The sequence below is a fragment of the Saimiri boliviensis genome, chromosome 1 (assembly GCF_048565385.1).
Source record: "Saimiri boliviensis isolate mSaiBol1 chromosome 1, mSaiBol1.pri, whole genome shotgun sequence".
Taxonomy (NCBI): Eukaryota; Metazoa; Chordata; class Mammalia; order Primates; family Cebidae; genus Saimiri; species Saimiri boliviensis.
In genome coordinates, this window is record NC_133449.1 from 216,954,196 (window position 1) to 217,098,374 (window position 144,179).

Below are 144,179 nucleotides of genomic sequence, written 5' to 3' on the forward strand. Positions count from 1 at the left end.
ACAGTAGCATGAGAAAGTACTTGGATTACAGGTGTGAATCACAAAAATTTATTGTTGATATATTAATGTTCTAGACTCCACTATCCATTAAATATAATATGGGAAAATGGGTTTAATAAAAATATGATTTTGTAATGGGGAAATTATGACCTTGTCATACTTAATTGAGGTATTTTAAAATTTTAATTATATATGGTTTCACCTCAATGTGAAAATAGATAAACCAGATACCATATTAAGTAATTTGAGCAATTAGTAGAACCTATATTAAGAAGAATAAGCTATAAAGTGAAGCCCACAATGATAATGTGAAAATCCACAAAATAAAAAATAAATAAAATAAAATAAAATAAAATTTTAAATTACAAAAGACAGAAAATTGAAGAATGTGTTATTCCATGAAATTTAGGCCAGAGTTTAAATTTTGTTTGTTGCTATAATCTTACAAATCTGGTGTCCTTAGATGTAACCATAAAGTTAAACTGGAATAGTTTAAAGCATTTTTTTCATTTCATCCCTTTATTAGATTATTATATATTATCCTCTAGGGCTTCTTGCTTTTCCTCAAAAGTGGCCATACATTATTTACCTTCATATCTGCAGTGTTTGGGCCCATATTTTGCCTGGTGAGGTTTTCAACATATATTTGTCAAATTTAATTAATTTAATAACTATGGTAAACTTTTGCAGTTCTAACAATTACAACAAAAACATATTTAACTTTATGACATGCTTGCTTTGTACCAGACACTGGTCTAAGTGCTTATGTGGATTATTTCATTAGCCTTTCAACAACCCAATGACATGGATACTATTATTTTCCCTACTCTATAGATTTGAATACTAAGCTAGGAAGAGTTTAAATAACTTGTCCATTGGTAGACAGGTGAAAAATAGTGAAACTAGGAAATCTAAACCCAGAGCCCGAGTGGTTAATCATTTATGCTATAATTCAAATAATTTTCAGACTAAATCTAATTCATTTAAGCATAACTAACTAACATTTTTTTACACATCAACTTCAACCTTAGAAAATTGTGATTATAAATATATACTAGAGTGCAGTATCTTAGAAAAATGAGGAGATATGTGTTAAAGTAATAGAAATAAGCAGTTGAAATTCCAAAGAGAAGGATGAAATACAAGTGAAGTAAATACCTTTGCAGTTCATAAGAAGAGGAAGGTAGAATATTATATTCAATAGAATTTAGAGGCAATTGTGGGATAAATTACACTGGAGCATTATAAGTGAAGGCAATGCTTTTTTTTTATATCTTATGCTATGACATTTACAGAAAAATAAAAATTTTAGTGGCATACTAGTATTTTTACATAAAATAAATAGAAAAGCCTAGTTAAGACATAAAAATTCCATGTACCACAAGAGATGAGGGAAGCATATTTAATTCATGTACTTTCAAATGTGAGTACCATGGGGACATTTTTATCTGAGAGTATTTTTCTTCCACTATGCATAAGTTTATAGGTACTCTATTGTCAGCCAATTTTTAAATGATCATTCAACCTTAAAGTTTAAACACTTTTATTCACTTAATTATGCCATTAAAATTAAAAGGTTTGTGTAGAATTAAAAAATAATAATAATCTTTTGAAGAGCTTTCACCAAATGTAGGTAGCTTCTACCAGTTCAAACATATTTATCATTAACTATTCTAAAAATTAAAAATGAGACACAATGAAATGCCAGAGAATAATTGAAGTTATATGACGAACTTAAAGTAATATACTATTTAGCTCCATCTACATTGCCAGCACACAGCAAGACTCATTAGAGGGCATTTGTTGGTGACTGTGATGATTGTGATGGTGTTGACTCTTTTCTTCAGTCTTACACAATCTGCTTGTTATGTGAATCATGAAGAAAATATTGCTAATGTAATCTATTTCATTATCTGTATATGCAGGATGAATTAAAATTAATATTCTTCTTTTTTCCTGAAGACATTATTATGTATAGAATGTCTATATTCTTTGTACTGTCAAATATTTTCAGTTAAAAATATATAACAGAGTAGAGACAGCAATGAAAGTAGATTACATAGATACAGAGATACAATATCATGATAGTGACAGAATGCTGATAGTTTTCATGTTACTGTAACCATGGTAGAAGCACAATTAGCAAGCAGGGTTGTCTTTATTATAAAACCAGAAGATTTATTGGTAAAAAATATTTTTAAAAAATTCCTTCTTTGTTTAGTGCAGATAAACATCAACAAATGACTAATTTTAATAAGCAGACTACTGAAAACCAGCTGGAAGGACCCACTTACTGCCCTGCTGAAGCATGTGTTTCTCTGAATTGTGTTTACTTGATGACAGTAGATGTTCACCTGTTAAAAATTTCACTAGGATTCTCTCATTATGACTCATAAGAACCTTGCCTTTGCTAAAACTGGGGGAAGTGACATAGACTGGTTAGGGTGATGGAATGCATGAAATTTTTCTCTGAGGCTTTAGACACATAGGACTAACCAAAGAAAATTGGATTAGTCTAGAAAATCAATTGGGTAATTCAAACTCAATTGCCCTTTTCCTTAACAGAAATAATTTACCTGTGAACTATGTGGTTATGCAACCTTATTTATCTTTACAAAATATTTCTGAAACTGGGGCAGGGCTGCATACTCAGCTCCCTCCCCCTTCTGATCTCGAGGTCTTTGGCCTCTCTTACCCCAAGAATGGGGAAAAGGGACCAGGAGGTGCAGTGAACTTACCATTTGAATAAATATTGTGAACCCAAAGAGTTTAGCAGAGAGTAATTTATTAGGCAGAGAAAGAGAGAGAAAGACAGAGAGAGAGAGAGAGAGAGAGAGAGAGAGAGAGAGAGAGAGAGAGAGCGCTCCCATGCTGCCTTGGGAAGGGATCCAAGGGAGAAATCCTAATAGACAGGGAGCAGCAGGATTTTAGCCCAGGAGTTATTCCTGCCCCATTCATGTTCTCATCCAATGAGAACAGTTCTTTCAAACTTCCACTGGAGTGATTGATCTTTGACTTTGATACCGGATTGACTACTTGGTCCTCAACAGAGCCCCCTCCTCCCAGAGCTTTCAGTGGGCTTTTTGAACAAAGAAACCCACCTGGATTTCTCTACCTAGCCCATGTGTGGGAAAGTCAGACAAAGAACTTTATGTCTGAAACCCCTCTGGTTCCCAGATGGAGGCAAAACCACACCCCTTGCAGACCTGGGAAGAGAAGTTTTTATTCCTAAACATAGTCCCTCAGTCCCCCTGCTGAACAGAAAAGTCTAACTGCTGTTGGGACACAGGCTTCGATTGCTTTTTAACTACTTCCTGCTGAGTTGGGGTGTAGAAGCGGCCCTGCGTTTGAGATTTCCACTACAGGGGAGTCTTCCAGGGGTGAAGGTTGATCCAGAGGTCCACGATAGAACTCATGAGCGAAAGACATCCAGGGTTCCATTTCCAGGACCATTTGTGGCCTTATGGCTTTAATTCTAGAAGAAACAAATTTAACAAGAAGGTTAAAGATGAGAGGCCAAAGGCCATCCATAGTAGAATGGTTATAAACGAGCTTAGAAGAGGATGGTATCAGGACAGCCAGTTGTTAAACAAGCTTCACGATCCTATTCTTTGAAGGTCTTTAGCCCTGTGTTTGATTTGGTTCCTGAGTTTTTTAACTTTGTTTAAGACAATACCTGATTGGTTTATAAAGTAGCAGCATTCCTTTCCTAGAAAGAGAACGGTTCCTTTTCTCTATGCTGTTAGCAGATTCAGGGCCCTTTATTTTGAAGAGCTACAGCAGCTAATTTAAGCTGCTTTGGCAGAGTGAGTTGCCTTTGCAGAGAAAATTAGCAACCTTTTCTATGTTAACATTTAACTCCTGAGATAGCTTATAGTAAAACTGAGTAGAGGCAGTAACTTCTCCAATGCCAGTACCAAGTCCTCCTAATATTTCATCCCCTTCCCATGAAAGGAAGAATTGGGGTTTGAATATGGCATGGCCTTGTCAAGAAGTCTCTGCACATGAGAGTCGGTGTAAATTGTCATGGGGGGGCACTAGGAAGGAGGGGAGGAGAGCTATTAGGCCAATCCATAAGGGCAATTGCATAGAGTACAGTCACAGATGATAAAGTTAAGAGTAATAGTCCTGTTAATGCCAAGATATGAGACTCATGAGTAGTTACTTTCCTGGGGATCTCATCAGAAGAGCAAACGTAGATCCTCTAAAGGCTCACAGGTGTATGAAGGGTTGTCTCCTGGAACTTCAAGCTGTGGCGTGGAGGGCCTATGATTTTCTTTAGGAGGTGTCCAAGGGTTCAGCCATGTGTAATGAATCCACGAGTCTATTCCCATCACCTTAACTGCTGTTGGGGTAGACAGAATAACCAAAAATGGTCCTTCCCAAGGTGGGCCTAGAGAGGGAGAGTCTGAGGAGAGAGACGTAACAAGCACTAAGTCTCCAGGGCAGAACAAATCTTTCCCCTTTTCTCCAGAGTGTCCTTCAGGTAAGATTTTAAGAGCCTATTGGTACTTAGCCAACGAGGTTATATATTTTATTAGATCTGCTGTTTCCTTGTCTAATATAAGATCATTAGTAAGAAAGGGCTGACTATAAAGCATCTCATACCGGCTGAGTCCTATTTTCTGATGAAAGTTTCAAGCACTTATGTGTGCTATTAGTAATAGAGAAGGCCATGGGAGGTGGGTTTCCTGTGCCAGTTTACTTAAATGTTTCTTAAGAATTTCATTCATCTTTTCCACTTTCCCTGAGGACTGAGGCATCCAAGCACAGTGGAGATGATACTGTATTCCTAATGCCTTGGAAATTCCTTGGGCCACTGCAGCTTTGAAGGCAGGGCTGTTATAGCTTTGATGACAATGAGGGAGTCTGAATCAAGGGACTATTTTATTAATCAAGACTTTTTTACCTCTTGGGCTTTTTTCTGTTCTACAGGGGAAAGCTTCAGCCCAGTTTGTGTAGGCATCTGCACATGCTAACAGATACTGATATCCCGAGACTTAGACATATGGGTAAAGTCCATTTGCCAGTCCTCACCTGGGTAATGACTGGTTTTCTTCCCCAGGAGGAGCTTTGTGATGTGACAAAGGATTATTTTCCTGGCCTATTTTACATCCTTTGACTATTTGTTGGACAGCCTTGAAGAGATCTTTTTCTATAAATATATATTTGGCCATTCGATGTACATTCTCTATACCCATATGGAAGGTGTGATGTAGGATGTTAAGTACTTTCCTCTGGCTGGCAGCAGGTAGGAGAACTTTTCCCTCCTCAGTAGCTAGTCTTCCTGAGGGAAGAAGATTATGTTCCTGGGAGATTGCCCACTCTACCTCTTCTGATGAGTATTGAGCTCTAGTTCCTAGGAGAGTGTTTTGATATTAAAGGTCCTTCTATAAATTCTTGTCTAACTGCCCTTTTTGCCTCTAGGTTACCTCCTCAATTGCCCTCTCCTTCTTTCTCATCTCCTTTCTGGTGACCCCCACAGTGTAAGACTGCTACCTCTTTGAGTTCTTGGACAACTTGTAATAAGGCTACAATTTCCTTATGATGTTTAATGGGATTTCCTGTCTTGGTTGGGAACTCTCTTTTCTTCCCTATGGCAGCATGGGCATGCAGAACCAGGTAAGCATGTTTGGAAACTGTGTAAATGTTTATTCTCTTTCCTTTTCTTAATTTGAGAGCTCGAGTGAGGGCTACTAGTTCTGCCAGCTGGGCACTAGTTCCAGGAGGAAGGGAATTACTTTCAAGCACTGTTTGATCACTGACTACTGCATATTCTGCCTTTCAAACTCCATTTTCCATTAGTGAACTTCCTTCAGTGTATAGATTAAGGTCAGGATTGGCTAGAGGAGTTTCTAAGAGAGCCTCTGGATCCGCATAGTTCTGGGCTCTAACCTGCTGACAGTCATGTTCTTTGTCTGGCCCTTCCTCATGAAGAAAAGTAGCTGGATTGAGGGCTGCACATGTGTGCAGCTGAAGTACAGGCCCTTTGAGCCCTGAGGCCTGGTATTTGAGTAAGTAGTTGTTGGACACTCATAAGCCTCCTTTAGAGGCCAGAATTTCAGCTACATCATGTGAAGTCCATACAGTTAGATCTTTCCCTTGCACTATTTTAACAGTTTCTGAGACCAGTATAGCCACTCTGACTATGAACCACCAGCAGTCTGGCCAGCCTTTCGCTACTGCATCAATTTTCTTACTTAGTACGCCACTGGCTGTGGTGTGGTCCCACGAGTCTGAGTAAGAACCACCAATGCCACTCCTGACATTTCTGTAACATATAGGGAGAAGTTGTTCCCTGTAGGAAGGCTGAGAGCTGCAGCCTGCAGTAGTGCCTGCTTCAGGGTCTGAAGGCTGCCTCAGCTATAGGGTCCCATTGCATTAGATGACTGTTAGCCTTTTGGGTTTCCTTAGTCAGAGTTTATAAGGGTTTGGCTATTTCATAATATCTGGGAGTCCGCAATTGGCAGAAACCAGTTATTCATGAAAATCCATGCAACTCTTTTAAGGTCTTTGGACAGGGGAAGACTGGTATGGGTTGGAGACATTCTTCGGCAAGGGCCCAAGTGCTCTTAGACAAGACAAGCCCTAGATATTTTACCTCTTGCTTACATTGGGCTTTTGGTGTGGAAATCTTAAATCCACAGGTGGCTAGAAAATTTAGGAGGTCCTGTTTGGCCTGATCACACTGGGTTTCTGGATTAGTAGTTAAAAGTAAATCATCCATATATTGAAGAACCAGGGTACCTGGATGTGAAAAATGGACTAAGGTCCTGAGCTAGAGCCTGGCCAAATAGGTAGGGGCTATCTTGAAAGCCCTGGGGTAACACTGTTCAGGTTAGCTGAGAATTCTGGACCAATGGGTCTTCAAATGTGAACACAAACTGGGAGTGAGGATGTAATGGAACACAGAAAAACATATCCTTAAGATCTAAGACTGTAAACCATTGAGCCTCTCTTGATCTTTGACACAGCAAGGTTTAAGGTTTGAGTAATGCTGGGTATCAAGGCATCACAACTGCATTAATAAGTCTGAGTTCCTGCACTAGCCTCCATTGTCCTTTACATTTTTGTACTCCTAAAATTGTGGTATTTCAAGGACTGTTACAGGACTTTGCTAGACCCTGAGCTTTTAAGTTTCTTATAATATCCGGTAGCCCCTTTTGGGCTTCCGGTCTTAGGTGATACTGTCTTTGGTAAGGAAAAGGGGTCGATTCTTTAGCCTTATTGAAATTGAGCATGCATTCTTTGCTTGCCCAAATTGTCTCTCCATTGCCCAAACCTCGGGATTAATTTTCTCTTTAAATAATGGGCAGCAGAGAGGGATTTCCTCCCTGATGATGTTCATATAGATAATGGCTCCTGCTCTGGCTAACAGGTCCCACCTAGTAAGGGAGTGGGACTTTCTGGCATGATGAGGAAGGCATGCGAGAAGAGCGTATCTTCCCAGTCACCGCTTAGGGGCTGGGAGAAGTATCAGGAGACTGCTTGTCCTAGGGCTCCTCAGGCAGTTACAGACTTAGAGGATAATTGTCTGGGACAGGAAGGTAAAACTGAGAAGGCCATGCCAGTGTCTTGGAGGAGATCGACCTCCTGGCCTTCTGTGGTTAGCTTTACACGGGGCTCATTGAGGGTGATGGCTTGTGCTGGTGCTTGACCTGGGGCACCCTCCATCCTGCTGTTGAGTAATCTGGTTAGCCACCTAAGGCCATGGGAGCCTTCATCCCCTGGGACACTGTGCCTTCCAGTAGTCCCCATTGTAGAGTGGGCAATAATGAGGAGGTGGTCCATTCCTCTGGGGACAATTTCTCTTAAAGTGTCCTGGTAGGCTGCAGTGGTAGCAAGCTCTGCCAGACTGGAGGCTAACCCAAGCTTTTCCTGCCTGAAGGCCATGACTAGGGCTGTGGCTTGTCTCTGTTCTCTCTTATTCCTTTCAGCCTGTTCCTCCTGATCTCTATTATAGAAAACAATGATTGCTAGTGACTCTAGACTCTGTTCTGGCCCCAGGGCCAGCTTCTGGAGGTTCCTCCTAATGTCTGCTGCTGCTTGCATAATAAATTTGTCTTTCAGTATTAGCTGACCCTCAATGGAGTCTGGTTACAGGGGATTATACTTTCTCAAGGCCTCCCGTAATTGCTCAAGAAAGACTGTTGGATTTTCTTCCATTCCCAGAGTTATGGTGGATAACATTGTATAGTTCATGGGTTTTTTCCTAGTTTGCCTTAATTCCTCAAGTATGCAGGTCAATTGGTGCCTAAGACTCCAGTCCCCTGTTCTGAGTCAGGATCCCAGTGAGGGTCCATGCTAGGGATTTCTTGTCTACCTGCAGGGAATCTATCCTTCTCTGGCACCATTTGGTCGTGTACTTGACTAAGGCACCAGGTGTCCCAAAACTTTTGAGCCACTGCTAGAGCAGTCTCTCTCTCATTGCTGATCAGGGTCTGACTAAGCTATAACATGATATCTTTCCAATCTAATTTGAAGGACTGACCCAGGCCCTACAGAACGTCTATGTACTTGTCATAATCATCTGAAAATTTTCCTAAGTCTGCCTTGATTTCCTTTAAGTCAGAAAGTGTAAAGGGAGTATGCACCTTGGTTGGGCCAAATTCTCTTTCTACTGCCTGTAGGGGGCAGAGTTGGGGCACCCTAGTAGCTTGAAGCGCCTTGGCCTTCCCTAACTCCTTTTGGGTTGTAGGAGCTTTGGAGACCTGGTCAGCATTGGTGGAGGGAGGAGCCACAGGGAGTCCTAAATATGGGGTAGTGCTGAGGAGGGGCCGGTAAGGTATAGGTTACAGGCCTTACATAGCTGAGGATTATCCCTTAGAGAAAAGAAAACTTACACATAGGGGACCTCAGTCATTTACCTTCCCTCTTACAGAACAGGTCTAGTTGTAGAAAGGTCTTATAATTTATACATCCTCTGAGGAGGCCAGGTTTTTCCACTCAGCAGAGGGTACTGTGGCCACACTGTTTGGTAGAGATAAATGAGCCACTTCTTTAAAGATTGTGGGTCACACTGGTTCCAGTTATCCAGGACACACTTTAAGGGGGATTTTTTTGTCTTGGGAAAAGTGGCACCCATCTGAAATTGAACACAGGGTTGCCCACATCCCTAGTTATTCTTTGCAACTGCTAACGCTGGGGTATCCCCCAGTTATAGCAGCTTGTAGTTTCCTTGTGCCTTAGGTGAATGATCATCTTCTAGGCCCTCGATGTGCCACATTTAATCACATTTTCCGGTGTCATGGGCATACTCTCACTGTGTAAATGTCTTTGTGGCCACCTTAAGGACATGGGGACTGCCAGGATTAGTGGCCCTGTACTGGTGTGTCCTTGAAGAACTAGGCCAGTGAGGGTAGGATGATGGGTGCCAATATTCCCCAGCAAGAGTTCAATTAACATAGGCCTGACCATAAAGCTGCCCTAGGAGGATAAGCTCGTAGAGAGGAACTTTTAAGCACAACAATCTTAAATAAGGTAACAGATGGCTGCATCGCTGAAGCTGGAACAATGGTCTGAGGGCCTGGGTCTTCTCCCCCACCCCACCTTCCATCATAGGAATATGCCCTAGGGTTTCGAGGCCTGTAATTAACTATTTGAGCCCTGGACCAGTTCTGACCAAGTCTATGGTATTCTAGATGGAGAGGTTCTGCCAAACAGAGAGCCAATCCTAGGCAAGAAAAATTGTGCTAATGAGTAAAAAGCTGATCCTCTAGGTTGATGATGTCTCATACCAGGGCTCCAGGTAGAGTGGGGTGGAGTTCAGTCCCCAGCCAGCTTCTTAGCAGGGCATTCTAGATGTTTAACCTTTTCTTTTTTTTAATTCTTTCTTTGAGACAGAGTTTCGCTCTTGTTGCCCATGGGCTGGAGTGCAATGGTGCAATCTCTGCCAACGGCAACCTCTGCCTCCCGGGTTCAAGCGATTCTCCTGCCTCAGCCTCGGGAGTAGTGGGATTACAAGCATGTGCCCCCATGCCTCGCTAATTTTGCATTTTTAGTAGAGACAGGGTTTCTCTGTGTTTGTCAGGCTGGTCTTGAACTCCCGAACTCAAGTGATCCGACCGCCTCGGCCTCCCAAAGTGCTGGGATTACTAGCATGAGCCACTGCATCTGACTAGATGTTTAATCTTTTATGTTGACATGTTGATATCACTTCCGGTAGCCATTTGTTTTAACTACTAAATGAATTTACATAATCGAAGGATCTAAAAAGACCAGAAGTTCAATAAGAACCATTTTTCTGTTGTATTTCTGCATTCCTCTGAAAAAAATAATTTGTCCAAAGTTAACAACAACAAGGTGTTAAATTTGGGTAGGTTTTGAAAATACTCAGAATTTTTTTTGTCTCAAGTCCTACATAAAACACATTAAAATCCCTTAATTCTTCCAATCCTAGAGCTGGAAAAGTTGAGCACCCTCACGTTACCCAGAGGCAATTTTGTGCCCCAGGTGACAAAGCTCTCAGATCTACTCATTTGCTAAGGCTCCACCAATACTTCTAGATAAGGCCCTCTTTCACCTGAAGGATTTGCCATACTTCTGGAACCATTTTCCAGGTTCCTTGAAATAAATATCTTCACTTTGCTGGGGACCTTAGTTTCTTGTTAAGTAGTGGATGACCCTTCTTAACCCCCAGCCACAGTCCTATTTCACAGAGGAAAAGAATGACCAGCAAAGATGCCACTCTACTACAGAGAAGTAGCAACTAATAAAAGGCCAAATCTGACAGGGTGTCAACATGAAGCAAAAGGCCCACTATCCTGCAGCCAATTTAGATCAAAAGTTAATCTGTTTAGTCCTCTCTGCCGGGCTAGTCTACAGTTTTTCATTTTGTCTCTTACCACTCCCTGCCTGCCCCATCAACAGGTGGTTGTCTTGTTCTTCCCAGCTAGTTGCCAATAAAGTTGTTACAAAGTGAATAAAAAAAATAGCCTCTCTAAGATTCGGTTTCCTCATCTGAAATTTGGTTACTTATACCTATTTTCACGGTTATTGAGAAGATTAAATGAAGCAATGTAAATTACCATTACGTATTTAATAACCTATAATCGTCACTAAAATATTAATTTATATACAAAATAAGAGTTTTGTCTATGACATCTTTTCTACTAGAATAAAATCTGAAGACACATCCACATTTTATTTTCCTTTGCAGTTCTCACAGCTGCTGGCTCAATGCTGTATACAAAGGTACTAAATAAATGCAAGCTGCATGGGCATATGAATGGATGAATAACACAGTATTGGTGTCATTGTTTTGCCTGAGTTTTCCTTTCAATACTTAGAGATTTTTGCTGCAGGCCTGGGTGTCATCAGGATCGAGAAGGCAGCAACAGGCCTTTTTTTTTTTTGGGTTGTTTAGGATATTCATGTGCCTCACTGCACAGCAGTCCTGTGCAAAAGACATCTGCTTTGAATAATCTCATTGGATTTTTAAAGAAAATCACTAGTATACTGCCAATATAAAACACAAAGTTATATACATAAATTTTTTAACACTGGTTTTAGCAAAAATTTGTTAGAAGAAATAAAGTTTATTTAACTATCTCTTCAAATTCTAGGAAGAATCTTATAGAATATTCATTTGTCTTAAAAATGATCATTGTATTGAATATTTCTTATAATGTTAGTTAAAAATAGTTAAAAGATACGTTATGAATTCAAATAATGTAACATGTGTGCATCTGGGAAAAACCTCAAAGTGAATATTGAAAATGAATAATGAATATGCTAGTAGTGAGACTACAGATATTTTTCATACTCTTGTTAATGAACATTATCAATTATTATAGGAGTCACAGCGGAAGGAGGGAGGAAAGGGCAGAAGAGTTTTCAAGTAGAAGCGCTTGTGACACCCAGAGACTGACCTTCATGCAACTTGATGTTTAAATGAAAGCTTTCAGCTCAACTACATTGCAAAGTGAGACGATAACTCAAAATATAAATAATTTCAACGCAAGAATTCCAGAACTAGTAGAAACCATGTAGATCTCTCACCCACTTCCAGAGTGTAAAAACATTGACAATTGGGGACAGAATATAACAAAGAGTCTTAGGTTCTTTAGAGTTATTCTGAGTCTCAACCTACCATTTGCAGAAACACAGTAGACTGGTTTCTGAATCATGCCAGAAGAATCTAACAGATGAGATGCTGGCTGCCCTGGACTGTGGTAGCTGAGTAAAAAACTGTGTTTTGAGAAATAACTGGATCCTTAGAGCTTCTGGGGGAAAAGGAAGATTGGTGTTTCCTTCTGACAAAAGGGTTATTCTTGAAAGGGAGCTATCTAAGAGCACCACCAAGACGGGTTAGGCACTTCAGGGAAGAAAGCTGGAGGTAGACTTACAGATAGCACAGGGCTTCTGGTGAGGACAGCCAGAGTGCAGTTAGATTTATCTACTTAAGGGAACTTCAGGTGAAGCAATGGTGAAGGAAATCCACAGATGCCCCGTGAAAGAGAGTCAGCTTTAAAATCCTGTCCAGTGCAGAAAGGGCTGAAACTAGGACACTACCAGACTACCCATGGAGTAAGAACTTTCACACTGTCCTTTATTTTTATTTCTTTACTTTTATCATTTTTTGAGAGGGAGTCTCTATCTGTCATCCAGGCTGGAGTGCAGTGGCACCATCTTGGCTCACTGCAACCTCCAACTAACCCAAGCAATTCTCCTGCTTCAGCCTCCCGAGTAGCAGAGATTACAGGTGCATGCCGCCATGCCAAGCTAATTTTTGTATTTTAGTAGAGACGGGCTTCACTGTCTTGGTCAGGTTGGTCTTGAACTCTGATCTCAAATGCTCCTTGGCCTCCCAAAGGGCTGGGATTACAGATGTGAGCCACTGTACCTGGCCTGCCCTTTATTTTCATTTGCTTCCCACCAGTCCTCCAACCTTGAAGGGATTAAATGAATGAGAGAGGAGGGTCAGTCCTTAGGTGAGGAAAGACAGAAACAACTAAACCAGCCATCATTTCCCCTGAGTTTTGCTGGCAGCAGGCCTAAGTTTGGGAATAGGAAAGGAGGAGAAAGCTACAACTGACAGGTAGGTACAGAGGTTTTATTTGTACAACATGCTGGAAATTGTAAATGCTGAACTGCATTTTAGTTTAATTACTAAACTGTGACTATAGAAGCTTAATTACATATGCATGATAAGAAAAGTCATGGAGCCCACCTAGGATTCTATCCAGGCAAGGCAGGAGGAGCAACATTACTGAAAAAATGTAAAAGTATGGTAGAAACAAAATTAATGGACACTTTATGATTACATCCTAGAATCATTCTGTCAGTGTAATGATTGTGCTACTTAATGTACTTGGATTGAAGTACTTATATCATAAATAAGGGTTTTGATCATATACTATTTTTGTTGCATGATCTTTTAAAACTTATTTATTCTTATTTTTATTTTTGAGACGGGATCCTACTTAGCCACACAGATTGGAGTGCAGTGGTGTGATTTCGGCTCATTGCAAACTCTGCCTCCCATGCTCATGCAATCCTCTCACCTCAACCTCCCGAGTAGCTGGTACCACAGGTGCACACCACCATGCCTGGCTAGTTTTAGGTGTTTTTGGTAGCGACAGTGTTTCACCATATTTCTTAGGCTGGTCCCGAACTCCCGAGCTCAGGCAATTCAACTGCTTCTGCCCCAAAATGCTGGTATTACAGGCACGAGCCACTGTTCCCCTGCCTATTAACATTTTATTTATTCTGAATTAGGTTAATAGTAAATACAAAGGTATGCTTGTTTAGTTATACAAATGTGTAACTGAATGGAATGTGATACAAGAGAGAAACTGTGCTATTACTTGAACTCTGTGCCCTAGCAATGGACTGATAAAATGTTCTTGTGGATGATAATATGTAGTTAATGGATACGATGTTATTTTATAGTTTTTTCCTTTTATTTTTAAAATTAAAACATTTTAAATAAAAGCATAATCTACTCAGATTTGACTATCGTTTTGTAGAGGGCAATCTATTTCCCTTTCACATGAGATCATTTTATAACAGCAAAGAGTTATATTTTTGTGGTCTTTCCATCTTATAGTCATTTTATGTTTGCCCCATTATATGAATTCAATGTCTTCACCATTCACTAATTCTTAAACTTGCTGCATTGACATACGATTTATCAACTACTATTGAACAGTAATGCTTGGACTTCAAATGATTGAATTCTGTTTTTGATATACTATAAATTTAATAAATTTCAAGTATATATTCAGTGAAATGATATATTGATGTGTGACACCTCAAGGAATTAAGGAACTCACATTGAAAAATTATATGGCCCTCAATAAATAAATAAATAAATAAATAAATAAATAAATAAATAACATTGGAGGCTTTAGAAGCTATATGTTCAACTAAGAGGGGGCATTTTTAATTTAGCCAGGAAACTGAGAAATCAGGGTGTGTGTAATTGACAGAACTCAGAACAATTGTTTGCATCCTATTTGCAAAGGAGGCTGTACTCTGTAAGCTGGAGAGGCACTTACCTGAGACTAAGTCAGAGCTGAGAAATATGAAGAAACTGTTCTTTTGAGGAGCTGCTTTCATTTTTGGTAGTGTCCACTTTTCAGGGGTGTTAATAGATGCATGATGGAGTTCCCAGGGCAGAAATGGCATGGATGGCAGAGGCTGTTGCAATCATGTAGAGACTGTGACTTTTCGAACTTGGTGTTGAGTGTACCAGCAGTAGCAGCCTTATCATCAGACCAGTACTGCAGAATGATTTTGAGTGTTGTTCCTAGAAGCTCAAATATCTTCTGTTCCTAAAAGTCTCAAATATCTTTCTCAAGTTCCCTGATGATTGTGTGAGCTATTAATTAGATGATCACATAATTAGTAATTTGCCAGAACAACTTTGAGGGTGAAAATAGGATAACATTACAACAACCTTGAAAACAGAAATGACCCTACTGTATAATCACTTTACCTAACTGGTATTTGGTAAATTCAGTTTCTACTTAAATATACCAGAATGTATTCATTTATGTAACAAAGAACCTTGACCAGAACCAGAATGAATTGTGGTATATCCATGGTATAAAATATTATATAGACATTACCTAGAATTAATAAGTCTAAAAAGATTTTCTTTGGAAGCATGGCCATGTTGCTCTATTCAATATAAGTGAGCAAATGTTTCTTTATTATTATTATTATATTTTAACTTCTGGGGAACATGTGGAGATCATGCAGGATTGTTACATAGGTATACACATGCCACGGTGATGTGCTGCATCCATGCCCCCGTCATCACCATTAGGTATTTCTCCTAATGTTATCCCTCCCCATTCCCCCTACACCCTGCTATCCCACCCTTAGCCCCCTAATCCCCTGACAGACCCTGGTTGGTGATGTTCTCTTCCCTGTGTCCATGTGTTCTCATTGTTCAACACTCACTTATGAGTGAGAACATGTGGTGTTTGGTTTTCTGTTCTTGTGTCAGTTTGCAGGGAATGGTGGTTTCCAGCTTCATCCATGGCCCTGCAAAGGACATGAACTCATGCTTTTGTATAACTGACTAGTATTCCGTTGTGCGTATGTGTCACATTTTCTTTAACTAGTCTTTCACTGGTGGACATTTGGGTTGGTTCCAAGTCTTTCCTATTGTAAACAGTGCTGCTCTGAACATATGTGTGCATGTGTCTTTATAATAGAAAAATATATAATCCTTTGGATATATACCCAGTAATGGGATTACTGGGTCAAATGGTATTTCTAATTCCAGATCCTTGAGGAATTGCCACACTGTCTTCCACAGTGGTTGAACTAATTACACTCCCACCAACAGTGTAAAAGTGTTCCTGTTTCTCCACATCCTCTCCAGCATCTGTTGTCTCCAGATTTTTTAATGATCACCATTCTAACTGGCATGAGATGATATCTCAATGTGATTATGATTTTCATTTCTCTAATGACCAGTGATGATGAGCTTTCTTTTATATGTTTGTTGGCTGCATAAACGTCCTCTTTTGAAAAGTGTCTGTTCATATCCTTTGCCCACGTTTTGATGAGCTCATGTAGAATAACACAGTGGCCTTTTAGATTCTATCTAATGTCTCCTAATTTTCTTCTAAATTATTTATAAATAAGGGATATACACACTCAAGACCAGAAAAAGTAGCTCCAGTTGCCAGTCAGCAGTAGAGGGCTTGGGAAATGCATGGGACCCAAGATAGTGGTCCTGAAAAGTCAGTGCTTCCTGGAAAGAAAGATACCTGTGAAGGTGAAAGGGTCCTTAGGGTCCTGAAGGATGAAAGAAAATAAAGGAACAACTGAGGAGGATAATTCTACTGAGACAAGACAAAAAGAAGATTTAAACAAAAGAAGGGGGTTTTTATATTTATAACAAACTAATGTGTGTGTGTGTGTGTGTGTGTTTGTGTGTGCGTGCATGCACACACACACACACTCACACACACAGCTGTCCTTTATGGACATAGTAGAGAAAGGAGCCCTTTAAATCAACCATCAAGAAAACCACATCCTCAGTGGTGCTTCCTCAAAAGTATATGCTGCAAATGCCAATACAGAAAAGTCCACACCAAACGAATATGACAATGAAAAGTAAAAACCATCAAAGCAAAACCCAGACTCCACATAAATATATTCCAAAAACAAAAATAATAAAAGCCTTTTGGCAGGTGAAAGCACATCAGTTAAGCCAGGTCAAGAAGCAGAAGAAACGCATAACACAAAACTCAGGTTGAAATTTTAAAAATTAAGCAAAAAATCACAAATGTGACATAAACATGTGAATCAGAAATTTTAAAAGTAAAAGCAAATGAACAAAATAAAAAGATATGAAATATAACTATTTGATCTAAATGAATAAATATCTCAGAATGTATCTCAGAAATGAAGACAGAATGATTAGTTACCTACAAAAAAAAATCCAAATAAAAATACAGTGAGAAATATGCAGAGAATAAATAAGAAGCCACAAGAAAATAAAATAGTAGCACTAATAATAATAAACAGAATCAGTGAGAACGTAATACATATAGAAGACAGCAAAGAAGATCCATCATAACATTTGTACTATGTGAAGCAGTAAAACAACCAATGGAACCAAGTTAATATTTTAAATCAGAGTTAAAACATGTTTTAAATAAGATAATGCAATATGGAGATTCAAATTTGTCCACTATGTATCTGAGAATATTAAAACAGATATTTTTTTTTCTTTGAGACAGGCTCTACCTTTGCTGCCCAGGCTGAAGTGCAGTGGCAGACTAATGGGGTCAAGGCTACAGTGAGCCATGAACCTGCCACTGCACTCCATCCTGGGTGACACCTCAGCCTCCCAAAGTGCTGGGATTATAAGTGTGAGCCACTGCACTTGGTGACTGAAACAGATTTTTAAGTAAAAACAAAGTTCATCCCTTCCTTCCAGGTAAAGACTAAATCACTTATTTCACATTCCAATGTCTCACTGCTGGTATACAATTTACTTAAGTATATTAATGTTGTATCCTGTGATCTTGCTATTCTTACTTATAAATTACAAGAAGGTTTTTTTTGGTCAATTCTTTGGAATTTTCTACATAGAAATTATGTCATCTATGAATAAAGACTGTTTCTTATTTCTAATCTTTAAAATGTTTATTTTCTTATCTATTCTACTAGCCAAGACTTCCTATACAATATCGCTTTAAGGTGATGAGAGATAACATCCTATATTGCTCCTAGTCCTAGAAGGAAAGTGTCCTGTATGGTAACCAGGAGGCACAGACTGAATAGTTGATATAGGGTTAGTTTAAATTGAGATATACCAAAAGTAGAAAATAGATATTGAATTTCAAAGACTTTATATGAGAAAAATAAAATTAAAAATCTCATAGATAATTTTTTATAATAATTACATGTTGAAATGATATATTATCAACAAAATTTTATTTGTTTGTTTTTAATGTAGGCTAGTTAAAACTTAACATTGTATATGTGTAACATTATATAATGGCCAGGCTCAGCGGCTCATACTTGTAATCCCGGTACTTTGGGAGGCTGAGGTGGGCACATCACTTGACCCCAGGAGTCTGAGACCAGCCTGTGTAACATGGGAAAACCCCATCTCTGCTAAAAATACAAAAATTAGCTGGATGTGGTGGTACATGCCTTTGGGGCCAGCTACTTGGGAGGCTGAGGTGGGAGGATTACCTGAGCCTCGGAGTTCAAGGCTGCAGTGCACTGTGATTACACCACTGCACTCCAGCCTGGGCAAAAGAGCAAGACCCTGTCTCAAATGGAAAAGGAAAGAAAGCAAAAGAAAACAAACAAACAAACAAAACATATAGCTGTGATTCACATTTTATTTTTAATGAGCAGTGCTGCAATCCTCCTTCCTAGAATGTTGATGTGATAGCTCATCTTGGCCTATGAGGACAAAAGTCACATCCTAAATTTGGATAAACAATGAACTGGAAGGACCTTTGTGCTTAATACTTTGAGAAATGGTGCCTTACTGGACTTACCTGAATAAAACTGAAATTCTGTTATATTTGTGTCACATTTATTTTCAATTTTCTGTCACGGAAGTATATCATTTTTATAATTGTGTGTGAATGAATGTAGGCATATATAGGTAGGTAAGCAAATAGAGTCACCAAAATCCCATGTTGGTGTGGTGAGTTTTCCTTTTGAGTATTCATATTAAAAAAAAAATATGAACATCAATTCATTTGTTAAAAATGAAGGTCTGAATAGCAATACAAAATTTTAAAAGTTTTGTAGATAACCTCAAAACAATGGGCTCTCCGATTTATTTAAAACCCGAGAACTGTTTAATTACCCGTGATTTAAATGTCACTCTTGACAAACTGAGAGCAGTGTTGATAGCAGGATGGAATGAAATAACAGAACTGTGAAGGTATTTTTGGTATTTATTACAATTCTGACTCAGTTTTCGTTAAGCAAATTCTTTTCTAAAATATTCTAAATCACCCAGAATCCTATAATGCTATTTTAACACTGTTTTCTTAAAGTTGTCTGATAGACAGGTCACTATCAAAACTCTATACTGAAACTCACATGTTAAAAATAAAGGATCTATTATATGCATATTTTTTCTTAGGGAGGAAAGCCTCTGAAAAGTCACATCGATATTCATAAAATGTGTGGCATTCAAAAGCCATGCTATATTGAACAATTAATGGGTGTTTATAAAATTTCATGTTTGGAGAAAGTTTGCTTTTTCTGCATAGTAAAATTTATGACCAGATATGTTCAGCACTATAATAAACCTGCTTTAAATTCCTGCACAAAATTGACATTCAACCATGTTCTAACAGTTCAGATACTGGCAAGGTCTACAAAGATGCCACTGAAAAATATATATATAGTGCATAATTTTCATTTCTTTGCTGTCAGGGTAACATGTGTGCTTCATATGCTTTAGTGAAGTCTAGCAGTACAAATGTGTCAAAAAATCATAAAAATTTGTCTTCTGTGACTAACATGTAGGATTTAGGACCCTAGTCTTTGGGATATTTATCTCTAAGTAGGAAAAGAAGAATTTATTCTTGGACAAACATATACATTTTGTGTTTAACACATTTTCCCTGTGGGATTTAATGAAACAACTTTAGCAGAAGTCACCACACTTCCTGTAGAGTTTCTTGCCCTACTGCTGTAATAGCCTGAAAATTAGCATAAAGTTTTATGTTCAAGGATTTCAAAAATGATATCCTGCAAAAATTAAAAAAGGTATTAATTAAACTTGTGACCAAGGAAAGGAAATTATCTTCTACTAAATTTGCTTTATAACTCTACTAAGGTGTTTGCCATAGAAGATAAATAAAATGAATTATTGTATTAGTCTAGATTCTTTTATTGCAAGTGACAGAAACCAAGCCCCATTTAGTTGAAGTAAAAATTTAGTAACTGCCATAAATGGGAAGTTGCAGATGGAGGCTGGTATGAGATAGAGCAGATAGGACAAGAGTTCTGTCATGTATTCCTGTGATTGCTCTGCTTATCTTTTCTTGCCTGTGCTGGACTTTATATTGCTGGCTCGTTTTCTCCACATGGTAGAAAGAGTGGACATGGCCATAAAATGCTGTCAGCTTCGGAAGTCCAGCAGAAAGAGTCTATAACTAATAAAAGATACGGCCTCACTTGTTTTCTGAATGGTGAGAGGATCTGCTATCCTGATTTGTGATGATTTAGAGCATAATATTCCTGCAGTTAGGCCTTTGCTCTAAAACTGTGATGGAAGAAACAGTGAAGCTCTGATGCCACTGCTTACAGGACGAAGACTTTCTCAAGAACAATGGGCACTCTGGTTTTCAGTTTTTCCCTCTTGGTGTAATGAGTTTCTGCAGAGGCTCAGACTTCTTACCAAATTTCTCGTATATTTTCTCTGTGTTATTAAATGTATAATTAGCAATAAACCACAATATACAAACATATTTGTAGTTATATATTTCTTCTTTTTGGGAAATACATTTACCTAGGTTAATTTCATACAAAAATATTATGTGGGTTATTAAAGGATCTTTCTCTTTCATTTCTCTTTTATTTTGTTCCTAATTTTTCATAATTTTTGTACTCATTCTTGTCTTTTTGCCATTTTCTTTCTTCTCTTTCAAAATCTATTAAAACTAGTCCAGGTCATTTTTCATTCTTAAAATAGATATTTTCTAGCAAATTCATTGTAAAATAGACTTTCATAAAATCAATATTATTTTATACTCCTGTTTTATTTTTTATGTATTATTTCTATTTTATGATTAAGGATATGTTAATCTGGAGAAAAAACATCACTTGTAGTTAACATTAAATTGCATTTAAGAATGTAACAAATATTTTCATTCACACATTTTTAAAGTAACTGGAAGTCAAATACAGTTTCCAATTCTTTCTGTTTGGATATCTAAAAGTTCATTTTGCAACACTGAATTAGTTCTTACCTTGACCTCAGTGTGGGAATATTTAACAATCTTACGGTATCAGGTTTCTCTATTTTTAAAGCAATACACAATTTAGGTATGGAGGGTAGGGGAAAATTGATATGATAAAAGAAAAGAGTATAGGTAAAATCTTAAGTTTTATTCAACTATTTATTTAGATTAATATTTCCAAAAAACAGATCCCCATGACCCTTTTAGGGGTCTTCAAGGTCAAAACTATTTTCATAGTATTACTAAGATGTTATTTGTCTTTTTCATGCTCATTCTCACAAGACTGTCTGGTGAAGTGTTTCAGAAGCTGATGTATCATAACATCATTGCTCTGATGGCACATAGAATGTGTGCTCATATACTCTTGCATCTTCAAAATTTTTCTAAGGTGGTCAGCTTAAGGTATAATACATATATTTTCAGAGATTTACTTGGTTTGTTCTTGGTACTTATACTTTGATCGAGTTAGCCTTAGTTATACTTTCTGTAATCTCTGTATTCTTATATAGTTCTCTCGAAAATAATACTTTTGAAATCTTGATGTTTTCCTTCTACCTATGTTGAAACACAATGATTAATGATTAATTATATTTTATTATCTTGTTTTACAGTATATTTAAAATTATTCTAAATTTATCTAAACAGTTATTTTAGAACTTTGAAATGTTATTTAAATAAAATATTGCTGTATTTTGAATAATAGATCATTTATTTAACACAAGGGAGATTAGAAGATTCACTTTATCAACACGTAACTGCTCCAGCTACCTCTAAAGATGCTGAAAAAAATTGAAACTTTAACATCAGAAAGATATCAAACTCATAGAAAGGATAAAATAATTCAAAAGAAACTGGTAAAACTATAAATAAGAAATAAAAATATGATGAAAATTTTATTTCATTTGGGATTATAGATACTAATACTTCAGTTTATTGTGTCATATGCAACAGAATATTTTTGAATAGTGTTATAGTGTCACTTATGATGTGATGCAATATTGAAATCAAACATTTATAATTTAAAGAAAAAAATTTAATATTTTAAGCAGACATGATAAGCTCTTGCTACAGCATTTCAAACTAGAGAAGATCAACTAAGGATTCTTAAAGACTAAGTTTTTGTAGTGTGTTGGCTGGAGACCTGTATACAAAAGTTAAAAGACTTAAAAAAAAAAAAAAAAAAAAAGCTTTGTACAGTTGACATTAATGAATGCCTGCTTGATGAAGAGTCAGTAAAAAGAATTGTAAAGTGCAACTTTCCAATGATTCAGTAACTCATTGAATTAAAGATTCATCTATGAACATGAGGACTATCTCACTTGCGGAACTGTAACTACAAATGAATAAATCTCCAAATGTGGCAGGGCTCTATTATCAACACCAACTAATCACTGAATATGATTCTTTATGTAGATGTTTGATAACAAATATAAAAGGAGCAAATAGCCAAAGTGTTAAATAACCTTTTTGACTCTCATGGCTTATCCTGTAGCAACTGTGTTGACATGTGCACTGATAGTACAAATGCAATGGTAGGTGAACTGCAGGGACTTCATTGTAATTCAGGACATTAGCCAAACACTATACTCACTATACTGCTTCCTTTGTCACCATACACATATATTCACAGAAAAATAAGAGCTCATTTCCCCTAAGGATGTTCCTAATGATGCAACTAAATCATAATAATTTTGCTAGATCTTAAACCTTGAGTATAGACTTTTTAATAATCCTGTATGAAAAAATGGAAACATATATAAATCACTTTGCCAAATACCAAAATACAATAGTCATCTCAAACAAAAACTTTTGTTTAATTGAGGTGTGAGCTATAGCAGCAGATGCTTTTTTTGTGAAATACATTTTTATACTTGAAAAAATGGATGACAGAAAACTATGATTATTCAAACTTGAGCATTTTGCAGACATTTCTTCAAAAATGAACTTTTTATTTTATGAAGAGTGTAAAGAGTTCCTCACACCAAAAAGTCTGAGAATATCTACATTACATTTACCAGTGACTTCTCAGAATTTCTTTGCATGGTTCATAAATTTGCCACATACAGATGAAACTTCTAATCTTTCCATATAAGACTCTCTTCATGCACCATTGGTCATCAGACTCACTTCTGCTTACCACACTCACTTATCACTTTCTCAAGTTCACTTTGCTTGCAAACTAAGTAAAAAAGATACACACCATCAATAACTTGATCATTTAACTTTAATGAATACCCAACAACAGAAAAACTACTTTGCTCATGATCATTTATAGAAATGAAATGAGAAAACAGCAGCAGTGCTCCAATTGATAAGCAAGGAAGTGGACCAATATTTGTTTACATATGATCTTACACTTTCTCAAACAACACTCTAGAGCCTAACAACAAAAAGAACGACAATAACGATATGTGGTTGTTAAAGCATTTACTTTAGGAGGAAGGTAAAAACAGGGAAAATAACTTCTGTTAGTCGTGCATTTGTTAGTTCTTCCATATCACTGACTCCCTAAAAAGACCTCAAGTGACACTCATCTAACTGGAATGTGAACAAAGCTCCTTTTACAAATCTCCCTACCGCCCTAGTTGGGCTACAGCAGTCTCAAAACATTTGGAGGTCAGAAAATGATCACTGTGTAAAGTTTTGAGTGGTCTCTGTAGAAAACAATGAATATATTCAATATGGTGCTCAAGATTGAAACATGGCCAAGTTGGCACGAAGTTTATTTAGCTTTTAGTATTGTTTTGATACAGGCTATTATCAAACCCACAAATTAAATTTCAACTAGATTTAGCTATTTTTTTTTTTTTGGTTTTTTTGTTTGTTTGTTTGTTTGTTTGTTTGTTTTTTTCAGGAGAAGAGACTACAATAATCTATGGATACAAATGGTAGAAAGTTCTTTTATAAAAATGATATTCTATAACAATGCTTCATTAAAATCACATCTAAAAATGAATTGTTGCTATTTTAGAAATCTGGAATAGAGTAAAACAGGTTTTTTTTCCAAGGGAGGTTTTAGTTAAAGGACATCAAATCAAGGGACTGAGATAGAGGCATAATATATTATTGCCTTCAGTGGCAATAGTATGCAAGGATTGCATGAAGATTGTTATAACTGTTCACTCAGAATATTCTTATTAACTTGAATAATCCTCTATTGCCTAGAAAACATCATTACTAGCTGTGTAGGCTGGAACCGTAATGAGAAATGTCCTATGAGGTTTCAGAGATAAAATGAAGCTATGTAATTAATTGCATATTAACATAGTCTTATCATTTTGCAGTAAAGCAAAATGATGTTTGTGATTGAGTGGAATGGTAGGATGTAGAGGCCACCATCCAACAATTACGGACATGTACTATGTGTCAGAGACTTTTTATGCATTATCTCATTAAATCTTCACACAATTAAGGCAATTTGGCCATCTGCACCTTTCTTCACTTATCCATGTATTCAAGATGTGGCATTTAACAAATGATTAAACTTCTTTGAACCATAGATTATTTTTTTGAAAATTTGGTAATAATTTAAAACCACCAGGATGATCAATAGTCAACCAGATTACCTAAAAAATAGTATGAGTTGAGAAATCTAAAAATAATTTTAAAAAACAAGTATGGTTAGAATTTTCTAAGAGATAAAGCAGAACTTAGGCCCCATAAATGAGAATAGGATATTAATAGGCAAGATTATTAAAATAAAATTTGAAAATTTTGAGACAAAGTAAACAGGTAACTGGAAATTTCACAAAAGAATTATAAAAATAGGAAGAACTCTAACTTCGTAGAAAAGGCTGTAGAAAACATCAAAAGTATGTTAGGGTATGGAAGACAGATTAAAAGCCCAATTACATCAATAGCCTTTAAAGAAAAGTGAATCATGCAAGATTAGTAAGAATACTGAAAATGATGAAATCTGAAGTGTTTCCAGACCTAAAGAAAATTATGTGACATATTGACAAATGAATAAATGAAACTTTAAAATCTGCATCAAAATAGTTTTTTTAAAGTTAATGAGGATAAGAGTACCAATTGAAAAATTAGCAAAGTACATGAACCAACAGAAGAATAAGTATATACAATTAACCACTGTCAGTCTCACCAGTTTATGATAAAAAGATATTAAAACATTATTGAGATAATTTTAAAACTAATTGATATATTTAAAATATTATTGTATTATCTAATATTTGTGAATGTGTTGGGAAGTTGGTACTCTCATAGACGTTATTTAGGAAGTTATTTGGTTCCATCTAACAAAATCTCTGTATATAATCATATAAGGAAAAAATCTGAAAAGTGTAATATATATATTCATTGTATTTCTGTAATAGGGAATCATTATGAATAATCAAAGTTCAACAACGAAGAAATGAATTAAAGAAATTATGGTATATCTACATAAAGAAAAATAAATTAACATTGAAACAATCCAAAAGAATATCCACTGACATGATAAAATCATCAGAATAACTACTTAAAAGCAGTTTACAATATATAACATATGTATGATACTAATTTGTAGTTTATTTAAAATACATACATGTGTATGTGAATCTGTGTATGTGGTGTGTTCATATGTTTATAGATCTATGTGTGTACATTTAAAAATGGTATCCTGCTTTTCAGGAAAATGTACTGAGATTGGAAGGGTCAAATTGTTCATACCCTCCTGTCTGCTTTTATAAAGGACCAGATTTGAAAAATAACAATTATTTCTTCTAATGCTCTTATAACTGAGATATTAGCAAATGAACAATTCTAATGCGGACAATTAAAAGATGATACTTGAACATATGCTCTTACTCAGCTATTTGGATTCTCTATCAACAAGAAATATATTCTCTGGATTAAAATTATTACAGCAAAATGCTTTTAATAAACTCAGAATGGTCTGTGCTTAATCATTTTGCTCAATCTTCACACATTCAGGATTTATTTCCATTTCCGACGACAAAAAAAGGCACTTCTTTTCCCTGATTAAAGGAATAAGAAAGAAAAAGGGAAAAACAGAGGAGGAGGGGATGAGTGGTGAGTTAAAGGACAGATTGAGTGTATGTATTTTAATCTGGCAGTTGTCTTGTGTAATTTTTTTTGCCAAAAGACTGCTAATTTCATACAAAAATTTAAATATTGTAGCAGTCACCCAACTTAAACATTTGGCAAATAGTTATCCTATTTTAAAAATGGAAAATATTTCTCAAGTGCTTCTGTTTTCAAAATACTGTCTCACGCTATTCTTTATGTTTGTTTAATCATTCTTTTGGAGGAAATTCTTCTCTAAATTTGGGATAAGAGAGAGATATATATAAATGTATATATTTATATATATATATATTTATATATATTCACACATACATACACACGTACATTTTTTCCTATCACATTCCATCAAGACTATCTTAGTTTATTCAATTAGTTAAAGGTGAAAGCGTCATTTTTTCTTCCTTCCTTTCCTTCCTTCCTTCCTTCCTTCCTTCCTTCCTTCCTTCCTTCCATCCATCCTTCCTCTCTTCCTCTCTCCCTCTCTCTCTCTCTCTCTCTCTCTCTCTCTCTCTCTCTCTTTTCCCCTAGATGGATTATACCCATAATCTTTTAAAACACATAGGAGTTATGCAGAAAGTAAAATCATATTCCTGGGGTGTGAAATACATTTCGAACAGGAAAACTTGAGAAAATTTGTGCAAGTTCTTTTATATTTGCCTAAATTTTAAAAACCAAAAAGAAAAAAAAACTGGAACCCACTTATCACAGATATAGATGTGAATCATCCCAAGGGAATATTTGCTAAATTCAGGAACCACATTCTCAATCCCATGGGTGTCTTTTGTTATATCTCTGTCCTCAAGCTGACATTAGAGGGAGTATTTTTTTTTAATGAAAAATGAAGTGAAAGTATTAAAGTTACAAAATCTGCTCTGCTCCATTTGACCACATTATTGTCAAATCTAAAATAGTTTTCAAAACTCCAAAGAAAAAACCTTCTAAAATTCTGACTTTATGTAGTTAATATGGACTGTGGACCTGTTTTGCTATTTTTCATTTAAACAAATGGACATGTTACTTAGTTTAAGAATAATGAAAATATCATGTAAAAGCTTACTAAAACTTGGATTCATTAGAACAACGTGTTAGGGAGAGGAAATGATATGATAGATATTTTAAAAGAAGCAGTTGGATATTTTTTTCTATTCTGAATCTCATGCCCTCAACAAAATATATAATTTTGAGAAACAGCCAAATAATTCCTCCCAGCACTAAAATATACTGTTGTTGACCACGTAGCTCATTTAAAAAGAGCACTAAATTAAGGTAGTATGTCTCAGGCCATGCTAATAATCTCAATTATCTATCACCAATACTAGTCAGAAGAATGATTTAGTTCTCACTTATCCCCACACTAAAATGACAGCTCATCAAAAATATCAACTGACCATAAATCTTGGAAAGAAAAATGATTGCATTCTAGTGTAGTAAGAAGCAAATACTGCTTATTTTAGCTTCAGGGATATTCATTTGCACTGACCATTCCAAGGCTATGGGAAGTAGTATATAATATGGTCCTTTGGTCATGTACTTCTGTAAAATTTGGAAAAGTAGACAGTTAAGCTGCAATCAATTAACACTGCTGCCTCCTTTCACTCTGACCTTCCCTCTGTCATTGTTGACATTAGAATATGGGCATTTAGGGTGTCTTTCGAGGGAAAAGTTGAGTTGGATAGATTCATTTTTTTTTGTTTGCTTAATGGGCATATTTAAGTAGTTTTCAGTAATTTCTGTATATGGTTAAATTATTGCTGGTTGTTCTAATTTCATGACCCAAAGACAGAGACCAGAGCTCCACTATATGATGAATATAAACATGTCCTAGGAACCCAGTACCAAAATTATTGGATAGTAGAAGACAGAAAAAATGTCTTATATGCAAGAAGGGAGGCTCTGCTCTCTAGAAAAATCCTTTAGATTGTATAGAAAAGACTTATATACAAGAGACAGTTGATAAAATTTTTCAGCATTGTGATAGGAATCATAAAAAGTCATATAATATTACCAGTATGGTAAGTTAAATATAATTTTCTATGATATCAATAATAGTAAACAATCTATCAAATGTTCTAGAGAAAGTAACATCTTCCATCTCTCTGTAGTAAATATTATAAAATTGTTTTTATGTGCAAAAGCAAAGAGGTTGCATCTTAACAATTTTTAAAATGCATTACAGAGGTAGATTCAGAAATTAATAAAAATAACTATGTTATTTATCAGAATATTTTGTTGTAGGAATATTTTTCAGCGGTTTGACTTCCGTGATTTTTATTTTAAATTAATGTTTTCTTTTACACCTGATATAGTTTGTCTCTGTGTCCCCACCCAAAGCTCATGTTGAATTGTAATCCCCACATGACAAGGGAGGGACCTGGTAGGAGGTGATTAGATCAAGGGGGTGGTTTTCTCCAACCTGTTCTAATGAAAGTGAGAAAATTCTAGCAATATCTGGTGATTTAAAAGTGGCAGTTTCTCTTGCACACCTTCTCTCTCTCTCCTCTGACACCTGTGAGGAAGGAACTTCATTCTCCTTCACCCTCTGCCGTGATTGTAAGTTTCCTGAAGCCTCCTCAGCCATGCAGAACTGTGAGTCAATTAAACCTATTTTATTTATAAATTACTCAGTCTCAGATAGTAACTTTATAGCAGTGTGAAAGCAAACTAATACAACATCTGATTTTGTAATTATAATTTTGTATTCATTTTCCTAAAAAAAGATTATAAAATGTTATAATCTTTGGATCACACAGAAACTAGATTCTTCTTCAATATTTTAAGGAAGTATTGACTATTAGATTGGAAGATAATTTAATAAACTATAATTTAGTGTTTGCATTTTTGCACAGGTGCCTCAGATGTCACATACAAGGAAGAAACAAATTTAATACAACGCTCTCTTTGTTTACTCTCATTGAATTACAACTCAAGTTTTCTTTTGAAGAAAAGTTTTCATGGCATATATAAAGTATGAAAGTACTTGTTCAACAGTCAGCATATTATCAGAAAAAAATGAAAGTACTTCTATTAGTTTTCAATTTCTGTATAAAAAATTTCCACAAACAGGAACTAAAAACAACACCCACTTGTTATCGCATGGTTTCTGTACGTTATGAGATAGAGTGTGGACTGATGGAAAGACAAATCAAAGTTTAAGTGGCCTAAGCTCTTATCTGAAGGGTTTTGAGGAGAATCTGCTTCCAAGCTCATTACATTTATTGACAAGATTCAGATCCATAAGGATGTAAGACTCAAATTACCATTACCTTGCATGTTGTTGTCTAGATGTTGTTCTCAGTTTTTAGAGGCAGCCCACATTCCTTGACTCCAAACTATATCCTCTGTCTTCAAAACCAGCAATGGTGTCTGTACTGCCCATATTTTAAATCTTTTTAACTTCTTCTTCCAATTCATCTCTCTGCTTTTGTCTTCCATCACAGCTCACTGGCTGACCCTTCTGTCTTATTTTTCTACATTTAAGTGCTCATGCAATTAGACTGGATCCTTCTGAGTGATCCAGAATAAACTCCATATTCTAAGATCAGATGACAATTAACTTTAATTTTATCTGCCGACTCCCTTTGCAGCTATATGTAGATAAGTATTCAATTGAATAAAGAGTTTAAAGTCTTTGGGGAGGAATATTTTTAGAATTCTGTCTACCATAGTAGTGATTTATTCCAAACATCTGGTTTTAAAATTTGGGTAGTTTAGAATAAAGTGGTTTAACCAAGGATTTTAGCCACAGTTTTAACATATTAATAGATAAATGAGACTACATTTCTATTTTTTCTTTTTTTAAAAATGGTATACATGTGCAGATCATTAAGGTTTGTTACATAGGTATATGTGTGCAATGGTGGTTTGCTGCACCTATTGACCTGTCCTCTAGGTTTCCTCCCCTCACCTGACACCTGCCAACAGGCCCTGGTGTGTATTGTTCCCCTCTCTGTGTCCACATATTCTCATTGTTCAACTCCCACTTATGAGTGAGAACATGCAGAGTTTGGTTTTCTGTTTCTGTGTTAGTTTGCTGAGGATGATGGCTTACAGCTTCATCCATGTCCCTGCAAATGACATAATCTCATTCCTTTTTATGGCTGCATAGTATTCCATGGCATATATGTACCATATTTTCTTTATCCAGTCTATCATTGATGAGCATTTCAGTTGGTTCCATGTCTTTGCTATTGTAAATAGTGCTGCAATAAACATATGTGTAGAGATGTCATTACAGTAGAATGATTTATAATCTTTTGGGTATATACCCAGTAATGAGATTGCTCAGTCAAATAGTATTTCTGGTTCTAGATCCTTGAGGAATTGCCACACTATCTTCCACAATGGTTGAACTACATTATATTCTCACCAACAGTGTAAAACCATTCCTACTTCTCCACAGCCTCACTAGCATCTGTTGTTTCCTGACTTTTTAATAATTGCCATTTGGACTGGCATGAGATGGTGTCTCATTGTGGTTTTGATTTGCATTTCTCTGATGATCAGTGATGCTGAGCTCTTTTTTATACGTTTATTGGCTGCATAAATGTCTTCTTTTGAGAAGTGTCTATTCATACCCTTTGCCCATTTTTGATGAGGTTTTTTTTCTTGTAAATTTGTTTAAATTCCATGTAAATTCTAGGTTTTAAGCACTTGTCAGATGAGTAGATTGCAAACATTTTCTCCCCTTCTGTAGGTTGCATGTTCACTCTGATGATAGTTTCTTTTGCTGTGCAGAAACTCTTTAGTTTAACTAGATTTCATTTGGCAATTTTGCCTTTTGTTGCAATTGCTTTTAGTGTTTTAGTCATGAAGTCATGCCCATGTCCTGAATGATATTGCTTAGATTTTCTTCTAGAGCTTTTACGGTTTTAGGTTTAACATTTAAGTCTTCAATTCCTCTTGAGTTAATTTTTGTATAAGGTGTAAGGAAGGGGTCCAGTTTCAGTTTTCTGCATATGGCTGACCAGTTTTCCCAGCACCATTTACTGAATAGGAGATCCTTTCCCCATTGCTTGTTTTTGTCAGGTCTGTTGAAGGTCAGATGGTTATAGATGTGTGTTGATATTTTTGAGGTTTCTGTTCTGCTCTATTAGTCTATATGTCTGTTTTGATACCAGAACCATACTGTTTTGGTTACTGTAGACTTGTAGCATAGTTTGAAGTCAGGTAGCATGATGCCTCCAACTTTGTTCTTTTTGCTTAGGATTGCCTTGCATATATAGGGTCTTCCTTGATTCCACATGAAATTTAAAATAGTTTTTTTTTTCTAATTCTGGGTAGAAGGTCAGTGATAGTTTTATGGGAATAACATTGAATCTATACATTATTTTGGGTAGTATGACCATTTTCACGATATCACTTTTTCCTTTCCATGAGGATGGAATGTCTTTCCATTTGTTTGTATCCCCTCTTATTCCTTGAGCAGTGATTTATAGTTCTTCTTGAAGAGGTTCTTCATAGTCCTTGTTAGCTATATTCCTACATATTTTATTCTTTTTGTAGTGACTGTGAATGGGAATTCATTCATAATTTGACTCTCTGCTTGTCTGTTGCTGTTTTAAAGGAATGCTTGTGATTTCTGCACATGGATTTTGTATCCAGAGACTACTGAAGTTGCTTTTCAGTTTATGGAGTTTGGGGACTGAGATGATGGAGTTTTCTAAATATACCATCATGTCAACTGCAAAAAGAGACAATTTGACTTCCTCTATTTCTATTTTAATACCCTTTATTTTTTTCTGTTGCCTGATGGCCCTGGCCAGAACTTCCAATACCATGTTTAATAGGAGTGGTGAGAGAGGGCATCCTTGTCTTGTGCCGGTTTTCAAAGAGAATGCTTCCAGCTTTTGCCCATTAAATATAATTTTGCCTGTGAGTTTGCCATAAATAGCTCTGTTATTTTGAGAGATATTCTATCAATATCTGGTTTATTGAGAGCTTTTTATTTTTTAACATGAAAGCATATTGAATTTTATCAAAGGCCTTTTCTACATCTATTGAGATAATCATGTTGTTTTTGTGTTTGGGTCTGTTGATGTGATGGATTACATTTATTGATTTGCATATGTCAAATCAGCCTTGCATCCCAGGGATGAAGCTGACTTGATTCTAATGGATAAGGCTTTTGATGTGCTGCTGGATTTGGTTTGCCAGTATTTTCCTGAGGATTGTTGCATCAATGTTCATCAGTGATATTGGCCTGAAATTTTCTTTTTTGTTGTGCCTCTTCCTGTTTTTTTTTTTTTTTTTTTTTTTTTTTTTTTTTTTTTTTTCAATCAGGATGATGCTGGCTTCATAAAATGAGTTAGGGAGGAGTCTCTACTTTTCAATTGTTTAGAATAGTTTCAGAAGGAATGGTACCAGCTCCTCTTTGTATTTCTGGTAGAATTTGTCTGTGAATCTGTCTGATATTGGCCTTTTTTAGTTGATAAGCTATTAATTACTGCCTCAATTTTAGAACTTGTTATTGGTTTATTATGGGGTTCAACTTCCTCCTGGTTTAGTCTTGGGCAGGTGTATGTGTCCAGGAATTTATCCATTTCTTCTAGATTTTCTAGTTTATTTACATAGAGGTACTTATAGTATTCTCTGGTGGTAGTTTGCATTTCTGTGGGGTCAGTTCGACTTGGGTTTTAGGCATTCACAACTGAAGGAATCCTAACACCTCCTCTTAAAGCTACCCCTCATGGCTCCTGCTGCTGATTCAGACCTCCATAGAAGCACTCCTTGCACTGTATTGGAATTATTTATCTGTTTATCCCCCCAGTAGACTGAGGGTTCATTGATAGAAGGTGTATTATCATTCACTCTATCCCTCAAACTTATGTACCCTGGCATACATGTTGATTTTGTATCCTGAGACTTTGCTGAAGTTGCTTAACAGTTTAGAGTTTTGGGGTGGTATCTCCTTTATTGTTTTTTATTGTGTCTATTTGATTTTTCTCTTTTCTTATTTATTAGTCTAGCTAATGTTCTATCTATTCTGTTACTTTTTTCAAAAACCAGCTCCTTGGTTTTTGAAAAAAAAATTCGTTGAAATTTTGAGGGCTTTCTGTGTTTCTATCTCCTTCAATTTTCCTCTCATCTTAGTTATTTATTATCTTCTGCTAGATTTTGATTAGTTTGCTCTTGTCTCTCTAGCTCTTTTAATTGTCATATTAGGGTTTTGATTTGAGATCTTTCTAGCTTTCCAATGTCGGTGTTTAATACTATAAATTTCCCTCTTAACACTGCTTTAGGTGTGTCCCATAGATTCTGGTATATGGTCTCTTTGTTCTCATTGCTTTCAAATAACTTATTGGTTTCTGCCTTAATTTCATTATTTATCCAGATGTTATTCAGGAGCAGGTTGCTTAATTTCCGTGAAATTGTCGTGTTTTGAGTAAGTTTCTTAATACAGAGTTCTAATTTGATGACATTGTGGTCTAAGAGACTTTTTGGTTTAATTTCTGGTCTTTTGCATTTGCTGAGGAGTGTTTTACTTCCAATTATGTGGTTGATTTATTGTAAGTGCCATTTGGCACTGAGAAGAAGGTATATTCTGTTGATTTGGGATAGAGACTTCTATAGATGTCTACTAGGTACACTTGATCCAGAGTGAGTTCAAGTCTTCAATGTTCTAGTAATTTTTTGTCTCATTTATCTATCTAATACTGACAGTGGGGTGTTAAAGTCTCTCACTGTTATTGCGTGGGAATCTAAGCCTCTTTGTAGGTCTCTCAGAACCTGTTTTATGAATTTGAAAGCCGGGCGCGGTGGCTCTGAATTTGAGTGCTCCTTTGTTTGATGCACATATATTTAAATTAGTTAGCTCTTCTTGCTGAATTGTTCCCTTTACCATTATGTAATGCCTTTCTTTGTCTTTTTTTTTTAACCTTTGTTGGTTTAAAGTTAATTTTGTCAGAGCCTAAGATTGCAACTTTTGCTCTTTTTTGTTTTCCATTTGTTTGATAGAGCCCCCCATTCCTTTATTTTCAGCCTATATGTATCTTTGCACATGAGATGGGTCTCCTAAATATAGTACACTGAGGGGTCTTGATTCTTCATCCAATTTGCCAATCTGTGTCTTCTAATTGGAGCATTTAGCCCATTTACGTTTAAGGTTAGTATTGTTATGTGTGAATTTGATCCTGTCATCATGCTGCTATTTGGTTATTTTGCACACTAGTTGATGCAGTTTATTCATATTATTGAGGGAATAAAATATTTTGGTTCAGTGGGGAAGCTTTTGGAAATCCTAGCACGAGAAAAGATCAACATGGGTACTTCAACTACATCAGAAGGCTGTGTTCAAAGTATCAGTTAGCTGTTCAGCCACATTCCAATACGGCTTGCAAGTCCAACAGAAACTAGAAAACAACCACCAGAAGGAAAGATTAGGTGACTAATGGTCAGAAGCCCCCTCCCCACACAGGACTAGGGGACAAATAGCAACTCAGGATTTCTTGGGGATATAAGCTCAGGCAGCCCTGACCAAAAGTGGCCACTCTCTTGGCTTCCCTTCCACCCTTACATGCTGTGGAAGCTTTTACTTTCGCTTGCTCAATAAACTGCATTGCTGCTCACTCTCTCTGTCCACAAACACTTGTTTGGAGCTGGAACACTCACCGTGGGGGCACTCTGTTTGATTCTTTGAGAAAGGGAAACCAAGAACCTGAGCCTGGAGCCCAAGCTGTGGATCCGTTTATAGTATCATTGGTCTTTATATTTTGGTGTGTTTTTGTCGTGTCTATTACTGCCTTTTCCTATCCATTCTTACTGCTTCTTTCAGGAGCTCTCACAGGGGAGGCCCGGTGGTAACAAAATCCCTCAGCATTCGCTTGTATGGAAAGGATTTTATATCTCCGTGACTTATGAAGCTTGGTTTTGCCAGATATGAAATTCTGGTTTGAAAATTCTTTTCTTTAAATATGTTGAACATTAGCCGTCAATCTCTTCTGACTTGTAAAGTTTCTGCTGAGCAGTCTGCTATTAGTCTTATGGACTTACCTTTGTAGGTGACCTGGCCTTGCTTTCTGGCTGCCCTTAACAGTTTTTCCTTCATTTCAGCCTTTGAGAATCTGATGATTATGTGTCTCGGGGTTGGTCTTCTCCTGGAGTATTTTAATGGTGTTCTCTGTATTTCCTGAATTTGCACACAGGCCTGTCTTGTTAGGTTGGGGAAGTTCTCCTGGGTAATGTTTCGAAGTGTGTTTTCCAGCTTGTTTCCATTCTCCTCATCTCTTTCTGGTACTCCAGTCAATTGTAGGTTCCGTCTTTTTATGAAGTCCCATATTTCTTGGAGGCTTTGTTCATTTTTTCATTCTTTTTCTCTCTAGTCTTGTCTGCATGCCTTATTTCAACAAGGTGGTCTTCAAATTCTAATATCCTTTCTTCAGCTTCATTGAGTTGGCTATCAATACTTGTGTATGCTTTACAAAGTTCTCATGCTGTGTTTTTCAGCTCCATTAGGTTGCTTATGTTTCACTCTAAACTGATTATTCTGTTAGCAGTTCCTCTAACCTTTTATCAAGGTTCTTTGCTTCTTTGCATTGGGTTAGAACATGCTCCTTTAGCTCAGCATAGCTTTTATTATTCATCTTCTGAAGTCTACTTCTGTCAATTAATCCATCTGATCCTCTATCCAGTTCTGTACCCTTAATGGAGAGACATCATGATCATTTGGAGGGAAATAAACACTTTGGCCTTTGGAGTATTCAGCAATTTTTTGGTTGATTCTTTCTCATTTCATGAGTTTGTCTAGTTTTTTGGTCTTTGAGGGTGCTGACCGTAGGATGGGATTTTTGTGGGGGCTTTCTGTTGTTGTTGATGCTGTTGTTATTGCTTTCAGCTTTTTTGTTCTCTTTCAATGGTTAGTTTCCTCTTCTGTAGCAATGCTGCAGTTTGTTAGGGGTTCACTTTAGACCCTATTAATTTATTTGTACCTATGCCTGGAGATGTCGCTCAAGGAAGCTGGCAAACAGCAAAGTTGGGTACCTGCTCCTTCTTCTGGGCACCAACCTGATGCCAGTAAAATCACTCCTGGATAGGGTGTCTGACCTTTTGGAGATCCCACCCAGTTGAGTGGCATGAGGAACAGGACTCATTTAATGAAGCACTTTGTTCTTTGGTGAAGGGGGTAAGCTTCACTGGGGTTAAACCCATTTGTCTGGGCTGCCTGGATTCCTTAGAACTACCAGGAGGAAAGGCTACGTCTGCTGGTTTGCAGAGACTGTGGCCACCCCTCCCACGGGGGTTGGGCCCGAGGAGATCCAGATTCTGTCCCTGAGTCTCTGGGCAGAATATTGGCATTCCGGCAGGGAAGACCTGACCAATGAGGAAGAATGCATCAGGGTCAGGACTGAAGAGGCACTCTGGCTACAGAGTGCCACAGCTGGTGTGTTGGGCTATGGAGGACAAGTCTTGGGACCAAGCTGTCTAGCCCCCCTGGCTCCAACAGGGGAAAAGCGCAGCCTAGAGCTGTAGAGATGGATGCTGCCCTTCCCCCACCCAGGTAGTTTAGTGTGTTAGGTAGTTGCCAGCCCCAGTGCTGGCTGTTGCCCCTTCCCCAAGGAGCTTAAACAGCTTAGACAGCAGGGAACTGCATCTGTGGTGCTGTCACCCCTCCCCCTGGGAGTTCAGTGGGCTTAAGCAGATTCCAACTAAGAGGCTGCTGAGAATCTGCTCCTTTGAGGAAGGCTACCTTTTGCTTTGTGTTATGCTTGGCAGCATTTTTAGTCTCTGCTCACTACACTAGTAGCACATTCAACAACTTGTGACAACCAAAAATGTCTCCAGAGATTGTAAAAACTCCTCTGGAAGGTGTGGGCGCTAGTAGAGAACCACTGATTTATACAGAAAAATCCACAAACTGTAAATTAACAGTGTTAATTAATTTTCATAGTGTCAGTGTAGCAGTGTAATAGATACATAGATCAAGAAATAAAACATGTGAGCATCCCACCCAGCCCCTTCTTGCCCTGTTCATCTCACTACCTCTCATAAACACTTTTATGATTTTTAGGACAAGACTATAGATTGGTTTTCTGTTTTTGAACTCGATATATAAATGAAATTACACAAAATGTGCTTGTGTTGTTTTCAATCAACATTATTATTTTGAGATCTATTCATGCTGAGCATAATGATAATTCTTCTATTTTTATTGGCATGTGTCATAATTTATTTATCTATTTTTCTGTTGAGGGACATTTTGTCTTTCTTAGGTCCATCTATAATTGAATTTGATTTCCTCTATTCAAATTTTCCACTTCTTGTGTCACTTTTTTTAGATTGATTTTTGAGAAATATGTATGTTTTATCTAATTTTCCAAGAGTATTGGCAGAACATTTTTCAAAATAATATATTAGTGGCTTTTTAGTTATTGTAGAATCTATAATTATTTTATCCACTTTCGTTTCTGGTATTAGTAAATTGTACTTTTTCATCTCTCTTGAATAATTATGTTATTTTACTACTCTTTTCAAAAAATTACCTTCACGCAATATGTATTTGCTGTCTGTAACTTCATTTTTCTCATATTTTCTTTTCTTAACTTTCTTTTATTTTGCTTTCTTTTCCTAACTTTATGATATTATATAACATATATAAAATCTACATATCACTGACTTTTAGCCTTTTTTAAAAAAATGTTTCTATTATATGCTTTTATTGGTTACAGATTCCTTTGTAAGCCAATCTTTATTTTATCTTACAAATTTGTTATTTTTTATTCATTATAATTAAGCTCAGAGTATTTTAAAATTTCCTCATAATATATTTTCTAACCATAAGACCATTAAGTAAAGTGTATTTCCAAATATTTGGGAATATTCTAATTTTTGCCATTTATAATTAACTTTAATTTTTCTGAAATAAAACAGAATATATCTTACTAAATTTCTTAGAATTTTCATTAGATTTTCTTTATATTCTGGTATACCATGTATTTTGGGAAAATTTTGATGTGCAGTTGTAAAATGTACTTTCTGTTGTTGGTATACCATGTATTTTGGGAAAATTTTGATGTGCAGTTGTAAAATGTACTTTCTGTTGTGGTTGGCTGAATTGTTTTACAAATGTCAGTTACTTAAGATTGGTTAATCCTATTGCTCAGATCTTTTTTCTTATTAACATTTAATGCCAGGTCTTATCAGTATTGAAAGAGGTATGAAAGTATTCCACATAGATTGTGAATTTGTCTACTATTCCTTTTAGTTCTGACATTTTTAGGTTTATATAATTTTTAGCATGTTATTAACTACATATACATTTACAATGTTTACATTTGCTGGGTGAATTGACCTCCTAGTCATTATGAAATTACTATCTTTAAATCTGGCAATGCTTTTAAATCTGTTTTTTTCTGACATTAACACATTAGCAAGAGTTTTATTTTAATTTGTATTTCTTTTCTTCTCTGTACTTTTATTTCAATGCTTCTTTTTTCTTATATTTGTTATAGATGTCTTTGAACAGTGTATAATTAGACTGTCTGTTCTGAGTCTGAAGTTATGGTCTTTTAATTTGAATATTTAACCTATTTACATTTAGTGTCATTACTGGCATATTTGGTTTTATATCTCTAATTCACTATTTATTTTACAGTTATCCATCTATTCATAGTCTCTTTTCTAGTTGTATAATTTTTTTATTATTTTCTTTTCCTTTAGCATATTATTGATAAATTATTTTCACTACAGATTAAAATGCATCAATTATACATTACTGTCTATTGTACATTAGAACTTATACTATGTACCAAAAAATATAACAAAATTAGAATACATTAATTCCACTTATTGCCATTTTAGTGTTTGTGTCCTTGTTATGAATTTTAATTCTTCACATAATTTGAACCAATACAATATTAAAAGTATTATTTTGAATAGTCAATATTCATGCATATTTACCCATTTCTTTACTTTATACATTCTGTTTCATTTTTTTTTCTGTATTTCCATGCTTTTATCCAGCACTATTTCTCCTAGGCTTAGAGATCTTCACTAAGCTTATTTTTGTGTATGTGTGAGGAGGGGTTTCTGGTGACAAATTATCTAAATTTTTGTATGTCTGGCAAAGTATTTACCTTGATTTCATGTTTAAATAACACTTTTACTAGGTATAGAATTGTAGGTTGGTCAGTATTTTCTCTTAATACTTTAAAGATGGCATTCCTTTGTCTTCTAGCCTCCATTGTTTCTTTCAGAATTTAGCTAGTTGTTAGTCTTACTGCTGCTGTTTTAATGATAATATGTCTTTTTCTCTCCAAGATCTTTGGCTCTTCTACTTGCTTATCTCTGCAAATCCTAATTGTCTAAGCAGCTCTGAACTACAATATTGTCTTTCTAGCTTCTTGAGATTTCCAAATATCTACTAGTTTTTCTGTCTTTTAGTTTTAGTCGCCTGAATAGATTATCTGTTTCTTATCCATAGCAAAAATATTAGCAAATGTCCCAGAGGAAAAGATTCTCTTAAAATATCAATTTCTTTACTGTAATTCATTTGTCTTTGAATTAACGGACCCTCAAGTACTGGTTGCCTCTGTAGCTTTCAAGTATCTTTTCACTTATTTTATCTGGACTTTTAGTTGTACTGGTTGGAATGTCTGTTTCTTCTACATTCCTATTACTTAAAATTTTGAATTAAAAAATGTTCTGTAGGTTGAAAAAAAATACTTCTCTTTTTAATTTCCCGATAGTGTTTCCAAATTTGGGAGCTTAAGATGTCAGTGAGAGATAATATAAAGTTAATTGTGAATTAGAACATCTTGTTAGATCAAAACTTTAGGGCCTGTAGTACTCATTTGAGTTCAGGGTTTAGAGTGGTAACAAACGCATAATCAAAAGTCTTAGGACAAAAAAATTACTTAAGACAACAAAGATTTATTTCTCAACATATAAAGTCCATTGTGTATTTGTACACCCTTCAGGCTGTCTCCAAGACGTGACTCTGAAACTAGGGTGCTCCACGCTGTGATAGTATCAAATCTTCATGGATTTTTCCAAGATATTCAAAGCAGGTGGATAAAGGGTGAACCACTCACATTTTCTCTTAACTTCTTCAGCAGTGCCATGTAAAAATTGCACTTTTAGCCCATTAGCAATAACTACACACACAGTGCCAGGCTAACTGCAAGGCAGGTTAGAAATTACAAGGAAGCACATAAAATATTCGGCATTAATATCTGTGCCAAAGTAATCATCTATGATACTTTGACAGTAAAATGCCAGTATAATTCTAATAGGTCAGATAAAACAATAATATATTTGCATGGTCATTTATTCTTAGAGGGTATTCCCTCTAAGAGGGATATTATTCCCTCAAACAAAGGGACCTGAGAAGGCATTTAAATCTTTATTCTCCAAAGCGTTGTTTCTCAGATTGCAGATTAAGCATTTATAATCTGATAGACCCATAGCAATTGGATTTCTATGGCAGTAGCCTATTCTTAGGCAAGTAGTAAATGTAATACCTAGCTCTTCCACTGTCTTAGCCCATTTTTTTTTTTTTTTTTTAATTTTGGAGAGATAAGGTCTTGCTTCATTGACCAGGCTGACCTCAAACTTCTGGCTTCAAGTGATCCTCCGACCTCAGCCTCCCAACATGCTGGTACTGCAGGCATGAGTCACTGTGTCTGGCCCCTTACCCAATTCTTTAATAAGCTAGGGAGACAAACAATTTGGCACTTTTTTATTTTTTTTATTTATTTTATTTTTTTATTGCATTTTAGGTTTTGGGGTACATGTGATGAACATGCAAGATTGTTGCATAGGTACAAAATTTGGCACTTTTGATGTCATTTTTGTATTAAGAAAACTGAAGTTGAATAGAAGTGCAAATTGAGGAAATGGCATATAATTATTTATAGTCTTCTAATTAATTTTGAGAAGAATAATTTGAAAATTATGAGTCTAATGAAATACAAATAAGTATTTGAAAAGGCAGTATAGACGTAAACTCTTTATTCAGTTTTGCATGTCATGAGCTTCAGGAGTTGCTAAGTAGCCAAAAACAGGTCATTTCATAAGTCACCCTCATGTCTGCAAAAAACTAAAGAAATTAGTAAAACAACAACAACAAAACACCGAAAAACACACAATAACATGCCATTAATTGAAACATATTAGTGCTTCAAATAAAAGGAAAATGCGCCGGGCACAGTGGCTCAAGCCTGTAATCCCAGCACTTTGGGAGGCTGAGGCAGGCTGATCACGAGGTCAAGAAATCGAGACCATCCTGGCCAACATGGTGAAAACCCATCGCTATTAAAAATACAAAAATAATTAGCTGGGCATGATGGCATGCATCTGTAGTCCCAGCTACCCGGGAGGCTGAGGCAGGGGAATTGCTTGAACCTGGGAGGCAGAGGTTGCAGTGAGCTGAGATTGTCCCACTGCACTCCAGCCTGGTGCCTGGTGGCAGAGCAAGACTAATATCATACTTTAGCCTAAATTTGTTGGACCCATCCAATGTTTCTATTTACATACTGCAATTAGAAATAGTCTCACCTCTTAGCAAAGGAATGGGGAATATAATATTCTAAAATTTTTCCCGACATCCTTTAATGAGTACATATTTAAGACATACATAGATATTTTATGGGTAACTCAAGTTACAGAGCTCATTTGAATTAACATTTTCAACCACTGCATTTCACTTTCTATTAAGCAGATAAAAACACTAACTGCAATCACATAAATTGGTTAGAAAAATGTTACTTATTAAAATAGACTGTTAAAAATGATGCTCATAGAAAATCTTGGTTAAGACTATACAAATTAAGTATTTACCAAACATATGTATGTATATGTTTGTGAATGTATATGTGTACATTTTCACATAAAACCAAGAGTAAACATACATACATACTTTTAAAATAGAGGTATCAGATATACATCAGTGAGAAATCTAGGAGTTGAAGTTTGCTAACAGAGTTATAGTTGAATAACTATTTGCAAAGTCTGTATTATGCTCCTTCCACATGTGTGTGCATACAAGCATGTGTTTCCAACTCCCAAAACAAATCTACAAATATTAAAGATAAGCCGATATGAAAACCTTTTTATACATTATTTTATAAAAACTGTGAAAATCTTTTTAAGACTCATGAGAATAAATCTCCTATTAAGCATGAGATTGGCACCATAAAATGTAAGGGGATGATCAGGGTCATAATTGAAAAAGTGTAATAAAAGTGACATGTCATTTTTTATGCCATAATATAGGATTCTTATGTACCTCTACTCCCACAAAAACATAAAACTCACTTAGTTCAGAACGTTCTACCATTCCTTAATTGTTACTCTGGTCACATTTCCTGCTCTTAATCCTATTCTTTGAATCTTTAATAAAAAAAAAAAAAAATCTGCTGAACACTAATTATTTAACCTTGCCTCCTACCTACTTTCCTTCTTTATTCTGAGGTTTCTTAAGGGCTATAATGAGCTGTCCCCACACAAACAGGCCAAATTAGTAGATAATTACTGCTGGGCCCGTGAATGTTCTCACTCCTCCTTTCTTACAGTTTCACAACATTACCAGAATGGTCTGTCGCCTCCCTACCAATTAGGAACAATTACTACTTTATAACATTAGTGGTGGCAGGCTTATTATGTTTGAGGATATGTAAAAGTAAGGTAAGGGTAGGAGAGAAATGCAAGGCCAAAAGAGGTTGTGTCACATGAGGTACTTCAAAAGTTTGATAGTTTTAATTTCGTTTTTTTAGGAATATAGCTGCAAAGCTTTATATTAACTCTATTAGATGAAAGTGAACAACATATATATCTGAGGTTGTGTTTTTCTCCTTTTGCTCAGGATATCCCAATTTGATGGCTTGAGTTTTCAAAATTGTGGAAATGGCTCTAGATCCTTTTATGAGAGCAAAAAGGGTTATTCTCTCTCTCTCTCTCTCTCTCTCTCTCTCTCTCTCTCTCTGTGTGTGTGTGTGTGAGTGTGTATATACTAACACACATGTGGAGAGTATAGTCTTGGCATCTGAATTTAGTTTCTTAAGCTACATCAAAAATGCCATTGAAAAGTAAGGTACTATGATCCAGAAGTGTAGGTAACAAACATATTTTTCCATTCTGTATTTAAACAGGAAAGTGTAGGTCAAGATAAATCTGCATCGAATCTTCAGAATTAAGTGTTTTGAGGAATTTTATGACCGTTCAATGGGTACTAAATTACAGTCGGATAGGGAGAATAAGTTCTGCTGTCCTATTGTACAGTAGGGTAACTATGATCAACAATAACATATTGTATGTTTCAAAATAGCTACAAGAGAGGATTTTGAATGTTCTCACTACAAATAAATGATAAATGCATGAGAATATAAATATGTTAAATACCTTGATTTGAATTGCACACAATGTATATATGTATTGAAACATCACACTGTACCCATAAATATGTACAATTATATGTCAATTAAAAACAAAAGTTTAAAAATGTCTATTATATATGCAGTTGACTCTTCTATTTCTGGGGAGACGGAGCATAAAAAACCTGTTAATACATTCTTGCTTTTTTAATGCAATTCTTATTACTTCTGTAAAACAATTTTTGAGGTTGTGAGTGATATTTATTTGGCAGGAAGAGGAATGAAAATGAAGTCAGGGTTCACCCTATCAGCAAAACTAAATAAATAAAATAAAAGGCTCATGTGGTGCTGTGTATGGATGCTTTCTTTCATTCAGGGTATATGCCAGAAATTCACTGAAGTATGATGCGTTTTCATGTATCTGGCCTTACTATCCCCTTTGACACTTGGTTTCTGTTAAGGCCTCCACTACATGGTCAGAGAACACATCTTAAACCCTTCTTTTGATGGCATCTTAATTAGTCTAGCTGATTTATGCTTAAAAGAAAAAAAAAACAGGAACATATAAAACTCAGAAAATGGAGAAGAAATCATCCAACTTGAATATTTATTTCAAGTAAAACAAACAAACAAAAAACTATTCTAGATACCACTGACAGGAGAAAATTTTTAGATGAAATCAGTAACCAACTTTGACAGTAGTGTCAGAAAACATGACAATAGAGAGACTGTTATTATTATTATTATGGAATAAAAAGACTACTGTTGTCAAAGTTGGAATTGTTGTTTTAGGTGAGTGGTAAGAACAGTAAATGTATTTCAGAGAGTTAATAAAGGATTAGATTGAAAGAAAGTAAAACCTGAGGTTATGAACCACATATCTGAAAAGTCTGATAATTAAAAGAAAAAGAAAAACTTTAAGACTACCAAATAAAATAATTTTACAGAATGAGGTTTTTTTGTGTTTGAAGGAGAAAAGAAGAAACTAAATCAAGAAGGAAGGTAAAGAATTATAAAGGTATGGAATTTAAGGTGTGTATTACCTTCCACAATTGGAATGTATTTACATACACACATTCCCTTATACTGGTTAAGGAGTAATAGAAAATGAGAACAATAATAGAAGTATCTTGAGATAAGGGAACATATATTGAGTGGACTCTTTCTTTTCAATGAATTAGAAAGCAAAGATTTGTGTCTCATTTAGAAAATTGAAGCACATTCTGGCAGAAAAAAATGTTGCATAAAGAATGTAACCTTGACTGACAAGCAACTTAAAAAACACCAAGATCAATAGTAACTCTCTGGTTGTTTGGAACTAGTAGACAATTTAGTTGTTCAATAAAAACATCAAACAGTATGTTCTTTGCAATGCATTGCAAATAATTAGTAGATTGACTGCATTTTTTGATTGTGTATGTATGCATCAAATACCTATGATCACAATATTATCTCTCTAGATAGAGCCAAAGTTGGTAGAATCAAATGTTCATTATGTTGTAGTTATCAAAGAAGTTCTATATATTAGCTAACAGTACAATACTTAGCTTTTATGGAAACTCAGTTTCTTAGAGACTACAAGTTTCCATTCCCACCAACATTTAATCTTTTAATAGTTCCTTAATATTAAAATGTTTTATATGGCATTTGCTTCAAGGAAATAAAAACTTATGTTCACACAAAAGCCTGATCATGAATGTTCAGAACAACTTTATTCACAATAGCCTCAAATAGGAAACAACCCAAACATCCTCTCGTGTGAATGAACAGACACATTAATACCATGGAATACTATTGCACAATAAAAAGAAACCACTATTGATACCACCCAATAACTTGGATGGATCTCAAGGGTATTAAATTGAATTAAAAAACTCAATCCCAAATGGTTACCTAGCATGTGATTTTATTTATATTATATTTTTAATGATATAAAATACAGAATAAATTATTGGTTGTTGGGGATTAAGGAGGTAAGGAGAAAAAGACATGGCTATGACAATAAATAGTAGCACAAGGAGTACTTATGATGGAAATTTTCTGTATCTTTATTGTGGTAATAATCATAGAAATCTACAAATATGATAATATTACAAAGAACCAAATGCACACACAAACATAAATGAGTGCAACCAGGCTCAGTGGCACATGCCTGTAATACTAGCAATTTGGAAGGCTGAGGGAAGAGGATCACTTGAACCCGGGAGTTAAAGACCAGCCTGAGCAATGATGAAACCCATCTCTATAAAAAATTGGCTGGGAATGGTGGCCTGTGCCTTTGGTCCCTGCTAGTGGGGAGGCTGAGGTGGGAGAATTGCTTGAGACTAGGAGGTTGACGCTGCAGTGAGCCATGACTGCATCACTGAACTCCAGCCTCGGTGACAGAGTGAGATCCAGTCTCATAAATTAATTAATTAATTAATTAATAAGTGTATGTAAACCTGGTGAGATCTGAATAGGGTTGATGGATTTCATTGATATTAATTTTCAAGGTGTAATAGTGTGTATAGTTACATAAAATATTACCACACAATGATGCATAGACCTTTTGTGTCATATTTATTATAAGTGTATATAAATCTACAATTATATCAAAATTAAAAATATTAAAAATAAATATACTGTTCAAGTTCAAGGAAAAGAGGTCAATTCTAGCTAAGAGACTAAGCCAAGACTAATGGAAAAAGTGTTATTTAAACTAGCATTAGAAGTTGAATATAAACTTTGTAAGTGGGAATTGCAAAGGACAAAATATTTCAGTAATGAGAAGAGAATAGGCCAACGTACTGCATTAGCAATAGTTGTTCATTATTTTAATAAGTATTTATTGAGAATTACCAGATGTCACTTATTTTTTGCAGGATATTGAGAATATAGAGTAAGCAAAACTATATTTCCATTAAAATTGTATATTCCTAAATTTCATTCTGCTAGTTTAATATAATCCAATATCATACAAATGTATGTAAAATTTTCACTCCAAGTATTATGGAGAACAATTTAGAAGAAAACAATTTTCAAAGATGTATAATCATGTAGTAGGAAGAACTAGTAATGAATTTAATTTTGAATAAAAAAATGGTATGTAGAATACAAATACAAGTAAATGTCAGAAGTTTACATTACTGGCACAAGTTGCCCAGTTTGGAGTGGCATGATCTTGACTCACTGCAACTTCAGCCTCCTGGGTTCAGACAATTCTTGTGCCTTAGCCACCTGATTATTTGGGATTACAGGTGTGTGCCACCATGCCTGACTGACTTTTGTATATTTTAATAGAAATAGGGTTTTGCCATGTTGGCCAGGCTGGTCTCAAACTACTGCCATCAAAACTGGTCTCGATCCACCTGCTTCAGCCTCCCAAAGTGTTGGGATTAGAGGTATGAGCCACCACATCTTGCTGAATTCCTGAAACTTTAATGAAAAGATTGACTGATTTGTAAAACTGCTAACCCAAATAGAACAGAAACTAATTAAATACAAGAAGATTATTTGCTAGTTTTCATGCTAAATTAGCCAATATTGAAATTGTTTAGATACCCAATTTGAATGAAGTCCATGATCTAAGTTAAATTTTGTATGATAAGCCATCAGTTATCAGTGCTATGCACCTTAAATGGGGAAACAACTGGTATTCAAAAGGACACAAGCCCAATGTCAAGCATGGAGAACCAAATGGCCGCCTTATCCTTCTTGAGTTCTTAAAGCTTTTGTTATTAAAAGTTCTGCATTCCTTGTAGTAGAATGATTTATAATCCTTTGGATATATACCCAGTAATGGGATTGCTGGGTCAAATGGGATTTCTATTTTTAGGTCCTTGAGGAATCGCCACACTGTCTTCCACAATGGTTGAATTAATTTACATTCCCACCAACAGTGTAAAAGTGTTCCTATTTCTCTACATCCTCTCCAGCATCTGTTGTTTCCCGATTTTTTAATGATCGCCATTCTAACTGGTGTGAGATGGTATCTCAATGTGGTTTTGATTTGCATTTCTCTGATGACCAGTGATGATGAGCATTTTTTCATATGTTTGTTGGCCTCCTGTATGTCTTCTTTTGTAAAGTATCTGTTCATATCCTTCACCCATTTTTGAATGGGCTTGTTTGTTTTTTTCTTGTAGATCTGCTTTAGTTCTTTGTAAATTCTGGATATCAGCCCCTTGTCAGATGGGTAGACTGCAAAAATATTTTCCCATTCTGTTGGTTGCCGATTCACTCTACTGACTGTTTCTTTTGCCGTGCAGAAGCTGTGGAGTTTGATTAGGTCCCATTTGTCTATTTTGGCTTTTGTTGCCATTGCTTTTGGTGTTTTGGTCATGAAGTCCTTGCCTACACCTATGTCCTGAATGGTTTTGCCTAGATTTTCTTCTAAGGTTTTTATGGTATTAGGTCTGATGTTTAAGTCTTTAATCCATCTGGAGTTAATTTTGGTGTAAGGTGTCAGGAAGGGGTCCTGTTTCTGCTTTCTGCACATGGCTAGCCAGTTTTCCCAACACCATTTATTAAACAGGGAGTCCTTTCCCCATTGCTTGTTTTTGTCAGGTTTGTCGAAGATCAGATGGCTGTGGGTATGTTGTATTTCCTGTGAGGCCTCTGTTCTGTTCCATTGGTCTATATCTCTGTTTTGGTACCAGTACCATGCTGTTTTGATTACTGTAGCCTTGTAGTATAGTTTGAAGTCCGGTAGTGTGATGCCTCCCGCTTTGTTCTTTTTGCTTAGAATTGACTTGGCTATGCGGGCTCTCTTTTGGTTCCATATGAAGTTTAAGGTGTTTTTTTCCTGTTCTGTGAAGAAGGTCATTGGTAGCTTGATGGGAATAGCGTTGAATCTGTAAATTACTTTGGGCAGTATGGCCATTTTCACGATGTTGATTCTTCCTAACCATGAACATGGAATGTTTCTCCATCTGTTTGTATCCTCTCTTATTTCGTTGAGCAATGGCTTGTAGTTCTCCTTGAAGAGGTCCTTTACGTTCCTTGTTAGTTGTATTCCTAGGTACTTTATTCTCTTTGTAGCAATTGTGAATGGCAGTTCGTTCTTGATTTGGCTCTCTTGAAGTCTTTTACTGGTGTATAGGAATGCTTGTGATTTTTGCACGTTGATTTTGTGGTAGCTTATCAATTGCTAAAATAGTTTATCACCAATGTTTGGTTTGTCAAACCAATATTCCTGAGAAGACAAAGATTCAAGTACATTCCACAACCTGATAGGCCACTTAAACATTTATAGAGGGTTATCATTCAGTTGTTATTTTCAACATGTTTTCTGGTTCTATAACAGATTTTCCATGCAAGAGAGCTGATTTTATAACAGTAGCTTATTATGCCACTGCGTATTTTCACCAGGTACAGAAAGTTTTCCATGGTTCACTGACTGAGGACGATCAATCCCTTAATGATCCATAACCCAAAGAATGAATTGTCTGAGAACACTGCATTGCAGCAAAACTTCAGGACCTTGAACCTTTGGTTCATAATTTTACAACCCAGAAGCATCTCTCCACACTCTTGAAACTGGATACCCTTTGGAACCCTTAAGGTAAAGCTAACCAGTGAAGTTTTTCTTCCCAGAAGATGGCATCCTTGAAGTGAACAGCTTTATCCCAAGATCACAGATCAAGTCTTCTCTACTACTGTGAGGCTCTTATCTTTGAATTTTTCCCCTTATTTATGCTTCTATAAACAATAAGAGTAAAAATAAGGTCTGTTGTTTGCACTCATGGGGTATATTTTATTTTGTGAAGGGTTTTGTGGCCAGACTTATACACGGATAACAGATGTGGTTTGGGTTGGTGTCCCCACCCAAACTCATGTTGAATTGTAATCCCCAGTGTTGGTGGGGCATGGTGGGAGGTGATTGTATTATAGACCTGGGTTTCTAATGGTTTAACATAATCCCCTTAGTTCTGTCTTGTGATAGTTTCTCATGAGGTCTGGTTGTTTAAAAGTGTGTGGCACTCTCCCATTCATTCTCCCTCCCTGCTCTGCCATGTGAAGATGTGCCCCTTTTTCTTTCAACTTCTGGCATGATTATAAGTTTCCTTAGGTCTCTCTAGCCATTCTTCCCATATAGCCTACAGAACTGTGAGTCAATTAAACCTCTTTTCTTTATAAAGTACTCAGTGTCAGGTACTTCTTTATAGCAATACAAGGACAGACAAATGCAATAAACTTATATGTTACTAGATGGAAGATGGAGGCACAGTGTAGATGAGAAATTTTAATGGTATATACATTGCTCCATAATCAGTCAGAAAGGACACTGAGGCTGGGTGTGGTGGCTCAAGCCTGTAATCCCAGCACTTTGGGAGGCCAAGGCGGGTGGATCATGAGGTCAAGAGATTGAGACCATCCTGGTCAACATGGTGAAACCCCGCCTCTACTAAAAATATAAAAAATTAGCTGGGCATGGTGGCATGTGCCTGTAATCCCAGCTACTCAGGAGGCTGAGGCAGAAGAATTGCCTGAACCCAGGAGATGGAGGTTGCAGTGAGCCAAGATCATGCCCATTGCACTCCAGCCTGGGTAACAAGAGTGAAACTCCATCTCAAAAAAAAAGAGAACATTGATTCATTTCTCTCAACCTACAGTGTGGGTTTAAAAGAACATTGCTAGAAGTTCTTCACTTTTCTAGAAGGGCATCATTTGTTAGGTCCTTTTTTCTATGATTAATGAAGGAGACAATGATTAGAAATTCATTCCTCATCATAGGTTCTATAGTAGATTCTACCGGAAAAGCTATGATTACACAACAGACTTTATATTCTCTTGTGAAAGTGATGCTAAATAATAGAATTCCTCTAGATTACTTCCTGTCTAAACAGAGAAGTAACTGTGGAGCTGCTGGTACTTGTTGCCCATGGTGAAATATATCACACTGGGTATTGCAGAGATTTAATGGTAGCTGATTAACTAAGAGACTGCTTAGTTAAAGCAAGTAGACTTATTATCTAGCTTATTCTTTGAGCTGTTCATTTTAGTTGGTTTGGTTTATGGAGACACTGGGTAAGGAGCATACTCCAAAATTCTGGTATTATCCTTCTGATAGTCATAATAGTAGTCTCCCTGGTGCACTGTAGTCTCCAAAAAGTTTTAAAAGTTTGCATGAAGACATCTCTAGAATATCAAATGGTATCTCTTCAACTGGAATGACAAGAGCTGAAAACAAATGTGTGACCATGAGGGCACTATAAACTATGAATGACATTCTGAGACTGAAAACTGGAAAGAATAGTAACTGAGAGTTGCACTAAGGTCATAACTCTTGGTCACACTCTCAACTAAATGAGAACCTGACTAAAAGGGGGACATTTTTAGAAGAAATTATTGGAGGCCATTGTTTTGGACTGAGTTTATACACTAGGCCCCAACAGACCAGACCAAACCAAAATGGAGTCCCTTATGCTAAGTGTGACACAATCAAATTAAGATTTTAAGAAAATACATAGATTCTAGAAAAGACCAGATTTAGTTTTTTTTGTTTGTTTTCCCTGTAAACAGGATGCTCCAGAATAAGGAGGTGCCCTCTACTGAAACCTGTTTAGCAAAATGATCTGAAGTTCTTGTTCCTATCTGAAAAAACCCATAGTTCTATTTCCCAGTGGGTTTCAAGAGCAAATAAGTACAGTTACAATGATGATAGTACCATCAATGACTAAACTTTTGATCAGTCTCTAAAAATTGAAAGAATGACCAAGAGGAGGGAACTGTTAAATCAAGTTTAGTCTAAAACTTCCTCCTTACATATTTTAAGTTTGGTGTAAAAGTTTCTCTATACATAATGAATCATAGCCTAAATAGAAGTGTAAACAGACTATAATGTACTCTTGTGCCAATCATCAAATTTTGGCCAATCAAATGTGGCCAACTGTTCAAATCATGTTCAAATAAGACAAAAACCGAGCTATAACCAATCTAGCTGTTTCTGTAATTGACTTCTAATTTGCATATATCACTTTCCTTTTTCTGTCCATAAATCCTCTTTTACCACATGGCTGTACCAGAGTCTTTGAGCCTACTCTGGTGATGGGAGTCTGCCTGATTCACAATTTGTTCTTTTCTCAGTTAAACTCTTTTAAATTTAATTAGGCTGAAGTTTTTCTTTTAACATCAGAAAACTTATGGATAATTTAAAAATCTTAAATCTGGATCATTTCCAATTAATAGAGTGTTATGATATGGAAAAAGATGTTTAAAAAATTATGGAATGTTTTCAGCTCTCAAATGCTAACATCTGATAGTTCAGGATTTATTGCTTCCTAGACTTTCACAAAAGTTTAAGGTTATAATTCTGTTTATAAAATGTGCTAAAGAAGATGTGTTTCTATCGAGAAAAAGAATAATTTTGTCTAATTCAGAAGTTATCCATTTATTCAAATTATGAATTATAATAATATTTTTGGTCATAAAACAAAATGACTGGTTATCAAAAAAGAAAATAAAAATAAAATTTGGGATAAAAAAGAAAGTCCAAGCATGTCATAGACGGTCTGTGTAAGTCATATATATATATACATATATATACACATATACATATACACATATATATACGTATATATATATATATATATATACACATATACACATATATATACGTATATATATATATATATATATATACACATATACTTTTATTCCTGTTTCTGTGTTTATCTTCATGTACATTCAGAGAAAATAGGAAGTTGAAAAAGTTTAGGTAATAAAACATTGTTTAAGATGACTTAGAAAACTGGAAAAATTCAACTAATTAACATTGCTCATAATCAATGCTTCTAATCATGATAAAGGTAAAATATGAAATAATGTAAAGAAAAATATTGGTATTTGAAAATTCATTTTTAGTATAGATAAGTACAAAGCCAGATTTAGCATGGAACCAAATTTCACGTAAATACTTTCACTGTTTTATTTCATACTATATTTGCTATTCTGCATAGATAGTACTAGCACTAAAGTGTTTACTGGTCATGTGCTTGAAGTAAACCTCTTAGTTGCACAAAATGCATAGTGGTGTTGATAGACTTAAAGACATTAGTTTATATATCAGGAACAGAATATTCATCTTATTTTGTATATTTTCTTTTTTAGATTCTGGGTAACACCATAGCCTCTAAGGTAAACCGAGTAGGAGAAAAATTCGGTGTTAGTTTTCTGAGTTTTTTGTTCTTGCTTTTAATTTTCATTTATTTACTTTTTCATCTCTTTTGAGTTTTACTTATATATACATACATAAAACCACTTTTTTTTTTTTTAGTTTTTGCTGGAAGGCCTATATGTGGTTCTATGAATTGTCATTTGTTTCCTATACATTTCCAATAATTCATCATTTGCTCTATATATGTAAAATTCAAAGCTACCTTTGTCAACCTTCCAAAAAATGATACAACACACCAGCTATTTAAAATTGGATTGTTTTTGCTTACTGTTGATGATCTAGGGAACTATAAGTGTTTTAAGGTTCCTGGCAAAGAAAATAGGCTTATCTTCATAAGTTCTAAACAGAAATTGTACATATATTTTACAGAACAGAAATAGTACAGATATTTTATTTTTTGGAAAACTATGTGATAATAGAAATGTTTAAATGGTGTTTATTTCCAAAGTAATTCAACTCAATCAGTAATTTGAGTTGGATTCAGATCTTTTCCTTTAGATAATCAGGAAAAACTGTATTATGGGTACAATGTTGTAATATTCAGGAAAAATAGGCTTTGTTCTTAAGAATATATTCTTATATGACTGAAGAGAGATTGTGTTGTGGAAGAAAACTATAGTATTAAAATAACTATTAATTCAAGGGTGGTCAAGTTTGGAGCTGTCCACAACACCTCTCTTTATCATAAAGTAGTCACAGAAATTGCTGAACGCATTCTCTAAAATTGAGGAACTAATAAATAGAAAAGGGGGATTGAAACCAGCCCACTGTCCTATAGAACTGATGGCTACAATTCCTTTTGAATAAACATATAACTGGACCTTCCCGGAATTAAAAATTGAGAAAGTTTCATTTGTCTAATCTGAGTTCATTTCTCAGGAAACCAGCCATCAGGTCTGATATGGTATCAAAGAACTGAAACTTAGCAAATCACTGCATCTAGAAAATGAGTCACCAGACCCCTCACCTGTCATAATTGTTCAATTGATTATCTACTTCTTGTTGACCAACTCATCTTCCTTATCCCTCTCTAACTGCTATTTTCCCACACATAGTTACATTTCTTCCCTGCATTTTTAAACTCCTAATTTCAGTCAGTTGAGGACATAGATTTGAGATTTTCCCCCTCATCTGTGGCACCTGATTAACACCTTCTTCCCAGGCAATACTCATTATCTCAGTGATTGGCTTCCTGTTTGGCAAGCAGCAGGACCTAGAACAAACCCCTGGGGTTTCAGTAACAATGCTACTTCATAGTGTCTTAGAATATAAACACAATCAGAGTATGGGAAAGATGTGATTGGTTGATATTGTGTCTTTGTTGCTTGAAGGAATAACTGGCAATTTGATGTAGATACTGGATTTGATAATTTAAAAAATTTTAAATGTATATATGTATATATTTAAAAATTTTAAATATATATATGTGTATGTGTGTGTGTGTGTGTGTGTGTGTATTTGCACCAGAGTAGTATTAATAGGGTTAACTGTGGTGGTGTCCACTCTCAATTCTCTCTCTTTATATAAATTCAAATTTATAATTTAAAAAATTATTCATACTATTAATGTAATTGAATTATATATCAAATATAATTGGTAATTAAATTAATGATTATATCATGATTATATAATATGCTTTATAGTATTATTTAAATTAATATAATTTTATATTTATATAAATATATTTCTCTTTTATATAAATATAAAATTATATATATACACACACACACACACACACACACATTTTTACACTTGAGTTGAGATTTTGGGATGTTCTTGAAGAACAGGTAATTTTTTAACTAAAATCTACAAGGCATGAGACCAGCTGTACTTCACTGTTGTAAGAACAGAGGGTTAGGTGAAGGCTCTCTCATGACACAAGCTCTAACTGCAGAACTTGGACTCCAGCTCCTGCACAACAGAACAAAGGCCCATGGACCCATTGTCATACAGCATGTAAACAAGTTTCAGGACCAGGGTCTTTCTCCTAGAGTCTAATATTCAGGCCAGCTAGATTTCTGTGTACTATTCAGTATATAATGGGTCTGGTTATACTCTCTCATTTATTTGACAGATTTGTACCTTTTACTTCATTTATTTATGACTGCCTCAAGTATGCCTGGAGTTGATAAATACTTTGGAAATTAAACTTAGAACAGCCCCAGTGTCCTCTTTTATAGTCATTTGTTTCCCCAATATAGGCTACACAGAGTAGTGAGTAGTTGTTGGTTCAACCTCAAAATCCACTGGTTTCCTGCTCTGCTCATATTGATTTGTTTCCAGTTTGTCTCTTTACTGTTGCAAATACAGTCTATATGCAAAATCCTGCACACAAAACTCATGTTTAAGAAAGTGTATTTTTCCTTGAAAAATTTTCACTTGTTCTGGGAGAGGAAATGGGAAAGGACTTGGGACTGAGAGAAAGGCAGAATTTCTTCTGTTCTGGGGGCAGGAAAATATGGAAGAGGATTCTGGAAGCAAATGTGGCTGAGAGTGGACACTACATCAACTCACCCTCCTAATCCTACTCTGGTACCAAAGACCTGCTTTGGGGAAAATAGTTCAGCAGGGCTGACCCTGCTGCCAACATATGAGATCCTGGGATTCCTTGACCACAGGGCACCAGAGGAAAGTGAATGGTTGGGGACTTCATGCACTTTGTCTTGCGACTTTAAGCAGGTAATTGCCGAAAAATTCAAAGCACTAAATGGAGGAGAAAAATGATGGCTACCATAAATTGTATGTTACAGACATCCTCTATCTCATAAGAAATTGGTAAGTTTGTAATTATATTAGGTGATATTATTATTCTAAGTTCACATGGGAAGAAATTGAAATCTAGAGCTATTAAGCTACTTGCCCAAATTTGCACAGTAGATATGGGCGAGGATCAGGGCATGGATTTAGTTTCCCCAATTCCAATCCACATTCTCAGTTCTTGTATTATACTGCCACCTGAGGAAAATGGCAACAGGCCTCAATTTCCACAACTGTCAAAGGGGATGATTTGACTTTAAGTGTTTTAGTGTCTCTAGCACTAATATGCTAGCATTTTTCTGGAGACTTACAGTAACATTATTCCCATGTAAAACACATGCAGAAGCACTGCTTGTGAGCTTGCCGTATGTTTTTGGCAGAAAGCTTACATTTGTTTCTCCATGGGGTAATGTGCTAAGAATTTTTTTGTAGGTTGGTGTTTATGATAAAGTATTTCATATGATTTTATGTTTTTAATATGTCACATTAAATCTTGAGAAAGTAATGGATAAAAAGAGAACAAATATCTTGTAAGGGCACTAAATTGAATTTCCTTCTGTTCTAGTTTATGTACATGACTAAAAAGAAAACTCTGATCATTATTACAAAACACATGAGAGTCCAAGAAGATTTTTGGGCATCTAAATGATGTATGTTAGTGATCACTGTAAGACTTAAAAATGAAATAAAATTTACACAAGTTTGAGAAATAAGTTGATAAATAATTTTCAAATTTTCAATCCCACAAATTTTTCACACTTTTTATAACATTTCAGTGATGTTTTATTTTTACATTCATTTTTCTAAATATAGACCCCCCATTTAGAGTATCACAAGTTTCATCATTTTATTTAGATTAAATGACTTCACTGGATTTTTTATATTCTTCCATCACTCTACCTGAAATTTTCCAAGAAAGAAAATAAAAGCTGAATAAGGAGGCAGATAGATGCCTAGGTACTAAATCTGGCCTGTATTGTTTTCAATAATAATCGATACTTTTAAATTGGGCAGCGAGTTTTACCTGGGTATAAAATCAGAGCACTAAAGAGCTGTGACTCATCAAGTTAAATCAGATCAACCATTCTGTTCTTCTTTGGGCCATTTAATCCTACTTTGTGACATCATGTTATCTGCTCACACTCAGTTAATAACTAAAGTCCTCTGAGAACTTTTAGTAACAAACAACCAGACTCTCAGTTCACTGGTTAATATATGTGGCACCAGTGCTGTCTAATAGAAATTTTTAATATCTGCACTCTCCAATAAAGTAATGCATATAGTTATTGAGTATTTGAAATCTGGCTTGTGTGACTGATAAACTGGATTTTTAACCTTGTTTAATTTTAATTATTTTAAATTGAAATTTAAATGGTTGTATCCCGCTAGTGGCTACTGAACTGGCTAGTTCAGGTTTAGACCAGAGTGATATTTAAAACCTCCAAAATTTAAGGAGTCAAACTCATAGATGCAGACAGTAGAATGGTGGTTGACAGGGGTGGTGGGGAGAACAGACTGGCTGGGGAAATTTGATCAGAGGGTACAAACTTTATTATAAGATGAATAGCTTCCGGGCATCTAATGTATAGAATAGTGACTATAGTTAGTAACACTGTATTGTTTACCTGAACTTTGATAAGATAGCAGAGTATAAGTGTCCTCAACCTTCACACTTGTCCCACACACTACAAGGGTAACTATGGGTAGTAAAGGATATGTTAATTATACTGCGGTAGTCAATATACAATGTACAAGCATATTAAGTCATCATGTGTGCACCTTGATTATATATAATTTTCATTTGTCAATTAAATATTTTTAAATTTAAAAAGAACCTCTCGGCCAGGCTCAGTGGCTAACACCTATAATCCAGCACTTTGAGAGGCTAAGGTGGGCAGATGACCTGAGGTCAGCAGTTCAAAACCAGCCTGGCCAACATGACAAAACCCTGTCTCTACTGACTCTACTAAAAATACAAAACTTAACCGAGCATGGTGACAGGCACTTGTAATCCCATCTACTCAGGGAGGCTAAGGCATGAGAACTGCTTGAACCCGGGACAGAGGTTGCAGTGAGCCGAGATCACATCATCGTACTCCAGCCTGGGTGACAGAGGGAGACTCCAGCTCAAAAAAAAAAAAAAAAAAAAAGAAGAAGCTTCTCGTCTCTCACTCCAGGATCCTTTGAGTTTAGAAGCCTGTGACAAGGATGGAGAACGTGGTCAGATTCCCTTCATCCTGTCACTTGGCTGGATTCCACCTCCTTTGGACATCACCCAAGAGACTCAGCTTCAGTGGTGAGTGGGAATAAAGGCTGGAGTGATGGGGAGACAACTATATGAGCAAGGACAGTCACCAGTAAAGTACTGGTCACCTCCAGCTGTGACCAGTGTTTATGATGGATTCTTCTGGGACTAGTTATGATTCATGTGACCTCCTTTTTTTGGGGAGTGCTACTGGAAACCATCTGCAGTGCTCCTCAAAATATAAACAATATATTTTTCTTCAGCTAGCCACTTGTGTTCCTTCTCTCTCCTTTTGCAACCCTGTAGACTTCCCCTGCCTTTTGTGTGTGTGTGTGTTGGCAAGGTGGGTGGAGGGCTGATATTCACCTTGACTCTCCAGGCAATCTTCGTGTAGAGGATTTGAGTTGGTTCTGAGCCATCGCGCCCAAACTTCACTTTGGTTCAGGAGAAACAGTTATGCACTCTCTTTCTTTTCTCAGGTAAAATACAGATCTCTGTTCCATTTGTTCACTTCTTGTTCAAGAAAAATATTCAGGCATCCTTGTCCTTATCTCAAAGGGAAATGTAGAAAGCTTCTGGAGCTTCCTGATTTTTTCTTTTTCTTTCATCTTCCCACTGGTGAGTTCATGCACTTCTCACATACACAAATTTTAAAGCATGGAGCCAGCCTAAGCTCTGAGTATTACAGATGCCCAGGACCAAGAGTCAAACTCTTCTATTGTGAGAAAGAGGACATCTTACCCCTCCTGGAGGGTAAGGTTGAGATGAAACTAACTGCTGTTTGATGAAACTCTCCCACTGACATCCAACACCTATTATTGGCCCCTCCACTTACCTTAGGTTGGAGGTAAATGGTTAGCTCAGCTAAAGATCTAGGCCACTTTTCTTTGCAAGTCCTACTTAAATGATCCAGACCATCTTTTCAGAATGCTGGAGTAGTTGACACAAAGGCCTCAGCTGAAACAGAAAGAGAAAAAATCCAATGTAAAATTGTGTTACCTATATATGCAGTTACACAATACATTCTTTATCCTAAGAAGTTTATATGTATTATTTCATAGCAATACTATACAGAATATTATTAATATACCCTAATCAGAAATGAGGAATCTACATAAGATAAATGAGGTAACTTGCCAAGGGCATATAGTTTAGAAAGAAGTAGCAGGTCTGGGATTAAAATCTGGAACCCCAATTTTTATTTTCTTTCCCCAAATTCAATCTGTTAAATAATCTTTCCTAGGTTAAGTATTTTAGGCATCAAATTCTAAAACCACAGAGAAGTAAGTTGTGTCTGAAGCTGTTAACACTGTGTATATGTGTGTGCGTGTGTGTGTGTGTATATATGTACACACACATTTACATGCAGATAGAAATATATATCCATATATGTACAAATAAATTTCCATATATATATATATGTATATATATATATATATATACACACACATTTCCGTTTTCTAAGTCACAGTCTTTCCTCCTGTATTTCCACATATTATAAATGTGAGTTCTTTTTAGAATCAATGTACATACTTTCTTAAAAAAAGTACTGCTGCTGTTCTCCAAAGATGTCATAAATAAATTAATGTCATATTTGGTACTTTTTCATCTTAGAATCCAACACGTCAGGATAAATCAATCACTCAATCAGAGACTCCATGAATTGCATAGACCCATTCTTGATGCAGAAAAAATATTAAGGATAAAGAAGAGATAATTAACATTTAAACATATTCTTAGAAGTGTCATTGGCCAGCTGAATGTATTCTTAGGGTTTGATTAATTAACAAAGCAATACAAATTCTTGAAGGTTTCTTTTGAAATATCATATCTTTGAGCATATAGTTTTAGAGAGTTAGAAAGAGAAAAAATGTAAAGCTAGTTTTTGTTAGTATAAAAGTAGTGTATCCTCCTCATTATCCATTGATTAATTCAACAAATACTATAGTTAAAGGTATGGTATCATGCAAGTCAGAACCAATGGTCTTAAAGATTGGGAGAGAAAAGAATAATTGAAGCTTCTCAATAGGCCTGTCAGAAAATTGATATGCTTAACCAGAAAAGAGACATGTGAATAACTTCTTATATTTTTTATATTGATTTACTTTTACCCAAATACAGTTACAAGTTCATTAATTTTATCTTAATTGGCTTTAAGAATATAAGCAATGTAGGACCCCCTTTATTTTAAAGGTGTGAGTACTATCCTACTGCTACAAGCAAAAATAAATCTACATACACACACTTAAAGGTTGATACTATAAACATGTCACGATGTATGAAGCTGATTTCACATCTCTATCATGAGCACATCTTGTTCTATGAGCACAATAAATTTATTAGGTGTGTGCACATAGAACTTTACAAGTGAAATAATGAAGTGCCTCATTTTACATATGAGATCTAAGGAAGTTACATGATTATCCTGAGTGCTAGTGCCAGTTGGTAGCAAAACCAAAACAGATGCATTTAGGATTCTTTTTACGTACACAGAGAGAGCATTTTGAGATACATAGGAAGAGAAATGATTCTTAGTTTCTGGAATATTCTAGATCTATAACCTTATATCACTTATGTTATATTTCCTTTTGGCAGTATATGACTTAAGTACTTAACACAGCCAAATACACACAAATACATTTAGATAATAAACAAAAGTTGTATTCTGGGAGTGAATATGATTGATGGGTATTTGTAAAGAATCATCTACGCATCAGATGCTTTTACATACAAGAGATACATACATACTCATCAGCACAAGACAATAATAACTTGCCTTCTTACATTCTTACTTCCCTCATTCTGGGTCAACTAATACTTATAGTAACATAATTGTTTTTAATCTCCTGATGTAACCAAGCTCCACTTTCATTCAGTGTTCAAACCTCTTAGAACATCCAGTTAAGAGAGCATTGATTTCATTCTCCAAGATGATTTTCTCTGTTTCTCCCAGGCACAAAAGTTACTGTGGATACATGGGATGTAAGCCTTCATTTTCCTGACATATCTATTACCTGAGGTTTGCAGCAGAGAGAGATTTCAGTCTGTCTAGTGAATAATAGTTTGGGATGTAGGGCAATTGGGAGGTAATCACAACTTTTTCCTACCCTTTTTGCTCTGCTGACTAGTCTAACTCTCTTTATAGTCAAAGTCATGGGAAAAATATAGGCTATCCAGCAATACTCAAAAATTGTCTTCTGAGACTTGGAGACTTTATTATGATGAAGGAAATAGGAGGTTTGTGAGAATTGTGCTTGCTGTATATTACATGCTTTCAAAAATCACTGATTCAAAAATTGCTAAAAATATAATATCCTTGAATCTAGTTTATATAATTTAGATGTTTTGTCCCCTCCAATGCTAATGTTGAAAAATGACCTCCAATGTTGGCAGTGGCCCTAGTGGGAGGTGTTTGCATCATGGGAACAGAATTCTCATAAATGGCCTGGTGATATTCTTGCAGTAATGAGTGAGTTCTCACTCTACGTTCATGTGAGATCTGTTTGTTCTAGAGGGTCTGGCACCTGCCCTTTCGCTCCGTCTTGCTCTGTCTCTTGCCATGTGATACACTGTATCCCCCTTGCCTTCTATAGGTATAGAAGAGCCCAGAGGCAAAGAGAACTTGATGGGTTGAAGGAACTGAGAGATGTTCTTTATTGTTAGATAGTAGAGTGGGTGGCCGAGATGAGGTAGAGAAATTAGCAGTGCTCATACTGTTCAGGGCAATGAAGGACTATCAAAGGGCTTTATGCAAGAGATGACATGTTTGTATTTGCCTTTCAAAATATTACTCTATCTTCATAAGTGGATGGAGAAATGATAACATTAAGGGAAGAGAGACCTATTGTAAGTAATTGCAGTCATCCAAGTGAACTATGATGGGGCTGTAAACAAAATTAATGATAGTGAGAATGGGGGCCAACAGAATGGAATTGAAAGATCTTTTAGGGGTGGAATTAGAAGTATTTTGTAGTTGAAGGTAAGTAGTACCTGGGCAAAGGAGCGAAGGATAACCTCAGATGTTTAGCTTGTTCAGGAGTTTAGCAGGGAGAAATGCAGGTTTCAGAAAAATGAGAGTTAGTCAGTTAAATTACAGTATATTAGATGTAATGAAACTATGGCACATCTAAGAAGGGTGGAGGAGACAATTCATTAAATGTCTCTAAACCTTTAGAGAAATATGGCTGACTTTGTCCACAATACCCATCTCAGACCTACTATTTAAAATTCAAATCATATATTATCTCTTTAATGCCTAGGTTAACACCACTTTACGTTTTCCATAGGAGGGTCTTTGTCACAGCTCTTACTATCTTTTGCAATTGTTTATTTTCTCTTACTATAAAGGCAATATCCTCTAGGAAGATAAAAAGATTTGTTTCTCCATTCTGCTCAGTTCCTTGAAGACAGTAACAGTGCCTTCTTTCTTGGGCCATCCTTAATTTTGGGAACAATTCTAGACACATTGTAGGCAACCATAATAAATGTTTATTGGATTGAAACTTTACTGATTAAAGCAAAGATTTGTTTAGTTATATAAGCAACAGAAATTAGGTTAGAGCCAGATTGTTCAGGGTCTCATATGCTAAGTCAAGACTTTGGATTTATGGTTTTCATTTTGACTACCACTCTAATTGTTAATGTGTGAAGGAGTTATTTTATAATGATTTATGTGCAGTTTACTGGACATATATTCCTACAGTCATGAACGTCAGATATGAATTATGTGTAACCTTGGGAGTTACCATGTTCCATATTCAAATGGCTAATGATAAGACAATGCATTGGATTTCTTTTCCTTTTTTCTTTCTTTCTTTCTTTTTTTTTTTTTTTTGCTAAGCTTATGTCACATTTCTCAGCCTCTTTGACAAGGGTACAGAAATTAAAAAAACCTTGCCATTGCCTTGGTACTATGCTTTATTTTGGGTTAGCCAAATAATTTATAGAAACAATTAATTTATAGGAACATATTCTCTCTCTCTCTCTCTCTCTCTCTCTCTCTCTCTCTCTCTTCTCACACACACACACACACACACACACACACACACATCTTAATCACTTTATCTATAAAATCGAATGATTGAATTAGATTATGCCTAAAATGTAATAGGATTAAACTACTGACCGTATCCTTCTGAATCAAATCTTTTGGTCATATATTAGATTCCCTATGTTTAAACTTGCCTAATATGAACATACCTATTCCAGATAGGCTTTTAAATCAGAAACAAACTGAACTCCTCCACTAAAATCTTCAGTAAAAGCACTAATTATAATGATTACTTATCAAACTTATAACAGATGTGTTTTAAATGACCTTCTTTGTACTTTTGTTTTAAAAATTCTTTTAATATTATTCTGAGTAAGACAGGGGTTTATAGTTCTAATTGAGAAATTCACAATGATTATGAGGTAATTTGATAGAATGCCAAATGAATATTAATTTTGATACTTGTGAAATGTATTATTTCCATGTTTAATTGAAAGAATGATAACAGACCATTGTAGCAATCACATTATTTTTAATGGCATGCATTATGAATTAATCAAATAGATGATAATAATTTGTTACTATCTACAGCATTATTCTGGCATGTAAAACTATAAAATGGTTTCATTTCAGCACCTCTACAATAAAAAGAAATTTAGTAGTCTTTTTGAATATCAGAATAGTTATTGTTTATGGAAACCATATACAAAAATAAACACAGACAGTAATATCAAGTATTTTATTATCATATGTTCTCAAATTATTTTCATATTTAGTTTAGAAATGAATGTTACTCTCTACCAATGCTAGAGTATAATAGAGCTGTTTAAACAGTAGCACCTGGCCATATCTGAAATATGGCAAGCATTATTGAAGACTAAGTTTTTAATTTTATTAAATTTGGACTATTTTAACTGATTATCTGGAAATGTAATTAGCTACCTATGGTTGGTGGTTACTGTAGTGACCCACACAGATCTATAGATTTAGAACCATATTTCAAAAATATATGATAGCTATTTTCACAGCATTTGTTTTATATAAAAATTCTAAAATTCTTAATTTTTAAAAGGAAACTTCAAAACATAATTTTTTTCAAGACAATATCATTCTGTTGCCCCGATTATACTGCAGTGGCATGATCATGGCTCAGCGCAGCCTCGACTTCTGGGGCTCAAGCCATTCCCCAACTTCAGCCTCCTCAGTGGCTAGGACCACAGGTGTACACCACCATGCCCAGATAATTTTCTCTTTTTTTGTAGAGACGGGGTCTCCTGTGTTGCTCAGGCTGATCTCAAACCCCTGGACTCAAACAATCTTCCTGCCTTGGCCTCCTAAAGTGCTGGGATTATAGGTGTGAGCCACTATGCCCAGTCTTACATATTTTTTAAGTAATAGAAATGTTTTTAAACCGAAATATATGTTTTTTAGCTTTTAATTCCATTAAAATCCTGTGTCTTAACTGGAGTCAGCCTCTGAAAAGCAAAGGACATCTTTGATTCATGATCTTTGTATTTGTGTTCATCCTCTTTTAGCAACATTACAATGCAAATTTACTATATGTTTAGCACGGTCACTTATTGATATTTAACTGCTTTCTCTAGCTTGCTAATTATTAAGATTGAATACCAGACCCTTCTCATTCTGGCAAAGTAAATTCAATTCACTTAGAAAACACACACACACAATATACACACATACAAACACACACACACAGCCCTTCCTTTTATACTAAAAGTTTACACATCATAGTCAACTGAAGCAGGCTATACTTCCCTCCAAAACAGAAAGCTGAGTAAGTCCCTTCCATGCCATGCCTTTAGTTAGCATTCTCAGAAGCTCAAGAACATTGCCAGCTTCCTCCTCTACCCAGAATAAACCACACAATGTATTTTGGTAGTTTATCCCACAAGCAAATGCCTGATTATTCTTTGCAGTTCTCAGAACCTGAATATCAATGCTGCATAAAGCGTGAAAATGTCTGCTCTTCATATTTTGTTCTTCTAAAATAACATTTCAAATTATTACTCTTTAAAATTTTTCCAAATGAATACTCAGTACAGCCTCTTCGTTTTACACCAATAGAGGGAAGAAAGGTTGTGACAGCCTGGGTGTGATGAAAGAGGATAAGACTTCTAAACACTGAATCATTCTAATTGCCTAAAGTAGTGAAACTGAGACAACTCTACAAACAAAAAATGCTTTGCTCCTGTTACTCCTTTTCTAAATCATTGCTTTGCTCCTGTTATTTCTTTGCTCAAGAAGTTTCCATTGAGCCTACCTCCTTTGCTTAGGACTATGACCTCTCGAATTTTTGATCATGTGATTCCAGTTAGAAAAAAAAAAAAAAAAAAAAAAATATATATATATATATATATATATATATATATATATATCCTATATATCCGGAGGTATAATTATACATGTGTAGCTACTGGGTGTGTATAGTTAATATTGTTTTATTTGTTTATCATATGTATCATATGATTTGATATTTAGGAAAATAAATTTTAACTTTGTTTTTATAATTGCTTCCTCAATGGTTCATCATTTGCAAATAGAACACAACTCATTTTTTGGAGATGACTGACTCAGAGAATAAACTTTAAACCCTGCCTCCTTGCAATCTAGGACCAGAATGAGGGTTCATCTTTTTCTTTCCTAATAATTTTCCATACTACTTCTCTCCATAATCCCTTTGTACCACACTATCTAGTTTCAAATTATTTTAGTTTGAGTTGAATTTCTTTTCTATAGTTTTCTTCAACATTTTAATCATTATCATAGCCTTAAGAAAAAAAGTATATAGAAAAATTATTGAATATCTTTAATGATTTAATTGTGTTGCAAAGATAATTCAGAGCTCTCCATGAAGATTATTTGGCTAATTTTACATATATATTTAATGTTCTTCTAAATATTCTCTCTCTTGAGAGTTTTGCACTTTGACTTTGAAAAAATATTCTTCCTTCTTTAGTAATTCTCTTTCTCTTTCCTCTCTTTTTCTTCCATTCTTTATTCCTTAATTCAAACATGTGCACATCCACTCAGTTAAAATTTAAAGGTAAACATTCTACTAGTACTTACATAAGCCAGGAGCAATTAAATGCCAACTAGATTGGCTTGGCATAGTTTTACATCATAGAATCACAAAAATGTATGCAATAGAAAAAGTAATATGTGGTATTTTGAAAATATTATGCAATAAACACTATGCTGCAAGTTTTTGTTTGTTTATCATGTGATATTTATGTTGAGGAAAAGAAATATGAGCTGTTTTTAGATATTTTCGTGATTTAACTTTGAAACAAAAGATTTCCTACTACTAGAAATAATTTCCATGTTTTTAATCATTTGCTTTCCTTTTTTCAGGGATTACTCCACTCAGCAGTCTGTTGTGCAGAGCCTGAAAACCATTGTTACAGATATTTTGCTCTGATTTCCAGTTATTAAGGTGGGAGAGTAAGTCTCATCCCTATTTTTCAGTCGCGGCTGGTAGCAGAAATCCCTGATTTATTTCTGCATTTGTTTTAGTTTTAAAAAATTGAAGAGAGTAATTCCTGATTCACAAAGAACTGTAGTTACAGAACTATTGTGTCCGTCCATTCGCACATTGCTAGAAACAACTACCTGAAACTGGGTAATTTATAAAGAAAAGAGATTTATGCTGGGCGCGGTGGCTCAAGCCTGTAATCCCAGTACTTTGGGAGGCCGAGACGGGTGGATCACAAGGTCAAGAGATCGAGACCATCCTGGTCAACATGGTGAAACCCTGTCTCTACTAAAACTACAAAAAATTAGCTGGGCATGGTGGGGCCTGCCTGTAATCCCAGCTACTTGGGAGGCCGAGGCAGGAGAATTGCCTGAACCCAGGAGGCAGAGGTTGCGGTGAGCTGAGATCGCGCCATTGCACTCCAGCCTGGGTAACAAGAGGGAAACTCCATCTCAAAAAGAAAAAAAAAAAAAAAAAAAAGCAAGAAGGAAATAAAGAAAAGAGATTTAATTGATGCAAGATTCCACAGGCTGTAAATGAAGCATGGCTGTGGAGGTCTCAGTAAACTTAGAATCATGGCGGAGGGTGAAGGGAAAGCAAGAATGTCCTACATGGCTGGAGTGGGAGGAAGAGAGCAAAGGGGAAGGTACTACATACTTTTAATTGACCATATCTCCTGAAAACTCACTATCACAAGAACAGCAAAAGGGCAATCCATCCCCATGATCCAATCACTTCCTACCAGGCCCCTCCTCCAATACTGGGGATTGACTATAATTCAACATGAGATTTGGGCAGACCCACAAATCCAAACCATACCATTTCACCCCTGACTCCTCCTCCTCTGGAATCTCATGTCCTTCTCATATTGCAAAATACAATCATCCCTTCTCAGCAGTCCCCCAAGTCTTAATTCATTTCAGCATTAATTCAGAAGTCCACAGTCCAAAGTCTCCTGAGACAAGGCAAGTTCCTTTCACCTATGAGAGAACTAGCCTGTCGCTTGAAGCTTTGAGGCCAGGCATTGACCTCTCTTCAGCTGTGAAAGTCCCTGATGGCGTTATCTTCTAATCAAAGGCTGTTTTGTCTACATAGAAAAGCTGTTGTTTAATGTAGCTACAATTTATCAAAGATCTTAGCTGGATCTTCTGGATAGGTTCCCGCGGTTTCTGTATCAGCACTTGCTTCTTCCCTTGCACTTTCATGTTGTGGAGACAGCTTCTTTCTATAAGCCTCATGAACCAACCTCTTCTAGTTTCAATTTTTTCTTCATCAGCTTTCTCATCTCTTTCTTTCAGCCTTCACAGAATTGAAGAGAGTTAGAGTCTTCTTCTGGATTAGGTTTTGGCTTAAGGAAATCTGGCTTATTTGACCTTCTGTCTAGACCATTCTGATTTTCACCACATCAGCAATAGGAGTTTTTCACTTTCTTATCATTTGTATGTTTGCTGGAGGAGCACTTTTAGTTTTCTTCAACAACTTTTTCTTTGCATTCACAAATTGTCTGTTTTTGGCACACAGGACATAGCTTTTGGCTTATCTTGGCTTTTGATATACCCTCCTCACTAAGCTTAATAATTTATAGCTTTTGCTTTAACGTGAGAGATATGAGATTCTTCCTTCCATTGGAATATTTAGAGGTTATCATAGGGTTATTAACTTACCCAATTTCCATAATATTTTTTCCTCAGGTAATAGGGAGGCCTGAGGAGATGGAGAGAGATGGGAATGTCCAGTTGGTAGAGGAGTCGGAATACACAGAACGTTTACTGATTAAGTTAGCCATCTTATATATTGTGGGCACAGTTTGGGTGCCCCAGTACAATTGCAATAATAGCATGAAAGATCACTGATGACAGATCACCATAACAGATAAATTAATAATAAAAAAACAACTTTGAAGTACTGTGGGAATTACCAAAATGTGACACAGAGACACAAAGTGAGGCCATGCTATTAGAAAAAGAACACCTATAGACTTGTGGATGCAGTAGTTCTATAAACCTTCAATTTGTAAAAAAAAAAAAAAAAAAAAAAAAAAAAAAAAAAACCCACAAAACATAATACAAAGTACAACAAAATAAAGTGCAATGAAATGAGGTATGTCTATGTTTTTATATTACCTACTAAGCACTTGGTGGGGTGCATGTCACAAAGGAAATAGTCATAGGTCATTGGGGAATAAATGAACAAAATAATCACATAAAATATACTTATGCTATTTATTATGGTTCATATTGCCTTTACTGTCTCAATATTAGAACTATCACAAACAGAATTTTGGCCATTTTTCTAAATTGAAAGTGCTTGAAGGGGAGGAACATTCCTATTATACCTTTGAATCATTGAATTTCTGTCTTCACCAGTATATAGGAAGTATTTAGATTGGTGCAAAAGTAACTGTGGTTTTTGCCAATGAAAGTAAGGCCAAAAATTGTAACTACTTTTGCACCAACCTAATACATATAAAATGTTAATAGTGTTCAAGCATCTCATTCTGCAGATGAGGTAAGTAGGGCCAGGAAATACAAACTAGTTGTAATAATATTAGGTTGCCTGAGTCCTGTCCTAGCTCCCATTCACTCATTCTGTGAAGAATTATGAATTCCTATTTTCTGTCTACTATTTTCAAAGTTAAAATTATCAATGATTCTGTAATAAGTAATTGCTGGTCATGGTTTGATAGTCTGGATTGACCTTTCAAATTTAAAGATATCACTGTACAGAATTATACTCAGTATCAACTTCAGCATGCTGACTAATTTTGTTGATAAAGTTTAATATTTTAGAATAAAGGGGATTTCTAATGAAGTTTACATTAAGTAAACCCTAGTTAGGTCAAATTTTATTAAGTTTATGTTAATTATGACCTTTATTGGAATACCACCTTATCCTTAAAATAATTATTTTCAAAAGCATGAGAAAACAGGTTCCAGCAACTTTTTAAGAAGAAAATGTCTCCGTTAATCAACTTTATCTCTTTCTAGATCTTTTTGAGAAAATATGTCTCTTAGAACAAAGATGAACTTAAGTAGCGACAATTAATAAACTAGATGTTAAAAAGTGGTGGCAGAGATCTTAGAAATGTAAAGAAAACAGTAGAAAATCTTATATGCCAAGGAAATTAGGAAGCTGCATTGCTGACAGAGGCAACAACTGGATAGGAGTCCAAAGGGAAGGAGGCTTGGTCCTAATATTGGCTACTATTGATCTAATGACTTCATATTGGCTTGGGAATTGATGTTTGTGATTGATCATTGATCTTTCTACTTCACAGTGTATTATTGAGAATAATATATGGTTCTTAATCATCTAAGTATTCATAATATGTGGCTCAGCATTAATAAATAAACAATATAATGAATGAATCAATGAATGGATGGACAATAATATGAAAATGCATAGATTTTTTTTCCTATAGGAGCCATTAAATTTTGAGTCAGCTTCCGTTATGTACATACACAACCTGAAGAGTAGTTTCAGTAACATGTTAAAAGTAAATGTTGGCCAGGCAAGGTGGCTCACACCTGTAATCCCAGTACTTTGGGAGACCAAAGTGATTACTATATCACTGATTTGTGATTATTGTTACAAACATTCAATTATTTGCAATTCAAAATAAGAATCAAAGGGTTAACAGTCTTGTTTGGAACATTTTGGATTCATATTAGAAGGAAATATTACTGTATTCCTTATGTTACTCACATCCATTCAAATGCTTTAAAATGGGAAACATTAGCAGAATGGAAAATCATAACTAACAAATCTTAGATGTACAAGAGGGAGAGATAGGTTTTAGACAAATTTTTTTATTTTTTCCTAAAGGAGAGCAAAAAGAATTGTTTTAACAATGATTAAATCAAGATGTAGATGAATAGCACTATTACTTAGAATTTGGGTGAGCCTAATGATGTCACTCTTGGGAATGGACCTAGAGGTTAGGCCAGAGATTTCACTTTCTGTTACTCTGTTAGTTGTCATTTGAATGCCCTCTCCTTCCCGAACAGGCACATACTTATGCTTTCAATTGTGAAACTATTAATAGTTTTTACATGCCAAAGAGTTTTGAATTGTATGTCTTAACTAATAAACAAAAACATTTTGACGTTTGCAAAATCCTTTAGCAACATGTAAACTCACCCATGTTTGGACAAATCTCAGAAAACTGGCATCCAGCTACTTCCACCTACAAAAAAAAAAAAACAGGATGGAAAAGAAAAAAAAAAAAAAGCTCTGCTGGGCACTGCATTAAATCAACTCATCCTAAAATACGTATTTATTATTGCTGTCCCAAATAATTCCTAAAACTCTAATTCTTAATATAGAACTCTATTAAAAGGCAATCAAAATGAAGTAAAATGATTTAACTCCACCAAAAACGATCCTCTATTTTGTGGTCATTGGTTATTATTCTGGATGTACTGTTTATCCAATAGCAATTTTTAAATTGACTATTATATGCACGGCTTGGGGGTTTGCATGTTTGAGGTTCGAGGGGGTGTGGATACTGGTGTGTGTGTGTGTGTGTGTGTGTGTGTGTGTGCGTAGCATGGAATTCTAAGTATATAGTTCATTAATCTATTTTCTTCAACTTCCTGTTAACAATTCTATCATAATTTAATGAAGATGTAAATAATTCCTTTAAAAAATGAGAATGCTAATTTTGAGCTCATGCAATACCAGGGATTTGGCATCTGAACAGGAGGCTTTCTACTATCAGTGTGTTGCTTTCCTGTAATCACTTTACCTTCATCAGCAAGTGTTTTTAGAGAGTCAGTGACCCATTGATAGGTGCACTCCTGGTGTACGCAGCACTGTTGTTTAACACTGTGAAATTCTGCCTGCCAGACGGTGCCACAGGGAAACAGCATCACTGGCAGGTGGCTGGTTTGCCTTGATGTTTCGATACCTATTTCTAGAGAACATTCTTTCCCCTATTTTTCTGTTTTCTCTCTCTTACAAAAAGCTGCCTTCCCAAGAGCCTTCCACTGATGTCATGAACCAGGGTTCATTTCTGTCAGTTCTCAGGTTGAGACCCCATCACAGAGTAATGTCCAAACATGAGAAATTGTGATAATTAAACTTCTTTTTTTCCTTTGCACAGAATAACTAATTGTAAAAATTGGCAGTCAGCCTGCCATTTGAAAGTGAAGAAAACATCTTGTTTTAACATCTGAGCAGGGATTTTTTTTTTGTAATCTGTAAACAATTGGACCATATGTAGTGTGATGGGAAACATGAAGGCTGTGATAGAACATCATTGAAGGAACCTTGTGTTTAATCACTGTTCTTTGATTCACTGAAATAGAAATTAGCTTTTTAAGTTCTGGGTTTTATCATGAATTTAAAGAGACAGTTTTTCTTAAAATATCAAACTATACTGACAATTTACCAAGTGATGACCAAGAGAAGAAAGGGAATTTCAATTTTTTTAATGTAAATATGTTTTGAAGACACCTAAACAGGTAACAGATGTAGCATGGGCTTTTACAGCCTTTGTTTGGGCCAGCAATTCACTTCAGTAATACAAAGAATCTCCACACAATATGGTTCAACTCTTAGAAGGTGAATTTTTTTCCTAAATAAATTCTAGTGATGAAACTGAAGTCAGGCAAAATTACCACCACTGATTAAGTTAAAACTTAAAAAAAATAAGATATGCCCCTCTCTTAATTTTGCTATATTTTCCAGCTCATTATGTATATAGCATGGACAAATTAACTATGGTGTTAAAAAAGGGTGGCTGCTGAAATTCAGAGTAACTGTTGAAATCCTTGTATCTTATGATACATAATTATATGTATAATTATTTATGAGACAAATGGTATATATGGTATTATAGATACCACGATTACATTTCTTTACATTCAATTGATAATACTAAAGAAAATAATATGACCAAGTGAATTTTGAAATAATCATAAGGGCAACAGTCTGTATCATTGTGTAAAAGAAAAACGTTTGAAGCAGAAACAGCTAGATTCTCTGCCTGACTCACCATTAGCTGGGCTTCAGCTTTGCTATGACTAACTTTATCTTTCTGTGCCTTGGTGTCCTTTTCCCTACAATTAGCCGGTTAGATCAGGTCAGTAATTTTTTAAAAGAAGAGGAATTGAGACCAGTCTGAATCAACTGAGGAACTTTTGCAAAACATTGCTATCGGAGAATGTCTCCTATTACTTCTTTTTCTCCTCATCTCTCCCCAAAGTCACACAGTGTGAGCCACTCTTGCCACTGAGAAGTATGTCATCTCTGAGAACAACTGACCCAGATAATTGTTCAGTAAGAGTATATTTGAGATTATTGAAGACTTAAAAGCATCTCATTATTAAATGTGCGATATCATGTTTTTCACTTTAGGCTCCAACTCTTTTTGACTTGATAAAGTTTTATTGTGTTAATTTTGATCACTTTAATCTTTTATTGGATCGTTTTCTCACATTAAATTTAAATAGGAAGAACATATGTACTGATGTTTTGCCATAAACTCCGTTGTGCCTCAACTGGCTTCCAACTTCAGTCTATTCTGGAAGGCTGTACTTACAGGTCTCAGTCAGCGAACTGAAACTGACAAAGGAGCGATCCACTTCTCAGCTGTAAAGTTGTACTTACCTTGTTTTCATGAAACCAACCTCCGTTTCCAAGGAAACAAGAACAAAAAGGCAGTTGGCAGCTAGTATGTGGGACTTAGAACTCTCGCATGTCAATTTCAACTGCTGGCTGCCGGCTCAAACCTAAAGGTGTGGAGTATTAAAATCACCTTCAGACTTTTAACATACAAACGAATATTAAGGTTTTTCCTTAGTGTTTAAATAATCAAGTTTAATAGCTAACAATTTAAAATATCCTTTGAAATACCATAGCAAATTAAATACATTACAATTGTCAAAATAATCTAATACAAAAACTTAAGTTTTATTTTAAAACAGTAGGCACATATATTGCAGAGAAATTTTCTGTTTTACACCATAAAGTTGTTCCACTTTCTCCTTTTTGCTTAACTGCTTTACTTTCTCCTTTTTCATCGATTCATACATTCCCAACTCCTTACTTCTTTTTCTTTTTTTCTTTGATTCATGCAATATATCCAGATATTGTCTGTTTTATCCATAAAGCTTTGTGGCCATGCTTAGTGTTTTAACAAAGTGTTTTAATGATGAAACATGAAAATGCACATTGCTATTTTTCTCTAAAAATATAATTTCATGATTCTAGGCTTGGATACCCACATTAACACAATCTGTTTCTTCCAAATAGCACTTGTTTTTTTCACATGATTATGCACTTCAGAGTTCACGGCAGTCCTCATCATTCCTTGCAGTCTCTAGGCCTTCTACTTCACAGCTTTTAGATACGTTTTGAGTTTTTAGACTCCTGCTAAAAGACAATTCTGACTGGTATGGAAGATATGTGCAGGAATGGGATAAGATATTTTTTTGCCTGGAAAGCAGAAACTTGTGGAAATTCTTTAGGCATTTAGATATTCCCAGGAAATGACGAATAATTGTTAAGAAAATGGAATTTCAAATTGATAATTATACTCTATCTTTTGTTATATTATTATATATTATCCTACTATTTAATTACCAGCTTTTTATGTTATCCTACTATTTAATTACCAGCTTTTTATGTTATCCTACTATTTAATACCAGCTTTAAGTTAAAAATGTAGGTCTTTTAGAATTTCCCTCTTTTGACTGTTTTGTCACTTTTACAGTATACTAACGTCCTTTGAAATCCAGGATACCTGTGAATAGATACTAGTGGGTGAAATATTACAAAAAATTGTCCAGGATGTAATTTATCAGATTTGTGACGTGGACTTACTTATTACATTTTATTGGTACCCCATTCCATAATGGGTTATAAGAATAAATTTGTATAATTTTGGAAATTGTGTTGTTAGATGTCTGCAAATAAATATGCTTACTTTTCTACAAAATAGAAACATGATAGATAGTGAGAAAATAAACTTAGCAAGGAACATTTTTATTGCAACTTAACCCTAATTTCTGTGTCCCAAAATCTGTCCTTGTAAAAATCTTTTAATGTATTTTTTTGTTGTTGGTATGACATTCCAGTAATTTACACTTTTCAGTTGTAAATTCAGATCATGTTTAATGTTTTAAAATTTTTGGGAGTAGGCATATAAGATGCTCATGATCAACATCTTTTGCTACTGTTAGAAAGTCAACTTAGAGGAAAAATCATGAGCACTTGCTTGAAGGCATAATAAAGACTATTCAAGAAATAGTTGCAAATAATTGAAAATGTTTTAAGTATAAAATTTATCTCCTAAGTTTGAGAAACCTCCAAAATTGAAAAATGTTGCAAACTTTATGTCAAAATACAGTCAAATTAAGAAATAAAACCAAACTCAACATTATTGTTTTTAGATTTTTTAGTTAATATATCATTCATTTATCATAAAATTCACCATTTAAAAATGTACAATTTTATGGTTTCAGTATATTCACAATGCTGTACAACCATCACCACTAGCTGAAGGAATTTCTTTTGTCACTCTGAAAAGAAACCCCTTACTCACTTTCAGCCACTCTCCATTACCTTCCTCCATTCTCTGGCAACAGTTTACTTATTTTCTTTCTCTATGTATTTGCCTATGCTGGATATGTCATGTACAAAAAGAAATCATATAGTATATGACCTTTTATATTTGGCTTTTCTCATTAAGCATGATATTTGCAAGGATCATCCATGTTGCAGCATATAGTATATCAGTACTCTATGCTTTCTTATGTTGCATAAAATTCCATTGCATGAATATAATACATTATATTTATCCTTTTATCAGTTGATAAAATTTTCTGTTGTTTCTAATTTTGGGCTATTATGAATAATGTTGCTATGAACATTCATGTACATTTTGGTGTGAACATATGTTTTTGATTCTCTTGGGTATACACAAAGGATTGGATTGCTGGGCCATATGGTAAATCCAAAATATTATTTTAATTGAAATAATACAAACAATGTTTTGCAATGTTGGAAATGGGACAGAATATAGAAGAGTATACAATTTTATCCACAAAAATTGCTTTTAAAAGCTTAATAATAACAACAAAACACAAGAAAACCCCTGTCAAATATAGTTGTTCATAGAGTGATGCTTCTGTTTGTTTGTTTCTGTTTGCATTTTTGTTCTTATTTATATATTAAGATTTTAGTAACAAAGGATTTCGCATGATATATTACTCAGAAATCAGATGTGTTAATTTCATGTTAAGTTCTGAAAATATAAAACTATGGGCTCAAAATATTTAGCTAAATTAGAAGTGGAGATATTATGAAGCTTAGTAGTCATTAGACATTAGTATCTGAAGTCAAAGATCATAATTACCATCTAACGCAAGAAGAAAATTATTTAATTTTAAGTACAGAAACCAAAGATACACTGTGTTCAGTAAGAAAACACTTCTAATTTTCTTCTATTACTCATTGTCAACATACTCTGTTACTGTGAAAATGCTTCAAATATACTATTTCATTGAAATGGAAAATTTAGACTAGTGTTTTTACTCATTTGTTTATTTTTCTGTAATAATAATATGTACCTGAGATTGGAGTTTCAGACTTCCTTCTCTTTCTGACTCTCTCTGTCTCTCTTCTCTCTCTCTCTCTCTCTCTCTCTCTCTCTCTGTGTGTGTGTGTGTGTATGGATATGTTTTAAAGCATGAGTTTATACTTTAGAGCATATATGTATACACATATATGTATGTATATGCATGCATGTGTTCATTCTCTTTATAAATGGGAAAATTTTCTTACATGAATATCTCTGTGCTGTGGTCACATTTACCTGTGTTCAGCAATTTGCTTTCTTTTTTACAAAAAAAAAAAAATGTATTTTTTTTACAAAAATCTTATTTAATTTAATTTTCTCCTCTTGAGAAGGGATGACAATAAAGTAACATCCAAAAAAATTAACCCAATGGTCTTTCTTGTTTTTCTAAAAAATTTCATTCAAACATTTCTTATTATTACTTATTGCACAAAGCATGTATGAATCAAATAAGTTTAAAATAAAATAATGGACTAGACAAGGTGCTTTACTTTAAAAATGAAATAAAAAGAAGTTACATGGCATATCTGACTCTACATCACACTCTGGGAGAGACTGCCCTTCCTTCATAGAGCCTCTCATTTCTTAATGTTGATCATTTTGCTCTTCTTCCCTGATAATACTCACTTACTCTCTTTCAGTCTCTCCCTCTTTCACTTGTTCTTTTCTCTCCAATTATCCAATGACCCATCAAGGTACTTTGAGACTCAATACTTTCGCATATGGTTCAACTCAGATCGCGTAGTCTTCTCATTCAACCAGTTCAACTACTATTTCCTGAGACCCCACTATCCTTGCCTGTGTCAAGAGTTCCTGGACACACACAAAAAAAATTAGGATACTCCAGAAGTGCAAAATAAGACATCATTTTTGCTTTCTTGCAAATATAATTTGCATAATACCTCAAATGGGGAAAGGTAAAGATATGAGATAATGTCTATTTATAAAGACAAGAAAGTAAGATACACAAACTGGACTAGGGCAAGATAATTTCAAGGAAGGAGGATAAAATAGGATAAGTAAGTAACGGAGGGGGGACTATCCTACGATGTCTGAAAGTATATCCAAGGAGTTGTCCCATTTTCTGAAATTTTATAAACTAATGCCATACTAAGAGGATAAGGTACAAAAATTCCCCAAACTTAGACAGATCAAAGATGGTTACTGCAATGCGCAGTAAGAAAACATCTAATTTGAGTTACACCATTATAGAATGCAAGACACTTTGACAGGAAAAAAAAATGTTCCAATAAGATCACAGATAAGTTGGTAATAAAATGTTTGAGTAGTAGATACCCCAAATGATGATATAGGTTCAGTTTTGGCCTATATATTATATAAATCAAGTTTTGGAGGTCTGAAAAGTTAAATGTCTTATTCAGAGTCACACAGTATGTTAAAACACAGTAAAAGCTAGAAATCAGATATTAACTCTTACCTTTTGAATGTAGATGTTCCCCCACACTGTAGTGCATGGGCGAGGCTTGTACATGGTATGATAGAATATATCCCTTGGGAGATTGTTAGAGAGACATGCATGCAATAGTAGAAGTAGCACTGAGGTCAGGATTTCCTACCCTGAAACCTTAAACAAAGGCAACTATTATATAACACATATGCACTTATATAAGCTTAATAATATATGATGCTATTTGTTGATTGTTTTCTATGCTCCAGGCATTAAATGAAAGTACAATATATATTTTTTTCACACTCACTTTGTTGGAAACTGAGGTTAACTGAGTAAAGTCACTTATCCTTTTTATATATCTGTTTTCTTAATTTTAATACATAACTATTTCTCAATAGATTTTCTAAAGAAAGAAACAATACCAAAACTGTGTATTTATTCATTTTAAATCACAATAGAAACATAAAAATATAAATCTTAGACAAAACATAACAATGACATATACAGTTATACTGCACAGTATTTTCATATGTATATATATTACATTTGCTTCTTAGATTATTCATTTACTTTGAGAGAAAGCCATTAAGAAGATAAGGGATTATTGGTGATGTGTGGTCAATATTAAATTTAGTGCAATATGTTTTTTCCATGGTTTTAATTCAGCCACATTCTATGTCTGTCATGTCTCTACATTATAGAGTGAACTAATGAACCCTTAGTAATTATATAAGAGAGAGCAGAGGAAATTTCTACCAAAAAAAAAAAAAAAAAATTCTTACAAAATACTTAGTTATATTATCTCAGTGTAAACTTTTGAGTGAAAACAATTTTTTGAAATTCAGAAATACCTCTGTAATTCCATTTTGTGTGTTAGTTTCTATTGTAAATCTCACCAAATCTGTAGTCTCATTAATGCAAAATTGTAAAATTGACTGATTTGAGCCATACATATATTCTTCTCCTGCCCATCAGATGTTGAAGGTGCTAATGAACTGTGAAATGGCCAAAGGCAAAGAGCCAGAGGGAAGAAAGTGAAGAAGCCACAGACATGGGTCACCACAAAATGAGTAATTAGTCATTGAGTCATGAGGAATTTAAATATGTTAAGACTCTGCCTGCTCCATGTATTTTTTATTAAAAATTTCTTGAGATATAGCTCGAAGTCTATTTTCAGAATTTCTAAAGACTTTATCCATTTCATTGACTATAGCTGAAAAGACCCACACACTGAGAATCCTCAATATGGGTTTAGAATGGAATACATATCCACTCCTTTCATGAAAGAAAGATCCTTACATAATATAAGAAATGGATGAAGCTGGAAACCATCATTCTCAGCAAACTAACACAAGAACAGAAAAGCAAACAGTGCATGTTCTAACTCATAAGTGGGAGTTAAATAATGAGAACACATGGACGTAGGGAGGGAAACATCACACACCAGGGCCTGTCGAGAGGTGGGAGTTAGGCGAGGGGACAGCATTTGGAGAAATACCTAATGAAGGTAGTAGGTTGGTGGATGCAGCACACCGCCATGGCATGCGTATAGCTATGTAACAAACCTGGGCATTCTGCACATGTACCTAGAACTTAAAGTATAATAATAATTAAAAACTGATAAACAAATTCAGCAAAGTCTCAGGATACAAAATCAACGTGCAAAAATCACAAGCATTCCTATACACCAGTAACAGACTTAAAGAGAGCCAAATCAAGAATGAACTGCCATTCACAATTGCTACAAAGAGAATAAAATACCTAGGAGTACAACTAACAAGGAACGTAAAGGACCTCTTCAAGGAGAACTACAAGCCACTGCTCAAAGAAATAAGAGAGGATAAAAACAGTTGGAGAAAGATTCCATGTTCAAGGTTAGGAAGAATCAACATCTTGAAAATGGCCATACTGCCCAAAGTAATTTACAAATTCAATGCTATTCCCATAAAGCTACCAATGACCTTCTTCACAGAACTGGAAAAAAACACCTTAAACTTCATATGGAACCAAAAGAGAGCCCGCATAGCCAAGTCAATTCTAAGCAAAAAGAACAAAGCAGGAGGCATCACACTACTGGACTTCAAACTATACTACAAGGCTACAGTAATCAAAACAGCATGGTACTGGTACCAAAACAGAGATATAGACCAATGGAACAGAACAGAGGCCTCAGAGAAAACACAATATATCTACAACCATCCAATCTTTGACAAACCTGACAAAAACAAGCAATGGGGAAAGGATTCCCTGTTTAATAAATGGTGTTGGGAAAACTGGCTAGCCATGTGCAGAAAGCAGAAAGTGGACCCCTTCCTGACACCTTACACCAAAATTAACTCCAGATGGATTAAAGACTTAAACCTCAGACCTAACACCATAAAAACCCTAGAAGAAAATCTAGGCAAAACCATTCAGGACATAGGCGTAGGCAAGAACTTCATGACCAAAACGCCAAAAGCATTGGCAACAAAAGCCAAAGTAGACAAATGGGACATAATCAAACTCCACAGCTTCTGCACGGCAAAAGAAACAGTAGAGTGAATCGGCAACCAACAGAATGGGAAAAAAATTTTGCAGTCTACCCATCTGACAAAGGGCTGATATCCAGAATTTACAAAGAACTAAAATCGATCTACAAGAAAAAAACAAACAAGCCCATTCAAAAGTGGGCGAAGGATATGAACAGATACTTTACAAAAGAAGACATACAGGAGGCCAACAAACATATGAAAAAATGCTCATCATCACTGGTCATCAGAGAAATGCAAATCAAAACCACATTGAGATACCATCTCACACCAGTTAGAATGGCGATCATTAAAAAATCTGGAAACAACAGATGCTGGAGAGGGTGTGGAGAAATAGGAACACTTTTACACTGTTGGTGGAAGTGTAAATTAGTTCAACCATTGTGGAAGACAGTGTGGCGATTCCTCAATGACCTAAAAATAGAAATCCCATTTGACCCAGCGATCCCATTACTGGGTATATATCCAAAGGATTATAAATCATTCTACTATAAGGACACATGCACACGAATGTTCATTGCAGCACTGTTCACAATAGCAAAGACCTGGAACCAACCCAAATGCCCATCGATGATAGACTGGACAGGGAAAATGTGGTACATATACACCATGGAATATTACGCAGCCATCAAAAAAGATTAGCTCGTGTCCTTTGTAGTGACATGGATGAACCTGGAAACCATCATTCTCAGCAAACTGACACAAGAACAGAAAATCAAACACCACATGTTCTCACTCATAGGTGGGTGTTGAACAATGAGAACACATGGACATGGGGAGGGGAGCACTACACACTGGGTTCCGTTGGGAGGAAATGGGGGAGGGATGGGGGGTGAGGAGGTAGGGAGAGATAGCATGGGGAGAAATGACAGATATAGCTGAGGGGAAGGAAGGCAGCAAATCACACTGCCATGTGTGTACCTATGCAACAATCTTGCATGTTCTTCACATGTACCCCCAAACCTAAAATGCAATAAAAAAAAATAAAAAAGAGAAAAATAAAAAAAATAAAAATAAATAAAAATAAAGAACTTACTCATGTAACCAAATACCACCTATATCCTAAGAATCTGTGTAAAAATAAAAAAACAATTAAAATAAAAAAGAATTGAGCAACGTTTACTCTTGTGAACAACATCAACAAAAGAAATATATTTTTAAAGTAATCGTATTCCAAGTTGCAGAATATTTTATTTCCACAGATATGTATCTAACCTATACTGAAGTTGTAGATACTGTATTTAGATATAGTAGACATTAATGAACACCATTTTAATTTGTGGCATTGGCATAAATTATTATATATAATGTCTACTCTTCATAGCAACAGAAAATTTTTATTGTACTAATTCTTATTATTTTGTGTGATCCTATTAATATAGGTAGCAATTTTTGTTGTAGATCTATTAGTCCATAATTAATTCAAATTTTATCAGTCTTTTGTTTAAAAAATAACAAAATTTACAGTTTATTGCTTTGTGTTTATGTGTGAATGAGCACATGCATGAGCACACATGTGTGTGTGGGAATAGATTTTATTTTGTGGTACCAAGAACCACTGAGACCGAAGGAGGAGAACCCAGTAGATGGCTCAAAATATTTGCTCTTTATAATGAAAACATAAATGAGTATAAAAAAGGACTTTTTAGAAATGAGTTATTTATTTATATTTTGCTGAGTCTAGAATCACTTGCATAACACTAATACTTATAATTTTTGGATACAATTTTGACCCTGAAAAAGTACTCTACAAACATTCTAGTTCTTATTGTTTTTCACTCTGAGTTTTTTTTGTTTTGTTTTGTTTTGTTTTGTTTTTTTCTGAATTTCAAGCTGAATCACTAATTTTTTTTTTTCTTGAGGAAAAGGTGTGTTTTGCATCTCTTTTATCTTTGATCTCATTTAAAAGAAAATAAAAGCAATATATAGATATATCGGTTTCTTCTTTTTTGTACTTTAGATTTTGGGGTACATGTGCAGATCGTGCAAGATGGTTGCACAGGTACATTCAGGGCAGAGTGGTTTGCTGCCGCCATCCCCTCATCACCTATACCTCACGTTTCTCCCCATGTTGTCCCTCCCCAACCCTCCCTTCCACTATCCCTCCCATAGTACCCCCCAATGGACCCCAGTGTGTGATGCTCTTCTCTTTGTGTCTAAGTGTTCTCATTGTTCAACAATGTTCACCTGCCTATGAGTGAGAACATGCAGTGTTTGATTTTCTGTTCTTGTGTCAGTTTGCTGAGAATGATGGTTTTCAGATTCATCCACGTCCCTACAAAGGACACAAACTCATCATTTTTTATGGATGCATGGTATTCCATGGCGTATATGCCACATTTTCTTTGTCCAGTCTATCATTGTTGGGCATTTGGGTTGGTTTCAGGTCTTCACTATTGTAAATAGTGCCTCTATGAATATGCCTGTGCATGTGTCATTATAATAGAACAATTTATAGTCCTTGGGTATATATCCAGTAATGGGATTGCTGGGTCAAATGGAATTTCTATTTCTAGATCCTTGAGGAATCACCACACTGTCTTCCACAATGCTTGAACTAATTTACACTCCCACCAACAGTGTAAAAGTGTTCCTTTTTCTCCACATCTCTCTAGCATCTGTTGTCTCTGGATTTTGTAATGATCACCATTCTAACTGGTTTCTTTTCATCTTGCTTATCAATTTTCAGTATTATTTTTTCCTGGACACTTGACAGACTGACTGGTAACTATGTTTATACCATTTTCTAAATAAAGATCTTTAGGATAAGTGAGATATGCAACTTTAATTGTAGATGACCTAAATATTCTAGTCTAATATCACTGACACGTGTCATTATAGAAATATAAACCAATGATTTCAACTGTTGTAGGCAATCTCTAAAATTTAGTGCAATGAACGTAAGTTTTATTATATAGAACTCACTTTTATGCATTAATGTTTTATTTGTATTGTTAGTACCATAAATTAAAATGGTGTTTATTAATGTGTTCAGGTTAAACCATTAACCAATATATTGTAATAAAAGTATATATATATTAATATTATTCAAATTTGTATCTCCAAAACATCTTCAGGGAATGTTTTGAGAATATATCTTGTTCAAACCAAGATTCTAAACATTGGCTGAGTTATTTTTGCACTGATTATCATTACTGGAACTATTTTTCCCACTTCTTTTAGTATTACCTTAATAGAGACTCTCACTTTTCCTAGATCTGGTAGTTCCTCCTTCATTTGAGATATTATCTTATTGTACTTTAATAATAGCTATACTCTAGACAATCACTGTAAAATAAAGTATGCTCTCCATCTTGGTATTTTCAAATCGTTATTATTGTTACTATTATAATTTCTATTATTTACACTTACTACTACTCTTGTTGAGTTGTCATTGCAATGAAGCAGGAGGCTGCCAATCCCACCTATGGGTCCTAAAATGTGTAAGTCTGTATGCAACCTGATTTGACTCCCTGGCCACATATATTCTTTTTATTGGAATTTGGGAACTGAATTCAGATGTATCTTTATTCCATGATAGAAGAGAGTCTGTAATATCACAGGGATTCATGGCTTGAGGATGATGTCCTTTTGGAACAGCCACAGAGTAGACAGCTGCTCAAAGAACCATAAAGATAAACAGTTATCCTGATCACAAAAAGGAGAGGAAGTGAGTAGTGGACTGACAAATATAAAGTTCCAGTGAGTATCGACATTTCATTTCGTTTGTGAAAGAATCTGCTGCATTCACTAACAAAGACTGTATCTCATATTTTTTTCATGTTTTAACTTAAATTACTTTGTACTGATTTCTGTTTCTTGGGGTTAAATATACCTTAAGACTACACTTAATGGAGCTTAATTATACTTTTATAATTTTTCAGTTACTTGGTTTACTCTTGGCTAAATTTCTGTTTTCTTTAAAAATTTTCAAAGCTTTATCAAAAGTTTGTTTCCACAAGGTAATTTTGAGGGGTCATTAAACTGTTCTGTATCTTGATTATGATAGCAGTTATGTAATTCTATGCATTTTTCTAAATTTATAGAACTATATGCTAAAAAGAGTGAATTTTACTGCATGTAAATTTAAAATGTGTGTGTACATATATATATACATATTTTGAGATGGAGTCTCACTCTGTTGCCCAGGCTGCAGTGCAGTGGCACAATCCTGGCAGACCACAGCCTCCACCTCCTGGGTTCAAGCAATTCTACTGCCTCAGCCTCTCAAGAATCTGGAACTACAGGAATAAGCCACCATGCCTAGCTAGTTTTTGCATTTTTAGTAGTGATGGGATGCCACTATATTGGCCAGGCTAGTCTTGAACTCCTGACCTTGTGATCTGTCCACCTCGGCCTCCCAAAGTGCTGGTATTACAGGCATGAGCAACCATAAAAATATTTTAAAGTAGGTTTTTTAAAAAGATACTGAATATACCATCCCATACTTTTGATGTCTCTATCAGATATCTGACAGATCAAGGAAATGTGAAATCAGAATTATCATTATAATTATCACCTTTTTGTTTTAGAATATAAGCTTCATGAAAACGGGGCATTGTCTTGCTTTATACTTTATCCTGATACTTAGCTCATTAAAGGCACTCAAGAAATGTCATTAAATTAATGAATTCATTAATTCTTGAACATTATAGGATATGCAATAATGGCTATCATATGTTAAAGGCCCAGTTTCATCAATCAAAATACCAAATACTTTTTTGAAGAATATATACTATTTTTTACCACATATTTTAAACTATAAAGATACATGGTAAGTACCAATGCTAGTTTCCATTTCTTTATTTTTTGACCTTTAAGATTCTGACCAGAATTCTTCACAATGTGACTTAGAAAATCACCCTTATCCAGTATGTATTTTCTTGTCACCATATTTTCCTTGTTATTCATTCAACACATGCTAACCAGTTTCTAAACATGCATCAGATAATGCACTGGTCCCATACGTTGTGGAATACAATGTAATGTCAAGTTCATGCTTCAAAAATCTTGACACTGTGAGTTTTTGTCTAAGTACTACTTCCAGTTATATTCATTGAATAGTATCCATGTACCATCTTGTTTACACATCACCATAAAGCTATAAAGTAAATATTATAGATAGATAGATAGATAGATAGATAGATAGATAGATAGATAGATTTTATAAGTGAAAATGTAGAATAATTCATGTCCAGATAACACATGTCCTGACTCCCAAACCTATTCTAATATGAAGGTACTCATTCAAAATGTCTCTGTGATCTGTTGTTGTCATTTCTTTTTAAGATTACTCCTGCTAAACTGACTTCATCTTTCCCTGGTCTAAGTTCTCATTTTACTTACTCTTTAGTTTAATCAAACATTAAATTGTATCCACTAAATGTCTACCATGCACAGGAACACAGAATTCTCCATGGGTCATAGACTGACTTATTATCAACTCGTTGAGTAATAGATCATATGTTCACAACAAAACTGAGTGGAAAGTAGAGATTTTCCATACATTCCCTTCCCCACACATGCATAACCTCCATTATCAATATCCCCAACCAGAGTGGCACATTTGTTGCAAATCATGATGAATCCACATTGACACTTCAACATCACCCACAGTCCATAGTTTACATTAGGCTTCACTCTTGGTGTTATACCTTCTACGGGTTTGGACAAATGTATAATGACATGTATCTATCATGAAAGTATTATACAGAGTAGTTTCACTGTCTTAAAAAACCTCTGTGCTTCTCCTGTTCATCCATCACTCTTTGCTAACCTCTGGAAACTACCAATTTCTTTACTGGCTTGATAGTTTTGTCTTTTGAATATCAGGTACTTGGAATCGTACAGTACATAACCTTTTCAGATTCACTTTTTAAATTTAATGATTTACATTTAAGTTTCCTCTATGACTTTTCATGGCTTGATAGCTCATTTCTTTTTGGTGCTGAATAATGTTCCATTGTCTGGATGTATCACAGTTTATTTATCTATCCTCTTACCAAAGGACACCTTAGTTGCTTCCTAGTTTTGGCAATTATGAATAAAGCTGCATCTTTAAAGTAAATACTTTCACCTATTGCCTTAAACCAATGGTTATATATATTATTTGAAATATTCTAATACATAGAAATATTCTTTCAACCTCCAATCTATAGTAAATAGATATGTTACAGAACACAAAGAAAGTTATCAGTCAGAGTGTTTACAGTATGAGCTCCTTAAAGCACAATTGTGTCTGATCATTGACCACTTTGCCTGTGAACTGATAACACATAAATGCATATGAAGATTTGTGTATACACACTCTTCTAGGTATGCGTTGTTATGTCAACCAGCATTCCCAACTTGGTAACTTCTTGGCATCCACATGAGTTACTAAGGTCACTTATTTTAGTATATTAAATGAAAAAAGAAAAAAAAAGCTTTTCAGCAAAGAAGCTTCAATTAATTTAAAACACACAATAATGGGCTCTAAAATAACAACTGCATTTTAACCAGTAAGTTCATTAAACATTTTCCCAAACTCATAACCATTATTTTGCTTAGTCAGATGTTTTCTCAAAGGAGAGTTCATTCATTTTAACTGCTTAAAATACATGATGAATGAAGCAATTTGCTTTTTTATTTACATTTTACCACTGATAATATTTCATTAAAAACACCACCACAAAAGAGCACATTGTGACTTTAATCAGTGCTTATTTTCTAGGGAAAGGCTTTGTTTTACATTTAAAACTTTAGTTACGTTTGTGAATTACACATAATGAGATGTTCCTAGAAATTAATGGAATATTCTATATTAAAATTAATATATGTCCATTGTTTAATATAAACATAAGAATAAATACAGATTAGTGACGTCTGTCATACAATATGTTTAAGAGGCAACTGAAAATTGCAATATTTTGAATGAAGATAACTTATATTGCATTGAAATGAGATGGCATAGCAATAAATTTTTCTTATTTTTTTCAATCTCAGATGGTCTAACTTATTTGTTTAAAACAAATAAGTTAAAACAGACCATCTGAGATTTCTAAAGCAGCATTATCAAAATCACTCTTATTTTCCCCAAAATGACAGTAATCTATTTTTTATAAATTTTTATTCAATAGAGTGTAAAAAATACATTCATATTGGCCATTATCCGCTAATCAATTCATATGCACATGCAATTTCCTGTTACCACTCAAAACACTTACAAATTCTGAAAAATATATATTTTATTATTTCTTGTCAATTATTGAAAAAAGATAGCTAAGTGAATAACTAGACAAAGGCAAACCAGGGTATTGTGAATGTAAGATTTTTTAAAATCACATTTTGAGTGTAGCTCACTTTCATTGTTTTTGTATTAACCTTAACCTTCTATTAATTTGAAATTTCTTAGATGATTTTCTTGGGCTTTCCAAGTAGATAATTTTATTGTCTGCAATGATGAAAGTCATATTATTTTAAATATTGTACTTCTTATTTATTTAACTTCTCTGGCTGTATGAGGTAAGCCCTTAGTACAATCCTGAATAGTAGCTTTGAAGTGGGAAGCCTTGTATTTTTCCTGAATTTAATGGTAATATATGCTTGTAATACATCTTAATTAAAATGACACATGCTGAAGATTTCTGGTTAGTAGCTTGTAAATTTTCTTTTTATTCCTAGTTAGCATGGAGTTTTTTTAAAAATAAGGAATAAGTATTGAGTTTTATCAACTTCTTTGTAAGATTTATTAAGGTAATAATAATTGTTCTTTAATTTGTTTATGTGAGTAATCATATTAATAAGTTTTCTGGTATTAAACTGAGATCATGCTATGATAATGGTCATAAATGTGTAATTCTTTTAATAAACAAGAGTATCATTTTATTAACACTATTTTACTTGATAATGTTATGTTAGGATTTTCACATCTATCTTCATATAAAATTAACTTTCCTTGAGTATTTTTCTTGCCTAACTTTTAAATTAGTATTATGATAGTTTCAGAAAATTTGCAGAATAACCTCTCCTATCTAGGTCTCTCTCCCTCTCTATTTGTTTCTCTTTTTTTGTTTATTCTCCATTCTAGAAAATCTACTTAACAGAAAATTATTTGTTCACTGGCATTTTGTTAGGATGAAGCCAATGGGCTTGGTGTTGTTAATAAGGATATATTTGTCTTCTATTTACTGTTGGCTATAATTATTGGCCTATTTGGAATTTGTATTGGTGTATTGAATTGGTAATTTCAAGTTTCCCAGAAAATAATTCATTTTAACTATATGTTGAAATATGTTTATATAAAGCCATCTATATTAATCTCATACTTTTCAAAATATATGAAACTATACTTATGTATTCCTTTTTTCCATAGACCATTTGGTCAGACTTTCCAAAGATGTATTCTGTTTAGTGATCTTTTAGGGGAACCATCTTTTTGTTTTATTAATAAATTCTAATGTGTATTCTGTTTTCTATTTTATGTGCTTCTAATTTATTTTTACTGTTGAGTTTTCTAGCATTGTTAATAAACTCTTACTTCATTTAAAAGAAATTCTTAGATTTTAAATATTTTTGAAATTATATATTTTCTTTATGCCTCAATTTGACCACACATTACAGATTTTAATTAATGATATTCTCAATTGACAATTGTTTTCCAATAGTTTGTAATTTTAGTTTTAATTTTCTGTATAATTCACAAGTTACCTAGATTGTTTTTAATATGAAAACATTTGTGTGCAGGGATATAAAATATTTGCTGATTACTAATTTTGCAAATGTATTCATTGAATATAATTGGCTAATTGCTAATTTTTAGATTTTATTAGTATTTTCTTTGTAGTCAATAGAAGTCTAAATGTGTGAAATTTCAAAATATGAAATACTTTATTTATATATCTACACACACACACACATATATACATCTTGGGTAAACTACTCTTTTTTATTATCTATTAGCATTAGCTTGTTAATTGTCCTATTTAAATACTGCATGTACTTATTTTTCCCTACTCAGATCTTCCAATTAGAAGTGTATGTCCAATCTCATTGTTGATTTTTTCATCTTCTTTTTGTAATTCCATCAAGCCTAAATTGTATATTTTAAAGTCATTGTAAACCTATTAAGGTTTATTTATTTTTATGTATTCATGGTGTATTTTAACTTTTATCAAGAGACCCCAAAAAGTTGGCAGTGTAATTCTAGTCTGAGTCCAAAGTTCCGACAGCCAGGTGAGCTGATAGTGTATTTTCCAGTCTGAAAACTGGAAAGCTCAAGACCTGAGAAGAACTGATGATTCCTTTTGAGTCTGAAGGCAGGAGAAAACCATCATTCCTTGGTGAATTTTAACTTTTATAAGTATGAAATATGAATTTTTATTTATATTTATAATTTTTGCATTTATTTTTTTTTTGGATTAATATTTTTGCACCATCTTGATTTTTGTTAACATATTACCTTATATATCTTTTCTGATCCTGTTTTCCCAACTCTCCAATGTTATTGCATTTAGTATGTATATGTGATTAGCATATAGTTTGAGATTTCCTCCTACTCTGAGTTCCTTTTCATATTGAGGTGGTTGAATCTCCCAATTTCTCCACAGTGCCTATTTCTGTTCCTATATGTTGTCATTATAACACTTTCTTCTCCAAAGAAACATATCAATAAATGAGTGTGGGTGTGTGTGGGGGCATGTGGTGTGCGTGTGTGTGTATGTGGAGAGAAGACAGAGAAAGAAAATGAGGAAAAGAGAGAAACTAACTACAACAAATTGGTCCACATAATTGCATATGACAAGAAGTCACAGACCTGCATTCATCAGGCTGGAGTCCCCCAAAACCTGATAGTGTATTTCAAGTCTGAGTCAAAAGTCCTGAGAGCTAGGAGAGCCAGGAGAGCTGATAGTTCCAGTCTGAAAGCTAGAAAGGCTAAAAACTCAAGAAGAACTGATGTTTCATGTTGAGTAGAAGCAGGAGAAAACAATGTCCCAGCTCAAAGAAGTCAGATGGAAGTTCTCCTTTACTTGTCAGGGGACTGGATTAGATATTTGGTGTTTTTGTACTGTTCAGGCCTTCAGCTGATTGGCCACGCACATTATGGACAGCAATCTGCATTAATAGCTCTACTGAGTCAAATGGTAAGCTCATTCAGGAACACCCTCACAGGCACACACAGAATAATGTTTGGCCAAAATATCTGAGCATCCCTTGGCCCAGTCAAGTGGATAAGTAAAATTAACCATTACTTGAACTGTTATAGTTCTCCAGGGATTAATTATATAAGTATTCTATACTGACATAAATATAAGACTTTAAGAAGCCTTATCATACTAACTTTATTTCTTTAGGTTTTGGTTCTTCTGTTTATTAAACTTGGTGTGTCAGATCTTAGTTATTTCTTGTCTTCTGCTAGCTTTTAAATTTGTTTGCTCTTGCTTCTCCAGTTGTTTTAATTGTGACGTTATGGTGTCAATTTTAGAATTTTCTCACTTTCCCCTGTGGGCATTTAGTGCTATAAATTTCCCTCTAAACACTGCTTCAGCAGTGTTCCAGAGATTCTGGTATGTTGTGTCTTTGTTTGTGTTCATTTCAAAAAATTATTTATTTATGCCTTAATTTTGTTATTTATCCAGTAGTCATTCAGGGACAGGTTGTTCAGTTTCCATGTAGCTGTGTGGTTTCAAGCGAGTTTCTTAATCCTGAGTTCTAATTTGCACTATGGTCTAAGAGACTTTTTGTCATGATTTATGTTCTTTTGCATTTGCTGAGGGGTGTTTTACTTCCAAATATGTGGTCAATTTTTAAATAAGTGCAATGTAATGCTGAGAAGAACGTATATTCTGTTGATTTGTGGTGGAGAGTTCTTTAAATATCTATTAAGGCTGCTTGGTCCAGAGCTAAGTTCAAGTCCTGAATATCCTTGTTAATTTTCTGTCTCATTGATCTGTCTAATATTGACAGTGTGGTGTTAAAGTCTCCCACTGTTATTGTGTGGAAGTCTCCATACCTTTGTAGGTCTCCAAAGATTTGCTTTATGAGTCTTGGTGCTCCTGTATTGCATATATATTTAGGATAGTTAGCTCTTCTTGTTGCATTGATCACTTTACCATTATATAAAGCCCTTCTTTGTCTTTTTTGATATGTGTTAGTTTAAAGTCTATTTTGTCAGAGACTAAGATTGCAGTCTCTGGTGTTTTTGCTTTCCATTTTCTTGGTACATATTCCTCCACCCCTTTACTTTGAGCCTATGAGTGTGTCTTTGCATGTGAGATTGATCTCCTGAATACAGCACACCAACGGGTCTTGACTCTTTATTCAATTTGCCAGTTTGTGTGTTTTAATTGGGGTATTTAGCCCATTTACATTTAAGGTTAGTATTGTTATGTGTGAATTTGATCCTGTCATTATGATACTAGCTGGTTATTTTGCCTGTTAGTTGATGCAGTTTCTTCATAGTATTGATGATCTTTGCAATTTGGTATGTTCTGCAGTTGCTGGTACCAGTTTTTCCTTTTCATAGTTAGTGCTTCCTTCAGGAGCTCTTGTAAGGCAGGTCTGGTGGTGACAAAATCTCTCAGCATTTGCTTATATGTAATGGTTTTTATTTCTTCTTTGCTTATGAGTTTGATGAATTGACAGAAGCAGGCTTCAGAATGTGGGTAATTACAAACTCCTGCAAGCTAAAGGAGCATGTTCTTACTCAATGCAAAGAAGCTAAAAAACTTGAAAAAAGGTTAGAGAAGTTGTCAACTAGAAAAACCAGTTTAGAGAAGAACACAAATGACCTGATGGAGCTGAAAAACACAGCATGAGAACTTTGTGAAGCATACACAAGTATCAGTTACCAAATCAATCAAGTGGAAGAAAGGATATCGGAGACGGAAGATCAATTTAATGAAATAAAGCATGAAGACAAGATTAGAAAAAAAAAATAAAGAATGAAAAGGAATGAATAAAGCTTCCAAGAAATATGGCACTATGTGAAAAGACCAGACCTACATTTTATTGGTATATTTGAAGGTGATGGGAAGAATGGAATCAAGTTGCAAAACACTCTTTAGGATATTATCCAGGAGAACTTCCCCAATCTAGCAAGATAGGCCAATGTTCAAATTTTGGAAACACAGAGAGCACCACAAAGATACTCCTCAAGGAGCAACCCCAAGACACATAATTGTCAAATTCACCAAGGTTGAAATGAAGGCAAAGATGTGAAGGCAGCCAGAGAGAAAGTTCAGGTTACCCACAAAGGGAAGCCCATCAGACTAACAGCAGATTTCTCTGCAGAAACTCCACAAGCCAGAAGAGAATGGGGGCCAATATTCAACATTCTTAAAGAAAATAATTTTCAACCCTGTATTTCATATCCAAGAATATAGATTTTAAGATTTATATTATCATAACTTTCTAAAATGTTTATAACTACAAAGTGTTTAAGTTGAACAGATGATACAACAATCCCCTTGACACACACACTATCTCTTACATACACTATTGTTTAAAGAGGTTTACATCTGCTTTCTAAACCTCTCAACATTCTTATCGTATAATAGTCCCCAAATTAATTTCATGGGATTATTTATATCATATATTACTAGTCCACATCACAGAAATATATCACTTGCTTCAAGAATAAAAACCATAGGAATTACTACAGAGGATATATTGGATAAAGAAAAGTATTTGAGATAATGCTAAGGTGTAGAATTACATATATGAATTTATAACAATTTTATAGGTGAGAGGGCAATTTGAACTAGTTATATATAAGGGCATAATATGTGGATAAGAATATGTTCACCCTTAAAAAAATTCTCCAAACCTATGCAATTTTTTTCTTTGTCTTCAAGTTACACATAGTTTAGGGAGTGATGTATTTCCATGTATATGGCAGTTTTGAATTATGAAATTTATGTTTCCTACAAAGAAAATAATTTTGTTATTGAGGCTCACTTTCAAAATATGTTTATGGTATGCTACTAATAGCACTATTTCATCAGTCATTAATCTCCTATTATGGTGCTTTCGATGGTTAAATTCCACTGAAAATTAAAAATTAAATCTCTTTGGTACTTCTAATGAAATTATAGCTACCAGTCAGAGATAGTGTTTTCCAGACTTGGGAAACAGAACTCTAATGAGACGAGATAGAATTATACAGATGTTTCTAGGTACTAGTAACTTATTATTATTTTTCTTCAGAAATATAGGAAGTATTTTTAGTGTTTTAAACAAGTAGCAAAGTTACCTTTGAATTTCATGACTCTCATCTTTAGTCAACAGCGGGAGTCATTATTTACCGATTAAATCTATGTGGCTAAACTTTGGATTTTGAGAAGGAAGAAACAAATCTACATGAGACTCGCTGTTCTAAAACATACATACACACACACACACACACACACACACACACACACACACACACGTCTTAGAATACAGAAGGCAAAATTAACTGGAGTCAAATATCAGGTATCAAGTAGAGACATGGAAAGGCAAAATCAAATCATCTCTTAGGATGGAGTAAGAGTGCTGCCCAAGACACACTTGTGTCTTCCATATCCCGATTATTACCTTCTCCAATAAATCAGCTGCAGTCCCTCATCCTACAGGGCAAATAAACACTGAAGCCTCACAACCCTCTCCAATTCTCATTCTTGATGGGAAGGAGAAGAGAACCACATAGCCTGAAGTGGTGATTACAGTTTAGATTACTTTGCCTCAGGATTTGGATTTTTTTCATACTTCCTTGTCACTGTCTACAGGTTTCATAATGCTCAGAAGGTACAGAAGAATGACTTTATATTTTAATGTTTGCAAATCATAATGAACTCTACATGAAAGATGAAGGTAATCTGTGTTTAATGTTACCTCTATTTCTTGCATTTGTTGATATGACAGTAACACTTCATGATTCCAGTGTTCATCCAGTTGATGTTATTGGAAGTCTGTGCCATGGATACATATTTACTGTTGCTCATACATACAGTGATTTCTATTTATTATTTTATAAGCGAGCAATATAAAACTCAGAACTGTATTGTTTTATTTATCTGTTAATTTCTTCTCTCAGCCAGGTACTCACAGTGTTAGTTAAGGTAATGGGTGCTGCCTTAATAGATAAACTATGAAATCCCTATGGCATTGCACAATAGCAGTCTCTCATTCAATAAGTCTAATGTAGAGCTTCAGAAGAAAGTGTTTCTTCTGATGTTAATTTCCTTGTCACCTACCACCCGACTGCTAAAACAATGCAATCTATTTCAGGCTTTTTGTTATAACCTAAGGTATCATTTCTAATAATAATAACAATAAGAATGCTAGCTGCTGTAATGGATAAACTTGAGGCCCTATGGCTTAATATAATACAAGAAGTTTGTAGAAATTAATAGAAATATATATTGTTCACTCACAAGACTGTTTCATACTTATTCTTTGTGGCCTGACTTCTACATAGTTGATTTTGTTTTCTTTCATCTTTTAGAGTCAAGATTATTGACTTTTGGAATAGCTAGAGTTAAGTTAATTACAGAAAGGAAAAAGAGGAGAGACCGCAGACCCACTTTTTAAATGCATTACCTCAAAATCAACACACCCTCCTAATGTTAATTTTTCTTTGACAAAAATTATGTACATATCCTAGGTGTTGTATGCAAAATTCTACCCCCCACCATAAGATGGGCAGATCCTCTTAATTAGTGTACATGTCCAATGGAAATTTGCAGATGTGATTAAGGACCTTAATATAAAGGAGATTATTCTGGATTAGCCAGGTGAACCCATTCTAATCATGTCTTAATGTAGGAGAACCCGCCTGGCATGGTCAGAGGGAGATATGACTATAGAAGAATGGCCAGAAAGATGTGATGTCACTGGCTTGGAAGATGGAGGAAGGAGGCTACAAGCTAAGGAAATGTAGGAAATCTCTAGCAGTTAAAAAAAAAAAGAGGTATGTGGAGTCTCCCTAAATTTCAAGAAAGGAATAGAGTTCAATCAGACTCTTTGATTTTAGCTCTGTGAACCCATAAAAGAACCATAAAGATAATAAATTAGTTATGTTTTATAACACTGAGTTTGTGATAATTTATTAAAGTAGGAACAGAAAACTAAAACACAGATGTTCTAAACTTTGCTACTACTGGTATTTGGAGCAAGAAAATTCTTTGTTGTGGTAACATATTCTGGGCACTGTAGAATGTTTAGCAGTATAGCTGGTCTATATTCACTAGATGCCAGTAGTAACCCACCTTCCTCCAAGTTGTGACAACTAATAATGTTTCCAGAGATTGCCAAATATGCATGGAGTTAAAATTATTCATAATTAAGAACAACTTGGGGCAAGGTAAGTCATCCATGGCCACACAGTTACCCATCACTCTACAGTAACTCTGTCCTATAGGTGGGTCATGAACTTTTGGTGATCATCTCCACAATACTTACAGCAGATATTTAAAGAGAGCCTGAATTAAGGCTATGAGCCTATATTCTTCATGATTCTAGATTTACACTGGTGAACAACATAGCTTCTGTTCCCATTGGGCTTAAAATCTATAGAGGAGATACAAAAAAAAAATAAACACACAAGTTTATAGAGACACTGGCAAAAAGTGATAAGTGCTATGAATGAAATAGAAAAAGTGCACTTATAGAAACTTTCAGGGGTACCTGCCTTAGTCAGATTGATAAACCCAAGATGAGACATTTTGTCAGAGGTCTTATATAATAAGCAAGTCAAAAAAAAGACATCAATAAAAGAAAAAAAAAGAAACAGGAGAATTACTGGGGAGGAGAGTGAAAGAATAACATTTCAGAAAGAGAAAACAGCATGGGGAAAACTTTGAACTGAAGTAAGGAAAAAGCGTAGCTTGTGTAAGGCAATGTGTGGGTAAGTGGATCTTATTTAACAAAAGGGAGGATTAAAATGTCTGAGAGAGGAGAATCAGGTCAACTCCAGATAATATAACGCTTTGAAAATTTTAAGTTGGGTGTGGCAGACATGTAGATGCCCACCCAAATCCCCATCAAGAAAGCACTTGCTCCAGTGATTGGAAGTGGGGTCTACAGAGAGCTTTCAGCTGCCAGCCCCTTCTTCAGGGGTTGCCTCAGCTGCAGAGCAACACTGCACCTAAGACCATACCTATCTTGGCCCCCTTCATCCAATAACTGAACAAAGCAGATGCTGAAGTCCAGTCATTTGGAATTTTTCTCTTCTCTACTTTTTGTTTTTAACTTTTCCAAGGTGAACCTGAAATAATTTTAGCATAGCATATTATCATATGCATTCATTGCTAAACAAATTCACTTGAACGCATTTTGTTCTAGAACATGATCCTAAAAGTGTAATCGCTGGATCAGTAGCATTATTATCACATGACAACTTGCAAAACTATAATTTCTCGAGGCCTGGTCTACACTTACTGAATCAAACTCTCTTGTGGTAGGGCCTAGCAATCTGCCTTAACATACTCATCAGGTATTTCCAATGTTGATAAAAGTTTGAGAACCATTGGGTCAGCTTGAATTATTATTGTATCTTCATCTATTTCTGAAACAACTAGTGAACCATACAAATTTTTCTAAAAATGAGGCCTATGAGATGCTTGCTAATAAGAAGAATCTGGATCAAACCTTCTGATAAGTGAATTCCTTATTCTCTTTCTTGAAAGTAATATAATGTAAAAGATTGAACAATAGTTGCCTGTTAGTGGCGAAACTACAAATAACCAAAAGAATTCCATTATCTAAATACATTCCAGGTAAGTACATTGCATTGAGAATTATTCAGGTGCTTCATAGGTACTCTGATTTCTAGAAATACAGGATCTGTATTTTCTAAATATCAGTTTTGGCAGCAAAAGAAGGTGAATGGATAGATTTTAGAAAGTTCAAATAATACAAGCACATAAGTAAGCAGAAAATAAGACAGATAAAAACTGAATTATTAGTAATATCAACAGCATTAGCATTTACCCAGCTGGTTTTATAAAGCCCAATAATATGTCATCCATAACATAAACAATGTTTTAAAGCCTTCCTGGGGATTAATTTTTAATTTTTTCATATTCTATAAAGCCAATTCACACTAAAATAATTTATCTTCTTATAAAGAAAGGTATGCCTTGCTTTCATCTGAAGGTATTTTCAGATTTGGAGCAGTTCCTAATCTCCCAATCTGTCATTATATTATGAAGAACATACAACCACACTCTTCACCACTATTGCATATGTATTACATCATATTAACAGAATTACAAGGATTTAAAAAGTAGATCATTCAAGAAGTATGCTGGAAACAGTATATAAATTTAGGTCTCAAACAGGAAGCACAAATTCTAATGCTGTTGTGTTGAACAAGTTGATCAAATATACCAAGTCTCAGAAGCCTCTACTGCAAAATAAATATGATAACATTTGTGTTGTAAACATTTTGTGAGGATTGAATAAATGTACACAGGTGGTAATAAATGTTAGTATCTGTAATGGGGGAGGGTAATAGTTGAAACAAACTGCCCAATTGCAGTAAGTAAACCATAAAATATATATTTCTCATCTCTTTCTGATGTGCTTAGAGCTTTTCTCCAAAGAAGTAACTAAAAAATCCAAATTACTTCTATGCTTTGGCTCCACTTTTATTTAGCTGGCAAAAATGAGGAGACTCTAGTGGTAGTCTGTACCTATGGAAGAATCTATCTTACCCCAGAAGTGACGCACATCAATTCAGTTCATGTTACTTTGGTCAGATCTAGTCACATGACTAAGTTTAAATGCAGCATGTACAGAGTGTCTCTGACTTCACAGCTAAGCATGAATGAATAGCAGTCAGCTAGCCATAACTGACACACTTTAGCACTTACTTTTTCCTTTTACTTAGTTTTCTTGGCCATGAAAAGAGAATGTTGCATTGAATAGCGACAAAACTAAAATTCTATGTTTTTTTTCCTAAAGAAAGAAAGTTTAAAATTTGCTCCAATTCTTTCATTATTTTTCTTTCATTTTCTAATTTTCATTCTTTCTTTCCAGTTCCTAGGGCCAGCCTACATTCAATTTTCTCCCTGTAACCTTGGAAGCTAATTATCAATTAACCCACACAAATATCAGAACCTAGACAATGTGTTAACATAGTACAACTGAACATATTTTATCACACTCTATAAGGCCCAAAGTTATATCAGAATAAAAAGCATTTATCTTTAAAGATGTTTTATTAATATAACAAATATTAATATTTACTGAGAGATTATAGGCAGCAGTGTATCTGAAGAGATTTAATTCAAACAAGATAAGCGATTTCCTGCCTCTAAAAATGAATCCTAAACAAAATGTTCATGTCCAAGCAGAATATAGAAGGGAAATTCAACTATAAAATGAAATCATAAAAATATTTATGAGTAACATACCTTATGAAATGTGGGGGCCCTTTACATTTTTTAAATGAATATAGCATTTAAGTATTATTATTCATTTGGAAGAAAACTTTTTGGAAAGACACTAAAGAACATAGATCCTGGATACTTTGAAATTTTAAAATGAAAACTTCAAAAATCTGATTTTACATAATGGTGTCCCAAAAATGTAAGGAAATACAGACTAGAAAAAAAAAATACTCAAACAAGCCCAATAAATTAAAGTTATGCCATTTTAAAAGTCAATATCTAAGTATACTTCTTTTTCTGGTGATTAATTACAGTATTTTGTCATATACAAAACAAAAAAATTAACATGACAAATCTTGAAAAAATTAAAATTCAAACACTATCATAAAATCTATTTCTGGAATATCAGCCCAAGTAATTAACTGCTGGAAAACACACACACACACACACACACACACACACACACAGCACCATACAGCCACATAAATCACATAGGGTGAATCATGCTAAACAAAGACGAAGACTGATTTACACAAGAATAACAAAAATAAACGAAAATTGCATGTTGTGTTGACATTTAAAAGGTCTTAGCAGTCCCACATGCAGGTTAAATCCTCATCTGTAGCATGTAGGAGCATAATTATTTACTTATAAAATGTCTGCTTACATACGAAGATCACATAAGTAAATTTCTGCATTATGCTGCAAATGTCATGCAAGAAATACAACTGTCTGATTGATATGCAAAATGTTTGCCAAGATGGTGACAGCCAAAGTAAGTTCAAAGTCACAGGAAATGTTGTCATCAGCCTAGTGTAAAAATGTACAATTACTTGCTATTCTCTTTCTGTTTAAAGGTGACTACTACTATCTTTTCCCTAGGCTACTTGTTCATTGTAGCTTATTATCATTACAAAGTATTAAAATGGATTAGCTTTTCCATATTGTGTTCATATTGGGAAGGGCATGTTTTAGACAGCTCACTGACAAGATTTTTGAAAAAAGCATTTATTCCTCCACTAAAAGTTACCAAGCAGCTTGTTTTGGAGAATAAAAACCTCTAAATTGCATGCTTGCAAATTCCTTTCCTGAAAATTCACTTAATATAAAGAAATCAGAGAGAAGTGAGCAGTATCTAATTAATATCTTCTAATGCCCAACTAATGTCAAGCATGACTCCAATTTATAACTGAACTATATTTTTACATTGAAAAATTCAATTACATTTACTGACAGACTTTGAAATGCCACATTATTTATATTGGCAAACTTTGCAGGCTCTCAGTATATTTATTAACATTCTTTCCACAGAATAAAGCATATATACAATACAGATCACTGCATTCTTCATTTTTTAATCTTTCAAAGTGATATGTCTATCTACCAGAGCAGCAAGGGGCTGCTTCAACCTAAAAGAGCCAAAAGACCAAATAGAGGCAGGCTAATAACGTGCCCTTCCTTTTAATTCTCCAGTCAAATCAAGGTAACCTTGACATTTCAGTATCCTCTCTGGCTTCTGCTTCCCTTTCTCATCCTCTTTCTCGGGTGCTTCCCCCGCAGTCCCTCTCCGGTTCATCCCTGTTCATACATGCATTCAGTACAACCACAGGACCCTCCGTGCACACATCAACAATTTTGAGCTGTGAAGAGGTTCAATTGCCACATTGGTGACTCAGTTGCAATGCACAAATCATTTACTGGGATAGCTTGAGGACATGACAATGACAGAGAGACATCTGTTGGGTAGATAGGAAGGGAAAAAGAGGTTATTCGCAGCTGGTGCATTAGCCCTGCTAGCCACTAGGCCACCACAGAGTCCTCCGTCCTCCGCTTCCTTTCCTGACTTGCTGCCTGCGCCCTGCTGTCAGCTGCCAAAAGATATCTGTTCTCACCCTTTGCTGAATGAAAAGGTGCTAATGCATGACTTCGGGATATGTCAGAACATACAGTACTTACAAGTGTTGGGAGATGCAGCCAACCTGACCATAGGGAAAGGAAATGAGTAACTAAAGAGTGATTTTCTTGTAAAGGAGAGGAAAAAAAGAGTCGGGAATAGTCAAGGGCATTTCCTTTTTTTAATTTTTTTTTTTTTATTTTTTTTTTAACCATACACTAGGGGCTGGGGTGATTGGGAAGTAATCTTTAGCTTCAAGCCATCTCTCCACTTCTCTCTCCCTCCTCAAGATATCTAATATATTTTGCAATCCATACTAACCGAAGAAAAAACGTTTTCTGCAAAGTGGTCTTGGTTTATATTTTTGTAATCTGATCTTGGCAAATAGATCACTTAACATAAAGTTAAATAATTCAAAATTATTATAGAATTACTTTAGAAATACTAGTTGACAATTTTTTCTTCCTTTTATATTCTAAAGAGGGAGGGATATAATTAGAAAGAGATTGAAACAGACATTCTACTTTCCTGGTGGTAATAGCTGTAATCAGATGATTCATTGCAATATATTACTCAAATGTTTATCTCTTCTCATATTACACCTAGAATGTAGAATTCATTCACTCACCTCTAAGAAAAATGAATTCCCTTTGGTACTGATGAACCCTGAACAACTCCTTTAACATCTAGAATTCACATTCAAGTCTCAGCTGGTTTTTGAAATCTGATAGTCCAGATGAAATTGGAGGCTTATTAAAAAAAAAAAAAGGAAAAAAAAAAAAAACTAAGTTACAATGCTGGATCAATACTACAAACAATGACAAATATGTACTAGGAGAGCAACATTTCACACAAAAAAGTCACAGATCTAAAATGCAAAACACAATTTTAAAAAGTCATAGGTACATAAGTAAGAAAAATTTGTATTGAGCAACAGTGCCTGCCAAATATAACACCACAGAAAGGGTTATCCCCAAGAGTCTCTACTCTCAGGCCTTGAAATTCAATTATCAAACATCATCTCAATTTACTGATTAGTTTTTACCAATTTTCATAACATTCTTACAGCTTAATTGGTAGGAAAAAAAAAAGTTTGAAGAGTTTAATTAAGAAGTCATATCATCAAATAACTGGAGGTCAGATGATCCCTTTTAAATTAAATAAAATGAACACCCGCACACTTTAAATTTTTTAGGAAAAAACATTAATATTTACTTGTTCTGAAATGATAAAATTAACTGAAATCAGAAGAATCTTCTTGCAAGAGTTTAATCCACTAGTTTTGAACCTTCAAAATAAGTATAATTTTTATGTATAGAAAGCCACATTTTAATCCTATTTTGGAAAGTTTAGCAAAGCCATCAAATGTATTCAATTTTTTATTTTGGTTTTTTATCTATTTCTAATTCATTGGATATTTTGAATTTTGTATGTCTTTTCACAGAAAAATAAAAAAGCAGTAAGTATGAGACCAATGTGCATCTGTACATTATGCAAAGGTGCAATTAAACAATGCAAAGAAATGTTAGTCTGCTAGAAGGACTTAAAGACCAGCAAAATAGCTGTTCTAATAGTTTTGATACAATAGGAAATTGGCTAAATTGCTGTTGTTACTGTAGTTGTTAGAAATGCCTTTGAAACGCATTATCCAAGACTCTTGTAACCTAAATAATGAATCACTTACACCAAATACCTTTGTTTATTGATAAGAGAACTTCTAATAGAAAAATAAGTTCTTTGTAGAAAACTGAAAATTATTTATATCTGCAATACATTCTGAAATGATGCAAACAGAAGAAAAATCTAAATTGTTTCGTTATATTAATATTATTGTATTACAAATTAACTATATTTGGATGAATGAATGCAATAAAATGTGTTCTTTGTTTTTTATTTTGCTTTTTTTTGGGACAGGGTCTCACTCTGTCACCCAGCCTGGAGTTCAGTGGCTAGATCATGGCTTGCTGCAGCCTCCTTGACCTCCCAGGCTCAAGAGAGCCTCCCACCTTACCCTCCCAAGTAGCTGGGACCACAGGTGAGTGGATAATTATAAACCAGATCTGGATAATTTTTTAAAAAACTTTTTGTAGAGGTAGTATATCCCTGCATAGCTAAGGTTGGTCTTGACTCCTGGGCTCAAGTGATTCTTCCATCTCATCCTCTTGAAGTGCTGAGATTACAAGAGTGAGTCATGGTACCAGCCAAGAAATTCTATCTAGAGATATATGAAATACAAAAGCATAGCCTTATCTAAAATATGGAATATTATAATATATATATCTTATATAAAAATTCAGTAATATGAGTGCTCTTTATTATGCTTATTAAAATGACTATTTGACAGTTTTATATGTAGAAATTTAATTTAATGTAATTGTTAACCTTTTATTAGCTTCAGATTTCTATATGTAAATTTTGTCTTATTTTGAATTAATAATTTGATTTCTTTTTGATGAATACTGATCAATTTTTTTCCAGTTTTGCTTAGTGTATGAAAATAATAAAATAATTATTAATGTGATAAATTCTTAGTTTGCAAATACTTCAACATCAGCTGACTTTTGGAATAAATATTTCATATTTATTCTTTATTATAAATTATTTATTTATAAGTATAATATTATAAATATACTTTATATTTGTGTTGTATTTATACTTTTGTCTTCTTTCCTCAAAACAATTGTCTTGTGTTATTACATCTAGTATCTAAGGTAATTTCATTAAATAGAATGTTAATTGCTTTTAGAAGAAAATCATGTCTAGGTTAAAATTACACCTGGCCATGACTCATACCTGTACCTAAAAGATTGGTAAGTAATAATATTTTCTTACTCAGTTATTGGATATTATCACAACAATGAGGCATGATAAACCAAAGAAGATAATTAAGGCAATTACTAGAGATAGCTTAAGATCCTACTAAAAGCTGCTATGAAGGAAAAGGATATCAATATTATGTCAATAAAATATACTGATTTCCAAACTGTCCACTTCTCATTTGCCGACATATAATTCTTTGTCTTTGTAATTCCTATCCATTCTTAAAAATAAACTAGGAGAAAATACTGATAACTTAATAGATAAAACTTGTAGGACATTGAAACACTCACCCATTTGAATATATAAAAGGACACTGATAAGCTTAAATAAGAGCAAGAGACTCCTTTGTAATAATTGAGAAAAAATGCATGTCAGGCACTGTTCTTGTCTCTATGTATGTTAATAGAAACTCAGGCTTAGATAAAAGTTAAGACATTAAAAAGATGAATCATACAATTTTCTTATTACACTGTTTCCTTATGGTTGATGACTATGTCTATATAATGGGTATTAGTTTCATACCCACAAATTATACATTCAAATTTTGACAACATGATCTTCTATAATTGAAATAATTGTAAATGATTTTCTTTTATATCATTGCTTTCTGAATGGCGAATGGTGAAGCTTCACATTGATATATTTCAATCCCATATTTACAGCATGGCACCCACTACATGGCAATTAAGGGGCTAAAAATTTCAGCCTGCCTTTCTTCTTACTGAATGCATAGCTTGCTGGCTAAAAACTCTGTTTATTGTTGAGTAAATTAATTTTTTTCATCCATTTAGATTCTAGCTACATAGTTTTATAGTTAGTTATAGCCTCCACAATATGTTTCCTGTGCCATAAATATAATGGAGTTTGAATAAATATTTGTCAAAGAAGCCTATGACAAATATTTATTCAAAATATTTGAAGCCTATGCAGAGGCCTATTCTCCAACAAGTTAAAACTTAAGAGAGAACCCTAACCCTCAACTGAATTCAATTGTTCCCTTACACTACTTACTCTACTGTAAGTTTTTTTTTTTTTCAAGTTTAAACATTAAGCTTAAACATTACATAGACATTTAAGGTGTGACAATCACATTTCAAAAAAAGCAACAGATTGGCCACATCTCTATGTTATTTTATTGACATTGTATACGCTGCTGATTTTACATTTGTTTGAAACAACAGTGGAGGAAAGAGATAGCAAAGCCTTTGCTATAATTCACTAATAATATTAACTTCATGGCTAAATCTGTGGTTAACAATTTTCTGAAATAAAACACCAGTTTTTAAATGACGTGCTAATGTACCTATTGCACAAGAATCTCTGGCTTCATATATTTAACAAAGGGAACAAATAATCTTGAACTTACCTCTAACTCCTGCCTTGACTCATTACAAGAAACAGAGTTATGTGGCAAATATGCTTTAGGAGAATGAAAAGCATCTTGATTTTCCTATCAATAGATGCAAAAAGTGTGTTCTTTCAAATGGCATGAAACACGAATAGAAACTTTTGTAGTCGTCAAGTGGCACCATTCTTTAGTTTGGGTATGGCATATGTACTGCAATCATCATTCAAGTTAATTTAATTCATCCTACTAAGAATTTCATAAATGATGTGATTTATATTATTTTCTAAATGCTAGTATCTTCTGAAAATCTGTTATCTTTTAAAATTTCTATGAATTTTATGTCCAATCAATGACTTAGTTAATACATTTACTTGATTAGTAAAACTTAGATTGATTTTATCATGACAGAATCTTTACCATAAGGCAGAACTCAGAATATCTTATAAAGAAAATGTAAACTGCTAGACACAAATTTCCACTTCAGAGTAGCAGCTTTTAAATACAAAAGTCTGGTTTCCTTGCAATATTTGTATATATTTTTAAAATTTGAAGATATGAATTGTATCTTAGAAATTTTAAAATATGAATTATCTCTTCTCCACTCTACAAAGTTATTGAAAATTTTAGGCATTGTACTCCAAGAAGTAAACTGTGTTAATACCTCACCTCTCATTGCAAAGCAAGAAAGACATCATGAGTAACTTTGTGCTTTAATATAACACAATGAAATGATGATTAAGCTAACTTCCATAAAATCTCATACAATTTTGCTAGCAATATGACCCCAAAAATGCATATAAACTGTGCCTACAGACTTCTAATATTGTGACTTACTAATAATAAGAAAAAACAATCTCATTTATGCAGGTTAATCAGGAAGTTATCTATAGACAAGATTAAAATGTAGTAAAACAATTTTTCACCAACTTTTAAAAAGTTCTCTTGGTGCAGTAGAGGTACTTAACTCTATCTATCAGAATTGGGGTTAATATAAAATTCATAGTTAACTATATCAGTATTTTTTATCAATATAATTTTGAGGCTATTTAAATGACCAAAACTTAGGAGATAGATAGACATTGAAACTAGAAAGAAATTTTTGCTAATTGACTTTAGTAAGTTATATGGGAGCAATGACAGCAGAATATCCAAGAAAAGAAATACATGATGTATAATTTTCAGGGTTGTGAAATAGTAACAATATAAATTCAGACATTTGAAGTAAAATGATTAATTTCAAGAACTATTATCATTAAACCTATTGGACAAAATTGTGGGAAAATATATTAATTAATCCACATATTAATTCATCTTATATAGATATTTTCTTGATGCGAATAAAAGTATAATGCTTCCTAGTTTTTGAGATGAAGAGTTTTATGTGGAAATATAAAGCCGAGAACCATACCATAGAGCAGAAGTTCAGATATCATAGGCGAGTAGGAAAACAAACAGAACGTTTTCAGGTATGACTGTTTTTCTTGATCCATTCATCATAAAATGCACCATGCTAATATCTCTTTCTAAAGAAAACTGTCCTACCCAAAGTTCTTTCCTGAGGGGCAGGCCAACCTAGCTGCGTGACCTCAACCTTTCTCCTGAGTCATAGTTGCTTAGGCCAGCAGGTTGTATGAGCGGATTGAGGAGAGGTTAGCAAGTATAAAGATAATTCGACGGTTTATGAGAGACAGGTGAAGAATTGCTTCCCACAAATACAGAGTACAGGCCATGGTAGTTTATAAATAAGCTAAACTGAGAGGCAACTACTGAAGCCATGAGCTAGAGAAAACATGTAGCTTACAGGGAAAAGAAACCACTTGGCACAGGGAAGAGTAGACACATAGAGGTAAACACTAGCAGAGTGAGCTAAACCTCTTCAAAGATAAACCATTAGTGTGATGATTCCCAAACTCCTGTGCTGAGGCCCAGCAGGGAGCCCTGGATCCAGTTTCAGATGTAGTAATTCCCAGTTCTGCTTGCTGTATTTTTGTGCTTCCCATGGGATCTCTGGTCCTTTTGTGACAATATCTGTATCCTCATTTATTGAAAAACCTGATAAGCCCTATCTCTATATATCCAAAAGAATCTCACTAAAATGCCTGTTCAAATAGATAGCAATGCCATCCAGAAGATTAGCTTTGAATATCCTTCTAACTTTTCTTTTCTTTGCTATCTTACTAGACATTCACTTTTTTTCTATGAAAGTTTATATGCAGATCCTGCAGACTTGATATATATATGTAATGGATTCTGCCCTCTAACTTTCCCTGTGTTCAGTGACAGGATAGGGGGAAATTGTTCCACTTTGAGTCATTAAAGGAGACCTTTTATTCTGCTAAGCATGCTGACATTCCTTCCCTTTTCTTCCTGTATACTTCTCTTCTTGATCTTTTTATCTGAACTATTTATTCTCCTTGCTCACAGTCAACCTGATTTCCTTTTTATATGCAACCTTCAAGTTAACTGAGAATGAAACTAATTAATTAGCATGCTTGATTTTCAATCTTTAGTGTCTTCCAAAGAAATGTAAGTGGCATTGATATATGAAGAGGTAGATATATTAACCACCTTTATGTGCTGTTGAATCCTTTTATATTAATTACTATTCCACCTTATGTTTTATTCATGTATGAAAATTGTTTGCATTAGCACATATTTCCCAATAAAATTATAAATAATGAAAGATAGAAATGCTTTATTACGCCAAATAAAACCTATTGCTGCATTAACTTATTTTTGTTCCAAAGTTAGTAGTTAATAGTAATACTTATATACTCAGCTCCTTTCAAAGTGGAAACATACAAATATTTACTAAAAATGTTCAAAATGCTTTTGCAATGTTATAAAAATTATGAATATGATTTATAATTCTGAAAGTCAATCAATAGTCTTATCAGAAACACTTTTAGAATTTGTGGCTCTGAGATGTGCCAATATTTTTCAGAGGGTATAATTGATTAAGGAGGTAGTATACAGACAAGTGCTCTATAAAATCCATAGTGCTGTTGAAATATACAAGAGCAAGCTATATCTCTTTTTCTGAATATATGACTATAAAAGAACAAAATAAAGAGCCTGTAGTAGCTTGATATATGCAGGACTTCAGAAACAAACACAATTTCTTGAATGTTCTTCCTTTTTAGAGAATAAGAGTTACTAGTTTTCTCCCAATCCTGCCATCTTTATACTTTTTAATATTCAGACTTGTAATACACACTGTGTATATCTTCATGAGTTCTGATTGACAACTTAATGGAACAGTCCAGTGCTCTGCCTTTCTAGATAACTGTAAATTGTGTGGTGATCAGAAGGTAATACCCTACCATTACTGGGTCTTCCCATAGTCTTTCACATCATTGAAAGTAAGATTGACATATTTACTTGCATGAATGCTTGCCAGGGAACTCAGCCTAGGTATTTGGAAATGTTTACTTATGGTTTGGAGACTTGACTGTAGAACACTACAGTGTTCCGTAACAAATATCACAGATGTATAATAGTGAGGATCCTCATGTTGGAAGGGAAGAGCAGTAGTTGCTGTTCTGGGCTACATTAATCTTGAAATTTGTTTTTATCAACTGACCTTACTCTAGATTTCTGAGGGTTAGTTTTCCTTGGGTTTAGACAACAATCTGAATTCCTGTCGTTGGAACAGAGAAGTGAGAAAGGATGAAGAGAAAACAGTAACAGACAGATGAGCACAGTGGCTTACACCTGTAATCCCAGCATTTGGGGAGGCCTAGGCGGGTGGATCACCTGAGATCAGGAGTTTGTGATCAGCCTGGTCAACATGGAGAAACCTCATCTCTAATAAAAATACAAAAAAAAAAAAAATAGCCAGATGTGGTAGTGGGTGCCTATAATCCCAGCTACGTGGGAGGTTGAGGCAGGAGAATTGCTTGAACCTAGTAGGCAGAGGTTGCGGTGAGCCGAGATTACACCATTGCACTCCAACCTGAGCAACAACAGTGAAACTCTGTTTAAAAAAAAAAAAACAGTAACAGTCTAGTTTGACTGGGCTATATCCAGATTATGATGGGAGACTAGCAGTCCTCTTTGTGTTACAGACAAACATCAGTGTGGGGGATACTATATATGTAAGATGTTATGAAGTGATAAGCAATATTTAAGTAGAAGACAAGACATTTTATATTAATTGAAATGGAAACTTAACCATAGAGAGGTAGAAAAACCCTGTCGATAAGGAGGGAGGGTATGGTTAAGAAAGTCAGAGGTCTTTAAAAGTACTGTGAGGGTTGTGTTGGGTCAGTCCCACACCCAGTACCCTTCTCCCTAAGGAGAAACTGAGTTAAGAATTTAAATTTTTTGTCATAAGGCTGGACCTGTGAAGCAAAGGCAATACCCCATAAGAAAAAGACTAGTCACTGGGAGAGAGGAAGCCCAGAGAGCTGTTCTTTAACAGCTGCTCTTTAACAGTTATTTCTTGTTTAAGTTTGAGAACTACAAATCCAGTCCCCGAGTGAGTACGAAGTCAAAGCAAACATGGAAAGTTCAGAAATTATGCAGTAAGCCATCACAACCTATTAATAATCGGATCTTTCTCCTGTGACCACCCATTTAAGTAATCTTGGGGTCAGGCAGCTAACTGCGACCTAGCCTCTGGTTACATTTTGATGTCTCAGGACCTCTCAACAAATTTTGATCTGCCACGTTTTCACCATATCCCTTTATGTCTCTCTAGAATGACTAAAGTATGCATAATAAAATGTCATTACAGTTGAATTACAACTACTGGAAAGATTCACAATACCAAGTGTTGGCAAAGATGTAAAACAACTAAAAATTGAATACTTTTCTGGGAGATTGCAAAGTGGGTCAGTCATCTTGAAAAACAGTTTGATAGTTTTGTTTTAATAAAGTTAACCATATACTTACCATACAAGCTATCCTTCCTAATTTTAGACATTTCCCAAGATAAATAAAAACACATGTTTACACAATTACCTGTAAGCTAATATTCATAATAGCCTTATTCTAAAACCAGAAGAAACCAAATGTTTATAAACTGATGACTGGATAAACAAGTAACAGTGTATTCATGCAATTGAATACTACTCAAAATAAAATGGACACATTCAAAAGATGTATGCAACAATGTGGATGAGTCTCAAAAAACAGGATGCAGTATAAAAGAAACCCTCCATAGTTCCTTACACATTGAGGCATACCATGTAAGAAACAGTACAGCTCTAAAGGTCAGTACCTACATGTCCTCAAACTACCTTTTAATATTATGTCTATACCTTCCCCTAATACCAGGGTCTAAGCTTTTCCATTTATTCTGCTTTTGCCAATCTTTCTCTCCTGGATCAATATCTATCATCTTTTAAAATCAAGCCCAAATGCAACATCCAGCCTTTCCTCAGTACCTCGCATGTTTTCACTCTTGTTATTAACCTCCACAGCACCATTATAGTGTCAGCAGTGGATAGGCAGGCTTAGTTTTTGACGACAAACATTTAGCTCATTTCATCGTGATAATTTGCACTCTCCAAGAAAGGACTCTCCAAGATCAAAATCTTCATTTGCTTTTTCTGTGTATATCCTGGTTCAGAGTGTCCTGCACAGAGTCAGCATCCAATTAATGTTGAACGTGTTATGTTGCCTCTGGTATGTGCTTTTATGATTACTCAAAAAAAAAAACAACAATGTGAACCACATGTATATAAAACAATAAAATTTTATGGTGATTATTATTTTTGTTCTTCTACACTGATCCTAGTATGCAGCAGGACTATCACAAAAGGTGAGCTAACATGAATTTTTCTTCTAATGTTAAGAATGGTGCCCTTCACGTTACAGGCTATTCCAAAGTCACAGAGAAAAAAATAGGTCATTGAAAACTTTCTAGAAAATAGCAGATCATTTATTTAATTAGAATTACTTTAGTTTTCCTTTAGCTATTATTTCTTAAATTTAATTAAAAAATGGGTTAGCTCTTATACTTTTAAGAATATATACAAGCTATTGTGCTAAAATGTTACTATATTAAGTAACAAGAAAAAATAAGTAAAAGCAAATGAACTTAATTCTAATACTGACAGAAATATTGGAAAGTGGCAATAAACAGTTTTTCTGTATAAACCCTTATAAAAAAAAAAAAACTTAGTTTAACTTAGATTTGTGAAAAATGCATTCGGTAATACTGATTGATGTAATTGACTCTAGCATACAGATAGGGAGAATAAATGAATTTATTATTAGCTCAGAAGGCTGGTGATTCTGTGTGGCATCATAGATTTACCAACAAAAAGTACAAACAAGGCCTATAAAATATTTAGATGTTTGATGTTTGAATAGTTGCTCAAAATATAAGATTTAGTAATAAAGTCAGCTCAGAAGACTCACTAAAATATGAATAGTGAACAGTTGACCTGAGAGTGGTAGACTTTGATAATTTTATGAATAGTTTTGATGCCAAGGTAGGATGTACCTTTTATATTAAAAGTTAAAATATGAGAGAAAAAGTAATTAACAAAATAATGTTCACTGAAGCCTGAATCAGAATAATACCCTTAACAAGTACAAATTCTAGAACTGCAAAAAAGGACAATGCTTGAGAATGTGACAGTTGGGATCCAGCACTTTGAATACACATTAAAACAGAATTAAAATCTTTAGTATAAATTTGTGTTAAGATATCAAATGTGTCTGATACTGACTAATATCTATGATATCCAAATTATTCAGACATTAATTACAAGTTCTTAAGAACAAGGTCTTATATATTTCTGTCTTAAAGAGTCTCACAGAGCATTTTGCTGGTAATAGTCACTGGCTTTGTATTTATTAAATAAATTATTCAGTTTTTCTAAATTTGGTTGTTTTAATCATGCTAGAAATAAATGCATTGTCTCACAGATTGAAAATATTTTGTTGCAGAGAATTATCTATTATAATATAGCCTATGGCATTTTGTTACAATAAGTCTCCTGAAACCATTATTTTAAAGCTTTACTTTTATTTAGGCCACAACTAGAGTAAATTCTCTCCATGAATATATCTATGTAAGAAGTTAGAACATTAATTATATGTAATGAGAGATCAGTGAAGGGTAAAAGGAAATTGGAGTAATTTAAATGAAGACTGAAACCCTAAAACCATCCTTAATAGTAATTTAAAATATATAAAGGTAGAAAATGGTAAGTGATTTTGTGAATTCTACTGTGAAAAACTAACATATAATTTACTGGATGTAAGAAATAGATTTCTTCTTATAAGTCACAAGTTGCCAGCAAAATGAATTCTGAAATTAATATCTGAATTATTCATAATAAATATTTTTATGTTTTGTTATTGTGGCAGCAGTGTCTTTTCATGTTGTATTTCATGATCATTGCAATTTCTATCTAAAGCCATGAGGCCAAGCCATCCAGTCTGTCCTTTGTTGACTCAGCAAGTCACTGTCAGCAAAAAGCTTCTCTTGCAAGTCTGGCCCTCAGTTGTTGTGGCTTAGCATGAGAGTCCTGCTGCCTGCTCTGAGAAGCTCCAGCTAGATCCTCTTCCCACCTGTAGCTACATCTAGGTTTGATCCTCCCACATCTTTGAACAACAGTTACACTACTTTTACAGACCGGAGCCAAGCACACCCTATGAAAACACAGCATGCATAGTCTCTAGCAAGGTGCCTCTTCCCTGCAGAAGCCGTGCTCTTTCTGAGGAGGTCTGAAGCACAGCATATAAATAAAGGGATTCTATCAGTTCTTAGCTCATTCGTTGTCCTCTCCTTTTCAGCCTAGCTGTAGTAATTGCCCTTTGGAATCTGCTACATCTCTGAACCTCCAGTGTCCTTTTTCCTCCTCTCATCAATTAACCAACTTCCACCAGCACACACTCCCTTATATTAATTTTTATTTTTGGTTTGAGTCATGTGATTGAACTCTGATTGATACAAATATTTAATAACTAGCTCAGGTTTGCTAAAAACTTTCTGCAATATAATTCAATTTGTTGATGGAGTATCACCCTATGTCAACCTGTATCTTCCATGGACATATCTGAATTGTTGAGTTACATGGCAATGCTTAATTACCAATACTCAACTCTGTAAGAATCACAAAAACAGAAAACATCAGAGCTTAAAAAAATGACTCTTTTCTAACTTCACTGCATTATATCATCCTGGAGATATAAGAACTGAGAAAACACTTTGTGCTTTTTAAAACGTGGCTATCATTTCTATAGCACCCTTTCTTACACACCCACTTATCAACTATTGGTCAAAGTCTTTCTTTGGAACCAACATTTGGAGTCTCTTATTCACAGTATACATAGAAAATGATTACTTTCTGCTTGCTACCTTAGCAGAATAATTGGAACAAATACATTTTAAGACTCACTCCAAGTGGTTCATTTGCAAGTATAAGTAAGTTGCTCGATGGATTTGGAAGTGTATCTTTTGTATGGCCAACTGTTCTTTTCTTAAAGTTAGTAAAGTTTCACAACTTTGAGGTTTGTGAAAAGGGAAAACTGTAATTTTAGCAGACAGTGTTGTTCTTAGGCGTGGACAAACTTGGGTTCTTGCCCAGCTTCCCAACTGTAGGATTGTGCTGCGCGGGAGCTTGCCAGGGCCTCTGTTTTCTGCTAATAGACCACAAGTGTTCTTGTGGGTTTTCTATTGTAAAGGATGATAAAAACAGATTCTTACAGAAAACTCAGTTGAAATGTACAGTGCTTATACCAGAAACACTAAAAAAAATTTCTTATTTTAGTATTCATGGCATTTCTCTTTTTTTTTTTTTCTTTTTGGCAGAAAACAGAGGCACAGGCTGGCTCGGCTGGCACCTCAGCTCAAAAAAAAAAAAAATAGACAAAAAAGAAAAAAAAGAAAAATCAGAAGAAAGGAAAATCGAGGCACAGATGGCGCCAAACATTCTCAAAGGCTCCATGATGAAAAGTTCTGAGAATATACTCAGGGATTGGGCAGTCACTCTCTTAATGAAAGGTTTTTCAAAGATCTCTTCCTCCATTTAGGTTAGAGAAAGGAAACAGGTTGGGAAATATTATTTTAAAAAAAAGATTAAGTCATTCAAAACAAAAAGGGGAAAAGGATTTCATTAAAAAAAATTGTTGGCAATCTGAAATTCTCTAGATAATCACTCTAACTAAAGAGTGAAAAATAGTCCTGGCCTGGGGCTAATTTTACTTCTTTTAAGTAGAACTTCATCAAAGTGTATATGAAAATGACAGCTATATCAAGCAATTTCATTAGACACTCTAGATACACAAAGACCAAAAAGGAATATATTAATCATTCTGGAGGCCCGATCTAAGAGGCAATGTTCTTATGATTCCCAGATAGTTATATGAATGGCTCCCTTGCCCTCCCCAACACCACTGAATAGTATAGAATAAAAGGTTTTAGTCATGATTCTGAAAAAGCTTGCATTCAAATTTCAAATAATTGCAAGCAGCCAAGGAAATAGAGTATATCTACTTATAAACTTTTACTACATTATTACACAATGGTAAGATTAAGGCATACTTCCTAGTAATTTAGTAACTACATCACCTATAAAAAACAATAAATAACAGCAAGTAATATTTAATTGATGTAGAGTATGCATTCTCAATTTTAAGAGCCCCTTGAAATCCATTGATTATGAAAGTCAGAATGAATTTGTGATTTTCCACAATAAGTGCTCCAAAGAGATAGTTTTCTTTTTAAGAAAACAGCTTAAAGGCTGATTAGAAAACATCAAAGGGCTGCTGGGACAGATGATATTTAATGCAAGTGAATCAGGCTCAGTGAATATATTCTATTTCCTTAAAATACCATCCATCTTGATACCTTTCTACTCTGCCTAAATCTTTCATCTGAGCCCAACACCCCAAAGTAATGTTTATTTCTCTCACACATCATCCCCACAATCCAGCCCTCAAAGCTCTCTGTGTAGCCTTTTGAAGGCCATTTCTCTTTCAAATATCCCTATCTAAAAATTCCTATTTAGACCCTCATTTCTAAGGAGTTTGTTAAAGTGCAATGATACTTGTAATATAAGCCTCCCTGACTAAATAACTCCTGCTCATTAGATACCTCTTATTTTCATGCTCTCAAAGACACTTTGGAGATACTTTATCTACAAACATGTTTTTGTTTTGTTTTGTTTTGTTTTGTTTTGTTTTGTTTTGTTTTTTAACTGAGGGAATCCCAAGCACTGTGGAGGATGATAAGGGATATCTGGGGAAAGGTAGGACCTTGTATCAATCTCAGAGTATATCATTTTGGATCATAATCTATCTATCTATCTATCTATCTATCTATCTATCTATCTATCTATTTACCTATCTATCTATCTATCATCTATCTATCTCTATCTATATGATGATGATGATCACATAGGTCTCACAAATAAGAAATGAAGTGTGGGATAAGAAGAATGTAGTCAATGATAAAATTAACACTGTGTCAAAGAGTGCAGCTTCTGTTCCATTGAAATTATCATTACCATACAGAATTATGGTGAAAGTGTTAACAGAGATATCTATTTATCAAAAAAAGCTAGACATCTAAATTTTTATATTAATCATCCAGTTTTTAATGTTGACTATTAAAAAATGAATCATGTAAAAAATGCTCAAAACATGACTAAAAACTGAAAACAACTTTTGACCATCGTTCTTTTAGGAGAAGCTGTCAACATGAAAGATGTTTCTTGGATAAAAGATTAAGGATCTGAGTATTGCATGGGAGGAGAAGAGACGGGTTGGTAGACACAAAGGAAGAACTCTTAAACCTCAAAGTCGTGGAAAATAGACAAAGTCTGTGTGCTACTCTGTACAATGGATAACATTTAGTAAATGTAGCAGGTCTACAAATAATTTAGAAGCAAGTGGTTAATCAATAATTAAAACTTTTTGATATAAATAATAATTAAGTTGATTAAGATTTTTCTTAAAGCCAAAGAACTTCTATGCAAGTGAAACTTTCATTTACTTGTTCCTGAATAATGGTCTCTGCCCCCCTGGCAGAGACAGAAAAACTAACAAAAAAAGCATAAGAGTTTATTTGTTGTTGTTGCTTGTTTGTTTGCTGCAGCATCAAAGCAGAGAACCTAACAAGCCGAATTTGCCATTTTCAAGTATTTGTGTTGCTTCCCAAGGTGTACAGTGGAGATGTCTGTGGTACAGTGTGACTTTTTTATCTTAATGCTTTCTTTTTCATATCTAATTAAAGTTTCACATGTGCTATTCATATTGCTATCCTAGTAGTAGTATCAAATAAGGAGACAATAAGTGGAAAGACCAAGGTAAAATAAAAAGGGTTAAATCAGAAAATAGCATGAACACATTATCCAACATTAGGCAAGAAAATTAATTATATAATGTCATTGTCTATTAACCTAACAGTTAAAATAGGACCAAAATATACATAAAAATGAAATAAAACAATTAGGTAACACTTTAAATGGTTCATTATTATTAATTCATTTAGTATTCATTGTAACTGTGCTGGTCATAATGAATTCATTTGATATTAATGGGAATGTTCAGCAGCAATTTCATTATAATGCGGTTTTAATTCATGTGCTGTTAAAGTAAAGCAATACCAAAATTTTATTTATTTTTTGAATACTGTGCCTACTTTTAACAGTTAGAAACATTATGACACTGATTGTATTTTTTTAAATTGAGGTGAATAGCCCAGAATTAGGACAAATTACAATGCCTGCCTTGAGCTATACCAATGGTGTTGAAGTTGATCAAGGTTTGTGTAATTAAAATATTCTATGACATTTGGAATATATAAAGGTTAATGGATACTATGAAATTTGTCATATGTCAATATTTACTAATATTTAACTGTTTCATGCAACAAAACTTTTCAGCATTTTGCTATTTATATGGCAATAGCGAAGATCTTTTGGACTTTGCATTCTCTGCTTTTGCAAAAAGTTGGAAATAAATTATATCTGTTGAGCATTTCATTGGAAGAGATTGTGTTTTAACCTCCTCCAAAATATATTTTATCCACACTTAAAAAGTAGAGTTGATCTTGCAAGAAAAAAAGTCATCTTTTTTTTTTTTTTTTTTTGCGACGGAGTTTCGCTCTTGATGCCCAGGCTGGAGTGCAATGGCAAGATCTCGGCTCACCGCAACCTCCGCCTCCTGGGTTCAGGCAATTCTCCTGCCTCAGCCTCCTGAGTAGCTGGGATTACAGGCACGTGCCACTATGCCCAGCTAATTTTTAGTATTTTTAGTAGAGACGGGGTTTCACCATGTTGACCAGGATGGTCTCGATCTCTTGACCTCGTGATCCACCCACCTCGGCCTCCCAAAGTGCTGGGATTACAGGCTTGAGCCACCGCGCCCGGCCAAAAATGTCATCTTTTTTAGTGAAAGGTACTAAATTATTTATGAAAAATACTAAGTGTCCTATGTAAAATTTATTTATAGAATTGCAACCAAAAGGTTTTAATTAAAAACTTCAAAATGGCAGCAGAAATGTACTCAGTAGCATGTTTACTATTATTCTCTATACTATTATTTCTTCCAGGGGGCAGCCTGTAAACCATTTTGCTAAACTGTGTGGGAACTAATGACAACAGACAAAAAAAAAAACAAAATCCACAGTCCAATTAACAGGCCCACTAAAGGAGCATTTAACCCCTTGGGCAATTATTCAGCAAGGCATCAGAAAGTAGCTGACCTTGAAATTCCGTAGTTGAAATGTTATGCTTTAATACATTGTTCATAGACTGGGTGGCCTAGAGGTATATTGTATATAATTTGTTTTTTATTCATCATTATGGAAATAATTAATTAGAATAAGGTTATCTTAAACAGAAACAGAAACTGTTTTCTGTCTCTCCAGCATCCACTAGGAATTAAAAATTATTTAAAAGCAAATTTTATCAATTTATTCCATGTTGCTAATTTTCTTGCTATTCCAAATAATTCAGAAAATAAATTAATGAAAATATTATGAAAGGAATAAAATCATTCAAATATTATCAATTAATAGTCTTTAAGAAATAGATGAATGCTACTGTGTGACACTGGGCAAAACATGTGAAATAACAGTTTTAATATATTGAAGATTAGGTAACCAATAAAATTATCTCTGAAAAAAAAGAGAAACCAAGAGAATTCAGATTCTTCAGCCTATTGTCCGAAGTAAGAGTTCCCAGGCTATAATACAGGGAGGGCACCTCAGGTGGGGCCTAGCTAACTCTCTGAGTTGAGGACACAAAGTTTGGAGTTTGGAGACACCAACGTATCTAGCATTCGCAGAGCAAAGTACTAGAGAGAAGAGGAATGCACAGAAAGAGAGAGAACCTTAGGAATCTATAGCAGGTCCCCATTAACCTGCAGTACATTACCTAAGTACTAATCGGTGTATGCATGGAAGGATAAGGCTGGGAAAATAACTGCATAATAATGAGAGGGAACAATTGTCTAGGGCAGAGTGCTAAGAATACATTTTCTCCATACTTGCCATGGTAGAAGAGTTTGGATAGGCAACCAGGACAATGGTCTTTAAGAGAAAGAAAACAAGTTAGTCACAGGCATCAGGTGGAATAGTCAGAAGTCTATTACGGTCCCAGAAATTAGGCAAAATAGCCCTAAACTAAAGTCTGTTTTGATATGAATTAATGAAGCCTAAAAGCAAGTTTTTAAAGGATCAATCTATTTCCTTGAAACTTAACTGTGACTAAGAAAAAATGTTTAGTGATATTTACATAAATGTTTATAAAGTATTTAAGAAGATAGAATTAATAATGTATAAAATATAAATGATAAAATTAGTAGATAAAACCATTAAAACAGCTATTTTAACCCTGTTTCATATGTTTAAGAAGGTAGAAAAAAGATTGAATATATTAAGTAGAATAATGGAAAATTAAAGAGAGATACAGATCAAACTTCTAGAAATGAATATTATAATTTCTAAGAAGAAATATACACTGAGGTTAGCAGAAAATTCGATATTGCAGAAGAAAATAATAGCTTGAAGAAATAGCAATGTTAACCATTCAAAATTAAAAGAAACAGAAAGAAAAATACTGAAAATAAAATCAGTCCCAGTGAGCTATGGGATACTTTAAATGTGTCTAATATTTAAGAATTGGATTGTTAGAGAAGAGTAGAAAGGAAAGGAATAGAAAAAAATTTTAAATACGTTTTCAAATTAGAAGACTAGTGTAGCCACACACATGTAAGAAATTCAATGAACTTCACAAAATCATGAAGAAAGCCACACTAAGCTACATCCTAATGAAATTGATTGATACCAGTGATAAAGAGTACATCTTAAAGTAGATAGAGAAGAAAGACATCATGTATAAAGTAACAGATTGTTGTCACAAACAGTGCAAGCTAGAAGATAGTGGAGAAACATTTTAAAATTCTGAAGCAAAACACACCCTAAAATCCATACCCACAAAAAGCATCTTTCAGAAACAAAAGTAAGAAAAAGACACACATATACAAAATATTTTAAAATTATAGAAAGTAGATTGACTTCCACCATGTAAAATCTTTAAAAAATATTTTATCAAATGGAATATAATACTAGATTGAAAGCTGGACCCTTACAAATAATAAAGAGTCCTGGAAATAGCATGCAAGTTAGTAAATATGAAAATTTTCATCTTATTTTTCATCTCTATGAAAATAATAGACTTCTCATCCAATTATCTAAGTTTCGTATAGATTCTGGATATTAGACCTTTGTCAGATGCATAGTTTTTGGATATTTTCATTCATTCTGTAGGTTGTCTGTTTACACTGTTTAGTTTCTTTTGCTGTGCAGAAGCTCTTTAGTTTAATTAGGTCCCACTCACCAATTTGTGTTTTTGTTACAGCTGCTTTTGAGGACTTAGTCATAAGTCCCTTCCCAAGGCTGATGTCCAGAACGGTGTTTCTTACTATTTTTTTTTTCTAGGATTCTTATAGTTTACGATCTTTCATTTAAAAATCTTTTGTCCATCTTGAGTTAATTTTTGTATGTGTTGAAAGATAGTTTTATTCTTCTGCAAATGGATATCTAGCTATCCTAGCACCATTTATTGAATAGAAAGTCCTTCTCCAGTTCCTATTTTTATTGACTTTGTCAAAGATCAGATGGCTGTAGGTGTGTGGTATGATTTCTGGGCTCTCTATTCTGTTCCGTTGATCTTTGTGTCTGTTTTTGTACCCATATCATCCAGTTTTGGTTACTATAGCCTTATAGCATAGTTTGAAGTCAGGTAATGTGATACCTCTGGCTTTGTTCTTTTTCCTTAGGATTGCTTTGGCTATTTGGGCTCTTTTCTGATTTCATATAAATTTTAGAATTTTTTTTTCAATATTGTGAAAAATGATGTTAGTAGTTAGGAATATTGTTGAATCTGTGTATTGCTTTGTGTAGTACAGCCATTTTAATGATATTGATTCTTCCAATCCATGAACATATAATGTTTTTTTATTTGTTTGTGTCATCTGTGATTTCTTTTACCAGTGTTTTGTAGTTGTCGTCATAGATATCTTTCACCTCTTTGGTTAGATGTATTCCTATTTTATCTTTTTGTGGCAATTGTAAATGAGACTGTGTTCTTGATTTGACTCTCAGCTAATAACTCCATTAAAAAATGGGCAAAAAACAAGAAGAAACACTTTTTTTTTTTTTTTTTTTTTTTTTTGAGACAGAGTTTCGCTCTTGTTACCCAGGCTGGAGTGCAATGGAGCGATCTCGGCTCACCGCAACCTCCGCCTCCTGGGTTCAGGCAATTCTCCTGCCTCAGCCTCCTGAGTAGCTGGGATTACAGGAACATGCCATCATGCCCTGCTAATTTTTTGTATTTTTAGTAGAGACGGGGTTTCACTATGTTGACCGGGATGGTCTCGATCTCTTGACCTCGTGATCCACCCGCCTCGGCCTCCCAAAGTGCTGGGATTACAGGCTTGAGCCACCGCGCCCGGCCCACAAACACTTCTTAAAAGAAGACATACAAGAGGCCAACAAACATGAAAAACATGCTCTAAATCACTAATCATCCGAGAAATGTAAACCAAAACTGCAATGAATACCATCTCACATCAGTCAGAATGGTTATTATTAAAAAGTGAAAAAAAAAAAGCCAACCAGATGTTGCTAAAACTGCTGAGAAAAGGGATTACTTTTACACAGTTGGTGAGAATGTAAATTATTTTAGTCGCTGTGGAAAGCAGTTTGAAGATTTCTCAAAGAACTTAAAACAGAACTACCATTTGACCCAACCATCCCATTACTGAGTATGTATCAAAAAAAAAAAAAAAAATTACCAAGTCATTCTACCACAATAACACACATACACATGCATGTTCATCAAAGCACTATAAACAATGGCAAACTACAGATTCAATCTAGGTGACCGTCAATGGTTGATTGGATTTTAAACACTGTGGCACTTATATGCCATGGACTACTATGCAGCCATAAAAATAACAAAATCTGTTCTTTGTAGCATCATGGATACACTGGAGGCCACCATGCAAAAATGAATTGACATAGAAACACAAACCAAATACCATATATTTTCACTTATAAGTAGTAACTAAACATTCAGTCTTCATGAATGTACAGATGGTAAAAATAGACATTGGGAACTACTAAACTGGGGAAGGAGAGATGGGAGAAAGTGTTGAAAAACTAACTGTTGAGTACTATTCTAAGTACCTGGGTGACAGTATCACTCATAGTCCAAACCTCAGCACCATACAATATGTCTACATAACCTGCATATACGTCTGCATAGCATATGCAGAGAATGCTATGAAGCTTATGTAATTTACAACTTTATAGGATTCCTTACCAATTATCTAACTAACTGATGTCCAAATCTAGTATTAATCCTTGAAGCCAAAGATCAGCAGAAACATTTCCCTCCTTTATGTTGCTGTCCACAATGGGCTATGGAAGAAGTATTGCTGTTTAGTTGCAAACTAGGTGTATTGCAGTACACAGTTGTCAGACCTTTCACCACCATCATTGCTTTAATCTGTGAGCTGCTTGGTATACATGATGAAGGGAACTTTAGCTTTTCAAATGCTTAGACTTACTTGGTTATAATAAACAACATGTCACAGTTGTCTCCTGCTATTTTATAAAGTACTAAAGGAAGAACTGAGCCCCATTCAACCTGTTGGCAAATTTCTTCGTGTAAAGCTGACGGTTTTTGTTTCTTTTTGGCAAGCAATAGTGATTGTTTTTTTGGTAAAAGTTGGCGTTATTTCTGAAAAGCATACGTGGGAATGGCAAACTGTAGAAGCTGTGGCCACAGGACTCCAGGACTTTATTATCTGTATTGAGATGTTGCTCACCGCCATTGCTCATCATTACACATTCTAATATAAACCATATATTCAAAAAGCAGAAGAGGGTTTATGCTTCAATTCCTTTCTTGCCATTTGGGATGTCTCAGACATTAGAGATGATATTTCTGAACAAGTAAGGCACGTTGGACAGACAGTCAGGGGACATCCCAGGAAAAAAATTGTTTCCCGAGGATCAAGATCAGAATGAACATACAAGCTTACTATCATCATCATCACAAGATGCAATTTCCATTGCTTCTTTTATGCCACCTTCACCCATGGGTCACTACCAAGGGTTTGGAAACACTGTGATTCCCCAGACTACACCTACTACAGCTAAAATATCTGATGAAATACTTAGTGATACTATAGGAGAGAAAAAAGAACCTTCAGATAAATCTGGATTCCTGAATACTATGGAAAAGCAAACTGTGCAACTACTATATTATATCATTACCAGGTATCCCATGGATTTTGTGCTTGGGACAAACCATAAAAGATGGAAAATGTCAACACAAAAATAGCTGAAAGCCAGGTGCAACTACTGGATTTACATATGTAAGTTTGGTATATAAAAAATAATCGGTCTAAATTTCCTAGACTTAGACTTCATTTCTTAACATTAGAGTATCACATATTCAAATGGTAGACAATGAACCCAACTAAATCTTCCTGATGTTACAATGCTTTATAAAGAGGATGGACATTTTTTTAAAAAATCAGTACCTCCTACCACTGCTACATGAATATGATGCTCTGGAATTAACAGAAAGCATAATGCAGAAATACAAATTAGTGGAACTTAATCATGTGCCATATAAGCTTACCTAATAATTATATCTCTATTTCTCAAATGAATGTCTTTCAATAAATAAGAATTTATCATTTATTTTCTGCAAAAAATACAATAAAAATACATGTTAATCTAAAATAAATGTTAAAAAATAGATTTCTTTTATGACAATTTTGAAATCAATAGCAAATGTAGAAATAAATGTTTGACAACAGCAACATTAAAGATGGGATAGTAAATAGAAAATACAGTATTTTCAGTATCTTACATATAAAGTAGTAAAATATTAATTGAAGTTATGAAGTGATAAACTAAGAATCTGTACTCTAAAGAATCCACTTTAGAAAAAAGAACAATAAAAGAGTTATAGCTGAAAGAAAAGATTTAAAACAAAAACTTAAAAAATGAATGGAAAGAATCATGAAAAAGGGTAAAGAAATGAAAGGTGGTAAAAAGTAACAAAGAACAGACAGGAAAAATAAACAAACATGTTGGTAGGTTCAATCTCAATTATATCAATAATCATGTTAAATGCAAATCGACTAAACACTCCAACTAAAAGGCAAAGATTGTCAGACTTGATTTTTAAAAAAGACCCAACCATGTTACCAAGTAGATTAAATGTAAATGATATAAAATGATATTCCATGCTAACACTGATAATCAGAAAGAAGCTGGAATGCCAATATAACTAACAGACAGGCAGATTGCAGAGCAAACCATATTACCATAATGATAAAGGGGTCAATTTATCAAGATGACATGAAAAATTCTGCACATTTCTATAGTTAATAGAGATTTCAAATATATAAAATAAAAATGGATAAATCTTTAACTATTCTGGGAAACTTCAAATATTTAAAAACTTTATCATATATAATTATTTGTAAATGTTTCAAAAGGTATTTGGAAAGTGTATAAAGTTAAACCATGTTTAACTGATGGGCCAGAGAAGAAATAAAAAGTGATATTTAAAAGTATTTTTAACTGAATGGAAATAAAAACACAATATATGAAAATTCATGAGATCCTGCTAAAGCAATGATTAGAAGGCAATATTAAAAAAGAAAAAAGGTCTCAAATCAATTACCTCAGCTTCCACTTTAAGAATAAGAAAGAAAGAGAGAAAAAATTGAATCCAAAGTATGCAGAAGAAAGTAAATGTAAAGTTGGAAATTAGAAAAATAACAGAAAAAAGCAACAAAACGACTAAATCTTATTCTTTGACAAATTTAGTAAAATATACTAATCTCTCATCAGACTTATCAAGACAAAAAAAGAAAACAAATTACCAATATTATGAAGGTAAGACATAACATATCTAGAGATCTGAACAATATTTTAAGCCAAGGAGATATTATAAACAACTCTCTACTATGGTATCTTATTAAAGGTATCAATTCACATAAACTCTTTGAGAAAACTAAAAAGAAGGTTAACATTACCCTGATATCAAAACCAAGCAAAGACAACCAAAAAACAAAACAAAATAAAACAAAACAAAAATTGTAGGCAAATACATTCAATGAATAGAGATATAAAATTATCAAATTTAAACTTGATATCAAATATAAAATTTAAGCACATTAAATTCAACACTTTATTAAAAGAATATTATTTTATAACCAAGCCAGGTTTATTTGATAAATGCAAAATTGATTTGATGTTAAAAAATCAGTCAATATAATATACTCTATTAAAAGGCTTAAAAAGGAAAATCATATGATTCTATCAATATATGCAAAAATTCAACAAAAACTAAAATATATTCCTGTGAAAAACTCTCCTCTGAGAAAACTAGGACTACAAAGTAACATTTTTAAGCAGATGAACCTTGAAACCTATAGCTAATATCATGGTTAATGGTAAAAGATTGAATGCTTCTCCTGTAAGAGCATGAACAAGGCAAAGATAGATACTTTCACCACTTACATTAAACATTCAGTTCTTTATAAATCTGTTTCTTCATTTGCTATTAGTTAAATGATACATTTTAAGCACCAGTGAGGAAAAAATTGTATTGGTTAATCTAGAGGTTATTTTGCAAAAGTAAAACAAATATAAACTATTATTGTTTTTGAAGCAAGAGTCCTCAAAAACTTCAAAAAATCAGGTATGCTTAGATATTTCATTACAGGACTTCAAACAAGGAGGGCTTAGGAGAACAAAATCAGGATGGAGCAAGTATAGTTGTGGTTATATAATTCTCAGTGTTTTTCCATCATCATCAGGATGCTAATGGTAGAAAGTTACTTCTGTTTCTCCCTTGTTACAGCTCATACTGCAAGTATTCCTCCTGACTTAGCAGCCAAAATTGGACAACTAATTCCATCCTCCTTAAATTCACTAAGGGTTCCCTACTTATAAAATGGCACCACTGTCCATCCAATCACGTACCCCAAAACCTGTTAGTTATTCTTTCATTTTTAAACTTTTCTTCACATCTGATATTTTGTTCAATAGTTAAGTACCATCTACAAGAATTATCCTGAATCTATCAGTTATCATCGTCAATATAATCCTAGTCCTAGATATTATTAGCTCTTGCCTGAACTGCAGCAGCAGCCTTCTCTCTGTTTTCATTGTGATACATTCTCAATTCACAATAATCCTCCCAAGAAGCAGGCTGGAGCTTCCAAATTACAAGTTGGATCATATCATGAACTGACTTAAACCCCATCAATGCTCCCCATCTCCACCAGAATAAACTTTAAACTCCTTACCATGGTCTGCAAGGCTGTACAAGATTTAGATTTCTTCTTGTTCCTTAGACTTCATCTTTCTTTTCCTTTTTCTTTTCTTTTGCCATTGCTCATCTATACAGGCTTTCTTTCTGTCTTATTAACACATATGCTCTTGCCCATCTCATAGCTTTTGCATTTTGTGTCTCTTCTTCTTGGAAAGTTTTTCTCTACATCTTCACATGACTACATCCATTCTTATCCAACCATTTCTTCTATGAGACCTTTCTTGAATACCCTAACTTAATCACAGTCTCTCACTCCAGCTGTCACATTATTATTTATTTAGTACTACTTAAGGCAAGGTCTTAATCTCTCTTGCCTAACAGCACCTACAACAGTGACTGGTAATTGGCAAACCCTCAACAAAATGTATTCACTGAGTGACCAAGTTACTTAGTGACTCAGGAAAATGCAAGAACTCTATGAGGTGTAAAATAAGGTATGTTCTCAGTAAACGATAGTAAACAACTGGCAGAAGTAAGACAAGTGAATTTTATAGTTTCCAGCCCCTTTATTCTTAAATAAAAAAGCAGGGTAAGCTTATAGGTACTGTTATATTATATGAAGCTCTTGCTCTCTAAGAATGGCCTTCCTCCTTCCTGACTTACAGAGTGTAAGTCTATGCTTGTAAAGTCATAATTCTCTGTGAGAAGATGAATTGTATGCATGACATTTTATTATTGTTCACTTTTGCATCTATCAACCAGGGAAGAAATGCCTTAGAGACAAAATAAACTGGTTTTAATCTCTTATTGATTATTTATTGTGTTTTGGACTCCATGGACAGTTTCTGTAATGGATTAATATGAATGAGGTCAGTGTTGGCTCCTGGTTGTTGGTGTTCATTCAGGACCTGCACTTTAATACTACCTCAAGAGTAAGGGTCAGTGAGAAAGTTTTCTAGACAAATCAAATGAAGTAGATTTGTATCTTCCATCCTTCTTTAATTAACATATTTTAATGACTTAATACCTTATGGACAGAGCCAGGTCATTCATTAAGTGAAGCTGCTACTACATAACTTTAAAAAATTGGAAGCCAAAAACATCACTTATATGAAATGTCTTTGCACTCCACTTACATATATAACAAAGTACCTTGCATGAAGGTGAGTTAGCCTCCTTCTCCTCTCCCTCATCACTTTGCAAACTAGCGAAATGAGGTCATAAGTGAGTTAGCAAACAGCCAAAACTCTAATTAAGGACATCTACGTGTAATCTCCCATATAGGTCTGCAATGTAATGGTAATTTATTGAGAGAAAAATCTAAATAATTGAATTGTGCCTCCTCTTACTGGAATAGTATTTTGAAGTGATGTATGAACAGCCTAGAGCTGCATTTCTTAATATGCAAACATTAATAGGTATGAGTAAGGTATGGAGTTCAAAGACCAAAATAAACTGCTTTAACCTTACTATACAGCACATGGTTTCTCAAGTTTAACAATATTGACTAAATTGTCACCTCTACAAAGAAGACCTCTCTGAACATCCTATGTAAATTAGTACTTCTTTCTTCACTCTATTCTCTTTACACTGCTCTCTTTTCTTTCTTATTGCACTTATGCTTACCTACATCTATCTTAAATCATGTGTGTCCTTGGTTTTCTCTTACCTGTCTACCCCACTCTATTAGTCAAGGTTCTCTAAAGGAAAAGGATAGACGTATATATGAGGGAAATGTTATTAAGGAGTATTGACTAATGATCACAGGGTAAATGATCATTAGTCAATTTCTCTTGCCTGTCTGCCCCACACTAGACTGTCTGCAAGCTGAGGCAGAGGGAAGCCAGTCCAAGTTCCAAAATTTCAAAAGTAGGGAAGCTAACAGAGCAATCTTCAGTCTATTGTCAAAGGCCCAAGAGTCCCTGGCAAACCACTGGTCTAAGTCCAAGAGTCCAAAAGCTGAAGAACTTGCAGTCTATTATTCTAGGGCAGGAAGCATTAAGCATGGGAGAAAGATGAAAGCCAGAAGACTCAGCAAGTCAAGTCCTTCCACACTCTTCTCCCTGCTTTATTCTAGCCATGCTGGCAGCTGATTAGATGGTGCCCATCAGGATTGAGGTAGGGCTTCCTCTCCCAGTTCACTAAGTCAAATGTTAATCTCCTTTGACAACACCCTTACAGACAGACCCAGGAACAATGCTTTACATCCTTCAATTCAATCAAGTTGACACTAAATATTAACTGTATCAGCAATAACCACATCCACTAAAATTAAGTTGCTTTTAGACAGTTACTGATTTATTTACCACTCTATCCTCAGTGCCAAGGGTCATGTCCAGAGAATACTAGATCCTGAATATGTATTTGTTGAGTTGATTAATAATTTCCTGTGAGTGGAATTCAAATATCTGCTGCCATAGAGACTAGAAAGAACATTTTATCTATTTTGTATGTATCTGGTTTTATTGTAATAAAATAGGAGTGGCCTTAAAAGTTAAGTGGCTCTGTTCTCTAAGTACTAGTAGAAGAAATGATTCAAAATCAATTGCCTCAAAATCCAAATGGACATTTTTGGTGGAACAATGTTTAAAAGGTTATTAATGAAATAAACCAATTCAGTTACTCAGCAAAATGTTTTGCAAACAATTTGTTTTGGGAAGTTCCATGCAAAATTACATGTTTGAGTGGAAATATCATATGTGTGCTTGGCAGAAATTATTTTTCAATAACCAAGTGAGAGCCTCATATTATAGGTTTTTCAGGTTAAAAGCAGCATAGCTTGTGTGGATAGACTCTTGTCTGCCCGTTTAATGGGACAGCTTCTGTGAGATACTAGAATCTGACCATTACATTTCCTTTGACATGTTTCCACATGGAGGTGGATTGACTTGTCATGTATACATGTATCCAGTTCTGAGAATTACCAGTAAAGCAATTCCCATTTTCTCATTTTTTCCTTTTAAATAATCTTTACATCTGTTTATTAAACAAAGAAATCTGCTCCGTCATCTGAATCTTACTGTGGTATGCTAAAAATGGTAGAAAAACCCTTGGATCACCTTTAAAAGGTTAGGTGGTAGGTGAAGAAACTGAATGACTTCAGTAACTATCACATCCTTTTGTTGCTCTATTAGTTTCCCATTATTTAATTTTACAAAAGTAAAAAAGGATCCAATTATATATCACCTAAAGCTGGGGTTGTTTTAGACAACTAATTTCAGACAAAACAGATGTAAACACAAACCAATGAAGATCAAAAAAGACAAAGAAGGGCATTACATAATAGTAAAGAGTTCAATTCAACAAGAAGAGCTAATTATCCTAAATATATATGCACCCAGCACAGGAGTACCTAGATTCATAAAGCAAGTTCTTAGATATCAACTAAGAGACATAGACTAGCACATATTAACCGTGGGAGACTTTGACAGAATTAAAACGATTATTAAGGTAGAAAATTAACAAAGATATTCAAGACCTGAACTCAATATTTGACCAAATATTGAGATCTGATAGACCTCTACAGAACTCCTCATCCCAAAACAACAGAATATATATTCTTCTCATTGACACATGACATGTACTCTAAAACTACCATATCATTGGACACAAAACAATCCTCAACAAATGTGAAAGAACTGAAATCATGTCAAGCATACTTTCAGACCACAGTGCAATAAAAACAGAAGCCAAGACAAAGAACATTGCTCAAAACCATGCAATTACATAAAAATTAAACAACATACTTCTGAATTATCTGGGTTTAAATAAAGAAATTAACATGAAATATAGAAGTTATTTCAAACTAATGAGAACAAAGAATCTCTGGCAAATTGGATAAAAACTCAAGACCCATCAATGTGCTGTATTCAGGAAACCAATCTCATGTGCAAGGATACACATAGGCTCAAAATAAAGGAATGGAGAAAGATTTACCAAGCAAGTAGAGAGTGAAAAAATTTCAGGAGTTGCAATCCTAGTCTCTGATAAAATGGATTTAATCCAGCAAAGATCAAAAGAGACAAAGAATAGCATTCTAAAATGGTAAAAGGATCAATGCAGCAAGAAGAGCTAATGACTCTAAATATACATGCACCCAATACAGGAGCACCCAGATACATAAAGCAAGTTCTTAACGACCTGCAAAGAGACTTAGACTCCCACACAATAATAGTGGAAGACTTTAACACCCCACTGTCAATATTAGACGGATCAATGAGACAGAAAATTAACAAGAATATCCAGGACTTGAACTCAGATCTGGACCAAGCAAACCTAATTGTCATCTACAGAACTCTCCACCCCAGATCCACAGAGTATACATTCTACTCAGCACCACATTGCACCTGCTCTAAAATTGACCACATAATTGGAAGTAAATCAATTCTCAAAATGCAAAAGAACAAAAATCATAACAAACCATCACTCAGACTACAGTGCATTCAAATTAGAACTCAGGATTAAGAAACTCACTCAGAACTGCACAACTTATTGGAAACTGAACAACTGGCTCCTAAATATTGACTGGATAAACAGTGAAATGAAAGCAGAGATAAAGATGTTCTTCAAAGCCAACAAGAACAAATACATAACGTACCAGCATCTTTGGGACACATTTAAAGCAACGTCTAGAGGGAAATTTATAGCAATAAATGCACACATGAGAAGAGAGGAAAGATCTAAAATTAATATCCTATCATTAAAATTGAAAGAGCTAGAAGAGCAAGATCAAAAAATCTCAAAAGCTAGCAGAAGACAAGAACCAAAGGAGATAGAGACACAAAAAACCCTTCATAAAATCAATAAATCCAGGAGAGTTTTTTTGGAAAAGTTCAACAAAATAGACCACTGGCCAGATTAATGAAAAAGGAAAGAGAGAATAATCAAATAGATACCATAATAAATGATAAAGGGGATATCACCACCAATTCCACAGACATACAAACTACCATCAAAGATTACTACAAAAAGTTCTATACACATAAACCAGTAAATCTGAAAGAAATGGATAAATTTCTGGACACTTGCACCCTCCCAAGACTAAGAAGAAGTTGAAATCCTGACTAGACCAATAACAAGGGCTGAAATTGAGGCAGCAATTAATAGAATACCAACTAAAAAATGCCCAGGTACAGATGGGTTCACAGCTGAATTATACCAGATGTACAAAGAGGAGCTGGTTCCACTCCCTGTGAAACTATTCCAAACAATACAAAAAGAAGGAATCCTGCATCATCCTGATACCAAAACCTGGCAGAGACTCGACAAAAAAAGAAAACTTCAGTCCAATATCCATGATGAACATAGAAGCAAAAATCTTGAATAAACTACTGACAAACTGATTGCAACAGCACATCAAAAAGCTTATTCATCATGATCAAGCAGGCTTCATCCTGGGGATGCAAGTCTGGTATCACATACGCAAGTCTATAAATGTAATCTACCATATAAACAGAACCAAAGACAAAACCACACGATTATCTCAATAGATGCAGAAGCCTTTGACAAAATTAAACAGACCTTTATACTAAAAACCCTCAATAAACTAGGTATCCATGGAATGTGTCTCAAAATAATAAAAGCTATTTATGCCAAACCCACAGCCAATATCATACTGAATGGGCAAAAGCTGGAAGTATTCCCTTTGAAATCTGGCACTAGACAAGGATGCCCTCTCTCACCACTCCTATTCAATATAGTATTGGAAGTTCTAGCCAGAGCAATCAGGCAAGAAAAAGAAATAAAGTGTATTCAATTAGAAAAGGAGGAAGTCAAATTGTCTCTATTTGCAGATGACATGATTATATATTTAGAAGACCCCATTGTCTCAGTCCAAAATCTTCTGAAACTAATAAGCAACTTCAGTATAGTCTTAGGATACAAAATCAATAGGCAAAAATCACAAGCATTCGTATACACCAATAACAGACTAACAGAGAGCCAAATTGTGAGTGAACTCCCATTCACACTTGCTACAAAGAGAGTAAAATATCTAGGAATACAACTAACAAAGAATGTAAAGGACCTCTTCAAGGAGAACTACAAACCATTGCTCAACAAAATAAGAGAGAACACAAACAGATGGAGAAACATTTCATGCTAACGGCTAGGAAGAATCAATTTCATAAAAATGACCATACTGCCTAAAGTAATTTATAGATTCAATGCTAGCCCCATCAAACTACCAATGACCTTCTTCACAAAACAGGAAAAAGCCACCTTAAACTTATATGCAACCAAAGGAGAGGCTGCATAGCCAAGACGATCCTAAGCAATAAGAACAAAGCTAGAGGCATTACACTACCTGACTGCAAACTATACAACAAGTCTACAGTAATCAAAACAGCATGGTACTGATACCAAAACAGAAACATAGACCAATATAACAGAACAGAGGCCTTGGAGACACCACACATCTACAGCCATCTGACCTTTGACAAACCTTAAAAAAACAAGCAATGGGGAAAGGATTTCCCGTTTAATGAATGGTGCTGGGAAAACTGGGTAACAGTGTGCAGAAAGCAGAAACTGGACCCTTTTCTGACACCTTACACTAAAATTAACTCCAGATGGATTAAAGACTTAAACATAAGACCTAACACCATAAAAACCCTAGAAGAAAACAGGCCAAACCATTCAGGACATAGGTATAGGCAAGGACTTCATGGCGAAAACACCAAAAGCATTGGCAACAAAAGCCAAAATAGACAACTGGGATCTAATTAAACTCCAGAGCTTCTGTACAGCAAAAGAAACAATCATTAGAGCAAACTGGCAACCAACAGAATGGGAAAAATTTTTGCAATCTACCTATCTGACAAAGGGTTAAGATCCATAACATACAAAGAACTAAAACAAATTTACAAGAAAAAAGCAAACGAACCTATTCAAAAGTGGGCAAAGGATATGAGCATATACTTTTCCAAAGAAGACATATATGAGGCCAACAAATGTATGAAAAAATGCTCATCATCACTGATCATTAGATAACTGCAAATCAAAACCACATTGAGATACCACTTCACACCAGTTAGAGTGGTGATCATTAAAAATCTGGAGACAACAGATGCTGGAGAGGATGTGTAGAAATATAAACGCTTTTACACTGTTGGTAGGAGTGTAAATTAGTCCAATCATTGTGGAAGACAGTGTGACGATTTTCTCAAGGACCTAGAAATAGAAATTCTATTTGACCCAGTAACCCCATTACTGGGTATATGCACAAAGGGTTATAAATCATTCTATTATAAAGACACATGCACACGTATGTTCATTGTAGGACTGTTTACAATAGCAAAGGCTGGGAACCAACCCAAATGCCCATCGATGATAGACTGGATAAGGAAAATGTGGCACATATACACCATGGAATACTATGCAGCCATAAAAATGATGAATTTGTGTCCTTAGTAGGGATATGTATGAACATGGAAACCATCATTCTCAGCAAACTGACAACAACAGAAAATCAAACACCACATGTTTTCACTCATAGGTGGGTGTTGAACAATGAGAACACATGGACACAGGGAGGGGAGAATCATACACTGGGGTCTGTTGGGAGGGCTAGGGGAGGGATAGGTGGGGATGTTGGTGAGGGATAACATGGGGAGAAATGCCAGATATGGGTGATGGGCAGATGGAGGCAGCAAACCACCTTGTCATGCATGTACCTATTCAACAATCCTGCATGATCTGCCCACGTACCCCAGAACCTAAAGTACAAGAAAACAAAAGGATGAGATTACATATTTTGCAAGAACATGGATGAAGCTGTAGATTGTTATCCTTAGGAAAGTGATGGAAGAACAGAAAACCAAATACTGTATGTACTCACTTATAAATGCGAGTTAAATGATGAAAACTTAGGAACACAAAGAAGAAACAGACACTGGGATCTACATGAGGATGGAGGCTGGGGGGAGGGGGAAGAGTAGAAAAGATAACTATTGGATACTCAGCTTAATTACTGGGTGATTAAAAAAAATCTGTGCAACAATCCCCATGATATGAATTTACCTATATAAGATACCCTCACATGTACCCTGAAACCTACAGTAAGAGTTAAAAGGACAATAACAAAAAGAAGTAATGGCAAAACCTTCCTTATTGTGTCACAGAAAATGTACCTCTAAATTCAAGAACTCCAAATTTCTCAAGTAAAAAATAAACCTAAAGAAGTTCTTACCAAGACAGATAATACTCAATTTGTTGAAAGTCAGACAAACAGAATTTTAAAAGCAGTGAGATAAAAGCAACTGATCACATACAAGAGAGCTTTTGTAAGACTGTAAATGAATTTCTCAGCAGACATCTTACAAGGATTGTGATCTTTTTGAAGTGTTAAAAGTAAAAAATAAACCTGCCAACTAAGAATACTACACATATCAAAACTTACCTTTGAAAATGATGGTGAGAAAAACTGTTTTATATAAACATAAGCTAAGGGAGTCTATCACTAGATTTACATTATAAGAAATGCCAAAAGGAGTCTTTCAAGATGAAACAAAAAGACAGTAAACATAAAAACAAAAACATACAAAAATATAAAGCCACTGACAAAGATATATCTTTGTCAAAGATATATCTTTGTCAGTGGCTTTATATTTTTGTATGTATATGTGTGTGTGTGTGTGTGTGTGCATATATGTATATATATACATATATATATACACACTAGAATTTAGTATTACATTATTCCTTATTTGTATGCATATATACGTGTGTGTGTATGTGTATATACACGCACACACACATATACATACAAATAAGGAACAATGTAATACTAAAATAGTGGTGCAAAATTCACTTTAAATTGTCATATAAAAGGTAACAGAAGAAAGTATTAAAAATTATAACTATATAAATTTTTAATGAATACATGACATAAAAAGATGTAATTGTGACATTGGTAATAATGGCTATAAAAGAGGTGAAAGTATAGAGGTTTTGTATGCAATTGACATTGTTTTGATCAGATTAAAATATAGTAAGTTATTTTATGTAAGCTCTATGGTAACCATTTCAAAAATGTCTATAGAAAATCACAAAAAATTAAGAAAGATATCAAAGCATATCACTACAAAAAAAAACCCCATGAGATACAAAAAAAGATAGAAAGAGAGGAAAATAAAGGTGGATTAAACTCCCTGTCCAAGAAACTTAGGGTGGCTGAGTGGATTTTTTTCTTTTACAGAGCCAATTCTCTGCTGTCTACAGGAGACTCACTTTCACTGTAAAGATACACATAGGTTGCAAGTGAAAGAATGGAAAAGAGATATTCTATGCAAATGGTTACCAAAAGAGAGCAGTGGTGGCCATATTTATATCAGACAAAATAGACTTTAAGTCAAACGTGTACAAGAGACAAAAAGGACACTATATAATTAGAAAATGGTCAGTTCTTCAGGATAATATGACAATTGTAAATATATGTGCACACAGCATCAGAGATCTTGAATATGTGAAACAAACATTGACATAACTGATGGAAAACATAAAAGCCATACCATAATAGTAGGATATTTCAATACCCCACTTTCAATAATAAGTACCATATTAGTAGGGAAGATCAAGAAAGAAACGGGAGACTTGAAGAATGCAATAGACAAAATGGACATAACAGACATACATAGAATATTCTACCCAATAGGAATGGATGACACATTCTTTTCAAGTACACAAAAAATATCCTGCAGAACAGATCATATGTTAGGTTACAAAAAGTCTTAACAAATTGAAAAAGATTGAATCATTTTTCTTTTTTTTTTTTTTTTGAAAAGGGTCTCATATTATTACATAGACTGGAGTACAGGGGTGTTATTGTGGCTCACTGCAACCTCAACCTCCCATACTCAATTGATCCAACTGCTTCAGTCTCTGGAGTAGCTGGGACTACAGGTGTGTGCCACCATGCCTTGTGAATTTTGTGTGTGTGTATTTTATGTAGATTCATGATATTTTCACTTTGCCCTGGCTGGTCTCAAACCGCTGGGTTCAAACAATCCACTGCATCAGCCTCCCAAAGTGCTGCAGTTACAGGTGTGAACCACCACACCCACCTAGAGGATTGAAAATATACCAAGTATCTTTTTCAAACATAATGGAATGTAACTAGAAATTAATAGTGATGGAAAAATGTTCAATGCACAAATATGTGGAAATTGAACACACGCTTAATAACAAATGGGTCAAAAAAGAAATAAAAAAGGAAGTAAGAAAACATCTTGAGACAAACGAAAATGCAAACACATTATATCAAGCATATGCAATTCAGTAAAAGTAGTACTAAGGGATCAGTTGACAGTGATGAAATATATACATTGAGATAATAGGAAGATCTTAAAGAAACAACCTAATTCTATACCTCAAGTAATTAGAGAAAGAAGAGCAAGCTAATTACAAAGATAGCAGAAGAAAGAAATTGATAAATGTTTGAGGAGAAATAAAATAGAAACTAGAAAAACAAGAGAAAAAATAAACTAAGAGTTGGCATTTTGAAATGATCAACAAAGTTTATACATTTTTAATTAAGCTTAGAAAAAAGAGAAGCTATTTGAATAAACAAATTATTAGTAACAAAAGAGGAGATATTTCAAATGATGCCACACACACACAAAAAGAATTCTAAGAGAGTGCTAGAGAGTAAATCAGTAATCAAAAACCTCTTATAAACCTCCATAACCAGATGGCTTTATTGGTGATTTCCACCAAACATTTAAAGAATAATTAACACCAAACTTTTCTAAACGTGTCCAAAAAATTGAAAAGGAAAGGAAAATTTCATACTCATTTAATGAGGTCAGCTTCATCTAATACCAAGGCCAGAAAAAGACAGCAAAAGAAAACTACAAGCTAATATTCCTGATGAATACAACTGTAAAAATCTTCACCAAATATAGACTGAATCTGAAAGCACATTAAAGGATAATATGCCACGAGCAGGTCAGATTTATTTTTGCAATTCAAGGGTAGTTCAAAATACCATGATAAATTAATGTGATACACCACATTAACAGAATAAAGGGTGAAAATCACATGATAATCTCCTTAGACACAAAAATATTTTCAGAAATTTTGGCACCTTTTCAATATAAAAATGCTCAATGAACTAAGAGTAGAAGGAAAGTACCTCAACATAATAAAGCCCACATATGAAAATCCCTCAGTTACCATAATGCTTAATGGAAAAAATATTTTTAAGAGGAGAAATAAAATTATTGGTTTGCAAATGACTGATCTTTTATGTATAAAGTGCTTAAAAACTTAACAACAGTGGGCCGGGTGCGGTGGTTCACCCCTGTAATCCCCGCACTTTGGGAGGCCGAGGTGAGTGGATCACGAGGTCAAGAGATCGAGACCATCCTGGTCAACAAGGTGAAACCCTGTCTCTACTAAAAATACAAAAATTAGCTGGGCATGGTGGCGTGTGCCTGTAATCCCAGCTACTCGGGAGGCTGAGGCAGGAGAATTGCCTGAACCCAGGAGGCGGAGGTTGCGGTGAGTTGAGATGGCACCATTGCACTCCAGCCTGGGTAACAAGAGCGAAATTCCGTCTCAAACAAACAAAAACAAACAAACAAACAAACAAACAAAAAAACTTAACAACAAAAAGCCTCTTACAAATAACAAATTCAGTAGAGTTCCAGATTATGAAATCAATATATAAAAATAGATTGTGTTTTTATACACTAAAAAGGAATGATTTAAGAAGGAAATCAAGAATATCCCATTTACAATAGCACCAAATAGAATTAAATATTTACATGTATGCTGAAAACTACGAAACATTATTGAACAAAATTGAAAACATGTTGGAAAGACAATACATACAGTGGAGAGACATAGAATGTTTATGAATTAGAGACATTATTGAAATATCTATACTATCCAATGTGATCTGCAAATTAAATAGAATTCCTATGGAAATCTCAATGGCATTTTTTACGAAAATGGAGAAAACGTCATAAAATTTATATGGAATCCCAGTAGATTCTGAATAGCAAAAACAATCCAAAAAAAAATAGCAAAGTTGAAGCCTTTTTACACTTCCTGGTTTCAAAACACATTAAAAACTACAGTAGTCAAACTGAATGATGCTGCCATAGAGACAGACATATCAATAGAATAGCATAGAGATCCCAGAAGTAAATTCATTCATACGCAGTCAACTGATCTTTGGCGAGGGTGCCAAGAATACACAATTCGGAAAGGATAGTCTCTCCAATAAATGGTGTTAGGAAAACTGGATATCGACATGCAAAAGAATGAAACTGGATCTTTATCTTATACCATACACAAAACTCAACTCAATATCGATTAAAGACCTAAATGTAACACAGAAAACTGAAAAATTTCTAGAACCCAGGAGAGAAGATTCTTAATATTGATCTTGCCAATGATTTCGTAGATATAATGCTAAAAATAGAGAAAGCAAAAGCAAAAATAGAAAAGGCTGACTATGTCTTATTAAAAAGCTCCTACATAGCTGAATACCTGTATGAATACAAGTATGAACCTAGGCTACACATTTCATAGAGCAAGTTAAAATAGTGAAGATGGGAACAAAACTATCTCTATTACCCAAATGAATTATTAAGATTACTTCTATTTTATTTTAAATGTTTTATGCATAGTAAGCAAATCCAACTTTTCATGTTTAGAGCAGTTCCGAAATATTTTTTTGACAAATGATCATCTGTAAGTGTCAACCAAGCCAAATAAAAAACAATTTGCTAAACTAAACTGTTTGGAAGATTTTTTGGACCATGGACTATAAGCTTAATTCTTCTTATCTAAATTATGAATTTCATATGAGCATCTCAGTGCTTAATACCTCTCATGAGCTTCAGGGTCACATTCCCCAAAAATTTCTGAATATCATTTATTGATAGTCTATAGATATCTTAAATTTGATATTTTCTATATCAAATTCTATATACCAAATATTGTATTGCTTTCATCGCTCCTAGTATTTATTGCTTCTTTCTATTTTTTTTCTCTACATCCTTGCTGTTGTTGCCACAGAGTGATCCTTCTTTAATTTTACCTGAATTATTCTGATAATCTTGAAAAAAAATAATATAAATTATTTTTGATCCTTTTTCCTCTATTTCTTTATAATTGAAAGATATGCATGCGGCCATAAATGATAGTGGATCACTAAAATAACAATTCTCAATAATGATGCCTCACTGAGGGATTGAAGGAATATATCAAACATTCACACGAGGGTTGCGAATAGTTTTTAAAAGTACCTCTTTGATCTTCAGAAACATCCCCTAATACTTTCAAGGAACAAAAAAATTCAACCTGCAAATAAATAAATGGCAAGTTTTAAAATTTGTGTTTTTAACAAGAATCCTGGAGCAGGGCTGCTGTAGACAAATAAAATATGTCAGCCGACTATAATTTTCTTGGGTATTCTGGACACAAAGTGTCCATATCAGTCTAGGAATCACCTCTTTATTCAAGACAGAAAGAAGGAGTAAGAAGTACGAACAGTATGCTCCTTTAATCAGGAAAGTCCTCCCAGAACTTCCAGGCAGACTAATGCTTGCATCATATTAGCCTGAATAGCCACATACAAGATCCTCCTTGCAAGAGAGCTAAGTTAAATATTATTTTTTCACCCACTACAGTGGAGAAAACAAGAGAAAGTGTTTGAGCTAGTCAATTCCTGGTGTCTGCCATGTCACCCCAGAAAAACGTGCTCCATCTATGTTGAGAATTACTGTATGAAGGTCTTCACTCCAATCCCTGTATTCTCCCTCTCTGCCACCAAAGTCGCCTTTCCTTAAAAAAAAAAAAAAAAAAAAAAAAAAAAAAAAAAGTGACCATGCACACAACCTTGTCTAAAGTATTTAGTGGATTCTTCTACACTAATAGCAGCTTGATCCATTATTGTGTTAATAGTACAATGATGTGAGATAATTGTATGAATAATTTTGTGGATAATTTACTTTGCTAAATCAATTTGGAGAAAATAAAAGTTGTAATAATCCCATTTTCATGTGCTTATTTTCACATTATTTCTTAATTTGTATAAGAAAAACACAGCATAGGTGGAGTGCAAGGAATTACACTGTTCTTGGTTCTGTCTATATAGTGTGTCATGTATGTAGATATCATCTGTCCTATGTGCTACAGAGAAACATCTTGAAAACTGCTGACTTGCATGATAAGATTCAAAACTCTTCTTGTGAACCAAAAGATTATTTAAGGTCTGAGCACTGTAAATATTTTCAGCAACACTGCTCCTGCAATCAATCACCAGATTTTTAAATCATGCAATGCATCCTGGTCTTTATGGCTTTATTTTCTGTTTTTATACATTTTTCCCTCTCTGACATTGCATTTTCAAAATCTTGTTTAATCGTGTTGAAGAATGACTCTGAGTCATTCTTAAAACTCAAGTCCAGCATAATTTCTTTCACAAAGTTATTGACCTCCCAGTCATAGGTAAATTCTTTTCTTCCTGTAGCTCCCAGGGTGTCTTATTCATACTGCGGTAAAGGTTGTGATTGTTTTATTTCATGTCTCTCTTCTTTTGACTGTGAAACTTCAGGAAAGTCACAAGTTGTGTTCTATTCATCTGTATATTTTTAACTACCGATATTTTTGGCACATAATAGTAGACATTTATTCACTTGTTCATCCAGGAAACATTTATTAAGTCAAAATAGACAATCCTCACTGGGCATGAACAACTTGCCCAAGTTCTCAGACCTAATAAGCAGTAGACACAGCTGCATTATGTTTTTGTTTATTTTTAAATTGCGATTACATTTCTATTTAAAAAGACTAGAATTGGAAATGGTCAGAATCAGAAGGAGCAAAATTCTCTCCAAATGTTAGCTGCCAATGTAAATCAGAAAACAATATTGAGAGTGAGTGTAATCATTGAAAAGAAAGGCCTGTTTGTAATCATTTTTTTCCCAAAACTTCTCCCTAAATTGAAGTTATGCTTTATATCTGTATTATATATATACAGTTTATATCTATATTATTTATTAAAATATTAAAATTAATATATTATTATTAAAATAATAATATATTATTTATTAAAATAATAATAATAAAAGATTGGCCATTTGCAGAAGAAATCTTCAAAACAGATTTTAAAAGAATACCTTGTTTTGAAAATAAGGTTTTCAGATGATCATATCATAATGATGACAATTGTCTTAAAAACATGTCACACATATTCCAAGTTTGCCAAGAGAGTGCTAAAGCTGCAGAAGCTAGGCAATCTCAAGCTCTCTTCACAAAATTAAATGAAATATAGCTAGTTATTTTTTGGCTGACATCCAAGACATTAAGAAGTAAAATATATAAATACTGAGTTTGGGTGGAAAGTTTCAAGTCCAGAAGGAAATTCAGATATAACCAAGGGATTCAAGGAGACTATTGTAGCAACTGAACTGCCCAAATTTTAACAGTCCTAACCTCACTGATCACACATATACACACATGTGTGCACACACACAAACACACACATACACATAAACGCACGCGCGCGTGCGCACACACACACACACACACACACACAACTTCTGCTTTCTAACCCTTGTTCTCTTTGCTCCTGTTTTCTTTTTTTTCATCTTATAGCCCTGTATTTCCAGGTTGCTTCTAGACCTCACAAGAGAAGAAGACAAGATAATCTCTTATTCCATCCCCGCAACAAGGGAGTAGCTACTAGAGATCCGCATTATTCTCTCTCAAAATTCTAATGAGGCAGCATTGATAATTAGCTAACTTGCCTCAATTTCCTACAGCAATGACGTGGAGTCAGTAGTTCAACTGAGAGAATCCTTTGTGTAGCTATCCTCTTCGTTGTTCAGCAAAATATATGAGGTTTGGCTGAGAGGTTCATGTAATTGATGAACCATTTTATTTCAATAACAAACCACTATATTAAGCACCCTTAAAATTGAATATATTCAGTAGTTTGACTCATAGGAGGTCAGTTTTCAGGTCAGTTTATTTTGTGGCTGAATTTGTTTTGTATTTTATTTCTGGCCCTCAGCATCTGCTAAATAGCTCTGAATCTTTAAGTGTCTCATGAAGTTTTCTAAAGTATTTTTTAGAGACTTAGAGCTTGCTTAGAAATTTAATTAAAATTCTGTCCTCTGGATCAAAACATGGGTGAATTGATATTTTATTAATAAAGGAATGAAATGTGGAACTTGTACCCGATTAATTATACAATATAACATTACTATAAATAGAATTAATTTAGAAGACTTTAAAAAATAGGGTACTATTATATACCCATAATCCAGTGTACTATATAATTTAGAAGGCTTGTTCAGACTTTAGAATATATAAAACTATATTAAAGTCATAGTTCTCTGAAATATTTATTAAAAGCCATACACTCTAGTTCACTAGTTAATAAAAATAACTATGTGATATTTCTTATTAAAATGATCAATAGATATGAGAGATATTGCATTTGTTCACATAGATATCTCCTCTCCATATCCAAAACTATGCTGTTAAAATGTTTTGATTGGGAAAAAAAAGAGTTCCATCGGTAGAGAATACTCATCAAATAAATGCTGGTAAATGAGAAATAAGAAACAGGGAAAATATGGAGGATAAGTAATTTTTAAATTTATCACTTTTGTGATTTGTCCTTATATATGTGGCCCTATCCAAAATTTCCTACAAGGCCTATCAAGTTGCTTTGTCACTTTATTGGCTTGTGAAGTAGTGTACAGATAAAAAAAAAAATCCATCACCTTTTATTTTTATTCAGCTTCTGGATGCTTTCCACTAGCTTTCACTGCTTTGGGATGATACCTCCCCAAAAAGCATTAACACATAAATTTGGCTTCATGCTTATTTTCTAGGAAATTCAAGCTAAATCAATTAGTACCAGAAATGACAGTACTCTTTGTTGTTGTTGTTGTTGTTGTTGTTGTTTTAAATAATGTTAGAGGCTTTGGGGGAAAAAGAAGAAGAAACACAAGGCTATATATTGTTACCTTAATACATAATCTGAAAAGGAAAGGGTTCTTCTCGCAGTGTTTTCCTATGGCTGTTATCTCACAGCCACAGAAAAGAATGTGTTGAAAATCAAGCCCAGAATCTGTTTCTGAGTGTAACTGAATTACATATAAAACTAATTGCTTACTCTAAGACATTCACATGTGATGCACCAAAACTGTTAAATCTAATATTAGATAAATAAGTTGAGCAAAATTTCAGGATACAAGATCATTATGCAAAATAGTTTTCTATACATTAGCAATGAACAATACAAAAATTTTAATTAAGAAAATAACATTTATAATTTTATCAAAAATAAAATTCTTAGGTATAAACAAAAGAAGTATAAGACTTGTACACTACAACTACCAAATATTATTAAAATAAAATAAATCCTAAATAAATAAAAAGAAATCCCATGTTCATGGATTGAAGTATTGTTAACATGATAATACTCCAAAACTTCATCCACATATTGAACAAAATCTTGTCAACTCCCAAATTCATTTTGCATAAATTAACATACTGATGCAACAACTTAAATATAAAAGGACTGAGAATAAACAATCTGGAAAAGTAACAAAGTTTGAAAATATATACTCACCAATTTTAAAACTTACTATAAACTACTTGTAATCAAGACTTTTTGGTACTTGCGTAGGATAGATATATAAATCAATCAAATAGAAATGAAAGTGCAGTAACAAACCCATATATTTATGGTCAACTGAATTTTGACAAGAGTGCCAAAAAAATCTTATGCGGAAAGAAGAGATTTTTGACATATGATGCTGCAAACATCTGCATGTCTACATGAAAAAGAAGGAAATTGTAATCATTCTTCACATTATGTATAAAAATGAACACAAATAAATCAAATAACTAAATATAAGCATTAAAACTATGAAAGTCTTAGAAGAAAGCATCCTACAATTATTCATGACATTTTCTCTAGAAATGCATTCTTAAACACAATACCAAAAGCACAAGAAACTAAAGAAAAAATAGATAAATTGAAATTCATCAAATTTAAAAACATTTTCATTTCAGAGTACAATATCAAGGGAGTAAAAAGGTAACACGCACGGGAGAAATTATTTGTAAATCACATATCTTGTGAAGATCTAATATTCAGAATAAATGAAGAACCATTAACTAGAGCTCAACAGGAAAGTCAAATAATTCTGTAAAAAAAATTGTCAAAATATTTGAATAGAGATTTTTCTAAAGAAGATGTACAAATGGACAATATATTCCACATCACTGGCCATCAAGAAAATGCAATGCATTAAGAAAAGCCACAGTGAGATAACCACTTCACACACACTAGGAGGTTTCTAATCAAAAGACAGACAATAAGAAGTATTGGCAAGGATCCAAAGAAATATGTGACCTCATACTTTTGCTGGTCAGAATATAAAATAATGTAGCCACTTTGAAAAACAGTTTGGCAGTTGCTTAAAAAGTTAAGCATAAAGTTACCATATGATCCAGAGGTTATACTTCTATGTATATACCCAAGATAATTGAAAATACATGTCCACACACAAACTTGTTTGAAAGTTAATAGCAGCACTATTCATAAAAGCCAAAAAGTGCAAGCAAGCTAAATGTTCATTGCAACACTATTCATAAAAGCCAAAAGTGAAAGCAATCTAAATGTTCATCAACTGATGAAGGAATAAATAAAAGGTAGCATATCCATGCAACAGAACATTATTCAGTCAAAAGAGTAAAAAAGAAAGTAGTGACTCAAGCTACAACATAGTTAACCCTTTAAAATATTATACCAAGTGAAAAATTCCAGATACAAAAGCCACATACTGCATGATTTTTTTTTTTATATGAAGTTTTGCTCTTGTTGCCCAGGCTGGAGTGCAATGGCATGATCTCAGCTCACTGCAACCTCCACCTCCCAGGTTAAAGTGATTCTCCTGCCTCAGGCTCCCAAGTAGCTGGTATTACAGGTGCCCACCATCACACCAAGCTGATTTTTTGCATTTTTAGTAGAGATGGGGTTTCAGTATATTGGCCAGGCTGGTCTCGAACTCCTGACCTCAGGTGATCCACCTACCTCAGCTTCCCAAAATGCTGGGATTACAGGCCTGAGCCACCACACCCAGCCTGGATGATATTTTTACATGAAATGCTTAGAAAAGGCAAATGCGTAGATACAGAAAGTAGATTATCTCATCAAAGGTCTGGAAGAGATAGGAATATCAACTAAAAGGTAAGAGTTTTTTCTGGGCTAATAATATTCTTCAAATTATAGTTGTGACAACTGTATCACCTTGCAAATATACAAAAAATACTGAATTCTATACTTTAAACAGGAGAATGTTTTAGTAGGTAAATTACATCTAAGAAAACACACACACACACACACACACACACACAACACACATACTATAGCCGTTAGAGCTATTATTAAAGAAGTCAGCAAACCCACTACTGTGAGAGTTTGGGGGAAAATATACCTAAACAGCAAATTACTAAAGCTCTGGACTATTTTGAATTAACCCAACAAGGGGAAAGCAAATAATGCCCAGTTGGAGGGATATTTA